At 35.9% G+C, this 121896-nt stretch overlaps 7 protein-coding genes and 3 long non-coding RNA genes across 16 annotated transcripts; 5 read left to right on the top strand and 5 right to left on the bottom strand.

Moving 5' to 3' along the window:
- Window positions 1–1031: 1031 nt before the first annotated feature.
- Window positions 1032–12052, top strand: LOC129757597 (retinal homeobox protein Rx2-like). The gene is made up of 3 exons (XM_055754875.1): window positions 1032–1507; window positions 1572–1852; window positions 11515–12052. Exons 1-3 carry the CDS (start codon window positions 1189–1191, stop codon window positions 11749–11751), a joined length of 837 nt encoding a protein of 278 aa, XP_055610850.1. The 5' UTR covers window positions 1032–1188; the 3' UTR covers window positions 11752–12052.
- A 9320-nt stretch (window positions 12053–21372) lies between these two features.
- LOC129739054 (uncharacterized) lies at window positions 21373–37639 on the top strand. Of its 4 annotated transcripts, none has more exons than XM_055730430.1 (4): window positions 21373–21586; window positions 21652–21843; window positions 36118–36738; window positions 36842–37639. In XM_055730430.1, exons 2-4 carry the CDS (start codon window positions 21736–21738, stop codon window positions 37625–37627), a joined length of 1515 nt encoding a protein of 504 aa, XP_055586405.1. In that variant the 5' UTR covers window positions 21373–21586; window positions 21652–21735; the 3' UTR covers window positions 37628–37639. The 4 variants fall into 4 exon arrangements, with proteins under 4 accessions (XP_055586405.1, XP_055586404.1, XP_055586407.1 ...); XM_055730429.1 differs by having other exon boundaries at window positions 21646–21843; XM_055730432.1 differs by lacking the exons at window positions 21373–21586; window positions 21652–21843 and adding an exon at window positions 28977–29194.
- On the bottom strand, window positions 29768–32130 carry LOC129739055 (mediator of RNA polymerase II transcription subunit 6). Its single transcript, XM_055730433.1, has 3 exons — window positions 31783–32130; window positions 30562–30842; window positions 29768–30334 (listed from the first exon to the last, which is right to left on the bottom strand). Exons 1-3 carry the CDS (start codon window positions 31977–31979, stop codon window positions 30015–30017), a joined length of 798 nt encoding a protein of 265 aa, XP_055586408.1. The 5' UTR covers window positions 31980–32130; the 3' UTR covers window positions 29768–30014.
- Window positions 32549–34800, top strand: LOC129739057 (uncharacterized). Its single transcript, XR_008735736.1, has 4 exons — window positions 32549–32714; window positions 32779–33082; window positions 33164–33628; window positions 33693–34800. It is a non-coding gene; the product is annotated as an uncharacterized LOC129739057 (long non-coding RNA).
- Window positions 36753–38775, bottom strand: LOC129739056 (flavin reductase (NADPH)). 2 transcript variants are annotated; one of them, XM_055730435.1, is made up of 4 exons: window positions 38633–38775; window positions 38356–38501; window positions 37884–38270; window positions 36753–37822 (listed from the first exon to the last, which is right to left on the bottom strand). In XM_055730435.1, exons 2-4 carry the CDS (start codon window positions 38426–38428, stop codon window positions 37665–37667), a joined length of 618 nt encoding a protein of 205 aa, XP_055586410.1. In that variant the 5' UTR covers window positions 38429–38501; window positions 38633–38775; the 3' UTR covers window positions 36753–37664. The 2 variants fall into 2 exon arrangements, with proteins under 2 accessions (XP_055586410.1, XP_055586409.1); XM_055730434.1 differs by lacking the exon at window positions 38633–38775 and having other exon boundaries at window positions 38356–38603.
- Window positions 38776–41911: 3136 nt separating this feature from the next.
- On the bottom strand, window positions 41912–42465 carry LOC129756833 (40S ribosomal protein S29). The gene is made up of 3 exons (XM_055753867.1): window positions 42307–42465; window positions 42059–42158; window positions 41912–41992 (listed from the first exon to the last, which is right to left on the bottom strand). The coding sequence occupies exons 1-3, from the start codon at window positions 42366–42368 to the stop codon at window positions 41984–41986; spliced, it is 171 nt and encodes a 56-aa protein (XP_055609842.1). The 5' UTR covers window positions 42369–42465; the 3' UTR covers window positions 41912–41983.
- Window positions 42466–47944: 5479 nt separating this feature from the next.
- On the bottom strand, window positions 47945–49434 carry LOC129739425 (N-alpha-acetyltransferase 80-like). Of its 2 annotated transcripts, none has more exons than XM_055730877.1 (2): window positions 49204–49434; window positions 47945–48697 (listed from the first exon to the last, which is right to left on the bottom strand). In XM_055730877.1, the coding sequence occupies exons 1-2, from the start codon at window positions 49204–49206 to the stop codon at window positions 48134–48136; spliced, it is 567 nt and encodes a 188-aa protein (XP_055586852.1). In that variant the 5' UTR covers window positions 49207–49434; the 3' UTR covers window positions 47945–48133. The 2 variants fall into 2 exon arrangements, with proteins under 2 accessions (XP_055586852.1, XP_055586853.1); XM_055730878.1 differs by having other exon boundaries at window positions 47945–48679.
- Window positions 49435–50804: 1370 nt separating this feature from the next.
- On the top strand, window positions 50805–57500 carry LOC129739426 (uncharacterized). 2 transcript variants are annotated; one of them, XR_008735857.1, is made up of 5 exons: window positions 50805–51142; window positions 51218–51394; window positions 55155–55342; window positions 55433–55811; window positions 56834–57500. XR_008735857.1 is itself a non-coding variant. In XM_055730879.1 (3 exons), exons 2-3 carry the CDS (start codon window positions 55466–55468, stop codon window positions 56995–56997), a joined length of 510 nt encoding a protein of 169 aa, XP_055586854.1. In that variant the 5' UTR covers window positions 55048–55342; window positions 55433–55465; the 3' UTR covers window positions 56998–57500. The 2 variants fall into 2 exon arrangements, 1 of the variants encoding a protein (XP_055586854.1); XM_055730879.1 differs by lacking the exons at window positions 50805–51142; window positions 51218–51394 and having other exon boundaries at window positions 55048–55342.
- A 12623-nt stretch (window positions 57501–70123) lies between these two features.
- On the bottom strand, window positions 70124–70664 carry LOC129740456 (uncharacterized). The gene is made up of 2 exons (XR_008736247.1): window positions 70461–70664; window positions 70124–70368 (listed from the first exon to the last, which is right to left on the bottom strand). It is a non-coding gene; the product is annotated as an uncharacterized LOC129740456 (long non-coding RNA).
- A 21485-nt stretch (window positions 70665–92149) lies between these two features.
- LOC129748507 (uncharacterized) lies at window positions 92150–92791 on the top strand. The gene is made up of 3 exons (XR_008737746.1): window positions 92150–92254; window positions 92322–92480; window positions 92543–92791. It is a non-coding gene; the product is annotated as an uncharacterized LOC129748507 (long non-coding RNA).
- Window positions 92792–121896: the final 29105 nt, after the last annotated feature.

Raw genomic sequence — 121896 nt, 5'->3', positions numbered from 1 at the left:
ACCTTATAAATAATCCTGAGACAACTGGCAGAAGTAGCGGTCTTCGTTGTAGTACTAGCGAAAACTAAACATGTTCCAGTGAGAGATGTGCTGGCTCTGATAGACTTGGACTACATGTTCGAAATATATCTTTTCCTAAAAGCTATTGATCTTCGTCTATAATTCTTTTTATTTTCATATTTCCCTATCTATTTGCTTTTCTATTCTAATAAAAAGTGATGAACTAGATTTAAACACAAGACTCCAAACAAACAAAATGAGTTTGGCTCCTTGAAGCCTAAAGGTATGAGCCGTTTCAAATAAAGATGTTACAAAAAGAAACTAGCGTGAAGAAATATTGTGTAAGATTTTAATAGTCCTCATTTCTCTATTCATATTCTATAGGTAACCGTTATTACAGTCATAAACAGGTGAGTTTCAGATTTTTCTCAATAAAGAATTCAAATAAACAGACCTATATGCAAAATCAGGCACAAATAGTGTAATATTGGGTACGCGGATACATTTTTCCTCATATCATTAGGAACACCCATGCAACTCTATCTGTATCTACCACTTCATAGTAGTTGGCCCGTGCGTAACAAAAATTAATATGTGATAAATTCTAACCGCTCATTTTCACCATCTTTCATTTCATCTAATCTTCTATCCATCTATAAAATTCCATATCTAATCTTTAGATGTCCCTGCTAAAAAGGACATCACTTTTCACCGATAAAGCCGATAAATTAAAGTAACAAAGATAAAATACGATGATTAACCTCTTCACAAAAATAATCAACAATTTTTTCGAAGTTTTGTAATGTTTATAAGCAGGAAGGTGGTCTCTCTATCTCTCTGTATATAATTATTTATCGTGGTAGAAGATCAAGTCCAAATGTTTCCGATCAATGAATTGAATGTCATCAATCACGTTTAATTCAACCGCTACCTTTTTGAAAAGTCAAACATGTGCCATAGCGCTAGCACTGCTAGAAAACAAAAGTGAGCGGTAATGTTAAAAGCCTCAAACTAATATTTTTATTCAAAAACCAGAGACACCTTCTGGTGCATTGTGCACTTTATTAAGTTGAATTTTGTAGTATTTTGAGAATTATCGAGAGTAAAATAAGTGTTTTATACATACTCGAATGGTTTGAAGTGACCGTAGCTCGAAAACGGACTGCATTATACAGTTTTTGATAGAAAATGATGTTTGGTAACGAATATATGGAAGAAATGGGTGAGGTGAAAGATGAGTCGGAAGAGCAGACGAAAGTTTCCAAAGAAAAGTCTCCCTTTGTATCAGTTTTCACAATTGAAAGTATTTTGGGTTTAAATAGTCACATTGCGGAAAGATCTTTGAACGATAAATCCATAGTAAATCATCAAGAAACCCATAGAGTTTTAACGAGCAGTATCAAGAATAGTCCAACGAACTATTTTCACTATTCTGGAATCAATCCTCTGCACACCCAATCTTCAGCAGAAATTGCTCCTCTCTTGCCAACGACAAATCTACTAGGTCGTAAGTACAATTTTTTTCATGGTATTAATAATATTTTTCATGATGGTGATATTTTTGTTTGCAGTCACATATCCCTCGACATGCCACAGTTATATGCAGCATGATTTGTTCTCCGCGCAGCTCCACTCATCCGTCGGTTTAGTGTCCTGCGACGGGAGTTTCCGGCCACGGTACCCGTTTCTCAACTCCGATACGCACATCAAAAGGAAACGGAGGCATCGCACGATTTTCACCGAAGAACAGCTCGAACAGCTGGAGGCAACATTCGACAAAACCCACTACCCCGATGTTCTTCTGCGGGAAAAACTTGCCGTAAAAGTGGACCTCAAGGAGGAACGCGTTGAAGTAAGTGTCTAAATTGTTCATGGGGACTGCGCAATACGTTTGATGTTCTGAACAAAAAATAAGATTAGGTTTTAGGTAACCAAATTTTAAAACAATATGTTCTCAAACACATTTGAACAATCTAATTAGTTCAATTCGATTTAAAAACGATAGATTTCTCTTGAATCATTGGAGAAAACTGTACGTAACTTTTTTCCTTCTTAAACCTGATATTATAATGAAGCATATTTAAATATTTAGAGAGAAGGCTTATGGGTCATTGAAATAGTGTTGATAAAAAAAGATCCTTAACTCTGATGATTATTGATAGATATAGATGGATTTGTGAATCTGAATTTGAAATTCTTGAAAGTTTGTATGATATTGGTGGCTTAATTTTTTTTCTTACTTTCTATTGTTCTTTGAACCATAATCGTGATTCGTAAGTGTCGAGAATTGATTTTCAAGCATTCATTCTGGATTCATATTACTATTTCCTCTCCTATTATGTTACAGAATCATAAATTTTCGTATTTTTGATACTCGATCCTGTTCTTAAATTAGGGCTGAAATCACTTTCTGGCGTTTTACACGAAGTGATAAATCCTGGGTAAGATTGATCACTTTTTTCAATATTTTTCGATTATTTTTCGATTATAAAAGGGAACGTGGGATGTTTTGTATTCATAAAACCAGTACTGGACTCCTATGAACGTAAAACACAGATAAAGAAATTTATTAGACTACTTTAAATTTGATTTAAAAATCATTTTCGTTTCTGTTCAGAATTTGATGCTTTGGGTTGACATTGATTAGTCTCTATTCTGGCGGTTTTAACGAGTTTTCTTGATCATAAAGGATACAAAATACCTTCATAATATTTATCTACACATGATAGTTCATCAATTTAACTTTGATTTTTAACTTTTTATTTAAAAAATATTTATAATCGAAAAAAGATCTATGATGCTGTAAGTAAGTGAGTAAGCTCGATCGTTACGAATTGTGACTTAGGAGGAGGGGGGGAGGTATGCTCATCGTTATGTAACGATTTTTGTCTTAAAAATTTCAGTTTCATTGCCGATATTTTGATGTCATGCCATTTTAGCAGAATGATATGCGAACAAAAATCAGCATAAAATTTGTGAGCTTCAATATTATTAAACTGGATTGTAATCTTTCCTTCTTAAAGATTCAGAGATAGATTCCTTAAAATGTGTATTGAATATCCGTGAAATAACCGTTGAAAAACCGAATATAGGGTACATTTATACCCAAGAACTCAATTCAACCTTATGACGGAAGTTTTACTATTTTTTCTAAATTGATTTAAAAAGTGCAATTTTGATTATTCCGACGAATATTACTAAGTGGAGTATATTTTGCGTAACAAGTTATGCTCTTTGAACTAAATAAAGTAAACAAGGTAGATCATCAGTTTACAAGCACAGAGCAACTCGTAATAAGACATTCAATTTATTTTATCAGAGAATTATCATCAATGAGTACTAAGAAGCGATTCTGATCGATATTAATTCCGTTTTAAAGAACGTTAAAAAAAATAAAGGTTAAAACCTTTTTTTGACCTTCGAAAATCAATATTTAAAAACATGAGAAAATCGGAGGAGGGGGGTTATTATCACCCAGCAGGCTTGCAATTTCTCTAACGAGAATCACCGACGTGCTCGGTTTTCGATTCTCGGTAGAGATTCTCTGAAACGCACCGCAGAGATTTTTAGCCGAACCTCTGTAGAGAATCTATAAAACAACACGACAGAGCGAACACACACTACAGTGAAAAAATATTTTCACCACGGAGAGCGACAGCGACGGCAGCTGGCTTGGCTTGTTGCTTTTACCAACACATATGAACCTGAACCACTCGCCCGAAACATTCATCGTTTGTTGATGCTATTATTATGCACACCATCGTGTTTGTTTTTGTCTTTGCTTTTTCGTGGCTTAAACCAGTCGGCCCTGTGTTTTCACCGGGGTGCTCTACGGTGACAAATCGTCGCACGCCAGAGCTATTGGAATTGGGTGTGTGTGGCTTTCGAAACCGGGGTGCGAATAATGTGTGGAGAGGAACAAAAAAACTCACCCGGGTGATTTGCAGCTATCGCACGGGGGTGTTTTATTCTCCGGTCTCCGTCTTTCTCGGTAGAGAATGGCATCTCTGTCACCCAGCCAACAATTTGGTATGTATACCAAAAGATATACGTACATCTATGCTGGTAATAATCATCGTAAATGATGTTAGAAAAAAGCATATACCTACCAAAAGTGGAGCGATATACGTACATGATTTGATGATTTTCTGGTTTAGGACTTCGACAATACAATATACGATGTTGTTACGATCATTGATTTGCTTTGGTACGTTATGTCGCATTGGTGGAATTTTGTACGTTACATTATACCATTCGATTCATACACATATACGATGATGGGATGATTGACAGTTCCAACCACATTTTATGCGATGTCTATTTTACCCTTTCACGATTTGAAGCGATCTGATGAAAAATTGCCGTTTAAAGTCACCCTTTATGCGAGGTGTGTTACGGTGTTATACGATGTTCAGAGAGTTGAACGTCGATTGACAACTTAAGTCACACTCTATAGAAGTCGTGCGGTACTCTTTTACGATGTGAAGTAATTTGATACTCGATTGATTGTCTAAGCGACACTTTATGCAAGGTGTAATGTTGTCTTTTACGATATGGAGCGAAAAACGATTTTGCGAACCACTTTATGTAGCATATTATGTGTATTATTGTGATTGAAATACGATTTTAGAAAGAAATACGGATTCCTGATAATTTCAATTGATTTTTATTCTTAAAAAAATTAATACACTTCAAAATATTATTTGTTGCGCTCGCTGCTTTCCCGACGGCTCCTCCAATCATTGTCGCTACCTTCTTCGAAGTCTATCGGCTGTTCAACGGCAACTGCACAATCGGAAGCGCTCGATTCCTTGACGTACACTCGGGAACTTACTTATCGTGAAGGCTTGTCTTATTGAATCCTAATCGTGCTCGCCGAATAGTAACTTCACGTCGTAGGACTAAATAGTGTTTCAGCGGTTGTTCAGCGAAAAATGTTTGTTGGGAAGTGTCTCAATCACTTCTGATACACCAGGTAGTGAGCTTGAGAGATCGACTTTGATGTGAATCCGCTCTCGCTTTGAATCTTGTTTGCATTGACCTCGCATTGTCACTCTGTCACGCATTGTCACATAAGTTCTTCTGATGTTTTACGCGCTCTTCTAAAAACAAATCTTGAAGCGAGGACTACAGAGACTTGTATAGTTAGTTAGGTGGGGGCCGTTCAGATACCACGTGGACAGAAAAATTAGATTTTTGACCCCCTCCCCCCCTCCGTGGACAAGCGTGGATATTTGGCAAACCCCTACCCGACCCCCCCCCCCCCCCCGGATGACCACGTGGACAGATCTGAAGTTGTTTTTTTTCTAAATCTTATTGACAGTTAGAAAATACTATTTATGTACTGTTATACTTTTTGAAATGGCTGATTTTGAATAAAAAACAAATAAGCATTTCCAAATATAAAATACTATTAAAATTCTAAATTACCATTAAAACGAACTTTAAGCATAGGTACATCTTTCGAAGATATGATAGCTGACATTTTACAAATGCTGAGACCACCAACCCTCAGAAAATGTACTATGTAGCCGTTAACGGGATTCGATCTCATGCCCGCTGGCTTACAAGACTTAAAGGCTATTCTCTACCCCACGGACTGTGGGGGTCATATTTATCACTTGCTTTCAAGTGGCTACTTATTGTAAAAACTTAAGCTGGAAAGCTTAGCAAATTTTAAGATTTTGATTTGAACATCTTAATATTTATTCACCTTTAGAAAATATTTTGGAAATAAGTATGTCCCCGTGGAAATGACACAAACCCCTACCCCCCTCTCCGTGGACAAGCGTGGACATTCCCATAAACCCCTCCCCTCCCCCCCCCCCCCCTCCCCCTAAGTTGTCCACGTGGTATGTGAACGGTCCCTTGTATATTAGGCAATAACTTCTCGAGACCAAACTTTCCCATCCCTTCGGATAAAGTATGTGCCTCTGCTTACGACTCCACTCCCTTGAAAGTCTCATCCAGCATGTTTTAAACTGGATATACAATGATAGTTTTAAGTTACTATTGCTTCTAGGGCTTTCACGGCCAATGGTTCGTCGAGGGAAAGCATCCAACCTTCAGAGACCTACAATGGTTGGTAATCCACTCCGCTTGCAATACCCAAGTAAAACACAAAACTCAGATTGGTTTTATAAATTTCATACGATAGTTTATAACTGAGGTATAATAAATTTTATTGGTTTGGTTTTAATGGAAATTATTTTACAACAAGTCTCCAGGGCATCATCAAGCGTGTTTTAATCCAACTTATATAACCACATTAAAATTTTCGGATATTTTTTTTTTAATTTGGCGCTTTGAGTACCCTTTAAAACATTTCAAAATTAGAAATAATAATCGATTTGAAAATGTGTATGAACACCTTCCTGTGAACTCGTTTCGATTTATAAAATCCCTTTTAAACTAATTTGTAACATTCGTGTTCTTATACGATCCTTACAAGTCGCTTGGGTTTTATACTTGCAAATAAACAGCTTGTCGTGGCTTCTATAAACCGTTTATAAGAAATAAAAGCTTCTATAGACTAAGAGTTTTATTGAAGTTATTCGCTCGGAATATTTGTTTACAAAAGTGAGTCGTCTCACCGTTCAGCCAAAATGTCAACAATAGTATGTTTTTTTATTGTGGAAATATGGAATAATCTGTATTCTCGCTTCTTCTGGGAATGAAAAGGACCGAATTCAGCACTCAAAAGTCTGGAAAATAGAAACACATGCTGCATTATTTTTAATCCGCTAAGAGTAGTGTTATGAAATCTCAAGTGGAGGTGTTTTGGAGGATGGGATCCGTTTGCAGGAGAAAGAGCAGTTTTACAGTCAACTGAACAGCGTGGTAGAGAGAATTCCGAAGGGTGACATTCAAATCCATTTGGGCGACTTCAACGCAAAGATTGGCTCCGACAATCAAGACCTTGAGCGCATCATGGGGCGCCATGGCCTAGGACAGATGAGCGAAAACGGAGAGCTGTTTGTAGAATTTTGTGGCAACAACAACATGGTTATCGGTGGATCGCTCTTCCCCCATCGACCAGCACATAAGGTCACTTGGGTATCCCGAGATGGCCGAACAGAAAATCAAATTGACCACATCTGCATCAGCCGAAAATGGAGAAGGAGCCTTCTTGATGTCCTTGGCGAGATACGACTGAGAGTTGCGCGTGTTCAACGGCGCGAGGAGAAAGTCGGGTGTCGATACGATGTCCGCCGGTTGGAGCATCCAGAGGTGAAAAGGGGATACGCTGAACAGCTAGAATCCCGAGCCTCGGAATTGCCGACAGACGGAACAGTCGAAGAACAGTGGTGTGGAATCAAGAATGCCTTTATCACGACGAGCCATGGTACTCTCGGTAAAGTATGTGGAAGAAGAAGTGAATGGATGTCGGATGAAACTTGGAGGATGGTTGATGATCGGAGAAAGGCGAAAGTCGGAATTGAGCAGGCATGTACCGGGTCAGCCAAAGCAGCCGCTCGCTTATCACTTCGAACAACTCTTCCGAGTCACGAATAGCGATGGCCAACAGAATCCGCAGCTCGAAGCGCCAACAGTAAGTCGCATAAATGGCGTCAACTCGGAAGCTTCTTCGCTGGCTGAAATAGAAGCTGATATCAAAAACATGAAATCCAACAAAGCACCTGAGATCGATTGCATCCCTGCTGAAAGCCGACCCTGCCCTATCAGCACAAATGTTGCACCGTCTTTTCGCTGACATCTGGGATACTGCAACATTCCCGGCCGACTGGATGCAGGGTATCCTCGTAAAGGTCCCTAAGAAAGGAGATCTGACAGAGTGCGGTAACTGGCGAGGCATAACGTTGATCTGTACAACCCTCAAAGTACTCTGCAAAGTGATCCTGAACAGGATCCAGGAGAAAATCCACGCTACACTCCGACGGCAACAAGCTGGATTCCGATCCAGACAATCATGTGTGGACCACATCACAACACTAAGAATCATACTGGAACAAATCAACGAATTCCAGGACTGTCTTCTGCTGGTGTTCGTTGATTTTGAAAAAGCATTCGACCGACTTAACCATGAAAACATCTGGGCGACTCTAAGGCGAAGAGGAGTACCAGAGAAACTAGTCCACAATACGCAATACACAATACGAGGCATTTTCGTGCAAGGTCTTGCACGAACCAATCCCGGTAACTGCTGGAATGAGACAGGGATGTATCATATCACCGCTACTTTTTCATCGTAATGGATGAGATTCTGACTGGATCGATCGACGGTGCACCGAACCGAGGATTGTCGTGGAATCTTTCAACAATTGAGTTGCTCTGAACGACCTTGACCTGGCTGACGATATTGTTTTGCTCGCCCAAACACAACCGAATATGCAGAGCAAACTCGACGACCTAACCGAAAGTTCCAAGGCAGCAGGTCTCAAAGTCAATGTCGGAAAGACCAAGTCGATGGAGATCAACACAGGAAATCCCTCCAGCTTCATGGTAGCTGGGCAACAAGTTGAGAAAGTTAAGTGCTTCCAGTATCTTGGTAGCCAGATAACCACTGATGGTGGTACCAGGAAAGACATCGAAACCCGGATAAGAAAGGCCCGATTTGCGTTTGCGAGTCTCCGACGCATCTGGCGGTCACGCCAGATCTCTCTAGGAACGAAATTCCGAATCTTCAACTCAAACGGCAAATCCGTATTGCTATACGGGTGCGAAACTTGGTGCACATATGCGGTAACGACGCGAAAACTTCAAGTATTTCTAAACCGCAGCCTGCGGAATATCATCCGCGCTTGGTGGCCTGGCAACTGGATCTCGAATGAGGAACAACATCACCGGTGTCATCAAAGGGCGCTAGAAGTCGAGATTCGGGAACGTTAGTGGAGATGGAATAGGCACACGCTGCGGAAAGATGAAAACGAGATTTGCAGAGAGGCGCTAGATTGGAATCAAGAAGGACATCGAAGAAGAGGCAGACCTAGAAACTCGTGGCGGCAAAGCCTAGCCGCTGAAATCCAAACTGTCGACGAGAATCTTGACTGGGACCAGGTGAAGTGCGGGATCATTGAGTAAGTAAGTAAGTAAGTCGTGATCGCTCCTATCGCAGCAACGAGAATCCAAAGCAAACCGCCAAACGCGCCGGTGGTGGTCCGGGACGAGTGGTGGTGAGACGAGACCGCAAACGGAGGTGGGCCTAGACAAACCGTTGTGCTAAACGAAGCTGCAACCAATCCGAAAACCAGAGCGTGAGCCCACCAGCAAGATCGTATGCACAGCGGTGGATTAGTTTGGACCGATCATTACCGCAGCCAGACACCAGCTGCCAAATACCATCTCCCTTGTGTGACTGTCATACACGAGGCTCGATCATTTTGGTCAGCATCTCATCGAAGCCCGAGTATGCGCCGTGCGCGTGGTTGAAATCCCTTAAATCACTTAAAATTTTAATCTTGAAAATTTTTCGGGAAATTTTTTTTTTTCAATTATTTCTGGACGGGGGTCGCGTGAAAAACCTTAATTTTTTTTTTTTAATCACTCAAAATTTTAAACTTGAAATTTAGACCAGGGACTGGGTGTTGCTAGGCAGACCCTTTTTTATTAACCCTTGCCTGGGGACTAAGTAAAGTTTCAGTTCTCGAATTCTTAACTGTGAATGCTGAATTAAGAGATTTTTTAACAATTAAGAGGATGAAAAATCAAAATTCAACCTTAATAAACAATCGACGAGAAAATGAATATTGTACACTGTAAATTTTTGCCTCGGTTTCCAGCAAAAAAAATTGCTGGAAACGTTCAGCAATCCAAATTTTTGCTGGAAACCAGCAATCGGTTTTCGAATTGCTGGATTTTTCAGCATTCGGTTATGTGCTTGTCATTTTTGCTGAAAAATCAGCAATCGGATTTCAAATTGCTGGACTTTCCAGCAATTGATCTAGTTTGCTGGAAAATCAGCAATCGAGTTGTCAATTTAGAGTTTGTTTTTGTTTCGTACGCTGAAGTAAGGTGAGATTCTATTTTACGAATTTAGGTTAAATTAATATAATTATTTTATTTTCCTCTATATTCTAGCAACCAGGCATCAAGTCAAGGGTAAGTTTTTATTGTACAGGTAGATATTCCATAGAAGACACTAATCAAATTTATTTTTACAGGTGGCGGATGATCAACATTTTGGCACAAAGCGGCTACCCCAGAGCCGGTGTTAGAAAGTTGTGAAAAAAAAGTTTTTTTGGAAAATAAATTAATCCCTTATTGAAAATGGGAGAAAATAGTTGTTTTTATTGCTTATTATATGCACAGCCAATATTAAACTTTAATTTTGAATTGAAATATAAATTTCATACTAAATACTGCCGGTTGTGTTGAAAGAAATAGCTGGTTTCCAGCAATCTGGATTGCTGATTTTCCAGCAATTTGAATTGCTGGAAACCAGCATTAACGTTTGCTGTTTTTTCCAGCAATTGAAATTGCTGGAAATTTTGCTGGAAAGTCAGCGGGACAAAAACCAGCAAAATTTTGCTGGTTTCCAGCAAAAAAAAATTTGCTGTGTAGTGTTTTAAAAGATATTGAATTATTTTACGCAATCCATTTAGTAAACTTTGTTTTGATAAAATAAAGTTCCGTCCATCCACAATCATGGGTCACACACAACCGATCATTAGAACTGTTGATATCTACTGAACTTCAAGAAATTATTTCATACTTAATTTTTAGTTAATCGACAATATCATCGAAATTCAATAAAAATCTTATTTGTACGTTTGATAACAGTAACATTTCTGTTTGAATAGTTTTTATCATAGATGAACTACTGAACACACTGGTCAGTGGATGAATTATAAGCTGTCGGACTATCGCATAAAATTCCATTGTCACAAGGTTGACATCTTAAACCGTTAAATCCCTTATGCGGGTATTGCTAAGATTCCAACCGAATGAAGTTGTCTCGTATAAGCAAAAAGGATGAGTTAAGATTTTCCAAATGAAACTGAGCGAACAAAACGTGAAAATTCAATAATATTTGGCAAAATAAAAGGGACCCATAACTGGCCATAACCCCATACGAGCAAAGAATCCCCCAAATGTTTGCTAGAAAATTTGTGATTTGCATGTTGACATTCGAGTGTTGCCATGGGCTTCTATGTGATTATTAATTGTGGGCAATTCGACTATATTCGGTCGGACATCGTCCTGTAGATGGGCAATTTCGAGCCCGAAACCGGTCGACAAAAAGGTAATTTTGATTCCTTTTTCCGTTTTGTAAGAACGTTAAGTGTCGTGTCCTGTAATACGTCGTGTCTTAATTATGTAATTAAGTTCTTACGTTGGCACAATCCCGTTTAATATGAGTCGACTATAATTGTAACGTAATATTTGAACTTAAATAGGAAGTATTTAATGATTGAAATTCATGCACAGCTTGAAATTTGGTAAACTAACACCCGAATAAACGAACATTTTGTGGTGAATGAAAACGTTAATTGACTAATGATTGTGGGGACGTTATTTATTGATAAATTTGATTTTATTTTACATTTTCCGCAGGTATGGTTCAAAAATCGGAGAGCCAAGTGGCGTAAGCAAAAACGGGAGGAACAGGAACAGCTTTCGAATTTCGATATCAACAACAAAATCCGCAAATTCATCAACATCCCGGTCAATACGCAAGAAAAGCTGCGGCAGTTGCAATCCGAGATGCTCGCGAAGGAGAAGCTGGTGGTCAGTAAATTCGAGGACATGAGCACAACCAGCGACGACGCGTCGGACGTCGAAGTCGTATGATCATGATGCAGTGTATTTCAAAAGATGGCAGCAAACCGAAGCATTGCGTTATATGAATGAAACAGCGCTTCGCGAATGTAAATACTATCTCAACTAGAAACGGATATTCTCTTATTCGTGTACTATGTGTCGTAATACTTCACCTACTGAACTATAGGACTTACCCTTTAAATATAATTATGCTATGTTTAAACTCATTTAGATTAGAAAAACGGTGTGCAAATTTGTGATCAATAAATCAAATAGAGATCCAACCAAACATTTATATCATCAAATATAGGGTGACTGCAATAAATCATATGAACGGAAACATTAAAATTTATTTTCATTGTGTTTTAATTTTGATTGAAATAAAAAGTTGCTGAAAGCTTTAAGCTACCGAAAAATCTTACAGCCCTGGGTAGATAAGGGTTCATCAATTTTTCTGAAAATTTGCTAACTAACATAAGAAATACCTATCGCTCCATTAAAAAAATCTATTGGACCAATTTTGGCGTTAATACTCAATGATGAAATCGTTGGCCAAGGCTGGTTATATTCAGTCAATTTGAAGTCGTCACGAATTGAATGACCAAGCGACAAAGGCAGGAATGTCATAATGTTTCATGCCATTGTTGTATTTCACTCGAATCACACACCCGGGCAGCTTTTTTATTTTCATATATTCGGGATAAAATGGTCCATGCCATTATTTCTTAAAAATACACTAACCTATGGCTTCGAATGATGTTTTTTTATTATGACAAACAAAGATTGTTTCGTTTCTTGGGAAAAACTTTTACTAAAACGACTTTAATTCAAACAAAAAGATAAGTCGAATCTGTGTAAAACTAAAATTTTTCATGGTTAACATTTAAGATTTCATGGTAAACTAGTCTGCGCAGCCTGATAAAACTACTCGCTAATTTTGAAATACTCAGAGCCCGGCTCCGTTTTACCGCAGACACCAGATACCCAGACTGACCACTGAAGGCTGATTTTGGCGCTTGTTCCGCAGCGCTATCTACGGGTTATCGTGAAACTAACGGCCACATACACAAAAGGAAAAATCTCGATATATCACACACACATTTGCATTGTGCTATTTGTTTTTTTTTACATCTAGTGAAGAACACGGTCGTTTTTGATTACCTACTTTTGATAGAAAAAAAATAACACGATATATTTCGAAAACCACTAAAGAACCTTTTTCGAATTGGAGCGCATTAACCAAATGTGGTCAGAATTCAACCATAAAGCTTATAAAAAATACATCGACTTCGACAGAAATGAAAATTGACTGAAAACTTGAGATTTTCTGCTCCACTTCCTTATAGCGTTGTGGTTGAAAAATAACCATTTTATGACATCTTTGGCTTCATTTGTAAAGATCACTTTCAACTGCAAGACTTCGTTAACCCCGAAACCTCCGTCAAGGGTAAGTTCAAGTTTCCCGAGTAGAAAAATATTGTGACAAACCCAATTATTTGTAAATAGTTATAAAACGATCTAGGACTTGTTGAGAAAACGACATATGACAGCGTATAAATATTCCACTGGTTGTATATTGCAAAACTACAGTATATTGAATGTGGCTTCAAATTATATTACTGTTTAGAACTGTTAAATCAATCAATGAATGGACGAGATTCTTACAAAAATTTTGTTGAACAATCTGTTTCAGTTAGAGTTTCTCAAAACCCTTCACCCAGCCGAATTGTCGCATTTATAGAGGTTTGCAAAAACTGAATAAAACAAAAGTAGACGTGATATTTACAAAATTTGTAAAGCAATGTTTTGTTAACAGAAGAAGCTTAATGAAAATCGCATCAACGAAATAAACCATTAAGTCACCATCTACAACAAAAAACCGGTGTCAGATTTTTATTTACTTCTTCCTCCAATAATTCCTAAAACTTCCTTTTCTATGAAAAATTTAGTCACATTCGAAAAATGTCTTTCTTTTCAAAATATTTAACTAAACTTGGATATCAAACTAGCCCTTTTACTGCCCACTGGAAGAGGCAGTTGTGGAACAAATATTTTTGGCTTCGAGATGATGCATTTTCCATCAAATTTAGTACAATTTCTAACCAAGTGCGTTGGTTGACATAATGATGATTCTTGATAAACAATCTCAATTATCCGAGTCTGTTTATTCTTAGCTATTCTTAACTTAGCTTTTCCTGTTGTTGTTAAGTTTTTTTTCATTATTATTTTTTTGGTTAAATTTCGAACCATTTTTTGCTTGAATATCGCACGTGTAATAGATTTTATCCATGGGTAAAATAAAACAAACGTGAATTCGTCACATCAAAATCAAAACATTAAATGAATTCACTCACACAGACATACGATATTTGACATTCCATAAAACGACAAGAAAATAAAAATGACTTTCGTTTGCATCAAGATAGTAGGGGGAAGTGTTCCTAAATGCGCATGTTGGGTAATATGCGCATACAGCCGATTGGCGATATAATGGCTGGAGATTCAACGTATCTAATCAGTGCAGTTTGAGGGTAATACGCTATTGAAACATGGCATGAAGAAATTTGATTGTTATATAAAGCCAAAAAAAATTAAAAATTCAAAGAAGATTTTTGTCAGTTTTGTTGTAATATATTGAACTTTAATTATCGTGCGTACAGATTCTGTGAACAAAAATTTGAATGGGTTTTCTTTCTTATTCATCTGGAAATCGGAAATTCAACAAATTGAAGCTTTTGGCAAAGTTGTAAATGATAAGATATTGGAATAAGAGACAGGTTCTGAATGCCCATATCAAGGCAGGTTTAATGCCTATATCAAGAAAAATAGATTAGTCTTATAAATTTTTTACTTTTTATCATTGAAACATTAAATCTACAATAAAATCACAATCTTACAGCGAAAAAAGAAGAACTTCATACTGATCCGATAAAAATACAATATGAACAAAATATTACCATAAAATATGGCCATATGGCATACCTAACTATGTTTTATGCAAAAGAACTAGTGATGTAAAAAGTTTCACCAAAATTTCAGCCTTGACGTATACTTAACATCCGTTTCTACCATTTTCAATTAAAGAATATCAAAATATTGCAACTGTTAATGAAATATAGCTAAAAACATAAATATGCGCATTTAGCCCGCCAGTTTCGGAAATCGGCTATTTTGACTTCTTTTATTATAAAATTATTTTCACAAAAACTGTAAGAGATTTTCACAAAAAAATTGCTCTAACGTATATAAAACAGATGTCCGCTCATGTGTATATAGTTTTCAGACTCCTATCTATTGGAATATGGGAGAAAATGAGTGCTTTCCTTAATATGCGCATATAGCCCGCCTCTCCCCTACTGTTCTTTTACCATTCAAAATTCGTTTTGGTGGTGTGGAAAAGCATTGAAATCGATATATAAGTTTAGTTACAGCGAAATTATTTCTTATTTACTGGGCATCGGTTAAGGAACATTAAAATGACCCTTATTCAAAATTATAGTTTTTTGAAGAATGGATTCATTTAGTAAACTAATTACTTTCGAAATATGGTTTTAACAAAACTTTGAATCAAAGAATTTGGTTGAATGTCAAAGGTGAAAAAATTTCGGAAGCAAAGAGAAATGGATTTGAAACCTACATTTTGAAATATTCCAAATTCAGTGCAGTTTTTTAACGATTTTTTTTTTCGAATAAAAGATATTTAAGTTGACATTTCTCACACGCACTTGCTCTCGTGTACGGATTAGGATGGGGAGAAAAGTCTAAAAACATGGTCGCTTTTATTTCCAGTCCAGTCCAGAATTATGCCAAAAACAGTTGTTTTTTTGACATTTCTCACGCACATTTGAGCAGGGAAAAATACCCGGTCGACAAACACGGTCGTTTCTGAGGTTATTTTTCCAAAAATTTATAAGTTTTAATGAAACTACCAGCATTATATCACGAACACTTCCAGCGGCAAATAGGATTTAATATCTTATCAATACATTCATCACATTTACATATTATTCAATATATGTCAACAACTTATTTCACTCCTCAAACCTATCAAGGTACGAGCCAAGAAACAGTTAAGATAAATTAGAATTCAAGTTTTCAAGGATTTATATATAGCTTGTCTTTTTGGTCGCAGTCAACCTTTCAGATTAAGACAAACAATTCCAAACTCAATGAATTATTTATAACAGACATTATAATTTTCATACTGTTATTCAGCTGGATAAATTAATTTTGAAATCAAAACTGAATCTCAAAATTAATTGGCTCTGAACTAAGGACCACTATAACGTTGCGATTGTATTTTTTTTTTTCATCTCAATCGATCAACAGTCATTGTTTTTATAACATTCATCTCTTATTATGATACAGAAAATTAAAGTAAACAATTAACATTGAAGACAAAAACGATAATGAAAATATTTGAGATAGATTTCCAAATACTCATAGGTGATTCAATCAAGATGGTTTTCATTTGGCTTGTTAATTATCAAGTGTATTTTTTTCTTGATGTAGCACACACACTCATTTGGCGCAACACCTTAAACTTGTAAAATTGACCCATTATTGCGAACAGCCGAGATCTGTCAAAAAAAGTGTCGTTTCCTCGAGTCAATTTTACACATTATTTAGAAAAGCTGGCTTACTAAATAAAGGGTAGTTTTTTAACTTGTCATTCAGAATATACAACTCTTTCTGCCGTAACCGATCTCGTTCGACGATTCAATGAATCGGTTAATGCTGAAAGATCAGTTCAGTTCATTGAGTTGATTGAATATTTTCCTATTCTGTAACAGGAGCATGAAAATTATACCTTGCCGAATACAGAAATTCAAAACAAACTGATTTGTTTTTATTATTTTCTTTCCATCCTTCTGACACTTTAAGGGCTAACATCAAAGGGCTGACATCGCAGAGCGGGCTTCCAAAATAATGTGTAAATTTTACATGCTTACATTACTAATTTTCACCTCTGCTTTGACGTACATGCTGTGTACACAATAAGGGGTACAAGGACTTTACATGAAAAAGGAGTTAACCCAGTCTTTTCCGATAACGGGTCAAAACTACACTATAAGGGGTTGCGCCAGATGAGTGTGCAGTAGTTTCACGATGGCGTATGATTCTGGGCGACTTGTAGGTGTATGGATTCAAGCGCCACTGATCAGTCTGGGTATCTGGTGTCTGCGGCCATTTTGTCGGACCGATATTGTCACGTTATTTGCGGTCGGAATGTTCGAAATCGGAACCAAATATTCAGCCCGGACGCTTGCGGTGGAAATAAAGAGAATCATCCGAGGAGATCCGAAGGTGATGCTACAAATTACGATGGTTGCGGTGAGTGATGTGAATGTAAACGGAACACCGTTTAAAAATTATTTGAAATTTTTTTTCAGAGACAGAAGCAAAAGGCAGAGTATTGCAGGAGTTTCAGAAAAGAGCCGCTGACTTAGACCAGATAGAGGTCCGGAGCACATCCCGTACTAATGTTTTTGGAAATCCTGTGCCGTAGACGTCCCTCAGAAAATGTTGTGCAGAAGGAGGCGATTTTGGCGCTTGTTCCGCAGCGCTATCTACGGGTTATCGTGAAACTAACGGCCACATACACAAAAGGAAAAATCTCGATATATCACACACACATTTGCATTGTGCTATTTGTTTTTTTTTACATCTAGCGAAGAACACGGTCGTTTTTGATTACCTACTTTTGATAGAAAAAAAATAACACGATATATTTCGAAAACCACTAAAGAACCTTTTTCGAATTGGAGCGCATTAACCAAATGTGGTCAGAATTCAACCATAAAGCTTATAAAAAATACATCGACTTCGACAGAAATGAAAATTGACTGAAAACTTGAGATTTTCTGCTCCACTTCCTTATAGCGTTGTGGTTGAAAAATAACCATTTTATGACATCTTTGGCTTCATTTGTAAAGATCACTTTCAACTGCAAGACTTCGTTAACCCCGAAACCTCCGTCAAGGGTAAGTTCAAGTTTCCCGAGTAGAAAAATATTGTGACAAACCCAATTATTTGTAAATAGTTATAAAACGATCTAGGACTTGTTGAGAAAACGACATATGACAGCGTATAAATATTCCACTGGTTGTATATTGCAAAACTACAGTATATTGAATGTGGCTTCAAATTATATTACTGTTTAGAACTGTTAAATCAATCAATGAATGGACGAGATTCTTACAAAAATTTTGTTGAACAATCTGTTTCAGTTAGAGTTTCTCAAAACCCTTCACCCAGCCGAATTGTCGCATTTATAGAGGTTTGCAAAAACTGAATAAAACAAAAGTAGACGTGATATTTACAAAATTTGTAAAGCAATGTTTTGTTAACAGAAGAAGCTTAATGAAAATCGCATCAACGAAATAAACCATTAAGTCACCATCTACAACAAAAAACCGGTGTCAGATTTTTATTTACTTCTTCCTCCAATAATTCCTAAAACTTCCTTTTCTATGAAAAATTTAGTCACATTCGAAAAATGTCTTTCTTTTCAAAATATTTAACTAAACTTGGATATCAAACTAGCCCTTTTACTGCCCACTGGAAGAGGCAGTTGTGGAACAAATATTTTTGGCTTCGAGATGATGCATTTTCCATCAAATTTAGTACAATTTCTAACCAAGTGCGTTGGTTGACATAATGATGATTCTTGATAAACAATCTCAATTATCCGAGTCTGTTTATTCTTAGCTATTCTTAACTTAGCTTTTCCTGTTGTTGTTAAGTTTTTTTTCATTATTATTTTTTTGGTTAAATTTCGAACCATTTTTTGCTTGAATATCGCACGTGTAATAGATTTTATCCATGGGTAAAATAAAACAAACGTGAATTCGTCACATCAAAATCAAAACATTAAATGAATTCACTCACACAGACATACGATATTTGACATTCCATAAAACGACAAGAAAATAAAAATGACTTTCGTTTGCATCAAGATAGTAGGGGGAAGTGTTCCTAAATGCGCATGTTGGGTAATATGCGCATACAGCCGATTGGCGATATAATGGCTGGAGATTCAACGTATCTAATCAGTGCAGTTTGAGGGTAATACGCTATTGAAACATGGCATGAAGAAATTTGATTGTTATATAAAGCCAAAAAAAATTAAAAATTCAAAGAAGATTTTTGTCAGTTTTGTTGTAATATATTGAACTTTAATTATCGTGCGTACAGATTCTGTGAACAAAAATTTGAATGGGTTTTCTTTCTTATTCATCTGGAAATCGGAAATTCAACAAATTGAAGCTTTTGGCAAAGTTGTAAATGATAAGATATTGGAATAAGAGACAGGTTCTGAATGCCCATATCAAGGCAGGTTTAATGCCTATATCAAGAAAAATAGATTAGTCTTATAAATTTTTTACTTTTTATCATTGAAACATTAAATCTACAATAAAATCACAATCTTACAGCGAAAAAAGAAGAACTTCATACTGATCCGATAAAAATACAATATGAACAAAATATTACCATAAAATATGGCCATATGGCATACCTAACTATGTTTTATGCAAAAGAACTAGTGATGTAAAAAGTTTCACCAAAATTTCAGCCTTGACGTATACTTAACATCCGTTTCTACCATTTTCAATTAAAGAATATCAAAATATTGCAACTGTTAATGAAATATAGCTAAAAACATAAATATGCGCATTTAGCCCGCCAGTTTCGGAAATCGGCTATTTTGACTTCTTTTATTATAAAATTATTTTCACAAAAACTGTAAGAGATTTTCACAAAAAAATTGCTCTAACGTATATAAAACAGATGTCCGCTCATGTGTATATAGTTTTCAGACTCCTATCTATTGGAATATGGGAGAAAATGAGTGCTTTCCTTAATATGCGCATATAGCCCGCCTCTCCCCTACTGTTCTTTTACCATTCAAAATTCGTTTTGGTGGTGTGGAAAAGCATTGAAATCGATATATAAGTTTAGTTACAGCGAAATTATTTCTTATTTACTGGGCATCGGTTAAGGAACATTAAAATGACCCTTATTCAAAATTATAGTTTTTTGAAGAATGGATTCATTTAGTAAACTAATTACTTTCGAAATATGGTTTTAACAAAACTTTGAATCAAAGAATTTGGTTGAATGTCAAAGGTGAAAAAATTTCGGAAGCAAAGAGAAATGGATTTGAAACCTACATTTTGAAATATTCCAAATTCAGTGCAGTTTTTTAACGATTTTTTTTTTCGAATAAAAGATATTTAAGTTGACATTTCTCACACGCACTTGCTCTCGTGTACGGATTAGGATGGGGAGAAAAGTCTAAAAACATGGTCGCTTTTATTTCCAGTCCAGTCCAGAATTATGCCAAAAACAGTTGTTTTTTTGACATTTCTCACGCACATTTGAGCAGGGAAAAATACCCGGTCGACAAACACGGTCGTTTCTGAGGTTATTTTTCCAAAAATTTATAAGTTTTAATGAAACTACCAGCATTATATCACGAACACTTCCAGCGGCAAATAGGATTTAATATCTTATCAATACATTCATCACATTTACATATTATTCAATATATGTCAACAACTTATTTCACTCCTCAAACCTATCAAGGTACGAGCCAAGAAACAGTTAAGATAAATTAGAATTCAAGTTTTCAAGGATTTATATATAGCTTGTCTTTTTGGTCGCAGTCAACCTTTCAGATTAAGACAAACAATTCCAAACTCAATGAATTATTTATAACAGACATTATAATTTTCATACTGTTATTCAGCTGGATAAATTAATTTTGAAATCAAAACTGAATCTCAAAATTAATTGGCTCTGAACTAAGGACCACTATAACGTTGCGATTGTATTTTTTTTTTTCATCTCAATCGATCAACAGTCATTGTTTTTATAACATTCATCTCTTATTATGATACAGAAAATTAAAGTAAACAATTAACATTGAAGACAAAAACGATAATGAAAATATTTGAGATAGATTTCCAAATACTCATAGGTGATTCAATCAAGATGGTTTTCATTTGGCTTGTTAATTATCAAGTGTATTTTTTTCTTGATGTAGCACACACACTCATTTGGCGCAACACCTTAAACTTGTAAAATTGACCCATTATTGCGAACAGCCGAGATCTGTCAAAAAAAGTGTCGTTTCCTCGAGTCAATTTTACACATTATTTAGAAAAGCTGGCTTACTAAATAAAGGGTAGTTTTTTAACTTGTCATTCAGAATATACAACTCTTTCTGCCGTAACCGATCTCGTTCGACGATTCAATGAATCGGTTAATGCTGAAAGATCAGTTCAGTTCATTGAGTTGATTGAATATTTTCCTATTCTGTAACAGGAGCATGAAAATTATACCTTGCCGAATACAGAAATTCAAAACAAACTGATTTGTTTTTATTATTTTCTTTCCATCCTTCTGACACTTTAAGGGCTAACATCAAAGGGCTGACATCGCAGAGCGGGCTTCCAAAATAATGTGTAAATTTTACATGCTTACATTACTAATTTTCACCTCTGCTTTGACGTACATGCTGTGTACACAATAAGGGGTACAAGGACTTTACATGAAAAAGGAGTTAACCCAGTCTTTTCCGGGTCAAAACTACACTATAAGGGGTTGCGCCAGATGAGTGTGCAGTAGTTTCACGATGGCGTATGATTCTGGGCGACTTGTAGGTGTATGGATTCAAGCGCCACTGATCAGTCTGGGTATCTGGTGTCTGCGGCCATTTTGTCGGACCGATATTGTCACGTTATTTGCGGTCGGAATGTTCGAAATCGGAACCAAATATTCAGCCCGGACGCTTGCGGTGGAAATAAAGAGAATCATCCGAGGAGATCCGAAGGTGATGCTACAAATTACGATGGTTGCGGTGAGTGATGTGAATGTAAACGGAACACCGTTTAAAAATTATTTGAAATTTTTTTTCAGAGACAGAAGCAAAAGGCAGAGTATTGCAGGAGTTTCAGAAAAGAGCCGCTGACTTAGACCAGATAGAGGTCCGGAGCACATCCCGTACTAATGTTTTTGGAAATCCTGTGCCGTAGACGTCCCTCAGAAAATGTTGTGCAGAAGGAGGCCCACTGGTGCTCCTCCACAGTGATAGAAAAAACAAGTAAAAAGGTTTTAGTGAGTATACCACAGTGCAAGGCCGTGCGAACGGGGGCGGGGGGGGTTTTAGGGGTTTAACCCCCCCCCCCCCCCCCCCCCATGAAGATTTTTTCCAAGTAAAATTTTCAGTACAAGAAATTAATTTACCGAGAAATCACTTGATCTTAAAAGGTTTTTAAAAACAAGCGTTGACAAATATGTCAGAAATTTGGCTCGCCTCCGGCGGAAATTCATCTTAAATCACCCTCTAGGCCTAAGACATTTCATTTTACGGCTTTTTATGACGTTCAAGAATTGAAACCAATCAATTATACACTCAGAAAAATACTATTATATATGCCATAAGATTCTCTTATGAAGTGGCGCCATAAGAAAAATAAATAAAATTCATAAGATTGTCTTATGACGCGAATGAATTCTGAAGACGCCTACTTCAATGAGAGTTTGTTGCTTTTCATAAGAGATTCTTATGGAAACAGTAAATCACTTTCTAATAAGAAAAATTCTCGATATTTCATGCTGAAAATATTCACTTTATTGTTTGCCAAATTTGTTTAAAATTAAATCCTTCATGATCACCATCAGCAGCGCATCAACAGACGGCTCCATCAAAGTTTTTTTTGCCGCATCTTAATCTTCGACCTTTCTTCTTCTTTTCTTCTTCTTCTGGTTTGGAGCGAAAGGGCTCCTATAATTCGACCTTTCGTTTTTTGCCGATCAGCTTGCTGAAAAGTAAACAAATAATGTATTTTAGTTTACTAATATATTCAACGTTCACACCAAAAACATCAAATCGAACTTACCATTCCGGAGATAACAATAACATTTAACATTGAAGGAAAAATATAACTATGAACTGCATGGGGATTGCTTCGTACTCTTAGATGATGAAAAAAAACTGATGCTATGAATGAATGTGTTCATCATTTTTTCACAATGCCGTTTATTCTATTTTTCATAAGAACATCGTATGAAAATTGAAAGAATTTCATAAGACTCTTATGAAAAATTAGTTTGGACGCAAAAAAGTGGTTCATAAGATGTATCTTATGAAATTTATAATAAGATTTCCTCTGAGTGTATGATTTCACAATGTTCTTTCGATGGAGAAATTTTTATCCTTCCCCAAAAAAGATTTGTAAGTGCCTCTGCTCGCATATTTTACCCTTTGTAATAGTTCATTCAAAGGCATTTGGGTTCATAAAAGTTTTTGAATCTTGATCAAGTTATTAAGAAACAGTTGCTCGCAGTTACTGGCTGCGCCTTGCTAGCTGGGTGGTAGTCATACATACATACATACAATTAGATTCCGGGTGATTCAAGCAGCATCATAGCTAGCGTACAAGGTAAGTAATCATTTCCTTATTTAGACAACATGACATTCGTTAGGGCAATGGGGATCTAACTTAGTTTTGTTTGTTTCTTATGCAGAAAAAAAATCGGCCGATCAGGAGTTTCACTAAAAATGAGGATCTCAGAGGAAAATATTTGCACAAGGTGGACAACATTCGGGTTTGCTTTCGGTAATTTCACCAACATGATGCAAACCAGCCTCCGGTTCACCTATACGAGCAGGAATGACGCTGTACCGGGAAGTTCCACCCAACACGATTTTTTTTGTTACGCCCGGCACGAAACCGCACCACAGTTATTCACCAAGCAAGTGTAAGTTGATTTAGGTAAAATTAAATAATGCATCAAATAACATGTGTTAATTGAAATCCAATCCGAAAATTCCAATTAAAATTTAGAATGTGCCTGATTTCTGCGGGCTCCATTTTAACGTTTCCAGAAACAGTATACATATGCCTACACATGTTCATTCTAGAAACAGTTCAATGCCCTGAAAACGTTATTCATAAGCGTTTTATAAACTATATCCTAACTGTTCCTAGAACGGTGTCTCCATATAAAAGTTTTAACAGTTTTAAACAGTAACATAACTTAACGCCATATTCAACAGACCGTCGTTTTGAAATTCAAGATAAGTGCAATGTTTTTTATGGTTTCAGCTATCATTTTCTAAACGTTTTTTTACACTATCCCTAATCGTTTTATAACTACTACAGGAACTGTTATGATACAATATTCTCGTATTCGGGCGGTCAAATCTACTACTGGAATCAGACACCTCGACTGCTGACTGCTCATCTTAGGCTGCTTCCCTGATTCGCCCTCGGCAAACGACGAATCAATTCTTTTTCAATATTTTCCTACGCCGGTCAATGAATCAACTTCCACCAAAAACAAAATACCTGCCATGTTTTGAAGAGAACAGGGCTGCCTATAAATTTAGAAGTTGATGTGGCAACACCAACTTCGAACGTATCACATTCGTACGAAAACAAGAATACAGTTTTCGAATTCGTTCGAAAGTATCCGTTCGAACGAAAGTCAGATACGCCGTAAACTAGAATAAGGCCGATGACATAGTGAGTGCGATGCGATGCGAATCAGCGGAAAATTTACGGACGCAGCCTACGCGAACTCGAGCGGCGGAACAAATTGACATCTGCTTCGCCGCGTTGAGTATGTCAGGTTTAAGCGATTCTCATACATTTTCATCAAATGTGGTTCACCGCTTTGAATCGCCTTCACCGCATCGCATCGCATCGTTTTCACTATGTCATCGGCCTAAGGCCGATGACATAGTGAGAGCGATGCGATGCGAATCGGCGGAAAATTTACGGACGCAGCCTATGCGAACTCGAGCGGCGGAACAAATTGACATCTGCTTCGCTGCGTTGAGTATGTCAGGTTTAAGCGATTTACATACATTTTCATCAAATGTGGTTCACCGCATTGAATCGCATTCACCGCATCGCATCGCATCGTATTCACTATGTCATCGGCCTAAGGCCGATGACATAGTGAGTGCGATGCGATGCGAATTGGCGGAAAATTTACGGACGCAGCCTACGCGAACTCGAGCGGCGGAACAAATTGACATCTGCTTCGCCGCGTTGAGTATGTCAGGTTTAAGCGATTCACATACATTTTCATCAAATGTGGTTCACCGCATTGAACCGCATTCACCGCATCGCATCGCATCGTATTCACTATGTCATCGGCCTAAGGGTGAAAGTTCGAGACAGCAGAAATGAAGAAAAAAAATAACATGAGAGGGGAAAATTAGCTGGCCAACATCGGGCAACATCGGTCATCATTCTTTTTGTTTTTTTTATTGATCCGTCAATTGACGTTTCATGGCATCTTCGCTGATTACCTACCTACCTAAGGGTCCAGCGCCGATTGACCGGCGCATATGGCTGAGATAAAAGATCTCCACTGCTGGCGATCCGGAGCCAGCGTCTTCACTTGCTGCCAGCCAAGGTTCTCGTCAATTGTGCGGATTTCAGCTGCTAGACTTCGCCGCCACGAGCTTTTGGGCCTGCCTCTTCTTCGATGCCCATCTGGATTCCAGTCAAGCGCCTCTCTGCAAATCTCGTTTACATCTCTTCGCAGCGTGTGCCCAATCCATCTCCACTTACGTTCCCGAATCTCGATTTCTAGCGCCTTTTGATGACACCGGCGATGAAGTTTGAGATCCAGTTGCCAGGCCACCAAGCGCGGATGATGTTCCGCAGGCAGCGATTCACAAAAACTTGCAGTTTTCGCGTCGTCACCGCATATGTGCACCAAGTTTCACACCCGTACAGCAATACGGATTTGACGTTTGAGTTGAAGATTCGGATCTTAGTTCGTAGAGAGATCTGGCGTGACCGCCAGATGTTTCGGAGACTCGCAAACGCAAATCGGGCTTTTCTGATCCGGGTTTCGATATCCTTCTTGGTACCACCATCAGGCGTAATCTGGCTACCAAGATACTGGAAGCACTCCACTGTCTCAACTTGTTGTCCAGCTACCACGAAATTGGAACGATTTTCTGTATTGATTTCCATCGACTTGGTCTTTCCGACATTGATTTTGAGACCTGCTGCCTTGGAACTTTCGGTGAGGTCGTCGAGTTTGCTCTGCATGTCTTGTTGTGTTTGGGCGAGCAAAACAATATCGTCTGCCAGGTCAAGGTCGTTCAGTTGCTCCATGGTTGAAGGATTCCACGGCAATCCTCGGTTTGGTCTACAGTCAATCGATCCAGTCAAGATCTCATCCATTACGATGAGAAAAAGCAGCGGTGACAAAATACATCCTTGTCTCACTCCAGCAGTTACCGGGATTGGTTCGGACAAGACACCGTCGTGCAAGACCTTGCACGAAAATGCCTCGTACTGTGCTTCGATGAGATGGACTAGTTTCTCTGGGACCCCTCGTCGTCTAAGAGCAGCCCAGATGTTTTCGTGGTTCAGTCGGTCAAATGCTTTTTCGAAATCAACGAACACCAGCAGAAGAGAGTCCTGGAATTCGTTGATTTATTCCAGTATTATTCGTAGCGTTGTGATGTGGTCCACACATGATCGCCCGGATCGGAATCCAGCTTGTTGCCGTCGGAGTGTAGCGTCGATTTTCTCCTGGATCGTGTTCAGGATCACTTTGCAGAGTACTTTGAGTGTTGTACAGATCAAAGTTATGCCACGCCAGTTACCGCACTCTGTTAGGTCTCCTTTCTTTGGGACCTTTACGAGGATACCCTGCATCCAGTCGGCCGGGAATGTTGCAGAATCCCAAATGTCAGCGAAAAGACGGTGCAACATTTGTGCTGACAAGGCAGGGTCGGCTTTTAGCATTTCAGCAGGAATGCAATCGATTCCAGGCGCTTTGTTGGATTTCATGTCCTTGATTGCCGCTTCTATTTCAGCAAGCGAGGGCGCTTCCGAGTTGACGCCATTAATGCGACTTACTGTGGGCGCCTCGAGCTGCGGGTTCTGTTGGCCATTGCTATTTGTAACTCGGAAAAGTTGATCAAAATGCTCAGTCCAACGCTTGAGCTGATCTGTTCGATCTGTCAGCAGCTGACCTGCTCGGTTTTTCAGCGGCATTCTTGCATTAGTCCTTGCACCACTAAGGCGGCGAGAAATATCATATAATAATCGGATATCTCCAATGGCGGCGGCTCTTTCTCCCTCTTCGGCTAGGGAGTTTGTCCAGGCTCTCTTGTCTCGTCTACAAGCTCGTTTAACTGCCTTTTCCAGCTCCGCATATCGTAAGCGGGCGGCTGCTTTGGCTGACCCGGTACATGCCTGCTCAATTCCGACTTTCGCCTTCCTCCGATCATCGATCATCCTCCAGGTTTCATCCGACATCCATTCACTTCGTCTTCCACAAACTTTACCGAGAGTACCATGGCTCGTCGTGATAAAGGCATTCTTGATTCCACACCACTGTTCTCCGACTGTTCCGTCTGTCGGCAATTCCGAGGCTCGGGATTCTAGCTATTCAGCGTATCCCCTTTTCACCTCTGGATTCTCCAACCGGCGGACATCGTATCGACACCCGACTTTCTCCTCGCGCCGTTGAACACGCGCAACTCTCAGTCGTATCTCGCCAAGGACGAGGTGATGGTCAGATGCAATGTCTGCGCTTCGTTTGTTGCGGACATCAAGAAGGCTCCTTCTCCATTTTCGGGTGATGCAGATGTGGTCAATTTGATTTTCTGTTCGGCCATCTCGGGATACCCAAGTGACCTTATGTGCTGGTCGATGGGGGAAGAGCGATCCACCGATAACCATGTTGTTGTTGCCACAAAATTCTACAAACAGCTCTCCGTTTTCGCTCATCTGTCCTAGGCCATGGCGCCCCATGATGCGCTCAAGGTCTTGATTGTCGGAGCCAATCTTTGCGTTGAAGTCGCCCAAATGGATTTGAATGTCACCCTTCGGAATTCTCTCAACCACGCGGTTCAGTTGACTGTAAAACTGCTCTTTCTCCTGCAAGTCGGCAACGTCAGTTGGCGCATAACACTGGACCATTGTAAGGTTTCTAGCCCGTGTTCTGAATCTGGCTACTATTATTTTTTCGTTTATCGGTTCCCATCTAATGAGGGCCGCGTAGGCCTGCGGGCTTAACAGGAAACCAACTCCTCGTTCCCGAGTAGCATGTTCTCCTCGTATTCCAGAGTAAAGCAGTACTTGCCCGGACTGTGTCTTGTGTTCTCCAGTGTTAGGCCAACGGACTTCGCTCAGTCCCAATATCTCTAGCTTGAGGCGGCTAGCTTCTCTAGCAAGTTGAGCCAGCTTTCCTGGCTGGGCAAGGGTCAAAACATTCCAAGTTCCAATTCTAGTCCGTGTTTTCATGCTAAAAGTCGTTGCCAAAGTTCCAATTCGGTTATTTCTTCTCTCAGTTTCTGTAACAATACAAGATATCAGGAGCAGTAGGTTGTTAGCCTAAAGTCCCTTCGCTGATTAATTTCTCCAAATCCCGATGTTTAAGGGCTGAACAGCAGCTTCTCCCTGAATTTGGGTTTCCTTCTTTCAGCAAGATAGCTGATTTAAAATTAGAACTAAACAATGTTTCAGCAATTGTTCAGCGAAAAATGTTTGTTGGGATACACGAACCCGATCTGTGAACCTTCAAGGGCCAACTCGGGAAGCTTTCGCATCTAGTTAGCGCTCACACTTTCACCTATCTGTCTTAAGTCTATGCCTCTTCTTTCACTCACACCTATAGCAAGCACTGGGAGTACATTAATTTATGATGAAGGTAGCTATTTTTCTTTCAAATGAAATTCCAAACCAAATTTACTAATAATGATGAAATCCTAAATCATTTGGCTAATCAAACACAAGGCACTGATTCAATTTCACTGGATTACAAGCAGACAACCACCCACACTTCTAACAAAGTTAAAACGGAACGCAACATCGAAGAACGAAAAAATAAATGAACCGAACCGCAAGGCATTCCACAGACGAGAATGTGTTAGGTACCTATATTGGTTTTATTTAGGTGCGCAGAATATGGGCCATATGCGCAGAATTAGGAACTATCAGGAAATAGTGCGCAGAATAAACACTGACCATACTGACTGGACACTCGATTTCGTTTTCTGGATAATTTTTGCAACAGTACGCAATGTCGATTCCAGAGTGCGCATCGATCGATTTGAAGAAATGCTATCCCAGTTAGGAAATGCCACCCAACTTTAAAAATAAAACACGCAATTTCTACGATAAAATCGGGCAAAACAGGACCGTTTTTCCTACAGGGCATTTTTTGTCAAATTTTTCAGGTTCGCCACCTGCCGTCGGTATTGCGAACCTGCAAAATCTGACATCGAAAAATTAGACAGAAAATGGTTGAAGTTTTGTTCTAAGTGTCATGTCAGTGTGGTCAGTGGAATAAAGGCATCAGGAATTTTTTTCCAAATGTTATAATTTTTCAACAGTTTTCGTCCAAAATTGAGCTCTCTTTATTTTTGCCGTTGAGTTCGGTAGTTGGCCCAACTGTAAACGAAACTTTGTGCAAACTCATTGTAAGATAATTTTTTCATTACTTATAACATTTAAAAAATCCTTAACCGCGCAGAATTAGGGCTGTTCACGGTACACCATTTTAGTTAGAACGCACAGCGTGAGAGGGCAGCCTCATACTTCTGATCTGTTGCAGAAACGGCTACATTTTTCTAGGTTTACTCAAAAATCTAGGAAAGTCCCGTGTTTCTAGGTTTATCCAAAGCTAGGGACAATCACCTGAAGAAATCCTCGTAATTCTGATGCATGTTTCTAGGACGGTCTTTTGAACGTTTGGAACAAACCGCGAAGTGACTCAGTTGCCAATTATCCATACCGCCGTACTTGGGAAACCGCGTAGTGTTACAAACCGCTGAATGGCAAGCCATAAAGGGACGAATGGCAAATGAGAAACCGCCAAGTGTTACAAACCACCAAATGGTAAACCACCAAACTGGTTCATACGCGAAATGCCATACCTCCAAAATGAATAAAAGCTATGATACAATCACTTATCGAAAGTGTGTTAACAAAGACAGTTGGTATTCAATCAAAACTAGAATTGCAGATAAATTATGATTTCTGTAAATTTAGCATTTTATGGGTCAGTTAGTTGAAATTTATTATAGATAGCTCAATAGCTCCCTATTTCACCCTATTCTAAATTCACAAGGCAATGATATCGAACCCTTGCCAATAAACCACGATCAGTTTACTAATAGACAGCAGCATAAACACATGGCTTCTTCCCGAGGGAATACTTCGTTAAGGAAATCGTTCAAAACCAAGGATTGCATATTATATAAGGTAAGTTTAGGAGAAAAGTGTATTTGTACTTCATTTTTAAAGTTTCATTTTTTTCTCCGGTGGAGGTTTCATATCGCTACGGGATTCCTCCTTGATTCCTTGCATAAGCAAAGTATCGTTTCCAAGCTCCATTTTGGAAGCATCTGATCCATGATCTCCTTCGGTTCCATTGTTTCCTACCATTGTTCCGTTCTGATTCTGATGTCCCTGGGATTGTGGATTTTGTGGCAGCGGAAGTGGAAATTTTCGCAGCAAATCTCCCAAAAGCATGTCGACACGTTGCCGTTGGAAAAGGGAACTCGGCTCTTCCTTAGCAGGGGCTTCCTTGTATTTGTCTGTTTTATTCTTCTCTGCGACTGAAAACAATCAATCAGCAATCAATCAGATGTTTTGTTGTTTATAGTGATATAATATTTTGGGTGCTAGATATACGATTAATGCTTGGTCTATAATAGGCGCGGCATGAAGAGACTTCGCGTCGAAAAGGTTATTTTTAAATCACACTACAAAACAGCTGTTCATCGAACCTCGCAACAATGAAACAGCTTAAATATGTACTATACATTGTATAGATAGTACTTACTGGCTTTGTTTGATGAGAAATCCCAAGAGTATCCTTTGCTAGGATGATATCTTGCATACGAGCTGGCTTCTTCAAATGCACTTTGCAGATGATGTACGGTGGAAAGAATTCTAGAGTTGAATACGTTGGCCAGGTCGGGTGCTTGATAGACAGTCCCGGCAATAATGTAGTAATCCGCAAGTGGTGTGGCCTCCGTCGGCGAATGTCTGTGCTGTTTTCTAATGACGTAAAGGATTGGATCTTGGACGTGCAATAGAATGTATTCGACACCGGTCATGTTACTGGAAACAATTTAATTTCATTTTATTAAAACATCAAATCCAAACGTATATGGGTTCATATCAAGTAAAGATTTTTTGTTGTACTGTCGATTTATACCATAAGCTTAATAAAAAATCATGTTTTAGGTATAATATGCACACTTATACCGTATTTGTATATGCCGAGTGTTGCACTAGTGTTGCACTGGTGCACCACTAGGTGCTGTCAAACTGTTTGTTTATTCGGACAGTGTTGCACTGGTTTTGATCTGGTGTTGTACTGAAATCGGGCGGTAATGCCCCGAAAATTTGGTCAGTGTTGCGAGAGAGCGTGTGAGTGAGTGAGGTAGCAATACACTGGCGACGATTGGAACACTGAACGAGGGGAGGAAACAAATACGGTATAAGATTGCAATTATTCCGCTTCAGACCATGATCCTCTGAATCACAGGAAAACAGTGAAAAATCATTCAATAAATTGGACAAATGCTTGCATGCAATAAGCTTGTATATAATTTACAATGCACAAAATCGAAAAGTCGAGTCGAGTTATTTCAAAAGGTTCGAAGGTTTGAAAATATCTCGAATAAAAAGGTGATACGATTCCCATTTTCTACTGTTTGACATTCGAATTTCCGAAGAATTTATATTTTCTCAATGATACCTTATACTTAATGTATTCCACCTTCGGGATTTTCGAAAAAATCAAAAAGGAGGTGACAAATGAAGAATTTTCAAATTTTTTCCGGTCTAATTTCAGATGTTGAAAATACAGAAAGAAATCGTCCCGACCACAGGTGGAAAGATTGAGTGCATGGATATCGATAAATATTTGATAATCGAGATTATTCATAAGAAATATTGGCTACTACAAGACCATTCTCTAGCACCGGTTGAATAGGCAATATTGAAAGGTCGATGACCTAGCTGAGTAATAATTTAGTCAAATACCTGTACTCACTTTAATAAATCTAAATTTTGGCGCTGCATCCGGACGATTTCGTTGTTACAGGTCCGATCGTAAAACGGATTCGATTTTTCGGAAAAGTAATCCATAACATTAGTGGGGTTCAGAATCGGGATCCAGTTGGAGTCATGCCACGATATCCACAAAGGATTTTCCTGAGCGATCGCGAGCCCCAAGCGTCCAGGCATCATCGATTGCGACAAAATGTTGTAGAATAACTGCACAAGTTCTAATTTCTAGAAGGTTTTTCTGCTGTTAACTAGGTTTTATTCGGAAAGCGATCGAAATTGAAACTTCAAGCTTGTTTATATTTTGCAATTTTCCACAGATAATCAAGGAAACAGATAAGGTGCTCTACACGCTTGCATTCGCGAGCTTGAAAAACGATAAAACAATAATCATCGTATGGGTAGAGTTGCCATCTAGCCTATATTTGCTTTACTTCACCGCTGTTCTGCATTTGGCTGAAAGAGGCTTAAAAGTTGCGGTACAGATCCCGTTCGTTTTTGGCAACACACCCGTAAATTGCCAAAAATTTTTCGCCAAAATCGAGCGGTTTTTTTTGTTACTTTTTTATTTCAAATTTTTGTTTCAAATTATTCAAAATTGATGTAAAACCTTCCCGCATAATCAAATATCATACACTGTATCTTTGATATTATTCTGTTCTGATTACATGTATACTAACTATTCGTGTAATCGTTCTAAAATCTTCTTATTTTTAAGATACTTTTCCATTTTCTATGCGTCTTTGCTAAAATGATAAAAAAATATTTTTGAATGATACGAGTAATAATCCTTAAAATTAACTCAGTATCGTGTCGTGTGTCTTCACTGTGCACAAATCAAACGAAAAAAACGCGTGTGTTTTGGTTTTTCCAAATTGTGAAAACTCCCGTTTTTTAATAATATATATCAGCTTGAATGTAAGTTTTTAGCAATTTTATTATAAATTAATTATTTCTCAATAGTTTGAAATATCTTTTTCAGGACTTAACATCCAAGGTGCATGGCAAACTGTGAACCTTGCGTGTGCAGATGCTCCGAAAGCAAACCACAGCAACTGGCAATTTCTTTTATTATTGGAACCCAGATACGATTCCCCAAGATCCACCGGAACTGAAACCAGGGCTCCTTCTACGGCTAGCGGAAGACGCTGGCCAGTTCGATACACATCATGCAGACCAAAGCTGGAACAGCGCTGATGCGAAAACCAAGAATGTTTGTGGTTACACAGAAAATTTCGATCAAATTAACACCGGAATCCGGATTCAACCTGTATCCGGCATGCTCGGTGCGTCAGCCGTAAATATTCATTCAGTGCTTATTTCAGTTTTTCTTCTCCATCTCTTCATTTATTTATTTTTTATTCTAGAACAGCGCCGGAGTTTGTGACGAAAAATTTGGCAACTGCGGGCCGCTGCTGATTTGTCGACCAAAACTAAAATTTCAGAAAACCGCTACCACCAAATACCTCACAAGCCATGGAAACTTCTGGTAATACGATGTGGCCTGCGGCAAGGCCGGCCGATTACGTGAAAATCGATTCCACGGTTCCTGGGAAAGACAGGTGAGGATATAGGTGGCGAGGTAGCCGTAGGCTTAGAAAATAGCTGTTCCTGTGCCAAAACGAGCTCGGAACCGAGAGGTTCTGAACCTGTCGAAGTAGTGAAACTTGCATTTCATCACTCCAGTATTAGGCGGCTCGAATGGATTTAAATGTATCCCAAAATTGTTAAGCCATAGATTTAACAGGATTCGAAAGTCAGTACAAGTTTAAATTCGACATAGACTGGATCAACACATCATGATACATCGCATGCGATAATGATAAGTACAGGTGAGCAATATTTAACATTTTTATTTAACCATTTAAATTGGTTACCGTTTTAAATTCCTTCTAGATAACAATCGTATGGGTGCTAAAACAATCGGATATGAAACCACACCGCTCATACTTATAAGCAAGACCTCCTGCTTATCAACTTGTGCCCTCACTTAATTGATAGGAGGACAAATACCTGCACGAGAGCTGCTTTTTGTCATTGAGGTTTGACACCAGTAGCAAGTTGGTTGTCTTCACCGGAAAGGACAATCTGTTGAATACCTGGCACACACCCAACGCTGCGAATATATTCCAGTCTAAGTTTCATCTCTACTTGTGTACTGAGTTGTTAAATCTCAACTGATGATAAGTTCATCATTACCGATACCGGGCACAAAAAACCCACCGATTATAAAGTCATGTACTTAGGCAATCCTGCAGTAAGGTATTCTACCATTTATCAATCCAGCTAGTTTGTCGGTTTGCATTGGAATCAAGAAGGAGGAATTTTGTGCAAACCATCAAAATGTTATCGGCAATTGAAGCTAACTGTCACTTTGAGAGAGAGGAGGAAAAATAGAGTGTAGAATTGGAAATCGTATGCCCTTAGATCGAGATCATTTCACAGAATCCATTCGCAACAAATATCTCTTAACTATATAGAATTTCTTTGAGTTTAAAGGTAAATCCGATGTCGAATACTTATGGTCAGCAGTGTAAGTGTTTAAAATCAGCAGAAAAACAGCGTAAAAGCAGAGAGTACAGTAGCATATTTCAAAATTCTTTATAAAAATTCATTGACAAAATGTATAATGATTTCTTAATATCATATTTTGAACTAGAAAACCTCAGTATCAGAAATCAGATTTTCGGAAACCATATTACATAAGAATTAAGAATGCCAAACCAAAACATTTTAAGGATTAAAAATTTCAAAATCCAACTTTGATCTCACATGAAAAATCAAATTTAATGTTTATTGTTTTTCGTATTGGAATCTAACAATGAATCAGATCCTCTTTAAAATGTGTAAACTGTCAGATTTTTTTTTTTTTAAGGAAAAACGAACACAAACACATGCAGGATCTCAATGAAACTTGATGTTTCCTCGAAGAGATTCCCTTTTCTTAATTCTAAGCGTACATCTTTCGAGGATACGATGGCTAGCATCTTACAAATGCTAAAACCCCAACCCACAGAAAGTGTACTATGTGTGCCGTGACCGGGACTCGATCTCATACCCGATGGCTTAGAAGACTGGTAGGCTATCCTCTACGCCACGGGCTGCGGCCTACTAAATTTTACTATTCAAAGTTGATGTGCAATTTAGATTTTTAAGCAATATATTTAGTAAATGTTATGTATTTGTTGATTTGTTGTGATATAATGTTATAATAAACTACTTTAAAACACATTTTTATTTCAATAAATTTAATTCTAATAATTTGATCAAAACTACACGATATGTTGTATCGTTATTTTTTTATGCGAAAATCATTGAGGGAAGATTCCACGTATGATACAACTCACACAGAGCGATAGAAAAAAGTAAAAAAAATGAATGGTTACTCTACTTAACGACCCGTTTGCTGTATCGTAAAGTGCGTCCAAAAGATTCCATTTCATGGAAAAATGATAAGCCTTATCTTATATTAATGATCCAAAACTATAGAAGTAATCTTTAGTGTGTCTCGGGAAGAAGATAATGAGAATATATAGTCATTGTATAATACTGCTCCATGCGGGTTATATTAGCATAAAAATTTTCAATTTGGCTCAATTATATTAGTTTTAAGCAGTAAAACATGGAATAATTCGTGGTTTTACAGTTTATAACTATTATAAATAAGCCTAATTGAAAAATTTCATGCTAATATTACGTTTTACATTAATTTTGATTAATTTGAAATGAAAATAAAAAAGTTACAAAAAAACGTCTTTTTTGGATGTTACCAAAATCGAACGGTTTTTGCTCAGATGTTGCCAAAATCGAATGTTGCCAAAATCGAATGTTGCCAAAATCGAACGGGGTCTGTATTTTCTACAAGAATTTTCTCAGAGGTTTTTATTCAGATTTATAGGTCTTAAAAATTCAAATCAAAGAACAATTTAGCAACATATTTAGATTACCTATACTGTATATATCACTCGTTGTAGCTTTTGAACTGCAAAGCGTTGCTTTTCGGAGGCCAAAGAGGTCGATCTCACAATAGATATTTAAAATGTAATTCAACGTATCCATGATGCTTTTCGATCAATAGGCGGATCGAAAAGAATTAACTCCATTGAGTCTTATATCGCGAGTCACGTGACGTGACTTGCCAAATATCACCTCGTTGTGCTGACTTTAATAACAACACCAGGTTACAAGTGTTAGCTCAAAAGAGATGCGATTGGTCAGCTCAATAAAGAGAAACTTTGTATGCCACTACTCGTAGAATAAGACTCAACGTTTTGTAAATTAAATATTCCAACCAACTCTGACCACATTTTTTCTATTCCAGGACCATCTCAAAAGACCTTACCAAACCATGCAAACCCGTTACATCATGCTGCCGATACATAACAAAAACAAATACTACAAACAGTGTAATACTCAAATCAACCGACTCTGGCAGCGTAAGCGCAAATCTCAACTTCGACTGTTGGAAGCATATGACACGCTGCCATCTCACATTACATTGGAAAGTGGTAAATTGAAAAACCTTAAAGTGCTGGCGTACTGTTCAATATCGAAGATTCCGGCGTGTTCAAAACGTTGTTTCCTTGAGATAATTGTGAGAGACGATTATTGTTATTATCTCAACATCGAAAAAATTTTCATCGCTACAAGAGATCCACAAATTATGAGAAGTAAATTCTCTTGTAATTTATACCGTTCTAGTGAGACATTTAAACCACATTACATCGGCCGCAATAATTTTCACGATTCCTTTCCAAAAAAGGAAATGCGAAAAAAATATATAATTACAACGAAGCCAAATGAGTGGATAGATAAAGACTGCGATAAAGATGATTTATACCAACAACGTCAGAATAACTACTACTACTATTATTATAACGAAGATGAAGATGATGATACTTACTTTTACGATTGCAGAATAAGTGAGAAGAAATTTTACGAAGTGAGTATTATTAATTTAATAAAAATATATAATTTATTCACTCTTTGAATTGCATGAACCTGTCAAACGTCGAAGTTTCTTAATAAAAAAAAAATATTCACAGGGTCCACCACCGCCAACTTCAAACGAACCATTCATGGTTGTACCGATACACAATCATCCAGAGCTAAAGGAGCAATGTGTTCGTTTGATAAATAACGAGTGGCCACGATCAAGGATGGCACGGTTTTGGAGCTTTGAGTTTTCGAGTGACTCACTTCCCATATCGTTAGTCATAACACAACTGATCGACGGAGAGCAGACGGTACTTGGCCATGCAAAACTTTCCCCCGTACTTGCAGACACAAATGCTGCTTATCTTGAATCGGTAGTTGTAGACGAGCGCTATCGAGGACGCGGAATAGGTACATATCTGGTAACTGAAGCGGAAAAATATTGCAGTAACACGCTCAACATAGACAATGTATACCTGGCTACCGATGGGCAGGAAGTTTTCTACGCCAAGCTGGGATACATTTTCTGCAAAGCTATCAATATATTCGGAACGGATTTATCCAGAAAAACTGGCAGTAGAAAACATTGGATGAAAAAAGTACTGTCTGATTGGATAGTTCCAGGATCAGAGAATATGTACAAAATAGGTTCAAGCAATCAACACCAACCAGTGAACAAAATACCTCATGGTAAAGCTCCAGTAAAACCACCTACCATAGACGAACTATTGAAAAATATACGACAAGTTGTTTACATCAATACAATAAATGTTATTGAAAATAATAAGCCCAAAACGGTCGAATCTCCACTAACAGAAAATGAAAGTATGTGTGATTTGATTTTTTCTATGCACTCAATAAACATATCAACCGAGGAAATAAAAACAGCATATTGAAAAAATCCTAAACTCAGTGTCGTAACATTCACTACGCTCAGCATTTTGGCTTTGTGCAGATTCCAATCACTTTTCCGGAATGCTGCTCGTCGAATAACGACTCGATAAGAAATTTCCCAAGGTCCAGCTTGGATATCGAACGAGAAAAACCCGGCGATTTATCATATGCAAAGGCATATTCTGCGTGCGGTTCATCTAAAATCAATGGAACAATATTGTATTTTTGTTTAAATGTTATATAAAATGAAACCTTTACCTGCAATATGCGGTGGCAAGATTGCTCTATAATCCAGGTTCGATTTCTTAACAACCTCCAACATACGTTGATGGTCAGCATTCAGATCTCCAAAAATCTTTGGTACCTTGTCGGGCTCGAAAAATAAAAACGATGATAAACAGATGGAAACTTTCCGAAGGTTGTGCGCCTTCATCCCATCTATGATATGTTGCATTCCCGTAGACAGTACAGTCGTTGGCTTCAAATCGTTTCTGGTACCTAGCACAACGCAGACCAAATCTTGCCCGGCAATAGCTTTCGTAACGTCGTCGACATTCGTAACATCACCCTTGACCAATTCAACCTGATCTTTGAATGAATCCGGAACAGTGGATTCACTGCGTACCATAACACGCACTTGGAGTCCTGAATACTCGCAAACAAATACGATGGGTAACCATTATTGTTTCATCATATCCGCCGCACAAAATGCAGAAAATTTTGTTTTTACCTTTCTCAAGTGCGTACTTAACTGTGCACTGACCAGTCATGCCGGTGCCTCCAAAGATAACAATTTTTTTCATTGTAGGTAGGTATCAATTATTCAATGATGTGATCCGAAACAGCAGTCCAACGAAGGGCGTAAAACCAACTGAACTACAAATGGTAGATGATGATGTTATTTATTTAAACCTTATTGAATTCAAGTTGCTCCAAATTCTCGTAAGCTTTTTTAGCACTTAACTAGTCAGATAAACAGTGAAGATCAAAAGTTTCAGCCTACCTACCTTCACTGATATCGTTCAGAACTCAGAAAAAATTTCAACAATGTTTTTTTTATTGCTTGGAAAAGTACAATCCTTAACCTACTTGATCAGAAATATTATTCGTTGGCACCTCTTTCAGGCACAAAAAATATTTTCACATGGTTTTTTCTCGTAATTTTTTAAAATTGTGTATGCAAAACAAGACTTTACCAGCACTCGACGAAATGACCACGACCACGAAAAAATCTCTTATATCTGTTGCACCATAATCTATGTACATACTTATTTGCAAACGCTTTTTAAAACTATGTGACTCATTCAGTGTTATAAAAATGCTCATCTTGACGATTGCGCCATTCTGATAAAGTAAGCTGGGCGCGCTGACATTTGCGTGTTAAACTTGATTAAAAAAAAAGCTTTGTGTGGCATTCGATCGCACCACAAAACTTATGAGAGTTGTAAGTGCTAAGATGGTACGAACATGACATTAAAAGCTTGAATTTTGTATAAGGTACACCGGGGTAAGTGTGGACGGATTTTCGTATAGTTCAACTTTAAAAAATCATAAAAAAATCAGCAGTGGAGCAATTTTGATAAATTGACGTTCAATGTGATGCAGAACATGTTTTTTACAAAAGCTGAAGAGATGAGCTCGATAGAAGCAAAGTAAAAAAAGTTATCACGCAAATCGTTATGGACGGCTGGTGTCTTCACTTACCCCGCTTTATGGGGTAAGTGTGGACGGTAGATTTTCCCTTTGATTTCTCAGGAAATTTTCAAAAAAATGTGTTTTCTTGGTTGAATACGTTACTTTATTGCTCGAACCGTCCAAAATTTTGAAAAAAGTTCATGATACTATAATTATAGTGTGTAATTTATGTTACAACACACGAGATCCGATTTCATCAAAAACACAGAACAAATAAGTACTTTACTCAAATTTTCATGATCCGAATGCTTAATATAGCTAAATAATACAACTCATAAAGGATGAAGGACAGAAAATTGAAAAATTGTGTAAACATTAAGTCTTTTTAAAGCCGTCCACACTTACCCCAGGTAGGGGTTGGAGACAAAATTTTGATTTTTTGTAAATAAACTCTTTTTTCTTAATTTTTAACCGCCGTTTCTTTTCCTAACTGGTTGTTTGGAATGTAAGGATTGTTTCAATGTAGAGTTTTTCATCGAGAGCCAGCTAGTTTAGGAGAAATTTTCAATTGAAAAAGATGCACATCAACTCGACATCGTAGTTGAAAATAGAAAATTCCGAAAAGATCGCTGTAAACAACCGTTATTGTCTGAATCGTATCTTTTTTACAGTTATTGGATAGATTACAAGTAAATTGAACATTCTGCATTAAAAGTTTGAAAAAATAGTGCACAGTATTGTTTTTATAGCCATCGTCCACACTTACCCCGCGTCCACACTTACCCCGGTGTACCTTATATAAGCATTTGTTATTTGCTAAGAGATTTTTAGGGAAGAATGACAGCATGCTGTTAAATTCCCGGAAAAAAAAGCTAAGAGATTTAATTGATCCCTGTTGAAATTACAATTTGAATTCAACATTTATCGACACATGCATGGTTGATAGACAGACGTGCTTGAGGACAAAATATTGAAAGGCTTTTTGAAAGTGAGTTTAAATTTCTTAATTTTTATTTGTGAGATGAGATACAATTACTTGAACGTATCAATGACAGTAGGAAGCGTTCGCTGTAATGCTCTTTACAAAGCAAGACATAATTTATTGCAATAAAACGATGAATTTTCAATCTCAGACGGAATTATGAACGTATGAATAGACAAATTTTACATTCAAATTGATTTGGGGATGGATTAGCCCGGAAATGTATTTTTTGGAAAAGATAGTTTTCAAACAGGCATTGTATTTTAACATTTTAGCATAAATGGCAAGACAAGACCACGAGGGTATTGAATGAATATACATGAATATGTACCATAAAAACTGTGAATGTGTTAATGCCAGATATTTTAAATATTTGTTGAATGATGTGATACTCAGACGGTTATTGGCTAACCATGCAATGATTTAATAGCATCATTTTTATAGGTATGAATGACCAAATTGTTTTTTTTTAAATTTTTTTAAATGATAAAATAAAAGAAAAGAACGAAAATAAGGCATATCGTGACCAAGAAAAGATCATTTTTAAACATTACTAAAAGATAGCCAGATTGAGTAGGTATATTTTTTAACATTACTTAATGATAGCTGGAGTAAGTATCACCACTTCAGCTGCTTCACCAACAAAATGTTAAGCAAAATGTACCAACTTATTGTACTCATGTATCTATATTTAAATAATTAATCAATCTACATATCCAAAACGATTTTATTATGACTTGAACATGGAAAGCTCGACAAAAAGCATTTTTTTTATCAAATTTCAAAAACACTTCAATAGTAGGGTTGCTTTCAAAAATTATTGTTGCAAATTGGTGCAGATAACACTCCGCAAATTCGAATAATAATCTGAACCTCTAACTGTATTAATACTATCTATGCAAAATCTTAAAAGATAGATCCTATGCATAGCTCAAGCTTTTTAGGTCAAGATTCACCGATTTGATTTGGTTTGGGTACCATGCGCAATCTCGATTATACACCCTCGAAAAATAACTTATAAATTTAAATAAGATTGAAATTGAATCAGAACTAAAACACCTTCTGCAAAAAGTTTTAGTAATTGGAGATAATTAACTTGAAAATATCAGTATAAAACGAAAAAAAAAATTAATTGGCCTGAAATTAAAAGATTCATTCATAATTCCGATTATTTGCTCTAATTTTAAGGAAATACGGATAATAGGAAAATTTAGAATTATTTTGGGCATCATTAGTTCTGAATTTCAGACAGAATCCATTGCGTTTTCAAAAGGAGGCTTCGTGATTATAAGAGCGAAATTTAAAAAAAAAACTGTATATATTATTTTGTAATCTCACTTAACGTTTCTATCCTTGACCTTGTACAACAATTGTATGTAACTTTGAGGATACCGTAATTTCGAATAATAATTTAACAAAGGATGCATTGATAGAAAACTAACCAGTTAAAAATCATGGCGAATGCCAATTTAAAGTTGTTGTTTTTTTAAATTTTTGATTTCATCCTCAATGTGTTTAACTTGCCCGTTTGTAAAACCGATTTGTACATTTAACCTGGTAGAACTTGTTTATGTTAATTCATAAAAATAAAGCTCTTGTTTAAATTACTAACGATTAAGAATCTGTTTCTCAAATGCTGGAGGTTCGGATTGAAAACAGAAAAGTTACCTTTGTCGGATAATTACATTTATTGAATTTCATCCATATCCCGATACATTAATAAAATTAATGATCGCAGCATTTAGTCCCGCTGTAAACAAAAAATGAGGTTATGTTATCAGCATCGAAACAAGAAAAAAATGCCATTTTATATTACCTTCCGGAAGCCAATATCCTTAGCGTACTCTCGGAAACACTGGCGACAGATGTTCAATCCATACTTCCGGATCATACCGTGGTTGTTGGAACAGGCCCGGCTGAAAAAAAAACAAATTTATCAATATCCGCTTGAACTGACATCATGGCGTCAACATGTGGTATCTAATATTTATTGTTGTAAACTATCCCCTATGATTCTAATACATCAATTACTGATAAATAAACAATGTTGTAAGTAAAACTAACCAGAATCGAGAGCCTTGTCCATATTTACGAGGATGCGAATACCAGAGATCAGCGAAACCCATTTTCACAGCACGGCGATCGGCACAAAAAGAAACTTTCGAGGACAAGTTTTTGACGTTTCAAGGGAACACGCAAGAACTCATTATTCAAGTTTCCGTTTGTCCCGACATTTGGGCCTGGGCTGACCTCACTCTTTTTGACACTTCGCACTTCGCAGTTCCTGTTTTGATTCCTTATTTCGCGATTGCACACGCTAAAGAAACAAAGCAAACATATGGGTCTTCATTGAATTTTTAGTCATACATTTTAAGCAATAGTTCTCAGCTCAATTTTGGGATAAAACAAATTTAGAAGGAAATTAGTTGTGAAGGAATGAGATGTTTTTATGTATAAAACAATGATAAATCAATTATTTTGTTTGTTAATCCAGTTGAAAACAGAAATATTGGAATAAATGAATTTAAACTTAAGAGTTATGCTATCCGAGGTTATTTTTATTCCTCGGAAATATCATATCGTAAACATTTAGAGTAGGTTAGTTCTTTCTTTCTTTAGTACGATTATCTGAAAACTTTCCCATATGAAATTCTTCTGTCCCTGTCGTCGTAAAAATATGTGCATTTGTTTACAGCTTCCTGAATTTATTGAAAAGTAGAAGAGCTGCCACAGAATTCATTGCAGAGTGGATAGGTCCAGAAACAAACGCCTATAAACAAACGATGGTACCCCTCGGTGGTCGAGTGGTTTGCATGGAAAGACGGTAATCGCTAGGTCCACTGTAGCATAGGTTCGATTCCCATCTCGGCACTGGATGTTAAATCACTGATCACTGATGTGGTCAGTGGTTAAATGTTAATCTTATGTTGTCCACGTCATTTATTCAGTCTGTAAAGCCTAAATCGGATAAGACGGCCGTGTATGTCACCGTGTATGTGTATGTGTATGACACCGGTGTATGTCTTTCCAAAAACAGGTTGAAAAAAATGTTAAAACATTTCAATAATCAAACCTTTTTTTCCGAATACTTTAAGAATTTTCAACTTTCTGTTCATTCTCGTTCAGATAACCATTAAGAACCGTTCACAAAATGGAACTTTGGTTTGTCGATGCACTATCCTCAAACTGAGTTTTATGTTTCATTTCTTGACCGTGAATCTACACAGCAAAAAATTTCTAAAAGTACACGGAATCTAAAACACGAGTGATCTATTTTTTCTTGAGTGTAATTACAAAAAGATGTAATTTTAAACTTCTTTCGATGTAATATTAGTCTATATTTCCAAAAATTGAATAGAAATAAACTGTTTTGATTTAATTTTACACTGCATCATGCAAAAATCAACCGGTCAATGAAATTTATATCACAAACAGTGTAAAATTATATCTGTTTGATTTAAAATTGAATGCAAATATTTAAATTGTGCCTTTTTATATTTCAAGTTGTTTGCGCGTCGGGCACAAAGTAAACAAGCTTTTGTGATCCAATCTAGTGCATTGATTTCGATCTAAATTTAAACGCCTCAAAAATTACATCCTCGAAAAAAATACACCGTGATAGAATTTTACATCAAAATCGATGTTCCGTTTTCGTGCATCGTTTTCGATCTAAATTTACACGAATTTTTCTTGCTGTGTACACAGCCACCGCACCAGGGGTGCCAGGTGGTTTCATCAAAAATCAGGACAACGCGGGGTAAAAAATCAGGATTTTTCTGGACACCTCTTGATTTATGAAAATAATAAGGATTTCAGTATAGATTGCATAATTTAAGGCGCAATACAGGTGCTGTATACACCTCGATTTATGCAATTACAGCAAGCAGCTTGTTGGCTGGCCGATAGTTCATATCGAAAACATCATATACATACACTGCCGGCCAAAAGTTTGGGATCACCCGCTAAAAAACATGCAAATTTTGATCGTTCATATCTCAGTCGTCTTAGGACATATTGCAAATCTTCTTATCTCATTTGGAAGATAATGAGCAATAGCTATTTCGGAGGTATTTTGCCCATAAATAATGTTTTAGTTTTGCACCTAAAACTAACTTAAAGTTAGAACATTTTCAAAAAATCGCACTCAATATTCAAAGCCAATCATCTCGCGATAGGGTGAACCAAATTTCAAAATTTTAGTTGCATTAGAATCCTTATTGCATACTTCTCAAAACACAATCAAAAAATTTTGTGCAAAAATTAAAGAATGTACTTTTAATTAATAAAATAGACACTTAAGTTATTGTCCAAAAATTTGGGATCACCCCTCAGTATGGTGTATCGGTCAAAAACATGCAAATTTGTCTCATTCATATCTTTCTCATCTAACATCGTATTGCAGATCTGAAGGGTGCATTTGAAAGCTTAGTAATTGTTGTTTTTTCATAAATTCATACAAAAATTATATTTTAAAGTGATAACCATAAAAAGTTTACCTGAAAATAATTGTTTTTTGAAAATTCACACTAATGATTGTGAATTTTTTATGGTTATGGATTTAAAATATAATTTTTTATGAATTTATGAAAAAACAACAATTCCTAAGCTTTCAACTGAACCCTTCAGATCTGCAATACGATGTTAGACGAGAAAGATATGAATGAGATAAATTTGCGTGTTTTTTAAAGAATGATCCCAAACTTTTGACCGATACACCATACTGTGGTGAACCTTCTGTTTCTTACTAGAATCCATTTCACTCGCCATCAACTTAACTTTTTTTTAACCTTTTCAACGTCGCACTATCTACTTCGAAATTAGCCGAAAGAATGCCCGTTTTTTCTTCATCGAATCAGTTGAGATATTTTTGACACACATACACACATTATCAGTCTCTTTCATTCCACAGTCTGTTCATTCAAATTGCACTAACACTAACTCATTCATTCATCCACCGTCCATTCAACAACCCACTGATAAATGATTTTCAGTACTGCCAGTTCAATTTATCCAAGTTTTGTTTTCACACGATTTATGATATTGCTTTCCCCATGCAAATGAATGGAGCTATTTATATTATAAATAACTCATATTTATTTTGAACTATTTTATTAAATTATTTTATGTATAGTATGTAAACCTTTCTTTTGTCAATACTACATCTACCACACATACTAAGGGTGATCCCAAACTTTTGGACGATAACTTAAAGTGTCTATTCTATTAATTAATAGTACATTCTTAAATTTTTGCACACAATTTTTTGATTCTGTTTTGAGAAGTATGCAATAAGGATTCTAATGCAACTAAAATTTTGAAATTTGGTTCACCCTATCGCGAGATGATTGGCTTTGAATATTGAGTGCGATTTTTTGAAAATGTTCTAACTTTAGGTCAAGTTTTAGGTGCAAAACTAAAACATTATTTATGGGCAAAATACCTCCGAAATAGCTATTGCTCATTATCTTCCAAATGAGATCAGAAGATTTGCAAAATGTCCTAAGACGACTGAGATATGAACGATCAAAATTTGCATGTTTTTAAGCGGGTGATCCCAAACTTTTGGCCGGCAGTGTATCATCTGAACCGAAGATACCATCTGTTGAATGGTTTTAACTATTTTATGACCCACTTATTCGATTTTCTCATAGTTTAACTACAAATTCGATCATATTAAAGAACTTTTTATGAAAATCAGGACAAATCAAGACATTTTAGGGGCTAATTTTCAGAAATCAGGACAAATCGAGAGTTTTTGAAAAATCAGGACGGGCCCTCGAAAATCAGGACAAATCCTGATAAACCACCGCACCGCACTTCGTTCGTCTCAGGGGTGCCAGGTTGTTTTCACAAAAATCAGGACACCGCGATGAAAAAAATCAGGATTTTTCAGGACACCACTAAATTGGTGAAAATAACATGTAGCTCTGCTTAAATTGCATAACTAAAGGCGAAATACATGTGCTGAAAATGCCTCAAATTATGCAACTGAAGCGAGAAGAACCTTGGCTGGCCTGAAGTCAACATCGAAAAACACTTTTTGAATATTATTTGAACCAAAAATTATCTTCGATGAAACTGGTTAGACTGTTTTATTGAAGATTTGTTTGATTTTCTCACCATTTAACTAGTGAACCTTCATATAAGAGAAACGACATCTGATCCCTCTTAAAATGGCTTCTGGCTCAATGTTCAAGCTCTAAAGTGAACGCTCCTTAATCCAACAAAATAACATTGAACTCGATGCCCGAAGGATCGCGATAAACGGTATGAATGACTTGAATTTCGTTAATAATCAGTTGATTCACCAAAGCATTAAAAAAAATTGCACCTAATCATAAATTCATATGACCAGCTAAAAAATTATCTGTTTGAACTATAACAACAATCGCAATACCTTCCTTGGTTGAGTTTTCAATAAGAAAGGTAAAAGCTCTGCGACAAAATGCTCGGATCGATTGGAATCGATTTTGACAGTTCTTTTGCTCGATTGGAATTTTGTGTTTCAGATGTCACTTCTCTTATATACAGGTTCACTACATTTAACAATAAATTTAGTTGTACTCGCTAACTTTCAGCTACTCAGTTCAGAGTGACGGCTACTCAGTTGTCGCCAAAACCGCACCTACTCAGTTCTGACTAAACGGCTTTTACTCAGAACTGACTAACAGCCATTTTCGCGACAACTGAGCCATGGTTACTCAGAATGCGCGAATAATTCTGAAGCGGATTTTGGCCGCTTTTTTCATTCTAGAATAGTTAATCTTATATTATTTTCCAGACAAATGATGGATTTGTTGATTTGATGAATAACAAAAGTTCAAATGTTGTGCATACACATTTATTTAAAAACAAATATTTTTTTTTCGCCCGTCGGGTTTTGTCTCCCGGGCCGGGACCCATTATGCCGTAATAGATTTAGTTATGGCAATTGTATTTGGACCACTTTCGTCACAGAACCCTGTAATAAAAATAATATCGGATAATAGCTTAGAATGACCTTTGAAATGAATACTTACCATGTAAATTTTCAAATTTTGCTGCACGAAAACAACCAAGTCCGACCGCCTCGCACAAACTGATCATCATTTACTCAGTTGTCGCCTTCAAGCACTCGAGGTCTCTGAGTGCCGAATTTTCTGACGTCTGAGTAAATTTTCCGCTGATTTCTGAGTTCATTAAGATCAGCCGACGGCTGCCTCATACATGTGGCGACGTCTGAGTAAAAGGTAGCCGGGCTCTGAGTATTTCAAATTTAGCGAGTAGTGTAGAATGTTTTTTTTAAATCAGAACAAATCAGGACATTTTAACGGTCATTTTTCAAAAATCAGGACAGTTTGAGCGTTTTTAAAAAATCAGGACGGCCTCTCGAAAATCAGGATAAATCCTGAAAAATCAGGAAAAATCCTGAAAAATCAGGACACCTGACAGCCCTGCTTCATCTCTTGTTCGTAAAATTTTGTAAACATGACCAGCGAACTGTCACCACAAACAAGAATTACGTCATCGCGAGTGAATCGATCTTTATTAAACTTTTTCATTAAAATAATAAACCGGTAACATAACGAAAGAATGAATTAATCAAGAATACTATATGTTAATAATATAAATCAAGAACTTCCAGCAATACAAAACAAGTTTGTCTCTTGAAACCTATAAGCCGTTTCAAATTAAGAATTTACTATAAAAAAGAATTTCAAGGTACTGGGCGTTTGCTCCGAAAAAATAAATCGAAGCTCGTTTATTATGACCAAATGTGAAGCACTTTTCCGATAATTTCGATCACATTGCGCTATTAAATTGAATAGGTACACGTCCCATGACCGTTTGACAAAATCGTTAACAGGTAAGTATTGCATTTATTGATATCTTTTATAACAATTTTACCTCTTCATTTTTCTTGTTTCCAATCCAAAAAGGTTTTTTTCATCCATATTTTTTTAGTAGAATCATTAATTGCAAGTTTGGTTCCGAAAATATTTATAGCTTTGCATAATTTATAACCTAGTTTTGTGTAAAAGCCCTCCTGATCTATTGTAGATAAATAAATGGTTTCTAGTTTAAGTGTCTGGAAACAATGTGTTTCCACTTCCCGCATTAACACTCTCCCGAGACCTTGACCACGGAATTGACGATCCACAACGACCGATTCGACGAAAGTTGCATTCTTGTCGGCTGGAATAGGTGAAAGCTTTGCGTGTGCTAATACCTTGGAAGGTACCGAAGAATTTGTCGACTGATCTTTGGTATTTTCCGGTTCAATCAATATGAAATTTGTAGGTAGTGTGTCTTTGGAGGCCTTCAAACTCCAAAGCCTAGCCGTGTAAGAACGGGGCCATTCCGAGTTTATGAGCTGAACACACTGATCTAACAGGTCGTGGTGCTGGTGTATCGGTACCACAATACGGGTTCTGCCATCGGTGGAGGCCGTTCTACCCTGAAAATGGTTGAAGAACTTTATAGAGAATGAAACAAACAGTCTCAATTGAATAACGTAAAATAAATTGCTCATGAAAATGATTTAATGCTTGGCAGCAATATCTTCGATATTAAATATCAATAAACTTAAATTTCTTAGTATTAAAGAATTTGATATGAAGATTCATATCAAATAAATGTTGAGAAAGAACAGAGACCTTGTAATAGTTTGTTTTTTGCAATTTTCAGAACGAGAAAGGGACGGACAATCAGTCATTAACTTGTCGTATAACGAAATTTGCCTGATCACCTGCAACAATTATTGCTTGAGAATTAAAGTTCTTTTACTAAACAGATCGAAAAGCTGCTCTTTAAAAATAAAAAAAAAATGTTCTAAGTATTTAGCTGATTGATTTTAAGATTTCGAAATCTTCCGATCGTTACGCACATACGTAAATACATCAATGAACGAATGGAAATCGCATCCTTTAAAAAACTGGAAGAGTTCGCAAGCAATTCTAAAAATGGAAAATAATTACTTACCATCTGGCATTGAATGTACGCGCAATATCGATTGCCCGATGTCTGCACAAACGTATCGTTTCACATTAATTTGCGTCCTGCGATGTGTAATAACAAAAAAATATCATTTCGTGTTCTCAGTTTCAGTAATGCTATAAGGCTAAAAATAAACTCATTGTGGAAGATTGTGGACAGAAGAAAGCAAACTTTTTCAATTACGGCCTTCTCAAAATATTTATTTCTTTTGGAATCTTTGACAACTGGGCGTTATGGATTATGATCGATCCAAAATGAGGCGTTATGTCAATATCGGAGTCAAAAATACTATAACGCGTTATTAAGGTCGTTTCGAAGAGAGCAGTCATAAATTTGTGGATTTGATGTTTGACTTCTGTAGGTGAGGTATACGAAATCTAAAAGAAGATTAGGGGATTTGGCGCATTTTTCTAAGGGGTGAATCACCCTAAAGGATGAAAATCTCGAAAAAAAAATTAAGCGCACTTTCGTACCTTTTTTTATTTCTAGAGTTTGTTTTGATTAGGTCGTAAGAACCTAGGTTAGGCAAATAGAAATTCCGCTGTAGCATTTTTTACTTTTCGACAGAAAAATGAGCACTTTTTGAAAAGATTTGTAATCGTTTAATTTCTAAGGGAAAATCTCAACAAGAGGTCCGAAATAAATTACAGAACGCTGTAATCGTTGTTCATAAATGGGCAAGTGAAATCGGATTTATACTCTCGCCAACAAAATCTCAAGTGATCCACCCTTGTCGAAAATATAAACATGAACAAGTACCACAAGTTACAATTGATGACGAAACAGTTGAAGAAGTGAACGTCGCTAAATTTCTCGGCATTACACTCGATAGGCGCCTACGTTTCAAAGCCCATGCAAAGAATTGCCGAAAATCATTAGATTCTACGACAAAACTGTTCCAGATGATAGGAAATCGACTTATTGGAGCAAATCGACGTTCCATGATAAAATTACATACCAATCTCACAATTCCCAAAATCTTCTACACTCAGAAAAATACTATTATGTATGCCATAAGATTCTCTTATGAAGTGGCGCCATAAGAAAAATTAATGAAATTCATAAGATTGTCTTATGACGCGAATGAATTTTGAAGATGAACGCCTACTTCAATGAGAGGTTGTTGCTTTGCATAAGAAATTCTTATGGAAACAGTAAATCACTTTCTAATAAGAAAAATTCTAGATATTTCATTCTGAAAACATTCACTTTATTGTTTGCCAAATATGTTTAAAATTGAATCATTCATGGTCACCATCAGCAGCGCATCAACAGAAGGCTCCATCAAATTATTTTTGGCCGCATCTTAATCTTCGACCTTTCGTTTTGAAATGTAAACAAATAATGTATTTTAGTTTACTCATATATTAAACGTTCATACCAAAAACATCAAATCGAACTTACCATTCCGGAGACAACAATAACATTTAATATTGAAGGGAAAGAAATTGCTTCGTACTGTTAGATGATGAAAAAAAAAACTGATGCTTTGAATGAATGTGTTCATTATTTTCTTCACAACGCCGTTTCTTCTTTTTTTCATAAGAACATCGTATGAAAATTTGAAAGAATCCCTGTCAGGAAGGTTTGCTCAATCGGGCCGATTGCAAAACAGAGATGCCAGCACTCGAATTCTAGCGGTTAAAATTCGATCCGTTTTCGGTTCGATTTTCGCCTACCTGCTCGATTGCTCGAAAACAGACGATATTTTTTGCAGTGCTGCGACGAACAAAACGAAACACGAGCAGTTTTCAATCGCAGCGCAGCAATCCGGTGGCGTGTTTCGTTTTGGCGCGTGATTGTTGTGGAATTTGTCGCAGTTATTTTAGTTTGTATATTTCCACTGTTTCTAAATTCAGAAATGCTTTGAGCGCTTTATAAGTAGAAGAAGCCATTGTCCAGCGATAATTTGATGAAAAGCAAGGTATGTTTGATTGCTTAAATTCTAAATAATCCAAGTTTATTATATTATATTCTAACCCATTATCGTCCCCCATAGAAAAAATCGACCCATGCAAACAAAGCTTCCAAGGAAATGTCCACACGGTACGGGCTCTATGGAATGTCATCCAGGACATCGTATCCGGATCCGGATCCCGGACACGCCTAGAGGTGGCGGCTTCACTTGATTACTTTTAATCAGTTTTCGGTGTTATATTTCTAAGTGGAAAGTATGGTGAGTACCATAGTCACAATTATTTACTATTTACTTATTTAACTGATCTTTTTCATCCAATCTACACAGCCAAAAATCTGAAGCCTTAAAAGCTTGAAAAAGAAAACCCATACATGACACAGAACACGATTGTAAAATTCCGTGATTTTATAATGCTTCTTTTTATTTACATCATATGTGATGTAATTTAACGAAAAAATCTGATTTCTCAACATGACTAAAATGTTATGACTTTGATACAAAACAGCATTGAAATTGAACTGAATTAATATTACACGACACAAATCACGATTTCACAGACAAATTTACACAACATTCAAAATACACAAAAAATAAAACTAAATTAAATTGAATTCAGTTTTCTTAATTCGAATTCTGAGTGCATTTTTCTCAATAATTATGTTGATAGTATGTAAACAAAAACAGAACCAGTTATGTGTCGTGCTGATAGTGGTCTGGTCGAATTCGTGGTAAGCTGAAGTGGGAAGAGTCGGAAGTTTAGCTAATCCAGCGGCTAATCCAGCAGTACCGGAGACCTATGCAACGTTGGCGTCGGTCAGGGAAAATTTGAGCCAAGCTGTAAAAGTGCGGAAGTAAGTGACGGATTCAAAATGTTGGTGGCGAATGTAAGTTAGTGCTTCTTACAGCAATAAATATTTATTCTAATTTGCATTTTCAGACACTACATCCGAGTGTTCTTTGTAGTAATTGTGAAAGAACTCGAAAATTTATTCGCAATAATTGAGTTGTCAGGATTAGTCGGCTGGACTGGATTTTTCTTCCACCCCGGTTTCGGTATCTCACGAGACGTTTTCGGCGGAAATGAGCAACCTTACACGTCTAACTGTGCCTGTGCTTCAGCAAGCGCGGCTAGCGAGCGAACGAGGTGGGATAGTTTTTCATTGCCCCGGGTGTATGCGGCTCGAGTGGCCAGCCAGCCGCTACCGAACGACGGACAGTTCCGGACCTGATTACTCAGTTCCTCACACCTTTCAAATCTCCGCTCAGTGGTCGTTTCCCGACATGATATTCTACAAACTCAACATCCACTACAAAAGCAGAGGTATTTTTTGTTATTTTGTTTGTATTTTTTTGTCAAATTGATTCGATCCAACAGGTTGCCTCAACAGCAGAACCATCTATTATCTGACACTATCTGTTCACGAAAAACGAACCATCCAATTTGGACGCAGTTTGGATGTTCAACTCGACATATTCCTCTCTGATATTGCTGCTGCTGCCTCGCAACCAAACTTACATCCGCTGGAGAAAACTGACTCGTCGCTTTTTTTTTTATAACGGAAAACGATGTCGTTAGTGGATCAGAATCAGCTTGGCGACAACTTAACGATTAAATTCAATTCGGACGTAACACTATACAGTAGAAGTTGCTTAAACCAGCATCAAAATACCTTCTTGGTACCACGGACCTACCACGCAGAAAAATTCTTCCGGTGAAGAACCTAAACGGAAAATTACGACATCCTCTTGGCCCGGCGATGTATTCTTTCGAAACTGATTTTGTGTCGGGTATTCGGTTCCAAAACCAGGGCTATTGATAACGTGATGCTTAAAGGTAACTATATTAGACTAGTTTTAAAAATGAATAATTCATTACGTTAAATTATTCACTTCTTTGAATAACTCAAGATAACATTTAAATATTTTTTAATTTATTTCAATCATCCTTAATCGACTTTGTTTGGACAATTTTGCTTGAGAGCAGAGCTACTTATACTTTGAACTATGTTTCGATTTTATTTACGATTACGTAAACATCGCTGTTTCGAGAAAAACGCTTTTAAAGTTTGACAGCTCCACAAGCCATAATATTCTTTTTATCTTAATATTTTGAATAGGTACAAATATGGTTCTGATAACAGTTTACAATAAATAAACAGGCCTTCAAATGTACTATTTCATTCAGCTTATAACTTCATTATATCAAATTTGACGCATTTGCCCTTTTCAAAAATCGACACCAGATATATTTCTTGTTTCAATCATTCGAAATTCACTCTTTCCCAATGCACATTCCAATGAACAATGAAATATCAAGCTCATCCTAAAAACTTGTTAAAATTAAAATTGAACGTTTAATTAAGTGTTACATATTTTTAGGGAAAGGAAGTTATCAGTCAAGCTGTTGTGGAATGTTTTCTAGGTGAAGATCGCCAGCCATGCTAGTGCCGACAATATTTGCGATGTCAAACAACTCTTGCTGGAAGCAGTACGTGCTCGAAGAGCTACCGCAGATGTCCATAGTTCTGCCCCACGTCGAAAGGACTGGACCCCGGATACCGACAGTTCACTAAAAATTTCTCGAAGGATATCATCAGGACCTCGACCCTGAGTTATTTAAGCTTACCGGAAGCCTGTTCCATCATACGATGCTCGGTGCAGGATAATGCATCTAACAAATGTAGGAATGTGCCAGGATTGGTAGTATCCATACATAATGCGTTAAGTATTTTTAAGTAACTCCTTGTGTTTGAACAGGACTAAAAAGATTATCTGTACTGCTGTAGGCACACATTGTTTTATGGATCTGGTCGATCATTTTTGGAACACCTTTTTCAATTTCTCAAAGCATCTGGAATTTATTTTACCAGCAGAACAAATAGCGTATGAAAGAAAAATCTTGTAGATATTGTTCAACCAATAATTTAAAAAACTAATGTGTTACGAATTAAGCTTTGTTAATTTTATCTATTTTATTTTTTGTTTGATTTACACCAAGGACCAAGTCCTTAACTATCAGAAAATAATGTTTTCGGACAGCATAAATTACAAACTTTTAGTTTTAGAAAATACAATAATAAAAAAGGCTTCAGCCAAGGTATGCTTGAAAAATCCAAAAACCATTATGTAAAAGCTCGTTGGGAATATAAACACAAGAAGAAAACTTTTTACCTTGTCGAATAAATCACGAAGATCAAAAGCAACATGTCAATCGAAATAATTATTATAACAAACAATAAATAAGCAACATGTTGAGGAATTTGAATAAATTATGAATTTTATGAATAAATAATAATATGGATTTATAGTTAACATTACATTACAAATTAACAAAGCTTAAACCGTGTTAAACATAAGCAAGATAAAATGTAGATAAAGTAGATCGTAACACAATTTTATTTTATAAATTCTCGTAGGTGTGCATCGATCACAAATATGGAGTTTATTTTTGAATTTTCATTCGTAAGGTGAATTTTTTTTTTTCAGAAACGTCCGTGAAAAATTTGAATCGTATCGTAAAATCGAAAAATAAATTCTCACGGGCTTTTCTGAGAAAATGTTTTAATTCACCTTGCGAATGAGTATTCAAAGATGATGAACTCCAGATTTGAGATCGAGGCATGCTTACGAATGGTTATTTGGAAACGACATAATTATTTATCAGAAAGGATGCTCTGGTTTTGTGCATACAATATGACACAAAATTACATCCTTGCTAATTTAATTTTAGGTGTGTTAATTGTGATGCTTCAGTTTTGTGCATCTAATTTGACATAAATTTACATTCTAATGAGTCGAAATTTAGATGTCGAAGCGTTTCTGTTTTGAAAATTTTACACGACTGCTATTTCTATGCTTTAAATTTAGGTCAAATGTGATGCTTCTGTTTTGTGCATCCAATTTGACATAAATTTACATCAAAAATTTAATGGTGTGTAGTTCTTATTTTTGTTTTTTATCTTTTGTTTTTTTACTCTAAGCATTTGTTTTCATAGCGTTATTTTTCTCGTTTTACCAGTACCTGCTAACTGCAATCGACAGGAGTCGTCGGTAGAGTCCCATAGGTGCTTTTTTAATGTTTTCCGAGAGCAGACGCTCATCGATGAACATCATTGGGCGAGGTGACCGATACTACCGAAGGAATCTTTGCCTGTTCGATCGTCCCTACACAACTTTAGGCCCGAACGCTGATGCAGTTAAGTTTTAGTATGTGCTAAGCAATGGAAATTCGATAAACTCCTACAATTAATCTGTATCTTTATAATACATTATTAATATTTATCATTTTCATTTCAGACCCTTCCCTTTAAATAACATTCCACGCCGAGTATGCCAAGTCCGGTGAGGAAATCATCAAGGCCAGAAGTAGAAGCGGAGGATAAAGGAGATAAATTTAAGAAGCAGTGCCAGGAAACGGAAGAAGCCCTCTCTCATTATTCGATTCCAATAACTGATTTCGTCGAACATTTCCACGGCTACCACACAAGCCACCTACAGCGTTACCGTTCCTACACAAAACATCAAACACAGCGTGGTATTAGGAAATATTCCAACAACAACCCAACTAACAACGGAATCATTGTTGAAGAGATGGTAGAGCGGCATTACTATAGATGGCGCACACAAGTTTGCACCGGAAGGGCCCCGATAGATCGGAAAAGCAAGAAGTGTTTAGGTAATATATTGTCGGCAATTGTGAAGTTTTAAGGAATTTATCTTCAGTTCGTCTACATATTTTTCGGTTAGGTCTGAAATTTATATATGGAAGTAGAAGCTAGAAAGTAGAATTTGATCGGGTAGATATAGTTTCTCTATTAAAATTACAGTTAGTGAACAGCAACGCCAATAGCAGTATGGCACGTTTCCGGTTCTGTTGTTTGGTTGACATAGCAATCAAGCTATTTAAGCTTAAAGTTCATTGTTTGATCAATTAGGAGATTTTTTTAGTTTTTGTTTTTATAATATCCTAGGTAGTTGAGTTATCAAATAACAGTGAAGCCGCGAGGAATCAATCAAAATAAGGCCAAATGAATAGAAGGCCAAGTCATACGAACGTATTTCTTACTATACAAATTTTCTCTATACCTTTTTCATTTTGTTATAGGATCAGGATAACTCACTGACCACTCGACCACTTAATATTGAAATATTGAGATAGAAATCAAAAAGAATTTTTTTTTGACGAAAGAATATGTATGTAGGTAAAAAGCCATTCCTTATTCTGGTTATATGACAGGCGGGTTGCGGATTGATTTCATTGATATTGAATAGCATTGCTGAAAGTTTGAAGAACCTGAAAGGTATTACAATTAGAAACATGGCACTGGCCATGCGATATGAATAATTGAACTGATAAACTTAAATTATTAATAAATAAAATAATGTTTGTCTCATGTAACGTAGAATTCTTATGACTGAAACGGCTCATACCTTGAAGCTTTAAAAAGCCAAACTCGTTTAGACACTTTTCGAAGAAAACAGGAAATAGATAGGGAAATATAAAGAGGAAAAGAATTATAGACGAAGATCAATAGCTTTTAGGAAAAGGAATATTTCGAATAAGTAATCAATGTCTATCGCAAATTTTCAATTTTTTCACATTCATTTGTAAAATAAGATTTTTTTTTAAATTTTGATCTAAATTTGAATATTATATCTCAATAAACAATTTTCATACAATGTTTCCATTATTTTCAGATTTACAGAAGTTTCCTTCCGAACAACGACGAACGGAACAATCTAATCTGATTTATCGCGATGCAGCAGAGTTCGATCAAGAATCAAGACTGATGGATTTAAATCTGGACAGGAGTAAAAGAATAGATGATATCCTAACCGGAAGTCAAACAGCAGAGCAGTGATTGCAGCCATTAGGAACTCGGCCTCAATGTCGATAGGTATCTGACACCAAAGGTGCGAAAAAACTGGAACATACTATCCGAAACCACAAATTGTATCACAACGATAACAGGAATCTCAAAGATTTATTCATTTAAGAAAATTGTTAGCATTAACTTTAGATTTCAGCAAATATTTAATACCATAAGTATTTTTTTTTTAACTTATTATGGACATCAGTTTATATTACATGAAAGCTATTCGAAAAATGATTTGGATTCGCGCAAAGTAAGACTCGTCTCATATATCAAAGGTAGTAGAAAATGGTAATTTAAGTGCCTGCCAGGGAAACTATTCATAATTCTACGTAAATTAAAAGATAAGATAAATTTTCAATAACTTATGTTAGCGATGAATACTCAATAGCCATAGTCATGGTTATTTAGTTATTTGGTTTGTGTTTAAGTTAGGTTTTTTTATCAAACTGCGTTGGAGCTTTATTTTGGAACAACACAAAAAAACATATCAAGACAAATTAGATATTATTAAGTCTTACTTAAAGTCAAGAAACATCAGAAGAAAAATTCGATGGTGGATTTTTGTAAATGTTACTTATTATTTGATTATTTATATTGAAACAATTATGATTTAGGATAGTGATAATTAATTTTATGATTCATCGGATGATTGATTTTTAGTAATTAATATCCATTATTATATTGTTTATGTTGGTATAATTATGATTAAGGATAGTTTCTAATTGACTGTGTACGCGAATTACATGCATTAAATAAAAGAAATAAAAATTCGTGTTCGAAAATAAACAAGAAAAACCTGAATTATTGGCATCCCTGCCAATCGACCCTGAAACGATCCGAAAATTCGTTCGGATTCGGTCCGAAATCGGTCCTTTTTTCGAATGGATACTATGGCAATCGGCCCAGAAACGGTTCGAAAAATCGTTCGGATTCGGTCCGAAATCGGTGTTTTTTTTTCGGATAGACGCTATGGCAATCGGCCCAGAAACGGCTCGAAAAATCGTTCGGATTCGGTCCGAAATCGGTCTTTTATTTAGGAGGGACGATGGCAATCGGCCCAGAAACGGTTCGAAAACCGTTCAGATTCGGTTGGAAAACGGTCCGCTTGTTGTGACATTTGATCTGCTCGAACTGGTTGAAAAAACTTATCGTCGTCCGAAAAAGTGTTTCATTTTCGCACGATTTTCTACTAAACTCGGCCCGATTTCTTATACGATTTCGGACCGATCGAGCAGATGTACGGACAAAAATCGGGCCGATTTCGGGCGATTTTTCCTGACTGGGATTTCATAACACTCTTATGAAAAATTATTTTACACTCTAAAAAGCGGTTCATAAGATGCATCTTATAAAAATTATAATAAGAATTTGCCTGAGTGTATGGGATTAGATTTTATAGTATAGGCGGTCACCAGATTGTCAATATACTTGAACCTGTTAATAATTCGATCGTTCGAAGCATCACCGGTGCATTCAGATCTAGTCCTCCCGAATAGAAAAACATGATGAAAACACCATGAATTTCATTTTCACTCTACCGTGGATTTTATGGTTGTCACCATGAATATCACAGTACATGAAACCATGATTTCACTGTCAAACTCATTGTTTTCAACCATGGTATTCATGGTTTTGGCCAAAATTACCATGAAAAAAGGGGGTTGTTAAGCAACTTAACAATAAAAAAATCAACTTTTTCCCATACATTTGGAAACACAAAACGATGAAGTTTATGGCTTTTACAGCTTCCAATTTTCTTAACCATACTGTGAAATTCACTGTCATCCCTTGAATTTTAATCGTTCGGAGATTATGAACATCAATGTTGATTCATAGTTTATCAAGAATTTATGGAATTTATGTAATTTCACACATGGTTTTGTTTGATGTTTTCATTAGTTTTATTGTTTATATTTTCTCTTAAAATAAAAAAAATAACTTGTTTTATTTGTTTACATTTTTTATTTAAATTTTTGGATTGTTTTCAAAGAACTCACTTTCCAGATGCCTCTTCTGCACACCATTCTCTGGGACACGGATAATTTTTTGCCATCTTCAGGTACTAGATGGCCACCAATCCGTTCGATTCGGGTTTGTCTTTGAAGTCTATCCTGTCCATGAGCCATTTTGTGCTGCCACCGGGGAACTTCGCTTTTTTTGTCAGTATCTAAAATAAAAAAAATATCTATAAATTTAATTATCCAATTGAAAAATAACAGCACTTACCAGCATTATCGTATGGGTAAATTGTGATCCTTATTCGGCCAGAATGATGGCGGAAATGTCTAGATTTGCTGGTTCCTAACGCGCAAACCACGAACCAATTCTAAGAAAAAATGGCGTTTGTGTGAACGAGAAAAAAATTCTCTACACGAAAAATTATAAATGTGTATAAGAAGCAAATATTTACCAATGTTGTATTGGTTTGGATCTGCATTTTACCATGAATAACACTGTAACAGTAATAATCACAAGGATATTAATGTGATACCGTGCTTCTGACATATTTAGCAACTATGAAATATTTTGGAAAAATGGTATAATTCACAGTGACTTTGAAAATTATGGTGATTTCATCATTAGAGTTGGTAGATAGATATTTAGAATTTACGATAAAGTTTATTGTTCAATTGAAAATCATTGTTTTCTCATATTATTATCATGGTCTTGGCTATTCGGGCTGTTAAATCAATATACGCAGAATCCGGAATATTACCTTTTCGCTATATGTACACTTTGCAACTCTCATTAAAAGCAATTCAGATTGCCCAGAGATATAGCAATTCTGTAGAACTAAAACATCCTTTAACTAACCGTGTTAACAATTTGTTAATTGCCCTTCAAATTCAACCATTACCCGAAATTGGAATTTTAATTCGAAATGGAAATCGAATATGGAATCAAACAGCACTCAAAAATGATTGGTCTTTAAAGAAATCGCTACTCTCGGTAGTAAGATCGCATACAGCAATTCCTATATACAGGGATCATATTCAGAAACTCTATAGTACAAGCTGCAAAATTTTCACAGACGGATCTGTAGCACACAATAAAGTCGGTTCAGGACTATGGTCAAGTGATCTACGAATCTCCAAAAGAATTCCTGATGAGTGCTCCATATTTTGAGCTGAGGCGTTCGCAATATTAGAAGCCGTCCGATATGCTCAGGCTTCTACAATTCCTACAGTGATTTTTTCGGACTCTGCTAGCTGCATTTCAGCAATCGAAAGCAGGACCTCAAAGCACCCTTGGATTCAGGCTATAGAGGCAGAATCGGCTTCTAAACATATATCTTTTAGCTGGATTCCAGAACATGCTGGAATAATGGGTAACAGCCCGCATAAATCAGTATTATACAGTGACTATTCCTATTATCTTCTTCCCAAGACACCCAAAAGATAACCTCTATAGTTTTGGATTATTAATGTAAGATAAGGCTTATCATTTTTTCATGAAATGGAATCGTTTGGACGCACTTTACGATACAGTGAACGGGTCGTTAAGTAGAGTAACCATTCAAATTTTTTGCCTTTTTTTACTGTTCCAAAACGTATTTCATGATAACACGTATCGTTACTTTATGATCCATCTATAAAATGAGGACGATATAAATTATCGTCAGTTAACAATGGAACCATTGTAACCCGTACACTGCAAAAAATCCACACTTCGGATGTATGTTTCCCTTACACATACGTATTCAAAATTGTTCTACACTTAGATTTAATATGCTTCATATGACAATTATATGTCACACATAAAATTCATATTCGAATTATGAAATGTATGTGTTATTGACAGCCCGCATAATTAAAAACAGTTGGGGATATAGTACTAACTATTAACTTAATATATTGGTAGCAGTACCAGTATGAAATATCTTCCAAGTATCATTTCATTATACATGTTCAAAATTTTATTACCTCAATAAATTATGACAGGATCGTATCAGTGACAGTGACAATATGATATATGATTTAGTAAGTATAGTATAATAAGAGAATAAAAATTTGCAACCTTTGAATATTGTCTCTGGACCTTATCCAGGACTCTAACAGTGTACGACAAAGTTTCCTTATATTTTCTTAGCATTAGACATTAAATTAAAAAAAAAACAACATTGACAACATTGTATGAGTTAGACAAGTCGTTATCATTTCACCTCTTGCGGATAATAACTAATATTGTTATTTTAAGATGTAGTTGTGAGCTTATGCATTTTTTCGCTCTTGGGTTCAGCATCTGCTAATTTTCACTTCACTTCGTTAAAATTTGTGTCGGCAACCCCACGCCAGGTTCGGAACTGAAAACTGTGTTCAAAATGGCTCCGAAAAAAAAGAATCACGCTGAGAAAAACACACAGAACGCGAAAAGTAAGTAAAACTATATTATATTATCGATAAAAACTAGTGAGATTAAATAAAACTAATGAAATTACAGAAACAAAGATCTCTGCTGAGCGGAGAGCGGAAAAAAAATCTACTGAAAGGCTGAACAATGCAGATCTGCACAAATAGGTAAGATTGTATAATCCATGTATAATATCAGAAATAAAAAATAAAAATCTCAACATTTAAATTTTTTAATTTTATTTTATTTTTTGTGGGAAAGAATTGGAACTATATTGGTTATGGTACAGGGAAGCTCTTTTTAAAAATATTTTACAATATGCGGAACGTATGATTGAGCGTTATTTTTACTACAAACTACTATAAGCAAACTATATCCATTGAAGTTGATGAAATCTATGATTTTGTATTCCAACGTAGCTAGAACATTCAGGTAGATTGTTTTGCTCGCCAAAAGTGGATGATATTTTAACCGTATCCAATAATGTAGCATGAAATATTTGTTCGAAAAAATCGCTCTTTTTGAATGGTAAACATGCTTAACAGCCCTTTCCCCATATGGTACTTTAACAGATAATCATAATACAGATTGTTAATATGGTCTGTGTTATTGTACATATACTGTTCACTTTACAATAAACGATAACGTTTAGAGACAATATAGAATATTCTCTATATATTGTAATTGATTATGCGGGAGATAAGATCTATGATTTTCGTCTTTGAGAATTTTCACGTGTTCAAAATGGCCACCCTGAAGAAAAGTTGGTGTGTCGTTCTCAACTTAAATGCAATAATTAGGTGAGTAATACTCAAAAAAGAAAATAACAGTGCATCCTTATCCATCATTTCTTCTCTCCCCCGTAGGTTAAGCTGACTACTGCATGAGGAAATCTATTGTGAAGTGGATGTCGCGAGAAGAAGGTAAGTTAATCAATTAATGATTTTTAGCATAATTGAAAATAGTTTTTTTTAAATTTTGCAGAACCAGGAGTCTGGTGTCCGCCAGTCGTCAATCTCGTGTTCCAGGAAAATATGATGGACGTAATGGAGCAAACTCCCGGAAATAATCTATTTCAAAAAGATCTGTAGTTTTTGTCGTCGTTATAATACGGATAATTATTTTTAAAATAAATTATTTCAAAATGATGAACCATTTAATATCTTTCTTCGTCCGAAAAATTCTTCCGAATAAAAAAACGCCTTTGAGTAGGCAAGCGTTTGAGTCTAACGTAGGCTTATAATATTTAAGTGTGGGATTGTATAACTTTTATGTGACGCATATAAAAATTATAATCTTGTATTCTATATGTGTGGGCACGTATTTTTCAAATGGGAATCACATTGCAAAAATCTATAACGCAAACACATATTCCTAAAATGTGGATTTTTTGCAGTGTACTGGGGTATTGAATTTTTTAACTTAATTTTTTTTTCAGAAATAATATCAGAGAAGTTTCATGGAACTTATTTATTTTATTTCAAATGCTTTCGTACAAAAAATCATTTAAGTTTTCACATGCGCGTTATCAAATTACCCGCACAGATATTGCATTAGCACCTTCCGGATGTTGCAAGAGGAACCTTCCGCTGCACCTTCCGGTTGTTTCAAACGCCTTCCATATGGTGCAGAAATGGTTCCCGCATAAATGAGGATTGTAGCCAAACATTTTCTTTAAAAGTCAAACGACAATTAGCAAACGTTTATTCAAACTGTGAAATATATTGGTTGAATCGTCAATTCCGAAGTCACATTATTTTTAATATGTCGTTAGGTTATGTAACTGTTAAAAACTGTTAAAATACTTGTATGGGAGAACTGTTCTACAAACAGTTCGATTAAAGTCCAAAAACCAATTGTGGAAAACGTATTAAGAACATCGAACTGTAATCGTTATAGTTTATTTTGTGGATCTCTTTCATCTAAACATTTACGGTTATAGTTCTGCTACAATTTGACTTAACTAAATTCCAACGATATGCAAACTATTTTAGGGACCGTTCAGGAAAAAGCACGCACACAAACGCAAAAAATTAATGCAAATTTGAATATTTTCGGATAAAGAATAGCATTCAATGGATTGAATATCATCATTTTATTGAATTATTTACCTATTTTGTAAATGATACCAACTAGCTTGCTCCAGGTGCCTATTTTTGCTCTGCTTTATCCTGTTGCAATTTTTTTCAGCATGCATGCATTGTACCACGGAGTAAATCTTGTAAAACTAACTCCAACAACCTAAAACATTAGAAACGGAATTATCGGATTTGTTGTAGAAAGATTTTATTTTCACTTACCAGGTACAAACAGTAATGTCCTCGGGTGTTCGGCGAGATGATTGCTCGCCTCCAGCAGCAAGTTTAGGGAAAAATGACCAGGAATCTATGCGAATGTGCTAATCGATAACGAGAACAAAATTTTTAACTTCCGGGGGTAACAAAACAATGCAACAACACCGTTGGCTTCAGTGGTGCCAGGTGCGATGTTTCATCGATATTTTTACAAATATTGAGATGCGAAATGTCAATGTAAATGTTACAGCTGTATATCATCTAGAATAGAATGATCATGCCTGATAATTATTAATAAGTTAACATAAGAATTCTACGATAACATCAATAAATTCGTCTTAAAAATTCCATTCAAAACCGGTCAAAGTTTTGAATCGAGAATACCAACGCAAATTGGATGTTTCTATGTCGCCTGTTTGTAATTATGATAGCTATTATACAAAACATCCAAAGTATAATATAATATTTTATCAGTGTCCGGCATTAAAGCGCTAATCGCTAATTAGTCCGTTACTTTTATGATGAGAAATTTATTTTCTAATGGGATTTCTGTTGAAATAATGGACATGAAAACTCCACTAGGTGCAATTATTCAAGCAGGAATGCTGTTCAATGTTATTTTCTATAAAGTGGTGGAGTTTTTTGAGCCGTAAGTTCTCCAAAAATAAAGTTAAAAAATAAATAACCAAACAAAAATGTACCGGACTAACTAGCGAATAGCGTTTTAATGCCGACCTCTGTATTTTATTATATTTAAACCTGTAATACCTGTAACCTGTAATCAAATATATGGGAACCGCCACGTATTTTAATCTTACAGAAATAACAAATGAACTAAAATTGTGATCAAGTGCAGATGAATTCTTACATACGCTAAAGATTAATTAACATGAATAAAGTCACTTAAAAAGTTGTTAAAAGAATAACGTAAAATTAGAACTAATGTATGAATCATATTAAAAAAAGAAATTTACTTAAAAGATTTTCCTAAATGTGTATAGATTTTTATGCAAAACCATCCGGCATCTCTGACCGGCGTTTCGTTCATTTTTGACAGCAAGAATGAACGGTATGGGTAATGGTTCGAGATAATTTTTACGATTAAAGAAAAGTTGACGGAAACCGTTCATACAATTCTATCACCTTTAGAGATACCGTCACTCGTTCATTAAAACGTTCATGTTCCGTCCTTATCGTTGTTCAAATACCGTTCAACATAACAGCTGCGTTTACAGAGACAATCACTTTTTCTGAAGCTGTTGATGTATCGTTTAGACTATTTTAGATATAGTTTTTTAGTATGCGGGTTGTTTTTTTCCATTTCCATGGAGTAACCGATCGGTAGTTCCATCCTAAGGTTACCGGTAAAGCAAAATTTCTCGCTTTCCGCAGATCGCAATCCTTGCCGGATCTGTCTCGGAATCTGTAAAGCACATCGAAAAAAATAAGTTAAAATTTCTTGCTATGAAGATGCGTTCACTCACCATAGCCGCCTGCGTGTTGCTCAACATCGGAAGCTTCCTCCGAACTCGAAAACTTTTTATTTTTAAGCAGACAATTTTTAATACCTACTACCGACGTTGTTTTTTCTGGACAAAAAAATTATTTCAGCGGCGTGTCTTGAAGTGACAGCAGAAAAATTGACGGTGTGTTGCAAAAATAATCAATACGTTTCTAGATCATTTATCGTATTGTCAATTGCATGAATTTTTAGACTATTGAGAGAATCTGATTTGACAGGTAACAATTCCGCACTCACTAACACAATCACATTCTATATATAAACTATCATGTGCTAAAAGTTGAAAAGGGACTTTATGAAAAAAAGGACCAACATCAGAGTTCAGTTACTTCAAATTATTTCTACCAAAAAATCAACTTTCAAACGCACCGTTGCCGTCTTCAACAAACTGCGTAGATTGCACCTGTTTAGACCCCCGTGCAAATAACACATATTGATCCCGAATAGAAAAACATTGTGAAAAGATCATGAATTTCATTTTCACGCAATCATGAATGTTATGGTTGAAACTATGCGAATCATGGTTTATGGAACCTTGAATAAACTGTCAAATTCATAGTTTCCGACAGTGAAGTTCATAGTTTTGGCAAAATTTACCATGAAAAAAGGGGGTTGTTAAGCAACTTAACAATGAAAAAATCAACTTTTTTCCATACATTTTGAAACAAAAAACGATGAAGTTAATGATCATTACAGCTTCCAATTTTCTTAAGGAAACTATGAAAATCGTTGTTTTATGTTGAATTCATATCGTTCTGACGATGGTGAACATCAAGGTTAATTCATAATTTATAATGATTTCTGAACCGTGAAATTTCATGGTTTGAATTATTGTTTTCAGTTGTTTTTCTTATTATATTTATATTTCAAAATAAAATTTAAAATAACTATTCCGTTTGTTTTCATCATTTTTTATTCAAGTTCTTAGTATTTAAAAATAAAAGGCTTGTCACTTTTTACCTGCTGTAAAAAACTATCGAACCATTTACATTCTCTGTGTTTACACTTCAGCCACTGATCTTCAACCTTCAACACCGGCGGTTCTTGAGCCTTCTTCTCCACAACCATCCTCTGGGACACGGCTGCTCACCAGTCCACCAGACCACCAATCCGTGCGATACGGGTTTGCGTCGGACGTCTGACCTGCCCACGCCAGCCGAATTGTATGCGGGCCTTACCTGAAGCTGGGGAACTTTGCCGTCGCAGGTTCTGAAATAAAAGAAATTTCTATCATCATACAAATCAATGAATACCTATAATAATAAAAGTTCTTACCATCATCACTGCAGTTGAAGGCATCCTCTCCCTATCCGCCCTATTCAAATCCCGCAAGGTTGATTTCGGAACTTTTCCGGATAACCTGATTTCAGCCGCGAAAATCACGAAAAGATTCTCCGTAAAAAAAGTTAGAGCGCGAAAAAAATTCTCTACACGGAAAATTGTAAAAGGGCAAAAGAGCAAAAATTTATCTATTTTCGTATGGTTTGGATTTTCATTTTACCTTGAAATACATTGTAACATTAAAAGTTACAAGAAAAAAACTGTGCAACCATGCTTTTGATAGAAATGTCAACTATGGAAGATTTTGAAATAACAATATACTTAAAGGTGACTTTCCAAATTATAGTAGTTTCAAGATTTTTATCGGTTGATAAATATTTAGTTTTCACGATGAAGTTTATTGTTAAATTGAAAATTATTGTTTTGTTATACTAATACCACGGTCTTGGCTATTCGGGATATTCTTTACAGCTTTGGATAAAATTGAATTAAAAACAATAGAGCATTTCCTGAGACAGATGGTGGTAGGGTAGCTTTTTGTTTTTGTTTTGAAAAAGGTAAACACCTACTGGTCGCCATTTTGAACTTGGGAGATTAGCACTGTTCAATTATTTCTTCAAAAGAAATTATTTTTTCAAATTAACATTACATAACATCAACATTACCTTCAAAGTATTTCATGTCTACAATTATTTAGTTTAAGGTAGTTTAAAAAAATAAGAATTTTGCATAACCATTACTTTTGCATCGCCAATTTGGCTTCGTTACTATCCGACCATTGAACATGCGTAGTGTTGTTGTTATTTTTACCCTACCACCAGCTGCCGAAAATTGTAAACATGAGGAATCAGCTGTTCTATTGACAAGTCGGGAAATACCTTATTGCGACTAGCTGGTGTGTCAGTAAAAATTGTCAGTGAATCCATAATTTTTTGGCTAATTTTTCAGTAATTGATAATAAAGCCCGAATAATGCATGATTTATTTGTTCCACTTACATTCTGTACCCGAATGTACAGAATGCATTCTGTTTTCTGCTCGTTTCTTTTCATTTGTTGATCGGTCAATTTTCGTTATTGAACTCCTTGGTTCGCATTTCAGAATATTTTTTGCTAAAACAATAAAGATTATGCCGTTTGGAAATGTGATTCGAAAATCAGAAGCGAGCAACGGCTGATTTGAAAAACTGACACGGGTTGTCTATGTGTGCGTCAGTGTGGAAATATTTCTGCGTGGAAATTATTTGCACAGGAGTCTAAATAGGTGCAATTTCCGCAATATCTTCCAAAAATATTTCTTTATCTTTTTATCGCGTTGCAAAAAAACGCAATTTGTGCTTAATACTATTAACCAAATCTTTCAGATATAATATTTAGCAATTTCTAGCAAGAGCACATTTATCAAAAGCGCAATCCGAATCAGTACCATAAATGTTATCAGAGATGAATCATTCTGAAGATTCTGAGTATAGTATCTTACTATGCGGGAGTCTATATAGCTGATGAACTAGCAAATGCTGGCAGAAATGAACCGATAACACAGCTCCTGATTCCAGCTCAAGACGTAGTTCGTAATATAAAGTCCAGTATAAGACTGGCCTGGGAAAAAGAATGGGATTTAGAAAAAGAAAAATTCTTAAGGAAAATTAAGAATACCACAACTGCTTGGAAAGATCGATCTTCTAGGGAAGAAATGCGAGCACGCTGTCGTCTCAGAATCGGCCACACTAGGTTAACACACTCAGGACTTTTCAGTAGACAGCGGAGCAAATTGGATGGTGAAGTTTGTGGCGTGGTTGCTTCTGTCCAACACATACTTCTAGACTGCCGGAAATATAATGAAACTCGAGAAAAATTCAGGATCGTCGGTGACATCAGCGAGGTACTATCCAATCATAAGGAGAGAGAGAACTGTTTGATAGAATTTCTTAAAGAAACTAGATTATTAAGAGAATTGTAAAAATGTAAATCTAAATACTTTCTTGACCCGAATGACAATTGTCAAAGGGTCTTTAATAAATATTATTAATTATTTATTAATAATAATAGATGAGGCATGCTCAGTTTGGTGAAACTTGTAAACTTATCCAATACAAAACTCTCTCAAAAACTTAAAAAAAGTTTAAGAATGATAAATTTAATGCATCAAAATTTGATACCTGCTCACTGGTCGGTGATTAAATCAAATCAATTTGACATTTGAGCGCTTTTTTGTTTTTTTCTTCTGTTTTACACCCCTGGGTATGTATATAGTCCTATTTGGCGCTGGTAGTGTTCGTGATAGTATGCTGGTTGTTTCACCAACACTTTTCAGTTTTGGGACAATTAACCTCAAAAACGACCACGTGCGTCGACCGGTTACCCGTTTTTGTCCCGAGAGTTTTTGAGGTTAATTGTCCCGTCTCATCTGTACACGCTCAGCAAGTGTGCGTAAGAAATGTCAAAAACAACTCTATTGATAGACACCAGCGGTGTCATATATACAGATTTTTCTGTATTATACAGATTTTTCAACGTCAATACAGATAAGATGCAGATACAGATTATTATACAGATTTTTAAACATTAATACAGATTTATACAGATTTTTTTAAATATAAATTCAAAATCAATTGTTGATGTAACAGTTTCCATGGGAGCTAAATATTTTTAAACCTTTATTTTTCCAACTGCGGTAAACCTCAAATTAATAAAACACTGCAATTACACCCTGTTTACACTTGCCCTGGTGTACCTGAAATATTTTCAAAATAATATTTATCCAGACATTTAACTTCTACAAGTAAGCTTGTGTGACCATTCCTCCTCTAACTGTCGCAGAGAGCGCACGACATACGGCTGTACATGGGAAGTCAAGTGAAGGAAAAATCGCGTCGAAAGGGAAGCCATCTTGTTTTTGGCAGTTCGCAATCGGTGGTATTCACTCCAGTGTAAATATTACAAATGTAAATAGCGGAAAAGAGAATCAAGTTTTAAATTTAACTAAGAGTTAATGGACTAAGAGTAGAGAATAAGTTTTTCCTTTAATACTATTTTTTTTATTAAGTTTTTACCACGTTAGATTAAGTGACTATAGAAAAAATTAGGTTTGTTTAGGATTAGTGAAGCTTGCTCAGCAAGCATGAGAGCCCGAATACGAAAATATTGTTACATAACGGTTCCTGTAGTAGTTATAAAACGATTAGAGACAGCGTAAAAAAACGTTTAGAAAATGATATCTGAAACAATAAAAAACATTCCACTTATCTTGAATTCCAAAACGACGGTCTGTTGAATATGGCGTTAAGTTATGTTACTGTTTAAAACTATTAAAACCTATATATGGAGACACTGTTCTAGGAACAGTTAGGGTATGGTTTATAAAACGCTTATGAATAACGTTTTCAGCGCATTGCACTGTTTCTAGAATGAACATGTGTAGGCATATTTTAAACGATTTATCATACCGTTAACCGAACTGTTACGGAAATAGGTATACGAACCGTTTGAATTAAGATTACTGTATTTTTTATGGCCTCATATAACATAAACATTGAAAAAAACTATAAGATTCTATCGTAAAACTGCTAAGAGACGATAACCTCAAAGCTTTTTTCTACCCTCACCCACACATAGATGAAAATATTTTGGGGATTTTCGGATTTTCATTATTTTATAAATTCAATCTTTCAACTCATCTTCATTGAAATTTTATTAGATACTTACACAGGGGTGAAAAGCGTAAGCAAAATTTTCCGTAGCTCCAGCGCTACGGCATGCAGGGAAGCCACCGAAAGCCTGGTGAACGGTTTAGCCGGCGGACCAGGACCCTGGAAATAACCTAATCATTCCGAGTGCGCCGTTCTCACGCAACATAACGTTGCTGCTGTACGGAAACCGCTGCCTTATTTGTGGGAGATGAAATTCAGGCGCTAGAATAGAAATAAAATTATTTATTAGAAGGTGCATTTAGTTTTTTGTTAAATTGAGCAATAAGAAGAACAAAACACAAATTTTCACCTACCTGAAAAGCGCACGAATTTCAGTAAGCAGAAAATCCAATTCCCGGTGTTGCTGCCGCAACTGAGTAAGCCCAGCTCGGAACGGACCACAGTGGGCATCACAACACCGGGAGTCCTGAAACCGAATCCGGTAAATTACCGTAAAGATAAGTTTTAAAAAAACGCGACGAGCTTCCAATTTTTCGGCGCAAGAAGTAAACAACCGGACAAAAACGACCAGGGATGCCAAATGCACTGAACTTAAACAATTTAGAAAATGTTAAACATTTAAGTCAACTAAATTAAATGTTGTTTCGTAGTAAATTATAATAAATTCATTCATCATTCATTCATTAGCAAAACTATTACACAAAATCGATGATTTTATGTCACCTGATTGCATGTTTTCTAGCCTAAATTAAAAAATAACCATAGTTCTCGTATTCGTCTTAAAAAACGATTGCTGGCGAAAACAGTAGTAATTGTTGTTTTTACACCATCGAAACTTCAAGCTCTACCCCTAAAGCGGGCCACTGACTACACAACATTTGTACAAATGCGATGTAATTCGATGAAATTTTGTCGCTGTGAACACGATTTGCATCGTGTATGGCACTGCTTGAATGACCGCGCAAACGGTTTGAATAAAATCGTTCGGGATCGAAATATTTTGTACAAACGACTCTCTGTGGCATGGTGTATGGTGCTGCTTGTACAAAATATCAGCCATTTATTCAGCCCCAGCAGGGTTACCTTCCAATATGATTCCTTTTGACTCGTTGTTTTACTTACATATGATATACTAAATAAAATGTGGAATAATGTGGATTATGTAGAGAATGGCATTTACTGCAATTGATGTTTCATGGAATGTCCGCATAAGGCTTTTTAACATGCATGTAACAAATTTTAATTAAGTCCATGAATTCGCAAAGAAACTTTCATATTATAATTATCTTGAATAATGTCATTAAAGCGTTTGTTTAAAGCATTTTGTAAATCAAGTACGGAACCTCTTTTAGTGTGATGTAATATGTAGCATCCAAGTTCAATCATTGTCATTGAAACTACTCTTGAGCAGTATCAGAATATAAAAAAAATTAAAACTGTTTTCATCAATCTGTACTAATTTTGTGTACAAAACCATCTGGCTGCATGTAGGCGAAGAAGAAAAAAGAAACTTCTTTTTTTTTCTAATATAGATCTATTCTAAACAGTTGTAAAAGTATATGAAAAAAAAAAAATTAAAGATTTAATAAATGTGTACTGATTTCTTGCAAAATCATCTGGCATCTTTGATTCGCATTTCAGCCATTTTTGACGTGGGTTTGACAGAAGACATGGACGCTATGGGTAACGGTTCGGTATAATTTTGACGATTCAAGAAAATTTTAAGTTAATCGTGCATACCATTCGTTCACCTTTCCAAATACCATCACTTTTCCACACAAACGTTCATTTTTCGTTTTTAATGTTGTCGAAGTAAAGTTTAATATTACAGCTACTTTTACAGAGACCATCACTATTTCTAGAACTGTTGATGTTTGGTTTAGACTGTTTAAGCTATAGTTTTTTAGTATGCGGGAGATAAAAAAACGGTAAAAGAAACCGAAACCCACCAGATAAATGTAAGGTTAGTGAACCTGCATAAATAAGAGAAGCGACGTCTGAAACACAAAGTTCCAATCGATATAAAAGAACTCTGTTGTGGTATGAGCCTACTTGGTTGAATGATTCAACTGAATTAAAGCAATCAAAAGATTCCTTTTAATTCAACCACGGTAAATTTTTTTACCGTGGTTGAATTAAAAGGAATCTTTCGATTGCTTTGATTCAGATAAAAGAACTGTCAAAATTATTGAAAACTCAACCAAGGAGAGTATTGTAATTGCAATTACAGCGCGCTGTTGTGGTTCAAACAAATAATTTTTAAACTTGTCATATGAATTTGCGGTTATGAGCAAATTTTTTCACTGCTCTGGGGGTTCGTGTTCGTAGTTAGAAAACTAACATAATTCAAGCCTTTCGTCTGTTTATCGCGATCCCACCGGGCATCAAATTCAATATTGTTTTGTTGGATTTACTGAGCGTTCACTTTGGAGCTTGAACATTAAGCAAGAAAACAGTGCTGAGGATTTTTTTGTCCAAGCTTTCGGCGATGTGGCCAGATATTTGATTTTAAGAGGAATCAGATGTCGCTTCTCTTATATGAAGGTTCACTAGGTAAGGTAAAATTGAAATCCGACGAAGACGCTTCGGAAACGGAGAATTTTCGTGGTTACGAAGAAACCTCTCCAATAGGAAAACGCAAAAAGATCAACGGAAAAAATCCTCAAGATGACTCGACTACATTAACACCAAATAACACCAATACTCAAATAAACAACACAAGCACAAACTCAGAATCAGAGGCCGACTCCGACACAATGAACACCTCACAAGCGAAAAAGTCAAACTTAAACCACTTAAACACACCACAATTAACCTCAAATAAAACTAACCAAAATAAACCAAGAAAAGAAAAATTGAATGAAAACTAAAATGGCAAATCATTTTGGATTCAAAACAATCAATATAAGATAATGGCCCTTATTCTGCGCCTCGAGTGACGTGACAATAGTAGAGTCACCCAAGTCACTCTATTCCAGCAGTCGGTTTAGGTGAGGAACGTCACTTCGGATGAACTTTGTGAGTTCTTACCCTATTCTCGTAGTCACCGTGGGTGAGAATCGTCGCATTCGGGTGACGATTTTAGGTGACAATTGTCGGTACCTTTTCAGGTGGCGACGAGAAAGAAATTCAATGAAAAATTTATGAAACAGGGAATAAATTGGCTCTCAAAGTTCAACAACATTAAAGTATGACCATTTTAAAAACAATTTTCACGAACAAATCTAGATTCGCTGAACTAATTCGGCAATCGATGAGGATTGTCGGTACTTTTTCAGATTGTGACGAAAAAGAAACTGAACAGAAAATTTATATGGCCCTTATTCTGCGCCGCGCGTGACGTGATGATTGTCACCTCACCTCGGAGTCACCGTGAGATTTGTCACCTTATTCCCGGAGTCGATCCGAGTAAAGTGACAGAGGTTCATTCTAGGTGAGCGACCGAATGAACACATCTGTCAAAATGGTAGAAATTGTTATGTTTTGATTAGTTTTTGCTCGCGATTCGAATTTTCCGTCCTGATTTTTGAAGTTGTTAGTGAAAATTCCGGTGCGTGAAAGACCACAAACGGGTTATATGGTGACAGCAAGGAACATAGAAGAAAAAACGCGCATTTTTGTGCCTTCAAGAGGAAAAACCTGAATCCTGAACCTGCGGAAACAAACGCACAATTGACGGCTGCTGCTGCTTTAATCAACCAGTGCACAAAAGGCTAATCAAAGCAAATAAAATGATTTTTATTAATAAAGCATTGAACCAAATGAAAGAAGCGAATTCAATTGATTTTTATATGACGGGTTATTTTGCTTTATAACCTCCCAGGAAATTCATTGTTGTTTAAATTTTCTGACTTGTCCCTTATTGATACCGGTAAACCTCACCTGTATCCTTCCCTTGAATTCCACATTCCGTCAAAATATTTAATATTTCGAGGAAAAATCCTAATGATAATAGTGAAAGTAAACGGACTAATTACTAATATTTTATTTTCAAAGTGTTCGTGTTTTCACGTTTTTACATTTTGCAAAAAAAATTCAATAAATAAAAAAAAACTTACATATTTAAAACTATCATTCTTTATAATTTAATTAACTATTTAAAGCCTTTTATTCCCGTGTACATAAATGTTCTGTTAAATTTTTTTTTCGACACCACCTGAAAAGGTACCGACAATCCTCATCGATCGCCGAATTAGTTTAGCGAATCTAGATTTGTTCGTGATAATTGCTTTTAAAATGGTCATACTTTAATGTTGTTGAACTTTTAGAGCCAAATTATTCCCTGTTTCATAAATTTTTCATTGAATTTCTATCTCGTCGCCACCTGAAAAGGTACCGACAATTGTCACCTAAAATCGTCACCCGAATGCGACGATTCTCACCCACGGTGACTACGAGAATAGGGTAAGAACTCACAAAGTTCATCCGAAGTGACGTTCCTCACCTAAACCGACTGCTGGAATAGAGTGACTTGGGTGACTCTACTATCGTCACGTCACTCGAGGCGCAGAATAAGGGCCTATACATGGGAATGAAAGGCTTGAAATAGTTAATTAAATGATAAAGAATAATAGTTTTGAAAAGATGGAAGCAAATATGTATTTTTTTTTATTTATTGATTTTTTGCAAAATGTGAAAACGTGAAAACACGAACACTTTGAAAATAAAATATTAGCAATCAGTCCGTTTATTTTCACTGTTATTTTCCTCGAAACCTTTCCCGACATATATGTAAAAAAAATTACTTTTGTTGTTCCACCTCAACTGGTCCGCAAATCCAATGTTTTCCGGCTTATTTCCGTTCTTGGGTCATGGCGTTTTCGTATCGGAAAGTTTGGTTTGGTCGGTCGGTAGTTTGGGGATGTGGAGGGAAGTGATGCCTTCTAAGATACATACAACACAGGCTTCGATCAGTTTTTATAAAAAATCGGATGAATGCTTTTTCGACGGAATACAACTTTCCTGTGGCGCAGCCTCGAAGATGGCGATGTCATGTTGTAAGTTCTTGTTCAGTTCTAAAATTGCGACCACTTTTCCAAATCTAAAAAATAACAATAAAATCATATACTAAAGAATCAGTACGCCACAATCAACTAACTGTTCGGATCGGCAATTTCCGGCATGCCACGGTGGTAACCTCGGTTGGGGAAAATATATAAACCGGCACTATTCGGAGCCGTCGGCATCTGATTTTGGTTTTTTCGGCAATAATACTCATGCAGATCCGAACCCAGCTTTGATGAGCATAATTTCTACTTACCTCGCACAAATCGTCCGTTTATTATCCTCAAGCAGCTTGCTGTGACCGTACAATCCGATGATGGCCATTTTCGAACCGAAATTCTAACCCGTTACACAAAAACCGAATTCGGAAAATCCGAAGCGAGAGCAAATTCAAAACAGCACCAGCTAAATTCTACCATTTTGACAGGTGTGTTCATTTGACCACTCACCAAGAATGAACCTCTGTCACTTTAACCATATCGACTCCGGGAATAAGTTGACAAATCTCACGGTGACTACGAGGTGAGGTGACAATCATCACGTCACGCGCGGCGCAGAATAAGGGCCAATATCCATTGAACCGATACAAATTAAAGACAAAAATTACTCGAACCGATGGAAGTCGGTAAATTATTACATGAAGCAAAACTAGACCAATTCTGCGAGCTCAAAAAAGCCGGCCAATAGTCCTATTTGCCGCTGGTAGTGTTCGTGATATTATACTGGTTGTTTCACCAACACTTTTCAGTTTTGGGACAATTAACCTTAAAAATGACTATGTGTGGGTCGAACGGCTGCCCGTTTTTTGTACCGAGAGTTTTTGAGGTTAATTGTCCCGTCTCATTTGTACACGCTCAGCAAGTGTGCGTAAGAAATGTCAAAAACAACTCTATACAGATACAAACTTTCTTAGGCCGATGACATAGTGAGTGCGATGCGATGCGAACCGGCGAATGCAATTCAATGCGGCGAACCACATTTGATGAAAATGTATGTGAATCGCTTATACTCAACGCGGCGAAGCAGATGTCAATTTGTTCCACCGCTCGAGTTCGCATTGACCGCGTTCGCCAATTCGCATCGCATCGCTCTCACTATGTCATCGGTCTTACAACAAGGGGGTGACAGCCCTATCCTTTGTCATTGATTTTGACAACCATCAAAATTACGGGCCCACGATTTTGTGGGCCCATAACAAACCTGACATTTTGCTGTCAAGGAACCGGACTAGATGTCAAAACCTAGAGAATTATGAATGATTGCACACTAACACAATCATCCTTCTGGTTCCTCATTGGTTGAAATTTTGACTTTTTCAACTCTGTACTGCTTTGAGAGGAAAACACCATAAACGTTTCTCCCGATGGATAGAAAAAAAGAAAAAGATTCTTGTTCGCAAGAAGAACCAGATTGTCACCCCCCTGTCTTACACACAAAACTTTCGAGGCTCCACTTAGCAAAAATTAGCTGTTACTTTTCGTTAGCAAAAATTTTTTTTTACTAATGAGTTAGCACTTTCTAATTTCTGCTTTAAATTTGCTCAAATTGAGTAAAAACAACCCATTTGCTACTGAATTTAGTATTTATGGTAGCATGGACTCGAACCGCGGTCGTATTTTGCTTTATTTCAGCAGATGTCAGATCAGCGCGCAGCTGACCAAAACAAAAAAGAAAAAGAAGTTTTGCGCAATTTGTGTGGTGTACGAGTTGCAAAATTGGGAATCGGTGCTTCTGGTGCGACGTTTTTAGTTTTGTTTGCGGAATTGTAAACGAGGTAAGTGATTATCTTATCAGTAACCGGAACAGGGAAAGCTGTTCGCAGTGCTCAGTGCGATTGAATTGACTGGCTCCTGAACAGCTGAGCCGAAACAGCGGAAAAACTGTTAGCAGTGCTCCTTTCGAGGAACGGACTCCAATTTTCGTTTGGAAAAATGAATTTTGTTAAGGCCCGTAAACAGGAGCAGCAGGGATTCGGAACTCGAAAGGAGTACAGCGAACGCTGTTCCAGAAGGCAGCTAATTGAAAACATAGTTCCGGAGGAATCTCTGCAATATTTTTTCACTGTTCCAGACCAGCTGTTTCAGAAATAAAAAAATAATTTGAAAGAACCACAAAGTTTTTATTAGTCTTTTTCAGAACTTTGATTCGGATGACCAGATTATGGATGTCAACAAATTAAAAAAAAAATCGCATTCACTTTAGCAGGTATCAGGTAAAGTAAATAACAAATTTCTTTTTGAATTGGATGTTAGCACTAGTTTTCGTTGTTTTAGAAGAAACAGGCGGCCCCATGGATTCATTCGTGCGGACGACGAATACGGGTGGACAGCGAGGCAATCAGTTTGAGCAGAAATTTTTCAAGTTAACAGCAATGGTAAGTATTTACAATTTTATAATAATTTAGAATCTTATGTAAGAGCCCGAATAGCAAAGACCATAGTAAAACAATAACCGTACATTGATATTCAATTTAACAATAAATTTCAACGTATAATCATATTATTTGTTTACCACTTTATATTACGATAATACCACAATATTTAGAGTAACCATGAAACGCATTGTTAATACATAATATTTCAAAGTTTCCGAAAAGAGAGGAATCATCGTATCACAGTAATTTTCTTGTGATTTTCAATGGAACAGTGATTTTCATAGTAAAATTAAGATCCAAACGAAAACGAACACGGTAAACTTTTGCTCTTTTTACCTATTTGAAATTTTTCGTGTAGAAAAAAATTTCATTCAACGCGCGCTATTTTTTTGAACAATTTTGGTCGCCTTTCTCGTTTCGAGAATCGCGATTATTTATCAATTTTTACGGGTGAACACTTTTTAAGTAGCCGGGATCGATTTGGAAAGCGATGACACTGGCTCGGATGATGACGGTGAGTAGTTTTGGTGCTCATATCAGACTCATAAACTTATTGAAAATTCTTAGATTTCAGAAGCAGACGGTGAGCAAATAATCATCGCTAGAGCTTTAGACGTGGCCACAATGCCTCACTTGGGACGGAAAGAGGTCCGGAACACAACCCGTATTAATGTACACACTTCACGGATGGTGCTAGAAGTTGTGCCGGAGCCGTCTCCCAGGCACAGGAGGAGGTCCTCCGTGCCGCCCGTTTGCAGTAAAATGGTAACAAGTGTCAAGATTTCCTGTGATTTTATCATTCATCAAGAAAATTCTAAAATAAATAAATGATTTTGATAGCAAATCAAAATAGTTTCTTTTTTTAAAATCCTTCCGAAAAACAAATTCGAACCATGAAATTTCACGGTTACAAGGGGTTTCGAATATTACGAATAAACATTGAAGTTCATCTTCGTAAAAACAATATAAACACAATGAAATACAATGAATATTACAGTTTTCTCGAGAAAAATTGGAAGCTGAAATGTCCATAAAATTCATAGTTTTGTGTTCTGAAATGTATGGAAAAAAGTTGATTTTTTCATGGTTAAGTTGCTTAACAACCCCCTTTTTTCATGGTAATTTTGGTCTAAACCGTAAATTTCACTGTCGTAAACGATTAACTTGACAGTAGATTCAACGTTTCTTGTATCATGCTATTCATAGTGTCAACCATAAAATCCATGGTAATGTGACAATGAAATTCATGATTTTTTCACAATGTTTTTCTATTCGGGAGATCCTTAAAGTTTCATACGTTTTGAAAATAACCAAAATACTTTGATTGTCTCATTTAGGGCAATGCTGATATTATTTCTAATTTGTTACAAGCATTTTGCTTAACTCTTAGAAAGAGTGATGTTTAAAAACAACATTAACTAAAATACTCATGGTATTTTTAAAACAATATTTTAATGTGAGACAATGAAGAAAATCTGTTGATATTTTTTTAAGAAAAGTTGCTGTTTTTTCTTGAGATTTGGAAATTCTTACAATTTTCTTAATCTGAATCAATCACATTTTTTTTTAATTTGATAATAAAGATTTTAACACCAGGATGTCATTCATCAATCACAAACATCTTCCAGCTTCTAATAAACAATGTTAGGAAAAAATGTCGAATCGTATTGAAATGAATCAACAATTTCAAAAATATATTTGAACTTTAATGGTCCATTATTATTTTTATGATTAGAAATAAATTATACATATTATTTCACTCAATCAATAATTGTAATATTAATTTAAAAAAATGTCATGCAAACGTAAGTTGGTGTATGATTTTAGTTTCCATTAATCTGTTTATATTAGTGTTGTCGAAAAATCCTTGCACCCTTCTGAATCTAAGCGTCTTGATCACATTAAATGTGTTGTCAGTGTTGATGAATTGATTTTTTTCATTTTTGAATTGAAAAATAATTGTAATTTGTCTGCAAAGCTTTCAATTGATTTGCAAAGTTTTATAATCCATGTATGAATGAATAACTGCATGAAAATAGGCTCAAATCATTATCTTATAAAAAATAAAATGTACAATACAATTTATTTTAAATATGGCAAATTGCAGTTTCAGTGTACTAAAATCAAATCTGCTCAGAATTGTTTTTAGAATTTAAATAAATTAATCATTTATTAAGCATTAATCAAAACTATTCTCTACTTTTAATTCTCAGCTTTCATCACCGTACGATAATGCTATTTATAGCGGTGCAATCCAACAAATGTGCAGGCAACACACTCAATGGTTTAGAAGCACCGTCCGGACAAAGAGCATCATACAGGGATCTGCGGAAAATGCTTTGCTCAATGCAGCCTATATTCGGGCGCAATAGAAATGGTGAGATTTTTGTGTGAAATGAACCGGCTGAAAAAAATTTCTTATAAAATGGCAGTATTTTTCTTTTTCTTTACAAATAAATAACATAAACTAACGAATACATTGCATTTTTACTCAAATTCTAGTAATTGTTTGAAAAAATTAAAATTGCTATATTTTAAGCAAAAATAATTTTTTGTTGCTATAAAATTAGTAAACATTTAGTCAGGACACTTTTTTGTATTCTGCTAAAATTTTAGTAATTTTTTTTTGCTAAATTGATTGCTAAGTTTCTAGCTGGTCAAATTTGAGCAAAATTTTGCTAAATTCCGGCCTCGAAAATTTTGTGTGTACAATAACCCGAAAGACACTGAGAAAATAGCACAAATGCTTAAAAACAATAACATCAAAGCTTACACACAAAATTTTCGAGGCCTGAAATTAGCAAAATTTTGCTCAAATTTGACCAGCTAAAAAGTTAGCAATGAAATTAGCAATTTTTTTTAACTAAAATTCTAGCAAAATAGTCGAAAGGTGTCCGGACTAAATTTTTACTAAATTTTCAGCATATAAAATTATTTTTGCTTAAATTAAAGCAAAAATTTATTAACCCCCAAAAACTACTAAAATTTTAGTTAATTTAGAATTTTAAAGTTTTCGTTGGTTTTTTTCAGATATTTATTTTAAAATAGAAAGATCGTAATTATTTGATTGCTGTTAATTTATTCAATAAAAACAGCTGCATGCGAAAGCTGTAGTATAAGGTAGATTTTTTTCACTAACACTTTACACCGTAAATTTTGTTACCGGTAGTGTTGCGGTCGAATGGAATATGCCATACGGAGCCCGGAATCGCGCGTGCCAACATTATGGATCCGGAGTTTCCAAGCCAAAATTATACCTGAGGGCATTTGACAAAAGCCATAAGACCACTTTCATCTGGGGCCACCAATCAGCTTGGCTGAAATTTTATAAGAGAAAAATAGTTAAAAATTAAAAATACAATTTGAAGCAGAAATATATTTCTGTTGAACTATTAAACAAAGCTTGAATAAAATGAAAAACATACTTGTAGAATGCCCATCTTCAACCCAACATGTTTCTAAATTCTCGCTTTCAACAAACAGATCTAGAAGTGAGTGAAGCAACGAGCCCTAATTTTTCCAGCAGCGTTATGATATCACTCGGAAACAGCACCGCAGTGGCGTACCTGTTAATTGAAACACAAATAAAAAATAAGTATCTTATCAATAATCTTAGTCAGAATAAAAATATCATTTGTTATGTATATGTATGTTTTCGGATAAATAGTTTAGATTAGGTAAATTTAAATTCGATTCAGATGTGCTGTTAATGTTTGTCAAACATCTGGTACCGAAAAATCAGATTTTGGAGCTTAATTTTGTATGTGTATCAGATTTCACCTGTCAGATGGCATTGAAAAACTTTTCTTAAAACATGTTTGTTTTTAAACAATATTTGTAGTAACAGAACTTAATAAACGAAGCACGAATTTGATTAAACACAGAAAATTAAATTATTGCATAAAAATTCTAAGCAGAATGCGGGAAACGGGTTCCGGTTTTATACTCCCTGAAAAAAACATAAAATGAAAAAAAACCTACCAAATACATAACACATATGACATGATTCCCGGAAAATGGCGTTCGACACGAATTCGCTGAGAGTCGATGATGAGGGCGAAACCGTCAATGGATTGCACAATTGTCAGCGGAAAGATGGAATCAGAGTTCGGATCCGTCCCAGTCGGATTTCTCTGTTTTCTTATCCTCTATGTACAAAGCACTGTTTCCATATTTAAGATGAGATGAATCATCCAATAGGATGAAAATTCCTGAAAAAATCCATTTTTAACGTTGTCGCAACTTCTTTCATAATCCACACCGCCGCCACTCTCATCAACTCCGGTGCCTTCTATCAGCTTACCGCTTTTGGAGAACACCTGCCACTGCTGCATCCAGTTAAGCTTTTTGCTATGCTCCGTACTGTACCACTGTTACCTAAAATATAAAATGTTTTGTTTCAAACTCAATCTTATTCACAAACTTACTTATCCTCTTTCTTCCGGATAATTCGACAGCAAGAACAGTAACCCTCCTTGGTCGTCGCCTCCCCACGCTTCTCGTCTGAAGTGGGGTTGTCTTTTCTTGACCGCTTTACCACAGGCAGGTATCATCATTCTTACCGGAAGATAGTCAGTGCCGGAAGTATCCGGGAAGGTATTTTAAAACAGCCTCAGATGAACGCCCCGGGAACAGATAACTAAATCACACTGGCTCACGAAACAGCCACGACCGATTGATTGTTTGGAAGCACAATTCATGGGGTTTTATCTCGCCGAATGTAGAAAAACAGAAATGAAATTATTTACAATTTCTTAGCCTGAAACCGCGCGGCCGAACGAATAACACCCGAAAAAAGAACTGTCAAACAAACGCGGTTCAAGCACAGACTATTAGTTCGAGTCCATGCTAATATAATTGCTCAATTTAGTAGCAAAGGGTTTTTTTTACTCAAATTGAGCAAAAGTCATGACAATTTGGGAAAGTGCTAACTGAACAGTAAAAAAAAAAATTGCTAACGGAAAGTAACAGCTCATTTTTGCTAAGTGGAGCCTCGAAAGTTTTGTGTGTATATTCCAAAAATGCTTAAAGAAACGACAGGAATTATCAAAAATATACCCACTTCCATCACAGACGCGGAAATTATGCTAAATTTAATCTCAGATAAAACTATCATTAAAGTAGAGAGAATAAAAAAACTGAACCGCGAAAAGAAAAAAGAACCAGACGAAGAACTAATACCCTCTAGGGCCGTAAAAATAACAGTGGAAGGGTCTGAATTACCTAAAACAATTCAAATTTACGGAGTTAACTCAAAGCCTGAAATGTATATATTCCCGATAAGAGTTTGACCAATTGCTGGCGACTAGGCCACAAGGCAGCAGCCTGCAAAGGCAAGAAATCTTGCAAAATATGCGGAATGATTGAAGAAGTAACGAAAACGCTGAACCAAAATGCAAAAATTGTAGAGGAAGTCACCAGATATACTAGAACCGATATACACCACTTAACGAGAAATCGGGAGACACGAATAGCGCTATCTGGCGACAGAAATGGAACTATTACACTGTGAATTTTTTAGGAGCTTTGATCAGAGATGCCAGGTGTCCTGATTTTTCAATTGACGATCGCAAAAAGTGTGGCGTAGCATATAGAAAAGGCGAAAGTAAAATGATTACTATTTGAATAAATATGAATTATTAACAGCGCATATTCTTACAATTCTTAAAACGTTGTCTAAACCCTTAAAGCATCGGCAGCGGTAAGTGCTATCCCAGGTGTTAACCCCGGACACATTCTAGGTCCTTTTTTAGCTTTAGCAGTACATTTGCGCACCGGTAAGTGCTAAATTGGTTTCCATTTTAGCCACTGGTGACGCTCCGATCAGGAGCTGGTCGGTATTCAAATATGGCTACTGGCTTGCTTTTTCAATACCGAGGAGCAAGTGTCACAATTGAGTGTTATTATAGCTTTGACACCTGACCGCTGCTGATACTCTTAAACATTGTGATTGTAATATTCCTATCTATTTAGCGCAAAGTTTAAAAAAGAAAGAATGAAAAGGGAATGTTATTAGAATCAAAAACTTAAAGGTCAAGAATTCGTAATAAATGACTAATTTATTATGACTTCATAAATAACTAAAAATACATTGATTTACGACATTCGCGATAAAATCTGCCTGCACAGATTTTAGACTTTTGCATTGCAAATTTCCGCCAACACTTAACGAGAAAGCAAACAAACTACATATTCTTAACCAAACATTTGCGCCTTTTAGTTTCTTTAAATCAAATTTCATAAATTTTATTTCATCTTTGTCTTTATTTCGAGTTTTTACCAACGATCCGTTACCTAGAAGATGTCATACAAAACGGCAAATCAAAATAAGCGGAAGCTTAATACAAATTTTAAAAGCTGAGCTGAGAGACGAAAATTAAATGTAGATAAAGTAATAAAAAAATTGAAATTCAAAAATAATTATTATTAATTTTTCCTAGTTATATTTAAACAGTTTTTTGTGTTTTGGAATAGGGTGAATGTACCCGAAGTTGGCACCTAAGGCATGGTTACGTGTTATTTCGGAATTCCTGAGCTTTTGAGAAAGTTTATGCATATACATTCGTCGAAGAAAAAATTTGCTCAATTGTATTTCTTGCAATGAACACGTTCTCGTAAGATTTGAAAGTCTCGGTCTTAAACTATTTGCCTTTGAAGTTTTGATTCCACTGCACCTATTATTGGCCTCTGTTCCTAATTGTGGCATGCTATAAGCTCCTTTTGTTGGCCCCCAGGAAACGCGATAGACCTTTACCGAAATGCGAATGTGACAGCTGATTTGAAATCATTTGTATGGCTTTTGACACAACCCGAGGCGAATGACGCAGGCGAATAATAAACTAGGAAAAACCCGAACCTCACCAACACACACGCATTTAGCAACCAGAAATAATGAGAACCCGAGCAAAAGAGATTCGTATTCATGAAGAAAAGCAAAATGATTCATAAATTTGCTCATCATTGGGCTACATTTGATTAATATGAAATAATAAATATAAAAAGATTTAGCAGATATATGAACTTACAAAATCATTTTGAAAACACTTAGCTTTTGTTTTCAATTTAATTCGTCGCTCCGTTCAGTTATTGGCAATTTTCGTTTCTGCAACGAAGGTTATCGAGCCAGCACGATATTTACTGTACGTTTCCCTAGGCATCAATCGTATGTTGCAAGTCTTCTTGAAAACTTGCGAGGCGTCGTTACGATTTTCAACGTCGCCATGCCAATTTATGGATCATTTTCCCTATCATTTGTTTTGCAATAATAAAGAATAATAAAAACGTTTCATTTCAAAACCAATATACATGCCAATACCAATATAATTTCGTCACATTCCATGGCGAGAACAGAATTTTTCCTTCTTGGTAATAACAAATGACATGATGCTTAATGTGCACACAGTTTTCGTATTAATTAAAAAAATGTGCTTAAATTATGTTTTCTCCTTGATAATCGTTTCTGTGAAACTATTTCAGCTGTGATTTTTTATTTGTTTAGATTTTTGTTTTACGTTCACGTGCACAAATAAATGATGGGAAAATATTAAGAAATATATCGCATTCCGATTATTCATGGCGAATCTAAAAGGTTTTTTTTATTCATTTCAGTACAATTGGTTTGAATTTGAAAGAAAAAACAATTCTGTTGCATACATTTGCCTCAATTAATAAAAAAAATCAATCTGTGCCCTTTCCAAATGTTAATCTGGAGTTGTCAAAATGCTGATCAGGGATGCCATCCGAACAAATTTTTATCACTTTTTTTGTTTAGTTTAGGAACACATAAAAAAAAATAAATTTCGCTCATTTAAGAAATGAATTCAAAATTCGCACCACAAGCTTTTACTTCTTTCATGTTTTTCAGAAGATATGTCACAAGTCTCTCAGGCATGATTCCAAGTCCATAATCAGAAAACATGGATATTAGTTGTTAGCTTTTTGTTTTTTTTTGGAGCACTGGCATTTTTTTAATCAATTCATTAATTATAACCATTCAAGAGAGATTATTGTCATGTTATTGCTGGATAAAAGCTCGGTATAATGTTCTTTGACCTAAGATCTGGATTTGATAAATGATCTAACAATCTTTATAGTTTGATAATGATAAACCAATTTGTTTGAAAATGTTCAAATATTAACAAGAAAAATCTAGCATGAGACAATAACAATACCATCTTTTAATACGAATCGTTTAAAACCCCATTTTTTGCCAAATTGAAAAGCGACACCCGTCTTCTAGTAAAGAGGAAATAACGATACTTTTACGTAAATTTCGTGATATTTATTTCCTTAACTATTATTAGTAAGAAAAATTTTGATAAACAGTTAAGCAGTTGACCGATTGAATTTAAAATCTTTTTCTTAAAAAAAACACTTTATGCGTATCCAAATCTATGTATTTTTTGAAACAATCAAATTTGTTGGTTTACTAAAATTTTTATGGTGCAAGAATAGAAACAAACAATTTCATTTATTATAACTGGCATCCCTAATCAAGTCGAGTCGGAATACACGCTATTCACAAGTTAGACGAATTTCTTGAATTAATGCTTCCATTTTGTCCGCTAGAGGATGCTGATGGTGTCGCCTTCTCATTATATATGAAGAAAATAAGTGTGGTGAATACACACAAAAAAATGGCATAGTAAAATTACTAGATCCGTAGTTTAAATGACCAACACGCAACCATATTTTTGAGTCAATAATGGTTTGTTCTTGATATTACCATGCACATAGCCCGAATAGAAAAACATTGTGAAAAAAACATGAATTTCATTTTCACACTACCATGGATTTTACGGTTGACACATGAATATCATGGTGCATGAAAACTTGAATGAACTGTCAAATTAATCTTTTTCGACATTAAAATTTATGGTTTTGGCGAAATTAACCATGAAAAAAGGGGGTTGTTAAGCAACTTCACCATGCAAAAATCAACTCTTTTACATACATTTCGGAACACAAAACGATAATATTCATGGTTATTTTAGCTTCCAACTTTTTACAAGGGAATCGTGATATTCATTTTACTTTCATTGTTTTGACGATGATCATTAATTTTCACGGTGTTTTCATGGATTTTATATTTTTTCGCTTCAGCTCATCGTGCATTGCTTAGTTAGGGAAATAAAAAAAACAAAAAGGTTCATTTATGTCATAATATTTATTCACAAATCACAATCCACAATATTTCAAGAACACGAATTATGTAATATCAAAATATCACGCGCATGGTAATTTTGACACGAGGAAATTACTATGAGCTGTCAAAGTTCGCATAGTAAAAATACTATGTCGTAGTATTATCGCCCAGAATTTTGATAGAAAATACTAAATCATGGTCGAAAATACTAAACGATGAATATAGTAAAATTATCATGACTCTGTATTTGAAAAACCCATGTAATTTTTTTCCGTGTACAGACCGGAAATGTCCAGAGCGAATTCGAAAGGAACATATCAATATTGCTATGACTGTAAATAAGATGATTTTCGAAGAAGCGGAAAAATGGTACCCTAGATTACAAAACAGATTTGCTTTACTTGAATCGACTAAAGAATTCCCAGAACTTGAAGAAATCAGAAACCCAAACCTAAACTTCAGACACGTAAACATTAAATTACAGTAAGATATTAAAAACTACCAAACCACAAACGAAACTTCCAATCCCAAGAAAAAACTTCCCAAAAGTAGAACCACTACCAGAAAACACCCAGACAATTCTCGAAAGTTTCTGAAATAGAGAAACTTCTACAACTTAAAAATAACATAATCGAAACCCAACTGAAAAATATAATTGAAAAAAATTCCAACAAAACTTCAAATAATTTAGACTCTGATCTCCTTCTCATAGAAATTGGTACCGCTATAAACAACATACTGAATCCCTCCCAAGCAAACAATAGTAAAAACTCGATACAAAAATGACAACCTTTAATCAAAATCTTAATATAGCACAATTAAATATCCGTAGCATAAGACCACTTCACAAAAGAGAGGCAATCAAAACATATCTAACCAGTAACAACATTCATATATTCTTATTACAAGAAATTTGGATTAAATCGGATGAACAGTTCAAATTTCTCAACTACAAATTTATTAAGAATTTTAGACAAAATGGATACGGTGGCACCGGTATTTTGTTTCACCCGAACTAAATATGCTCGATGTCGTGGTAACCTTGGCCGCAACTACACAAATTGCTGCCAGCAATATCAAAACGATAAAGTACCGCGTCTAAGGAACAATGATTAGACATGAGACGGGAAAATATACGAATAAAATCCCGACTCAAGTTCAATCTATTAAACCATGGTTTAAGGCTTACCTTTGGGATAATCGAGTGGAACCACCGACCCTTGTCACTCTCGTCCCATTTGCGCTGCCAGTTGACAAGAGAGTTTTTTCGAGCTAAAAAGTAAAATTCGTTGAAGGCGATTTCACGCTGATACGTGTCACCTTCCATCGCCCCCACCTTTGCCAGAGAGTCAGCCTTCTCATTACCCTCTATCGAGCAATGCGAGGGAACCCAGACAAAGGTGATGTAAAGGTATTATTGTTGTTTCTGATGAAATTTAAGGGGTGTTTCTTAATCCTTGATTTTCGATTAGTTGTTAAACCACAGAGAACAGACGTACAAGCTCGAACAAAAAATCTTCAAAAAAGTGTGTAAAATTTCAAATGCAGACATCCAAAAAATATGTTGAAAATTGACTTTAAACAGTGGCACCTATTGCGCCGTTCAAAAGTTACAAATCAAATGTTCAAGTGTACAGTTTTCGAAAAGGCGTAACCGTATATATGAACTCATAATTAAACTAATGCCGCTGGAAATTTTACACAAGTTTCGTGGGCTAGCTTGTACGTCTGTTCTCTGTGGTTAAACTTTAAACTTTTATTCGAGCTTTCTCCAGAAAACTGATAATTTCTCTCAGTTTTGTTTCATCGAAGTTTTTAACCATTTCGAGGAGGTTTGTATATCGATTCCAATCATTATGATTTCTCACATGGTTGGATTGAATGCACTTTAGAAGTGCATGGTCCGTCGTAAAATTGGTGGTACATAGTTCACACAGTGTTGTGTCTCTTATTTTCATTAATTCTGAATAATAAGGCGAGTAGTCACGGCCGCTAAGTATTCGATTTAGAGTACGGATTTGTATATTGTTGAGTTCGACATTCCAGTAGCAAGGTTTGTACGAAAAGTTTGACTGTATTTCGTAGAATTTTATGCCTTTTCTATCATTGTGTACCAGGTTTATGAACCATGCTTTCGTAGATTCGAGTGATTCAAGTTTGAAACGTCTATTTGCGTCAGCCAGTCGCAGTTTGTTTTCCAACATTACTGGTCCATCTAGTCCGACTTTTGCGAGTACATCAGCATGTTCATTTCCCTCAATTCCAACATGTGAGGGAATCCGTTGGATTTTAACTTTTTTTTTATCGTAGCTAGGGTGCAAATGTCGTGGGTTATTTGGTCAAACTTTTTGTTAACAATGTCTTTCTTGATAATTTTAGATGCAGCTTGTGAGTCGGTGAAAATCACAGTACCAGCTATTGTTTCACTGTCTATTTGTTCTAAAGCAACTCTTATCGCTAGAAGTTCAGTAGTTGCTAAATTAACGTTGTTAACTAAGGAAATACTGATCTTTTTGTCCGATGAAGCATCGTATATTCCTATGCCACATTTGTCTAAACTTTTAGAAGCGTCAGTGTACCACTTGTCACGGTGACTATAATGATTTTGTATCATCTCCTGGGCCAACATTTTTAGTAAATATGGTTGGTGATGTTTCCTTTTTCTTTATTCGCCGATGTCCGCGAGTTCGAGCCCAAGAGTAAACATCGAACACAGTTGTACCGGATAAGTTTTTCAATAACGATCCGCCAACTGCAACGTTGATAAAGTTGCGAATGCCATAAAGATGGTAAAACGACTATAATCGAAAAAAAATCTTTATTCTTGAACCTATCATTTGGTCCTCGATTTCAACATTCAGGCTTATATTTGGTTTTGTTTCCGCGTATATCTTTTGGAATTCTTGAACATTTTTATGTAGATTCTTTCTAGGAACGTGTATTTTATCTCACTTTGGATGTTTGTCAAGTCTAATGCGTATAATTGTTGAGCGATTGAATCATTTCGGTAGATATGTAAGGCTATTCTTTTTTTTTTGCTAAATATATGCGTTTGTGTACGAGTGGTTCTTCGCCTGCTAAAGTGTTTACTGGGGTGGTTTTTGTACATCCTGTAGCAATACGTAAACATTGTCTGTTAGTAACCTCCAGCATATCCCAATATTTTTTTTTGCTGTCGCTCTGTAGATGACAGCTCCGTAATTTAAAAAGTTTCCGTATAGAGCTCTATGGTAGGGGAAAGGTTTGAAGCCATCTCTTTGTTGTTCATGATGGGATTGTTTTTGGGGTTGGTAACAGGGAGAAACTACAGTCTTCTTACAAGTTTCCAGTTCTCTTGTGTGTTTCTAGGATCTATAGAGCCTGATAGTTCTATCATTTTGTCTTTTATATGTTTTAGTTTGGATTTCATGAATACAGCCGAGAATCTTTTCCAATGAATTAGATTTGCGCTGCTGATACATCGGTTGTACTCTCTTAAAGCGTTTGGTTTTTGTTCATATAGCTGTGATAATTCCGGGCTCCTGTAGTATTGAGGTGTTAGTGTACAAATTTTTTTTTGTGTTTTTTTTGCTATATTTTGAGAAAGTTTGGATAAGTCTTGTAAATTATTGAAATCACTGTGGTGAATTTGTGCAATTTCTTCAGATATTTTTTGTTTGTCAAAGTAGTATTTTTGTTTAAGTTTAACTCTCAAGTCAATGGAGGTTTCAATTATTAAATGTCCGCTTCCGCCAAAATTTTTCTCTAGGACCTTCCATTGAACTATATTAAATAGATTAGGAGAGCATAGTGTTAACTCTAAAGCACTAGATATTTGGTTAGCATTAGAAGGGAGATAAATAACTGCACCAGTATTAAGTAGCAATAAGTTAGCGCCCACTATAGCATCATGCACTGTTTTTCCCTTATTGTTTCATTCGTGACATCTCCATATCACATTGTGACTGTTGAAGTCTCCTCCTATCAAAACTTTTCCAAATCTAGTCTGCTTCATTTAATATTGGAACACAAACAATTGCGTGTAGTTCAGTCATTTATTAACGAATTCATAATTTGTTTTTCATACAAATGTAGCATTTTCTTTACTCTTTCATAAAAAAAATTAAAAAAATTATTCATTGCTGTTTCGAATAAATTCTCGTACTTTTCCCGTAATACGGCACATTAGGCGGCGCACACCCTTTTCGTCCACCGTTTTGGCGATTTGATTCCACCAGTTCTTCATTTGAGTCATGTTCCTAACAAGTTTTCCCTTTGCCTTAAGCCTCCGCTTCGTGATTGCCCAGTATTTCTCTATCGGCCGGAACTGGGGGCAGTTTGGGGGGTTGAGGTCCTTCGGTATTACGCTGACCCCGTTCGTTGAGTACCATTCCATAACCGTTTTACTGTAATGGCAGCTTGCGAGGTCCGGCCAAAACATTACTGGACGGTCGTGGGCACGAATAAACGGCAGAATCCGTTTCTGTAGGCACTCTTTTTTGTAGACTTCTGATGTCATTGTCTTGTCAGTGAGAAAGACTTTGGTTTTCTGTCCACAACTGCATATCCCCTGCCAAATCATGTACTTGCGGGCGAATTTATCCGCAAACACGAACTTAAATTTTGCAGGTACATCCCCCCGAGCCGTCGCCAAATAAAATTTTTGACCTGGGATTTGCCCAAAGTCCGCCTTCACGTAGGTCTCATCGTCCATCAGAATACATCCGTCGAACTTGGTCAGCACTTGGTCGTACAGCTTTCGAGCACGGATTCTGGCCACATTGTTCTGCTTCAGCGTCCGATTTGGCTGTTTGCTGGCTCGGAATGACGTTATTCCTTCCCGGAGACGAATTCGTCGCACCGTACTGTGAGCGGCCTGGAACTTATTGGCCAAATCGCGGTCTGAAAGATTGGGATTCCTCTTGACGGCCTTGATGACTTTCCCACGCAGTTTCCGGTCGACAGTTCCACTCCGACGCTTCGAATGCGGCTTCCGAGCCGTCGTCAATGTTTCCTTGTACTGCTTGATAACACGTCATACGGTATTTCTGGGCATTTTAAGCTGTTTAGCTAGCTTCGATGCCGACAACAATGGATTTTCAAGAAAACTGTGCACAATTTGATCTCTCCGTTCGGCTTCCATGGCGGTTGTTTACAAAATGCTATCGTTTGGTGTTATGACATAAATACATGGTGAAAGGTAATGAATTTCCCGACACGTGGGTGAAAAAACCCAGACAACCAGAAGTCGTATTTTCTTTTACAGATTACATCGTATAGAATGATATTTATACACGCAGAAAAAGAATGGGGAGTCGTTTCTACAAAACGTTTTGTTATTTTATTTTATATTTTCAATACAGATTTTTCGATAGCTTTCACAAAATAAATGAATATAAATAAATTCAAAATTTTGTTATTTGCACACACACCCTTTTTACTTTTTTGAATTTAAATTTGGTTTATTTTTAAATGGAAAAGAGGTTATTACAATCAACGTGTGAATTAAAAACGATAAGTTAAAAAAAGAAAAAAATTAGCCGAGATTTGCCCGGGAAGAATCCCATTGCAGTGGCAAACAGGATGGAACTATTGAACTGAGGAAAAAAAGCCGGTTTAGTTCCCAATTAAACTGAGATATAAAGGTGAAAGTGCATTATTCACTGTTCTTTTTAAATTTTAATTACGTGTTTTTTTTATTTTTTGTTTCAGGAATGACTGGCGGAATCAAAGGCTGAGCAGAAATGAAAGCAGTGCCAAAAACTCAAGCTCGTTCCCACCGATCCCGACGACGGAATGTTTTGTTCAGCAGCGCCGGCTTATTTTGAAGCTGTGTTAAGTTGTCCGGGGCCATAGGTAACTGGGCCATAGGTAAATTTCAATACATATCCTCATTTGAAAGTTTTTCTAATTATTTTTATTTATTTGAACAGTGCTGAGTGAATGCCCTAAACACCTGTCTTCAGGCAAATTGGATGCTATGACGTTACTCCAGGACTCGGGCCGGTATGATCAGCGTTGGCAAATTGTCGCTTTGCTCCTTCCTGGGCCGACATCAACACCTTCTCGCTCTCCCGATGGTAGCCGGTTAGGAAGGTAGAACAAACCTACCCCCGCACTGCTGCTGCAGAACGTAATGCACCTTCGACGGGAACCAGTGCTGGTGGCGACAATTTGATTGTTTTTGTGGTAATATCATCAATTTTCATATATGAATAAAAAAAATTAAAATGAGTTTTTGTTTATTCTTCCTCCTTTGGAACCCAATAAATAACATTCATGCAAATAGAAACCAATCTATTTTTTTACTTTTATTTCGAAATACAACTTTTTTGTCTTAATTCGAGTTTCTTTTATTTTAGAACCAAAATTATTGTTATTTTGACAGTTATTATGCATCATTTTCAAAAAGGGGCTATTTTATTTTCAATCAAACGATAATTTTAAATTGAATCGACGTTTTTTGTCAGTGTTATCAAAAATATATTTGTGCTTTTTCCCAACCAAAATTTTTATTATTTTTGGCCGAAATCTTATTATTTTTAAAATATATTTTTCTGCGTGTACTCATTTTCGTATATCTGCACCTACAATGTGCTGTCCATGCATATTCTTTATCGTATTTAAAAGCATTGCATGATTTTATTACGACAAGAAGTATTTATGTACATATGAACTCGACCTTTGTGTACGACAATTCGCAAAAAATCCGTGAAACGACCGATATACGGTAATCAGCCGTGATTGAGAAATTTGGTCGTGCTATGCATAAAATAATTCGAAATAAAAAACGTATATAACTGCATTGATTCGTAATAATGTGCATGCAATCGTATACCTTTGCAAATTAATTCGCATGTCTGATTTTCGTAAAACGTATTTGCTGGCAATCGTAAAAGCAGATATACTAGAACCGATATACACCACTTAACGAGAAATCGGGAGACACGAATAGCGCTATCTGGCGACAGAAATGGAACTATTACACTGTGAATTTTTTCGGAGCTTTGATCAGAGATGCCAGGTGTCCTGATTTTTCAATTGACAATCGCAAAAAGTGTGGCGTAGCATATAGAAAAGGCGGAAGTAAAATGATTACTATTTGAATAAATATGAATTACTAACAGCGCATATTCTTACAATTCTTAAAACGTTGTCTAAAACCTTAAAGCATCGGCAGCGATAAGTGCTATCCCAGGTGTTAACCCCGGACACATTCTAGGTCCTTTTTTAGCTTTAGCAGTACATTTGCGCACCGGTAAGTGCTAAACTGGTTTCCATTTTAGCCACTGGTGACGCTCCGATAGGTGCTGTTGTTTTTTGATGCTATTTCCTTTTGTTAGCATCTGTCAAATCAGGAGCTGGTCGGTATTCAAATATGGCTCCTGGCTTGCTTTTTCAATACCGAGGAGCAAGTGTCAAAATTGAATGTTATTATAGCTTTGACACCTGACCGCTGCTGATACTCTTAAACATCATGATTGTAATATTCCTATCGATTTAGCGCAAAGTTTAAAAAAAAGAAAGAATGAAAAGGGAATGTTATTAGAATCATAAACTTTAAGGTCAAGAATTCGTAATAAATGACTAATTTATTATGACTTCATAAATAACTAAAAATTCATTGATTTACGACACCCGCCATAAAATCTGCCTGCACAGATTTTAGACTTTTGCATTGCAAATTTCCGCCAACACTTAACGAGAAAGCAAACAAACTACATATTCTTAATCAAACATTTGCGCCTTTTAGTTTCTTTAAATAAAATTCCATAAATTTTATTTCATTTTTGTCTTTATTTCGAGTTTTTAACAGAGATCCGTTACCTAGAATATGTCATACAAAACGGCAAATCAAAATAAGCGGAAGCTTAATACAAATTTTAAAAGCTTAGAGCACCTGCAACGGTTCAGGTCTAAATATTGGTTTTAGGTATACCAGTTTTAGCAAAATTTTAAATTTTGGAATCGGCTAAAACACGCGCTCCCCACCGGTGTGATGGCAAATTTAAAACGGGTACACTTTTATTGCAGACACTCAATAATTGAAAAGAAAAAACTTATTTTAAGTGAAAAATTGCTAAGTTTTGAGTTTTACACCGTCTTAATTGTACCAGGATTTCATTAACTTAAAGTCTTTTTAATAAAGTTTGTTCGAAACAAGTAGAAATGGATTGACGATTGAATACCTTTCTTTTTCCAATTGACTTCGACCGATTTCTTCCAGGCCGTAACGAACCCCCATGTCGAGCTTTGTCTATTTTGACTATTTTGACTAGTTTCAACTTGCTTCATTGACAACGACCTGACTAGTTTCGACCAAAACTTTGGCTCATTGAACAACTACCAGTTGGCAGAAACCAGTTGAAACCGATTTTTATCTATGATTGAACGAAGCTTAAAAAGCCAAAATGCCTATACGCAGCGAGAAAAAAAGCTTAATTGAAACAAAAAAAACCTTTTTCTTTTAAAAATTGACTCATTTTGGGGTGTTGATTTCAAATATTAATTTAGTTTACCAGTTCTTGTTTATAGGTAAAAATTCATTAAACATATTTGTGCTTTTGGCTGGGCAAACTAAACAGATTGACAAACATGCTCCTTTTATGTATTCTTAAGTAGAATTTTCATGATTATCACTAATTATCAGTAGTTTGTAATGTAGCAGACGGCTTTTAGCCAGAAATTGAAAGGATTTTTTTCTAAGAATCATGTCAGTTTAGTCAATGTTATCGAACAATATATCATATTTCATGGTTTTTATATTAAAATTGTGAAATATGATGGATTATAAATATTGTTAACAACTTTGTACAAAAACCGGTCATTACACGGATATTAAAATTTTTTAATTTTTTTTTAAAGTTTATTGTTGTTTTGCATTAATTTCATTAGAATGTTTCTGTTATTGAAAATGAAAGTTCATATAACGTTTGAACTCGAGAAACGCTGACTGGGCTCACTAATTCGTTGAGGCCAAAAGCTATTTATTGAAATATGAAGTCAAGAATAGTTTGACATAAATTATTTATAAATGATACATGGTTTTTGTTAACATGTTTTCTCAATTTGTGTTACGTATTGACCGGTTTTGGCGAGAAAAAACATTCAAATAACTTCTAAAAAAGAAACAATTATTACACCCAATGCTACCCAAACATGTGTGAAAATAATCATCATTGGCTAAAATTTTCTCAGCGTGAGCCCCAAACGTCTAAATCGGTCTGTCGTATATTTTGAAATCCTGTTCCAAATTTGCTTGAATTTGGAACAAAGGCGTATAACTGTTGGGAATTTTGAAATCGATAACTGTGCTAAAACAGCAATTTACGCCACCGGTGCCAGCCGAAATGTTTTAGCGTGGTCGAAAACCGTGTTTTGCACCTACCGTTGGGACAGCCCTTAGCTAAGAGACGAAAATTAAATAAAGATAAAGTAGGGGAGAGTGGGGTATCGTGGGCCATGGGGAAACGTGGGCCACTTTTATTATCTCAGATGTGTGTTTAGATAAAAATCTCAAACCAACTGTCATCGTCGTCGCTTTGCGTGAGCATATATTTCTATATGTTGTTGACTTAAATACGCATCATATGATTCTTTTATTTATCAAGCTAAAAAAAGTAAGGAAAATTTACTTACATAATTAAAAAAACACCCGCAAATATCATCGATGGGGAGCCTAAAGTGCATGTCAAAAATATGCTCATACGCTTATGTCTTAGTTTTGTCATGATCTTTCACGTGGAAAAGGAATTTTTGATGAAACATCAATAAGTCACACAAACGCAACCAATTTGCAAATCATAGATTGTGGGGAATCGTGGGCCACACTTCTTTAACCACCTATATTTTTATGTTTTTATACACGTTCAGAACTAAAAATACGTTTCTCCGATCTGTTAAGTTTTGTTATGCCAAATGAAGAGTAATGAAACATATTTTGTCCATCCTATTTAAGATTTTTGCAAAACGTTCGCGAGACAGGTTTTGAAATCTATGCGATCATACACAGTTCTCTTTTTTATTTCATCATCTGAAATTTCTTTTAAATAACGAAATGAACTAGGAAATCACCGTTTTGGGTCAACTCATAAATTTTGCATGTTATTTGGTCAATTTGGATTTGGTGGCCCACGATTCCCCACCATTTTTCAAAATCCAAAAAATATTGCTATTTTTCAAACAGTCAGAATTTGGGTAAAATAACTTATAAAAAACTATAAAAAATACCATATGATACCTTGAAAATGTAGAAAACGATACCATTTTTTATTTTCATTTTATCTTTTATAATAAAGAAGTTATGGAACAACGAAAAAAAGTGGCCCATGATTCCCCACTCTCCCATAATAAAAAAATTGAAATTCAAATATGACTATTATTAATTTTTCCTAGTTATATTTAAACAGTTTTTTGTGTTTTGGAATATCATTTGTTTTGCAATAGTATAAAATAATAAAAACGTTTCATTTCAAAACCAATATACATGCCAATACCAATAAATATAATTTCGTCACATTCCATGGCGGGAACAGAATTTTTCCTTCTTGGTAATAACAAATGACATGATGCTTAATGTGCACACAGTTTTCGTATTAATAAAAAAAATATGCTTAAATTTTGTTTTCTCCTTGATAATCGTTTCTGCGAAACTATTTCAGCTGTGATTTTTTATTTGTTTAGATTTTTGTTTTGCGTTCACGTGCACAAATAAATGATGGGAAAACATTAAGAAATATATCGCATTCCGACTATTCATTGCGAATCGAAAGAGTTTTTTATTTATTTCAGTACAATTGGTTTGAATTTGAAAGAAAAAACAATTATGTTGCATACATTTGTCTCAATTAATAAAAAACATCAATCTGTGCCCTTTCAAAATGTTAATCTGGATTGTCAAAATGCTGATCAGGGATGCCGTCCGAACATATTTTCATCACTTTTTTTGTTTAGTTTAGGAACACATAAAAAAAATAAATTCCGCTCATTTAAGAAATGAATTCAAAATTCGCACCACCAGCCTTTACTTCTTTCATGTTTTTCAGAAGAAATGTCACAAGTCTCTCAGGCATGATTCCAAGTCCATAATCAGAAAACATGGATATTAGTTGTTAGCTTTTTGTTTTTTTGGAGCACTGGCATTTCTGAAACGCTTTGTTAAAATTGATTTTTTTTAATCAATTCATTAATTATAAACATTCAAAAGAGATTATTGTCATGTTATTGCTGGATAAAAGCTCGGTATAATGTCCTTTGACCTAAGATCTGGATTTGATAAATGATCTAACAAGCTTTATAGTTTGATAATGATAAACCAATTTGTTTGAAAATGTTCAAATATTAACAAGAAAAATCTAGCATGAGACAATAACAATACCATCTTTTAATACGAATCGTTTAAAACCCCATTTTTTGCCAAATTGAAAAGCGACACCCGTTATCTAGTAAAGAGAAAATAACGATATTTCTACGTTAATTTCGTGATATTTTTTTCCTTAACTATTACCTATTAGTAAGCAAAATTTTGATAAACAGTTAAGCAGTTGACCGATTGAATTTAAAATCTTTTTCTTAAAAAAACACTTTATGCGCATCCAAATCTATGTATTTTTTGAAACAATAGAATTTGTTGGTTTACTAAAATGTTTATGGTGCAAGAATAGAAACGAACAATTTCATTTATTATAACTGGCATCCCTGATCAAGTCGAGTCGGAATACACGCTATTCACAAGTTAGACGAATTTCTCGAATTAATGCTTCCATTTTGTCCGCTAGAGGATGCTGATGGTGTCGCCTTCTCATTATATGAAGAAAATAAGTGTGGTGAATATTGTTTCAATTATATTTGGTAAAAGGATACAAACAAGTTCAATAAAATCGTTTATGATAATGGGACATCGATGATTGGAATCGTATTAAAGGAGGCTTCAAAATGTTGGTCTATTTTTAGATCATCGATGACGTGTTCTACGATTTAAAAGATTGAAGTTATAGGGTAACGGACTTATTTTGGACCGGGTACCTATTTTGGACCACCTTGCAGCTTTTTTCCAATTTTTCTCTCATAAATCATGTTAACCATGAAAATTTTGATCAAATATAGTTAAAGCTACTTCTTATGATTCTAATCATATCTAAGCTTTCATTTAAATAAGCTGATAAGATTTAGAAAATTGAAAAAGAAGTTTTGATTTTGAACGGTTGGACCAAATCAAGCCCATTTCAGGAGGACGTGTCAGTATTGGAGTCAACTTCCAAGAAGTTTTCTGCCAAGCTGTGATGAATTTAACAACCATAAACATGTTCACACCTATGACAAAATACATGAAAACTAGTTTGCAAGCCCGAAGAACCAAAAAAACTTGTTTTATTAGCGATTTGACCCATGTCGAAAATAGGTCCTACTTAATTCCTTAGGGATTTATTTTGGACCACCCAACATAACCTGAGTATTGAACTTGCTGTTAAATGTTCTTGAACGTAATACAACGTAGTACGGCGATATGAATAGTATAATTCACACTATTTCAATCGTTTGATATGTAGAAAATTTGTATTTTGACATTATTTTATTTAATCAACTCTCTAAAGCCCAAACCCAAAATAGACGATGTTCACTTCAATCGGCATAAAACCAAGCCAATCATTGTTTTAACTTACTTTTTGTGACTATGTTTTAAACTACGTTATCTTTAATCTTACAATCATTATTAATAACAACTGTTTGGTAAGCAGTTGTCGAAAGCTACAGCTTAAAGAAGCTTAAAAATATGCAACTTTTTTTAATTAAGTCTTTATTTTTTATGCTTCATGAAAAATTATTGACAGTTTGGTCAAAAAGTTTCAACCATACAGGGTTTATTTTCGAGAATTTTTTTTTTTTGTTATAGTGAACCTACATGTAATGCAGCTTCACTACTTGGTTAGGTAGAAGAGACGAAATGTAAACCCCGTCTAAAGTAGGGGTTTAGAGAAAAAAAACCGACAACTAATCGCAAATATGTAACAGCAGTTGAAATATCTCAGTTCATAGTAGAACAATTTCAGGAAATAATATCAACCATAGCTATGAGAGTCTTAACATGATTCAAATTGTTGAAATTCGTAAATATTACAAGCGAAAAAGTACTAAAAATCTAGTTTTTTAGCCCCTAAGGTTATGCAATTTCTAAAAAAAAGTGTTGAAGAATTTACTCCAACGAAATTTTTTATTGTGGAACAAAAGTTGTTTCAAAACAGAATTTTTGAGAATTTTAAAGCGAGAAAAAATCTGGCTTTAAGATGGTTAAAAATATCGCATAATTCTCGTATATATATTTTTTTAATAAATATGTTCTACAGTACCAAGGCCAAACCAAATCCACTGAAGTTTTGGAACTCAAAATGCATCAATTAATGTTGCGCAGTTGATGATGTCAGACTTATCATCGGGTCGCGTGAAGGAGATTTGCGTTCTAAAATCGATCCTAAAAATAAGTCAACTGGTCAGTATTAAACACTGCAGAACAAATTTCGTCGAGATTGTAGTATGCTGTCGGAATTTTCAATACATTTGAAACACACTATAGAACTGGGGAATTTTTCTGTTTTTACTCTATTCTTATCAAAAACTACTGTTTAAAAGCAGTAGAAATTGTTTAAAAATAACAGATGGTTGTAGTAGGAACTATTCAACAAACAAGTGTACCGAAATAGAGGCTAAGGAAAAAATGGAATGAATTAACGTGAACAATCAAAAATTGACTACAAGAATAGGAAAGGTAGAGATTAACTGAATCATTGTTATAATTGCGCATCAATCGCGGTTGTAAATAAAGCAAAATTTAGAAAAAAAACTAATTCAGATTAAGGGTGGTCCAAAATAGGTCCAAAGGGTGGTCCAAAATAGAAACCTGGTGGTCCAAAATACCGACCTGAGTAATGATCAAAGAAACGAGTTTTTAGGCTGAAATCTTGATATATTGCAACAAACGACTATATGTTTCGATAGAAAAAGCCTTGATCTTCGTAATGAACGGATAAAGCAGTCGAAAATTGTAACATGTACTTTTTTATTTCAGAAAATAGCATAGCCACTTCCCAAAGCGGTCCAAAATTGGTCCGTTACCCTAGAAATATACGATTTGCTTTTGGTTTAATGCCTTTGAAGCAAATCCCCTTGAATTTATATATTCCAGATAGCGTCGAGGAACCATCATGAGCTGCTGATCGAATCGTCAGAGGATCAAGCCCAGGCGCTAACAATAAATTCATGAACGTGGAAAAAAAATCAGCAATCAGGCAAATAATAAATGTGTACGATATAAACTTGAATTTGACAGCAAAAAACACATTTCTTTGAAATAATCTTATTTTAATTTTTTTTTGGGGATGAATAAACCAATTGGTTTAAAATCCCAAAAAAAAAAAATATTTTTTTTTTCAACTGACGGAAAATGAGAGCCCTGCACTCAAGTCGCAAAAGACGACCAAATAAGTCGTCAAACTTTCCATATTGTTACGAAAAATGTCGTATATTACAACCTCAATCATCTATATGATGATGTAAATTGCCATAGTATATTCCAAAAAGAATCAGGGTAGTCGTAAATGATGCGCATGACAAGTCGTGCAAATCGTAATTTAATACAATCCAAATCAAGAATATGTTTGCAAATGTACCTATATGGCCTCCAAAATGATACGTATATACTGGTTTTGCTACATTATATACGATATGTTTACACGTATATTTGCACGTATATTTGCGTTGCAAATTCGAAATACCCACCAAATGGTTGTCTGGGAAGTTTCCAAATCCGTTCACTAGGAGCGCCACAATGAGCAAAAGAATTTGTTCCAATATTAAATGAAGCAGACTAGGAACATGACTCAAATGAAGAACTGGTGGAATCAAATCGCCAAAACGGTGGACGAAAAGGGTGTGCGCCGCCTAATGTTCCGTATTACGGGAAAAGTACGAGAATTTATTCGAAACAGAAATGAATAATTTTTTAATTTTTTTTTATGAAAGAGTAAAGAAAATGCTACATTTGTATGAAAAACAAATTATGAATTCGTTAATAAATGACTGAACTACACGCAATTGTTTGTGTTCCAATATTAAATGAAGCAGACTTTATTGTTTGGTCGTGCGAGGTCCATCTTGTCGCTAGAACGAATTTCATAGACTCCCTTCGGGTCCGAGGAAAACCACCCTATGTTCCAGTGAGAGATGTGCTGGCAGTGATAGACTTGGACTACATGTTTGAAATATATCTTTTCCTTAAAGCTATTTATCTTCGTCTATTATTCTTTTTAATTTCATATTTCCCTATCTATTTTCTTTTCTTTAAAAAAAAAAGTGAACTAGAAGCAGAAGTAAGCAAACTATTGTAAAAAAAAACAAAAAGAGTTTGGCTCCTTAAAGCCTAAAGGTATGAGCCGTTTCAAATAAAGAATTTACAAAAAAAAAAACAATAATACCTGAAATGTAGTGGTGATATAGAGTACTAAACTCTCTGCCAACCAATTAGACACATACAGTACCGTTCATAATTGTAAAGAAATTGGAAGCAAGCGCACTGTCACTTCGACTTTGAACTTCCATAACTTTTTACTCTAATAATATTTTTAGATCCAATTTTTTGCGTTAGATAGATGAACTATCACACTATTATATCACAAAATTTGAGCTTTCTAGAGTGTGTGTGGCCTGAGAAACAGTAATGCTACGAAAATCGAACTTTTTGGACTTTTATTATTAAAACTGCAATATCTATGAAACTACGCTACATTTTTTATTGAAATTTTGCACAGTGATTGTTGAAATATGAAGCTAGCATGTCTGAAGTTTTCAAAAAGTTCTATCGATGAAATCAAAAATTACGCGAGGTGCAATATTTCAGGCATGAACCTTGAAATGCGATTTCTATAGAATTTTGGACGATTCATGAAAACAATAACGTTTCCTCCGCCAATCAGACAAAAAATGTCTGGCAAAAGCAATGAAGAAAAGAAAAAATAGAATAAATGTTCCATTTGCGTTTTGTTAAACAGAGAATATGGTTTTCCTAAATATGGAAACATTCGTCCAAAATCCTATAGAAATCGCATTTCAAGGTTCATACCTGAAATATTGCACCTGGCGTAACTTTTGAACTCATCGATAGAACTTTTCGAAAACTTCAGACATGCTAGCTTCATACTTCAACAATCACTGTGCAAAATTTCAATAAAAAATGTAGCGTAGTTTCAGAGATATTGCAGTTTGAATGAGAAAAGTACAAAAAGTTCGATTTTCGTAGAATTACTGTTTCTCAGGCCACACAAATTCCAGAAAGCTCAAATCTTGTGTTATAATATTGTGATAGTTGATCTATCTTACGCAGAAAATTTGATCAGAAAATATCATCAGAATAAAAAGTTATGGAAGTTCAAAATCGAAGTGACAGTGCGCTTGCTTCCAATTTCTACACTGTAATTTTTTGTCTCGATTTCCAGCAAAAAAAAATTGCTGGAAAAGTTCAGCAATCCAAATTTTTGCTGGAAACCAGTAATCGGTTTTCGAATTGCTGGATTTTTCAGCATTCGGTTGTGTTCTTGCCATTTTTGCTGAAAAATCAGCAATCGGTTTTCAAATTGCTGGACTTTCCAGCAATTGATCTAGTTTGCTGGAAAATCAGCAATCGAGTTGTCAATTTGGAGTTTGTTTTTGTTTCGTACGCTGAGGTAAGATTCTATTTCACAAATTTTGGTCAAATTAATATAATTATTTTATTCTCCTTTATATTCTAGCAACCAGATAACAAGTCAAGGGTGAGTTTTTATTGGACAGATAGATACAGGTGGGAGATGATCAACACTTTGGCACAAAGCTGCCAGCCCAGAGCCGGTGTTATAGAGTATTTTTAAAAAAATATCGTGTTTTTGGTAATAAATACATATCACTTTATTGAAAATAGGAAGAAATAATTGTTTTTATTGTTTATTATATGCACCGCCAGTAATCAATATTTAATTTTGAATTAAAACATAAATTTTATACTAAATACAGCCGATGGTGTTGGAAGAAATAGCTGGTGTCCAGCAATCTGGATTGCTGATTTTCCAGCAATTCGAATTGCTGGAAATCAGCATTAACGTTTGCTGTTTTTTCCAGCAATTGAAATTGCTGGAAATTTTGCTGGAAAGTCAGCGGGACAAAAACCAGCAAAATTTTGCTGGTTTCCAGCAAAAAAAAATTTGCTGTGTATACAATTATGAACGGTACTGTACATACTGGGTGGTATGAAAAAAACCTAGTAATTGCTTTTGCTAAACTAAATCGAGCAGTCGAGCAGTCGCTTAAAGCAATTGCTTCGGTTGTTATGAATAAAGTTTTTTTGACAGCTGTTTTCTCAGTCAGGAGCTTTTACTTTTAGAACAAGCTAGTTTGGTATGAATAAAGCTCGAATCTAAAGCAATTGCTCGGCAAATCTCCAAGCAATTGCTCTATTTTCTAAGCATGCTCGGTAGCACACTTTTGCAATAAAAAATTCTTTAATAACGTCATGAATTTATCAAATTAGCAATATTTCACTTCAAAACAATTCAAAAAGGCATTTTCAACATGGATAAAGAAAAGTCGAAGTGATAACCCATTTTTTTCATATTCTTGTCGTTGTATAAAATCATTCGTCTAAGATGAAATTAAACAAATCAATTAGTAAATATTTCAAATTTAAAAAAATCCGGCTATAGTGGATGAAGTCCCAATTGGCTCAAAGTAAGAAATAAATTGTAATAATTTAAAACATTATACAGATCTCTCATTTTTTATATGATTCTAAAATTTAAGAAAAAATATCTAAATTAAAATGCGCGCCTATTGCCTATTTTGTATACAGTGGGGGGGAGAACTTATGATAAATATTAAAGTTAGGCCATTTTTTGTTTGACAATATTTGAATATCCCAAGCAACATTTTAAACTCTGAATGGTTTTATAAAAAAAAAATAGTTGTTGTATAAGGGATTTATAAAGTATTTTTTGCTTTGTAACGTAATTTATAAGGAACTCTATATGATTGCCCTTTAAGATAGCTTAAAAACCACTATAGAATCTTTTTATAGAACTTCTGTCAAAATTTGTGTTGGTTTTATAACCATTAATTTTTTTGGTTTAGAAGAGCGCTAAAAAGCAATTATTAAACCTCTCTAGAAAACCAACCTTGAAGAAAACAACAACAAAGAATGTTTTATAACCTTTATTTTTTTTTGGTTTTGTAGAGCACTACAAAGCAATTATTAAACCTCTCTAGAAAACCAACAAAGAATGACAGTTCAAATCCGATCGAAATGTCAAAATGATGGATGATATACTAATATGCCAGAGAAAGTTAATTTACTTTTCCGTTTTTTCAAACTCTTTCCATCCTAACAATAAGCTTTGGAGACATTTCTCAAATGGTGTGTGCTGTATCTACCTGTTGAAATAAGCATGTGTAAAGTGTTACTAAATGGCCATTAAAATATACAGCTATCTTTCGTTGCAATCTGAAAGCCCGAAAAATTTCTCATGCATTTCTATTTTCAGTCGTACAGAAAAAGAACAATCAGGTTTTCCAATTCAATTTTTATTAATAATGATCGTATTAAAATTTTATAAACAAAAAACTTCCACGTCCTGTTTGCAATCTTCCAGATTCGGAACATGTAGAGAACTTTTTTCTTCCGTCTCCCGCTGCGTGTTGTTTTTTTTCGATATTCATTTCACCTTCTGGCCCGGTCAGGAAAAGCCCTCTATTCCGATCGATTTTCTAGGGGACATATTGAAGTAGCTGCACATATTCCAGCTGGTTTTAGTTTTACAGCCTTCCGGCATCTTCTATTAACAATGTAAAGCTGACATCCGGGTACAAAATTGCAGACCAACCTAAAATCCGGAAATTCTGTTGTTGAATGTAGAATAAAAAACCATTAAAAATATTTACCTAAACGTGTCTGAACGTAGGGAATCAATCCGGCCACTTCCATCCTCTGGTCCCGGCAGCATCGCAAAAATTTTCCGTGAAAGATTTGATTGAGGGAGGAGATTGAATGTTTTGTTTTTGACTATCTTTTTTGTTTTGTTTTTTTTTTTTTTTTTGTGTCGAACTGTCAGTTGCACTGAAACAAGAACACTTAAGAAGATCCCTGAAAATGCCGTTTGGTTTTATAAGGGGCAAAACTGATTTATGTAAGAAAAGTTGTTCTTGAAATTACATTTTTCCAGAAAACATGGCTTTATGATCGATTTCTTCAAGTCAAAGAGGTGTTTTCAATGAACCGCCATTTTTTACTGCAATAATGAGAATTAACAATTATTCCGCCTTGAATATTATGATAAATAGGGTTATTTATCACAAATTGGAACCAGAAAAGCTATTAAAATTGAATACATTATCGAAAGTTGACAAAGCGAACTAAAATTTAAGAGCTGAAATTAATTAGAGTTATATTTTATTGAAAAAAAAAATTCATGAAATCTTTTATTTCGGAAAATTTCAAGGGCGCGCGGATTCTATAGAAGTTTTTGAAAAAAATAATCGACAAAATTGAAAGCGCAACAACTTTATCCATTAAGAATCAAAATAAAAATGATTGTGATATTTCAAATAATTATAATGCCTTATTTTTGGGTCTTGGTCGAAAAAAAAAAACATTCTTATGATTAAGATTATTTTATTTTAAAAAATGCCATTTCAAAACCCTTTTTCGGAAAAAAAATTAACGATATTTTTGTTCAGTGCAAATCGAACTAATTATCTAGAACAAGCCTTGAACAAAACCCTTTTGAGTCCATATGGTTGTATAGGATGGGCACTACAGAACCTCCTGTAGGTGGGCCTTTTTACACTTATAGGTGTTTTATTGATGTTTTAATGTGGTTTATATAGCTGAACGTTGTTTTATAACAAAGTTTTGAATAGCCCTTCCAGTTTCTTTTAAAACTAAAATTGTTACTTGGGTATGTATTCATTTTTCTTTAAACATCAACATACGAGCACAAATTTACCAAAAAAATCCGGTCGTTCTTACACCCACCACCCGATTCGTCGACTTCAGCCGTACTTTTCAATTTTCTGATCGTCTTCTTTAGCTTTACTTTAGAAAACTTCAGATTCTGCTGGTTGGATAGCTCTATTTTTTGAAGCAAAAGCTATGTTCTAAGACTTTAGTACACATCCGCTAAGCAAATGTTTATTCATACCAAACTAAGCAAATGCTTTGGACTTTTGCTTTGATTGATTTCGAGCAAAGTAAAAGCTACCGAAGCAATTGCTAAACCTTATTCATACCACTAACTGTCACTTTTGAAAATCACGCACGCAGTTAAAAAATGGAGCTTTGTGAAGAGGACAAAGGTTTCAAGGGGCCAGCAACAGCCGGAGGTTGTTGGGATGAACTGTTCCTACTGCTGAATGAAGGTGGAAGGCCAGAAGAACATGGTCGAGGTTTCGGTTGTCAGATGCGCTTGGAACTGACCCGACTGGCACAATTGGAGTTGGAGGAGGTGGTGAAGCAGGTGGCCTTTGCAGATTTCTAGGCGGAATATAAGTTTCAGAACCGTGACGTGCCAATATGAAGTGAAATTGGAAATTTTTCCAGCTTTTGTAAGAAGTCTAGCTTGTCCCGTATTTGGGGTAAAGGCTGAAGAGCTATGTTGCCTGACTATTTGAAAATCGTTTGGTGCTCCACCCGTCACTCCAAACACCAGAAAGAAATGGTTGCTAATCCGAAACATAAGGCTGTTTCCAATCCATGCTTCATAATGTAAACATTAAAAATTGGGTAATAAAATTCAAAACTAAAACATTCTTAAATGTTTCATTCCGTTCGAAAATTTCCTTTCTGTTCAATAATTCATAGAAACGTAAGGGCATCCGCAGCAATCGCGAGTATAGTGAAAATGCTCACGCGTTTAATCACTCTCATACCGCACCGGGGGTTAGTATGAGGGTGAGAAAAATAGGGCCGTTGCCGTTGGGACCGACAAAATCACCAAATTTGCTCACTAGAAAGGGGCGAGAGCAAACATGCACTGAAAAAAAAAATCTTTGTTGACATTCATTGAAATTTGGTAATTTTGGTAAACAATTGTTAATTAGTTAAGCAATTGTGGCTCTTCTTTTGATTCGGTCTAATGTGCGGACGGAATTTTGCTCGCGGGGTGATCGGAAGCGTGTTGAAGATTATATAGAGCCATTTCGGAAGTATTCTGTGCTGGGTCGAAAGGAGGTGAAAATATAGGCCCTTGGCCCGCCAGTATCGGTGACAGAAGGGTTTGTTCTTTACAACCGAGTGGGTCGTCGGAATTAGCATAATTTTGAACAGTGCAGAACTTGCAATTGACCAGCAGTAGACCTAACTCTGGTTGAAGAAAACATCATCACTCGCCCGGTTCCTCAGTCACGATTGCGACCACAGGCGTTAGCCGTAACTGATAGTACCACCAGCGGCAGCATTAAAAAACAAAGTTAAACTCAAAAAAAAAATCTCCAGCAAAGTGTTCGAAATATCGACAAAAATATCGGGTGTTTTAAAAACCTATGACAAATCTTTATTTGAAAATTTTAGAATAAAAATGGCGTATTATCGTATGTATAAATAAACAAAAAAAAATGATATGAATGTTTATTTTTATTGTTGATTACATGTTAAAATGTATGTTCCGTTGCAGGAAACGGAAAGCTCAAATGTTGATAGGAAAACTCGGTTAGAGTACTGGTAACTCTAACATCGACAACAGTCCAAAGTTCTGGCAACTTCACTGACGTCGATAGGGATAACTTTCTTGGTACTTGGATTCACAAAACCACTTTTTGTATTTGGAAACACTTTATTTTTACTTAGGACACAAACTTGAGGATGCACTTGTACTCACTGAAGGTTGGAACTATCTCACTCAAATGCAGAATAATACTCACTGAAAGGCGGAATAATACTAACTCACAAATTACTCGACTCTGTACTTATATGCTAATGGAATGTTCTGGAAACGACGGAATTATACCAACAAATTACGTATAGAATATTCTAGATTCTTCTAAGGATTATAATGGAACTTTCTAGAAACATCGGAAATACAATGATATAGGAATGGAACATTCTAGATTCTTCTAAGGATTATAATGGAACTTTCTAGAAACATCGGAAATACAATGATGTAGGAATGGAACATTCTGGAATCTTCTATGATAGAACATGCTTAATAGTAATGGAATATTCTGGAACTTTCTATAATGGAACATGCTAGTAACTAAGCTTGCTGAACATAGAATCTTCTGGAGTATTCTTCAAGCGTATTGGTATACGCTGGAACATACTCCGCCCGCGAGAGTTGGAAGCTGATAATTTGAAATTATCAAACTTTGAATTTGAAGACCAAACTTGACATCGACGAACCGGCGTTGAACAATTTTAATGCGAAGGAACTGGTGACCAATCTTGATATCTGCGGCGTCCACGCAAAGAGGGCCATTGATGATTATCCTTTTTCATCACTACATCTTCTATGTGATCAATCAAGTTTCTTCGGGTTAACTTGGATCGAGAATTGATTTTCCTCTGGTTGTCATAACTCTTTCTTCTCTTAGCATATCTCCAGGGCATATTCCATATTCCATACTTTGGTTTCTCGACAAACGTTTCGTATGTTGGCACGGTTATAGCAAATAAGCATTGATTGGTTGTGGCTTCTTTCGGGGTTAAGGATTCAGCTTTGGTTTGATAGGTAGACTTGGAGTTAGACTGAGGCGATGACAGTACTTTATTCGTATGACTATTTCGAATGTCTTGGGTATTCAAAGCCTTTTCACTATCAGAGGTTGTTCCACATTCTTCAACTTCATGCAACAGAGTATGATGTCTTCGACGGCATTTGAGGCATCTCTTTTTAGAAGGACAATAGCGTAGGAAATAACCATGTCGTAAACAGTTAAAAAACAAACGAAGTTTACGTGCTGTTTCAATTCGTTGTTCGACCGTCATTTCTCTGAGGACTGGACATTCAAAACCTTTGTGATGTCCTTGACAGATATCACAATCATTTGTTGTCATAGAATCAGTTGTAACAAAACTACTCACATTCGCCTGCCGTTCATAGAACATTGGATTGGTTGTCGAGTGGGTAGGCTTGGCTTGTTGGTTGGTATTTGACAACTCACAGCTCTCCAGAATACTGCATTGTTTCTTCAGAAATTCGATGGTTTCTGCATACTTGGGTAGCGACCCCCGAGAAAGAGTAGCCTCCCACTGCTTTCTAGTATTTCGATCCAAGGCTGATGTCAATAAGTATACAATAATGGTTTCTGATACACCAGCCAATTCTTGATTCATGTATCGTAGATTTTCAACATGACGCGTGCAATCATCTACAAGTTGCCTGAGTTCACGGTAGCTTTCGGAAGTCATTTTCTTGAATGAAAGGAGTCCACGAATATGGGTGTCTACAATTAAACGAGGATTTTCAAAGCGGTCTTCTAAAATCTTCCAAGCGAGCTCATAATTATTTTCGTTTATGGTTCTAGCATCAAGAACTTCTGCCGCGGCACCAATCAGAGCCTTATCCAAATGAAATAGCTTTATAGCATCTGAATCGTGAGATTGGGCCATCACATCGAGGAACATGGCCTTGAATTTAGGCCAGTTTTCGTATTTACCATCGAATGTTGGGATAGGCGCCTTAAGAGGTTGTTGATGGATGACTACTTGCGGCGGTATCGCGGTTGTTTTTTCGGCAAAGTCCAGGATATATGTCTCTACAATCGCAGACACTTCTTGATACATCTGCTCAAAGGATCCATAGAATATCTCGTTTTCTTCATAATCGTCTTCCGTTAGATATTCGCTGAGCTCGTTATGCAGACTCAGGAACTCTTGATACGCCGTATCCAGGCACTTGACATACACCCTCAACTGAGCTAAATTCAGCTGAATTCGTGGATTTCGTACGACGGCCTCAATGCGTTGAACCTTTGCAAATACGAGTCCTCGGTTCCGTAGAAGAGCTTCATATTTTTTACATTTTTCACCTGCGTTATTACCAACAGCAACTGGCTCCGAAGAACATTCAGGAAACCCTTCCATACGGTGTAATGATGCATCTGAAAATCCAGCAAACCCTTCCGCTGCTTCAAGCCCGACACCGGCTGTGTCGCTGCCTTTTCTTGTGGGTGAACGTTCGATCGGCATTTTCAATAGTTCTTTCCTTTTCTGCTTTTATCACTTATCACTACTTTTCCACTTTGTCGTTTGAACTTAACTTTTTATCTTTTTACTTCACACTTTCTATCTTGGCTAAAACCTTTACACTTTTTCCTCAACTGTTTCTTCTCTCTGTTCACTGTATCTTCACTGCACTGTAAATCCGGTTCGATAGGACCAAATGTTCCGTTGCAGGAAACGGAAAGCTCAAATGTTGATAGGAAAACTCGGTTAGAGTACTGGTAACTCTAACATCGACAACAGTCCAAAGTTCTGGCAACTTCACTGACGTCGATAGGGATAACTTTCTTGGTACTTGGATTCACAAAACCACTTTTTGTATTTGGAAACACTTTATTTTTACTTAGAGCAAACGCACCAATGAGTGAGTATACGCGGCCCGGTTTTGCTCATTTCAGCGACCCGGTTTTAGGATACACACTCTTTCGCGCACCAGTTGGGTGAGCATCGCGGGCGAGTCTTAACTGTTACACTGAAAAAGGGAATTAAAAAATCATTCATATTAATAAATTCAAAGCGGCAGTTATTTATTCATTCGAAAATAAATTATTTTTTCAATTGTATTCAAATATTGCACTGTGTTATGGTTAAAAAGATACATTGAATGCTATGCATTGAACTTTTTTTTATAGTTTAAAATTTTTTTTAAACAGTTGCCTGATAAATTTTTAAATTAGATTCTTACGAACTCGTTCTGTTTATTTTTAAGAAATTGTACAATATCGTACGTGGAATAATCATGAAATTCAACCTTATATCGATACTCCCTTCGGGCCCTAGAAAAAACCACCCTATGTTTCAGTGAGAGATGTGCTGGCCGTGACTTGGGCCCCATTTTCGAAATATACCTTTTCCTCTTCTAAAAAAAGTGATGAATAAAGAAGTTCCAAAAAACCTTATATCGATATACGTTCACAAATGGTTATAGTATTTTATAAACTGTTTAGGAAATCTTAACTGTTCTAAACTGTTAAGAGATCTTTAAAAAAATAATTCGCATATGGTGCCACCCAGACAGTCATCAAAAATCCCAAAGCACATTTCCAGTTAAGTTACCATGCGATCATTACTATTTTGTTATTTTAAATTGAATTTATCATGCATTTTATTCAACATTTTGTAAAATAAAGAATATCATCAATAAACATTTAGTAGTCTATAATTTTTCAGTGCATGTTTGCTCTCGCCCCTTTCTTGTGAGCATGATGCCTCTAGATATGGTGGTCTCTCTTTGGCAAAAAGTAGACGAGGGTTGGATGCTGGGTTGCCAGGTGTCCAGATTTGTCTGTAAAACCAAGACTTTTGACCCTTCGTCCAGATATTTGTCAGACACAGATTTTGCCCAGGTTTTCGCTCAGAGTGCCCAGATTTTACAGACTTTTGAAATTGAGTAATGAAATCAATATTCATATATCGGATTTGATCCGTAAGTGCCAGATAAGACTGTAAATCTCGCTTTTATTCATGGGTATTCGACCAATCATTCATAAACTTTTTTTTCGGCGTGGTATATGGTAGAGAACAGTTTTATACTGTATTTGTTTTCTCCACTCGTGGAGTGTTTCCAGTGTTCCACCGTACCCGATAAAAACAAACACAAATCCTCGCCAGTGTATTGCTACCTCGCTCACTCACACGCTCTCTCGCAACACTGGCAAAATTATCGGTGGGCCACCGTCCGTAAGCAGAACTCCGACAGGTCAAAACCAGTGCAACACCGTCCGAATAAACAAACAGTTTGACAGCACCTAGTGGTGCACTAGTGCAACACTAGTGCAACACTTGGCATAAACAAATACGGTATTAGTTATGTAGTTCTCAACTCGAAAATAACCCGAGTACAACATCCCCCCCCACACCCCCCCCCCCCCCCCCGCTCACACGCATCGAAAAAATTCTTGTTCAGTACCAAATTTGTGATCTTCCTTGTGCACAGACACGCACAGACTTTTTTTCAAAATTGCCCAGATTTTTTATCCTCAACACCTGGCATCCCTGGTTGGATGCGGAGGAGGAGCCGAAATTTGACAGCTGGCTGTTCGGCTGGCTGCTGGCTGGCTGGGATGCCAGGTGCTCTGATTTTTTGTAAAACACGAAGTTTTGCCAATCACCAAGCTATTGCTTAGACAAAGACTTCGCCTTGATTTTTGCAAATATAATTCATAGAATCGAAACAAAATCTTCCGGCTGAGCTCCGGGCTGGTAAGCAAAGCTGGAAGAAGTTGGACCTATAAACGACGGTGCCAGCTTTGTCGGTAGCGGTGAATAACATTAATTTTGCATTACTTATGACAAATTTATGCTTATTCAAAACTTTTTTCTTTCAAAAGCTATCTAGAAGCAGCAGAAAGTCATCGAATCGGATGGTAACATGGCGAGGCGTTACATTCCATCGTCCGAGAAGCGCCCTTCTGCAGGAACATCCGATCTTCATCGAGATGAAAAAGCTGCTTCAGGAGGACCCCCGTCTGTTGCCATCGCTGCTCCAGAAGATCCAATCGAGTAATCCGGATCTGATGAGTAGCATTTGGGAAAATCAGATGAAGTTTTTGGTACTTTTGAATGATGGGACCGATGAGCTGAAATAGGAAAATAGGCGCAACGTTATAGGCGCCTGAGCAGCATGACGATAAGTCCGATGAGTGGGTTGGGGAATCAGTTCGATCCACTGCAGACTGTTGATTGTCCGGAATGGATTGAGCCCCTGAAGGATTCTGCAGGTGATGCTGTCCAATTGCTAGTCATCCTCAAGTGCAGCAAAGCTCCAGCTCAGCGCTGCTCGTGGGTGGTGGTGAAGGTACATTAACTGAATATGTTAATATTGAAAAAGGCTTAAGCAGTATTTACATGATGCAACAGTTATTTGAAAAAAAAATTTCGAACCATAAAATCGTTTATCATTTAATCATGAAAATTATCAATAGCAGAATTTGACTCGGTAGGCTGTGGCCGTCGATGACGGACGTGTTTTTCTTTTAAAGAAAATTTTCAAGACCGTTCAAATTCAAGTTCAAACCTTATTAAATTTTTGCTGAAGTTAATTTTAAGTCAAATCCGAAGGTTTCCGGTATCAGCCCTACAAGACGGAAAATTTTTCAAGAGGTCTCAAACCCTTATTTCTAAAGATGATTTGTCCTGTCTTCCTGGAATGCTGTCGACCACTCATACTAATCGAGGATAAAACCTTCGGAGCTATTCATTGATGTTTGGTATCCGGAAAACGTTGAAGCTAAGTATTCTAATTTTTTTTTTACAATAAGTTAATCAAAACTTGTAAATTTTACCTAAATACTACAATGTTGTCAATGTGAAAAATTATTCACAAATATTCGTGTAACATTAATTATGTCGCAAAAAAAATTGGTTATTTTTATAGAATAATTTTAAATGTTTTCAAACCAATCGTTATTTCACAAATTTAAAATATAAATTTAATCAGTTCTATTACAAAATTGATCCCTTTTTTGGTTAATTTTTCTTATTCTTGTATCAAACCAAAAGTTGGATTAACGTGTTGTAGGCTTGTTTAGAATTTCTTAATTTCCCATCAACTTTTCCTTATTTAAAAGTCCAAAACTTTAAAGGGAACGTGATTAAATCATAAACAAGACACAAGTTAATTCTTAATGTTTTTAATCAAATGGGGGAAAGTCGTTAGATGAATCTTTTAATCAAAATTGCTAAAAAAAAACATAGTTTTTACATGTGATACCATTCTCTCCATTTCTTTTTTTAAAAAAAAGTAGAACGTTCTATTTGAACTAGATTTCTCCAATGGTTCAATTCACATTTTTTTCAATCTATTTCTGAATTTTTCTCCAGAATATTTGAACTTTAACAATTGCCATACGTTTTTAAATTCCTACATAAATATGATTTAGAACATCAGATCGAATATCATTTCGAACTTTAAGTGCTGTGAGCAGCAACTATTATAGATACAGATAAAGATGGAAATCAAGTTTAAACGATTGACTTCGAATGTGTTTTAGTGATAATCTCCATTCAAAATTGTTGTTTCTTTTTTCGCACAAATGTTTTAATAAATAAAAATATATTTCAGGAGAAAAAATTGCTGATAGCCACTGCTTAACACTAGTCAAAAGTGTTTCCAAATTATTTCCTTTCCCCCACATTCCCAACCAATTTTTTTTGCAAGGATGCAGAGGTGACCTCGGTCCTTAAGCACAAAGTAGTTCTTTCATCCCTTTCTAATTTTTTCTAACCTATCCATTGACTACTAGGACGTGGCCGGCGCCGTTATTGATGTTCAAAGAGAGAGCATCAGTTTTGTGCATTGTGAATGTGTAGCCAATCCCAGGTTCCGTTCATTTGACCTCTGAACAAAATTGATGGCCTCGGTCAATCACGGAGTAGCAACCATTGGTGATGTGGACTCGTTCTACTGAGCCACGCCTGCGATCTTGGAATCCGAAATGTTTTGACTCGTATTTAAACCAAATTAAGAAATCAATCACAGAGTATACTAGAATAATTTTAAACTCTTTATCAAGACATATTAAGTTGCATTTCGGGTTCAATGATTCAAGGTGGATGTGAGTAGTCAATCAAGCTAAGCTAAAATTATCAATAGCAGAATTTATAGCATTCCTTTAGCAGAACCGATTTACTTTTATTTTCATCCAACACTTTTCGATTGGAGGGAAACAAAATAGCTCTTTGGATAAGGTAACAAGAATAAGGAACAAGCAACATCCGGTTTAGGGTTTTGGTTGTTTGTTCCACCCTTTAAGATCCTTTCTATCATAACGGTCGATGAAAAGTTTTTCTTTTTCGGAACATACGGATAGACCGAACTGTATTGTAATTTTATTATAAAAAAGTGTTTAGAATACAAATTAATTCATTGAATATACTCATATCATTGCTTTTTTCCGAAAACTCAATTTAAATATAATAAAATAAACTAAACCCCAGTACTTTTTTTTTTTTTTTTTTTTTTTTTTTTTTTTTTTTTTTTTTGTTTCGATTATAGTCGTTTTACCATCTTTATGGCATTCGCGACTTTATCAACGTTGCAGTTGGCGGATCGTTATTGAAAAACTATCCGGTACAACTGTGTTCGATGTTTACTCTTGGGCTCGAACTCACGGACATCGGCTCAGGAGACAACAGACTTGCCAACTGAGCTATATCACAAGCCCAAAAACCCCAGTACGGTTTTGAATCTTTTGATCTTTCGTTTACGATTGGCTTGTGCACATACACACTTTTTTGCCATCTGATTTTTTATCTCTAACACCTGGCATCCCTGGACCCCTTTTTTCGTAAACACTGCAGCCAGCTGTCAAAACTTTTTTCAATATGGCGGAATGGCGATTTGGCATATGAGATCACCATATCTAGAGGCATCATGCTTGTGAGCAAATTTGGTGACTTTGTCGGTCCCGACGGCAACGGCCCTATTTTGCTCACCCATATACTAACCCCCGGTGCGGTATAAAAGTGATTAAACTCGTGAGCATTTTCACTTTGCTCGCGATTGCTGCGGATGCTCTTAGGACACAAACTTGAGGATGCACTTGTACTCACTGAAGGTTGGAACTATCTCACTCAAATGCAGAATAATACTCACTGAAAGGCGGAATAATACTAACTCACAAATTACTCGACTCTGTACTTATATGCTAATGGAATGTTCTGGAAACGACGGAATTATACCAACAAATTACGTATAGAATATTCTAGATTCTTCTAAGGATTATAATGGAACTTTCTAGAAACATCGGAAATACAATGATATAGGAATGGAACATTCTAGATTCTTCTAAGGATTATAATGGAACTTTCTAGAAACATCGGAAAAACAATGATGTAGGAATGGAACATTCTGGAATCTTCTATGGTAGAACATGCTTAATAGTAATGGAATATTCTGGAACTTTCTATAATGGAACATGCTAGTAACTAAGCTTGCTGAACATAGAATCTTCTGGAGTATTCTTCAAGCGTATTGGTATACGCTGGAACAATGTACTTTAACTCGAAATGGTTCTTCTTCCAGAAACTAGATACCGTTCGAATATTCTAACCTGGGCCGGTGGCGAAGATTCACAATCCGATATTTAATCGTTCCACACTTTATATGAATCTGACAGAGACCGTATGAGTAACGTTTTGCACTAATCGGTCATCAAGTCGCTGAAACTGTGGCCGGGTTCATGAGCGGTATCTTTAGCAGATAGGTTTGAACCGGGGCAATGGCGCATACACTCCTCCTCGCTGCACCAGGGCAAACGTTTCCGACTCACTGAAGCCAAAGTCTTGGGACCCGCGGCGGAAAACCTCCTGCTTGATGGTGGAACTCCACAGCAGCTGGCATATTTCGCGCAAATTCCGCTGACTCTCGTAAGATTCCGGCTGCTACTGCACAGAAGTTCTTGCTGCATCCGCCACCGGAACCGGTTGCTGGTCGCTTGTCGCTGCTTGGCCCTGTTGCTGCGGTATGGCATGTAACGTAACGGATAGCAGCTAACCCGTCGAATAACCGCCAACAATCACCGTGCATTATAATAATTGTTAATGATTATAATCGAAATTTAAGTGAAAAAACTATAATCGACTCCGAAAATTTATTCGATCAGTATAAAGTGAAATAAATTTAATTTAAGATTTTCTGCAAAAGTTTTCTCAGTGCAATGCTCAATTTAAAAATAAAAATGCTTCCGCCCGGTGCGCGAACGAGTGTGTATATTGTTGTTCCACAAGGAATATTTAAAGAAGGTAGTGTCGAGGCAGCCCTGCTTTAGTATTAGTACACACTGCGACGTCACAATCACGAAAAATCTGTTAATTTACTAGGAAATTTGCCTTTTTCATTGATAATATGAAGAATTTGCTGGAAATGTTCCACTTTTAATACATGTTATTCTAGAAGGATTCTTGCTCTTCAAGATTGGTACGAAAAAAGTTGGATTTTCGAGTCATTTTTGTATGAAAAAGACCATCGAAGTTCGAAAAAATGGTGGATTTTCCCTACTCAAATTTGCAAAACTTAAAAATTAGTTCAAAGTCTTCCATGAAAATGATCAAGTAAGTGCAGTTTAAGATCCTTATTACTAAAAAGTAATCAAAAAACAAACTTTCATATAAAACCACAATTATTTATTCGCATTTTAGGAAATCGAGTTAACAATAATCAATTGATGTTAATTGTTCTACATAAGAATTGAATATGGTAAACCGATTGGATAAAAATCATGACAATCAGTTGAACACTCAATAACTACCAGCTAGACCTTTTTAAAGTAGATTTTATCTTCGTTTTTGAACGTTTTAGCTTCAAGATGTCATTGCGTTCATTATTAAAACGAGAAAAAAACATAATACAATCTTCAAAGGACCAGAAAATTTCATAACATAGTGAAATAGAAGTCTTACAACACAATCAAAATGAAATTGGAATTCATTTTCGTTCTAAAACATGTTTTTCTTTGAAATTTCTGCCATTCGCATATAAATTTTCGATATATTCGTTTTTGTGACGTCACAAAAAAAATCCAATATGGCTCTCGACACTACCTTATTTAAATATTCCTTGGTTGTTCCACTCTTTTTTTCTATTTCTGCGATAGCTGATTTGGGCTCCCGGAGGGTACCACTGTAAAAAAAATTACAGTATTAAAAAAAAAGTAAACATTGTTCTTCATAAGGATTATTTATCGACTGAAATTAAATCGGCTGAACAAGCGAAATACATTGAAAGATGATTTAATAAAAAGTCGTCAAAACAAATATAGAGATATACCAAGTATTAGTATCGGATTATCTATTGTTTATAAAAAAAAGTGTTTGCATTGAAACTAGTCAATCGGCGGTCAAATCCACGAAAAAAAAATGAATAATAAAAAGTTGGCGAAACAAACCAATTATCCAATTATCTGGTCGGGATTCGACCAGACTGAACGCCATCTGCATTTTTTCAAAACTCTTGAACTTCATGTGCAAGTATTTTCATCGAGAGACGAAATCTTTTATGTTTATGAACCAGAGATGACAGTTTATAATCCAAGGAATTCATTCCAGTCAACCATATTATGGATCTACAATACAAATAACACAAAATCTAATTTCTGTTGTTTTTAAATTTGATCATGGCGCTCAGTTCGGTATGGTCGAAGCCCGGCCATCTATTGTTTATAAAAAATATTGTTTGCGATGGGGTTAGTCAACCAGTGGGCAAAATCACAAAATGAAAACCTGAAGTTGTTCAAATAAGTTTAAAGTTTGACGACACGGTAGGGATCTAATGCAATTAGTGGTAGTTTTTTATATTTCTTTTTCATTCACCTCATCAATTACAAATTAAAGTGTGTGCTGAACACGAGTCAATAAAAATATGTATTCAAGAATATTGTCCCTTTCATTGAAAGTTGGATTACGTGCATTTTTTTGCAGTCGCAGTTATCCGTATAAAGTTTAACAGAAATGCGGTTAACATGTAGAATTCCGACAGATTTCATACTGGTTTGGCAGATCGCACAATTGTTTTAATTTAAATATTCGCAGTTATGAGTGCGCAGTCCATTTTTTGCGATGCGTATGATATTATTTCCTATAATAGGACATGCAATAACTCACTGATAAACGATTTATGAAAAATTCCCAAATTCTTTGTGAGCAAACCAAGCTTTTCTCAATTTGCAACAAACGTACTCATCGCGCGCGCATGTTTTTGTTTATGAACGGAGATAACGAATAACCTTCAATGAAATGGAATACAAAAAATCTGTGTGCATATGCTGTTTTCCTCGGGGCGCTCGTAATTAATTCAATCTCAATGAATATTAATAATAATAATATGTATTTCATTCCGATGACTTCATGTTTTTTCCTCCCTTGCTAAATAATTATTTGTTATTCGAGAATTTACTCCTAAACTTTTCAATAAAATTAGTGAGTGAAAGTGATTTTTTTTAACTGTGTTTACTGCTCCGGCTAGCCTACCGCACGGAAGGCTACCGTCGCGCGGTTAGAAATTATCCCAGTAACCGCAATACCAAAATCGGTCCGCTGAAATGAGCAAACCGGGCCGCGTATACTCCCGTATTGGTGCGTTTGCTCTAACCCTTGGTTTGAAGTATTTTATTTACGACCACCAGATGTCACTGTCGTTGATATTTCTCAAAATTTTAATAACCGAGATATTTCTCGACGAGAAATTTTTTAGTTACTACACGGCGAAAAATAATTCTGGGAGTGGGCACGGTAAAGCATGAAAATACATGAAAAATAATAATTTTATATTTTTTCCATATCTGAGTGTACACGCAGAGAAAACTTGGATTTTGAAAAAAAAACTAAACTGACTTTGATTCAAAACATTCATTTTTTCGAACCAAACTTCTCTTTTCTTTGGATCAATTAATTATGGTTTTGTTTGAAATGAATAATTTTTGGAAGAAAGAATTAATTTTTTGAATCGAGTAATTTGATTTTAAACAAACTCTTTGATTCAAAAGAACTTTTTTTAATTGCATATTTATTTAGAAACAAACTAAATTTTCTTTCAACCAAAGACAAACGTTTTCAATGCAAAGGAATAATTTTTTAAAATAAAAACTTCAAACTTAGAAGGTTTTTTGCATTAAGTAGAATAATTTAAAACGAAAAATCGATTCAAGCTTAGCTGGTCGTGTGAAAATGTTGATCAGAGTTAGCTTAGTTAGGAGGATTCCGGATGAGGTAAGTGCATGTTAATTAAAGAGTGAATATTGAAGATTTTCAATGAGTGCTTGCAATTTTACAGAACCACGGCCGATGGATGGTTTTCTATTTATGTCCCTGGAAGCCTCAACCGAAGTGAAAGCTGCCCAAGATGACACACCGCTCCAAATCCAGCGGTCAGGTCCACGAAACTTGAAACCGGATGAATCGATTAAAGTGAACCAGTTTGTGACCCAGTGTTTCATTTACATATTTGTGAATAAAAATAAATTTTGAATTTAAAATCCCTTTTATTTTTTATTTTTCGGAATTCCTAACAGGAAAAAGCCCGCTCTTTCGCTCTTTTCAACATCTGTAAATTTTCTCCTCACTTCTCTATCCATCTTTATCAATTTCCATTTCTGATATTCTTTCTTCAAGAATATACATTTCACCGATATGCCGAAAAATAAATTCACAAAATTAATTAACGGTGGTTAACTTATCTTAAAAAATTGTGATTTTATTTAAGTTTTTATGTGGCGTGTTGTCTGTGTGTATAAACAATGTTCTGTGTCATGTGTGGCGTGTAAACTCTCACTAATCGAGGGTTTGCTGTTGCTGTTGCTGTTCTGTCACGACGTCGCAGTTCCGGAAATCCAGTTCCGGAAGCAGGAGGGCTGTCAATGTATTGGCGTATTGACGGGATGCCGAAACCGTCGGCGCCAGCGGGCGTTGCTGGACTCGGTAGTTGCAGGCGTCTTCCTTAGTTGGCTGTTAATCGGCCTGCCCACGAGATTGCCCCGTTTCTGGATAGGCCGAGAAGGGAAGTCCTCCTTAGGAATTAGGGTTCCGAGGACGGTGATGCTGGTCTTTTACGGTTAGGCGCGAGATCACAAATGATCTGCGGGCTGAGCCGTGAGGAAGCCAACCGGAGTTTGCGGGCGAATTCCTTGGAATTCCACGAACACTAAACACAACACGGACTTTGCTCACGGACGCCTGGTACAGAAGAGAGCTCGAAATATGGAAGCAAGCTTCCTTTTCGACTTTTTCATTCCATTTTCCACATGATACTCCTTTTCCTCCATTGACAGCAGCTCGCAGCATATGTAGCCTACTGTGGTGCTATCTTGGTGTCAGAATGAACAAGGGAACAAGGAACATGAATTTTCTAGAGCTAAACATTCAAAACTACAACCGAAGACAAAAATCAAACGATTTGTAACCAACCGGTTACAAGCTTCAAAAAATCGTAAAATGAGCAAAAAAAAATTCTCTCTTTCTCAATTGCACTCTTGGCATCGGTTCATATCACCTTCTTTTGATTATTTACTATGTTCAATGTACCATGCCACCATGATGCCTCGCACCGGATTTCAAAGTTTGCCG

The sequence above is a fragment of the Uranotaenia lowii genome, chromosome 1 (genome assembly GCF_029784155.1).
Source record: "Uranotaenia lowii strain MFRU-FL chromosome 1, ASM2978415v1, whole genome shotgun sequence".
Classification (NCBI taxonomy): domain Eukaryota; kingdom Metazoa; phylum Arthropoda; class Insecta; order Diptera; family Culicidae; genus Uranotaenia; species Uranotaenia lowii.
Note: the sequence above shows the minus strand (reverse complement) of the source record. Positions and strands in the feature narration are given on the sequence as shown.

What these genes read in the sequence shown, in the direction of transcription:
- LOC129757597 (XM_055754875.1), top strand. Translation starts at nt 1,189, where the DNA reads ATGATGTTTGGTAACGAATATATGGAAGAAATGGGTGAGGTGAAAGAT. An exon ending in AACGACAAATCTACTAGGTC is followed by an intron (nt 1,508 to 1,571) that starts GTAAGTACAATT and finishes TTTTGTTTGCAG; the next exon opens with TCACATATCCCTCGACATGC. An exon ending in TCAAGGAGGAACGCGTTGAA is followed by an intron (nt 1,853 to 11,514) that starts GTAAGTGTCTAA and finishes CATTTTCCGCAG; the next exon opens with GTATGGTTCAAAAATCGGAG.
- LOC129739054 (XM_055730430.1), top strand. Translation starts at nt 21,736, where the DNA reads ATGTTTTTGGAAATCCTGTGCCGTAGACGTCCCTCAGAAAATGTTGTG. An exon ending in AAACAAGTAAAAAGGTTTTA is followed by an intron (nt 21,844 to 36,117) that starts GTGAGTATACCA and finishes TTTCTATTCCAG; the next exon opens with GACCATCTCAAAAGACCTTA. An exon ending in GTGAGAAGAAATTTTACGAA is followed by an intron (nt 36,739 to 36,841) that starts GTGAGTATTATT and finishes AAATATTCACAG; the next exon opens with GGTCCACCACCGCCAACTTC.
- LOC129739055 (XM_055730433.1), bottom strand. Translation starts at nt 31,979, where the DNA reads ATGATGCCTGGACGCTTGGGGCTCGCGATCGCTCAGGAAAATCCTTTG. An exon ending in CAAAATTTAGATTTATTAAA is followed by an intron (nt 30,843 to 31,782) that starts GTGAGTACAGGT and finishes AATTGTTTCCAG; the next exon opens with TAACATGACCGGTGTCGAAT. An exon ending in TTTCTCATCAAACAAAGCCA is followed by an intron (nt 30,335 to 30,561) that starts GTAAGTACTATC and finishes GATTGTTTTCAG; the next exon opens with TCGCAGAGAAGAATAAAACA.
- LOC129739056 (XM_055730435.1), bottom strand. Translation starts at nt 38,428, where the DNA reads ATGAAAAAAATTGTTATCTTTGGAGGCACCGGCATGACTGGTCAGTGC. An exon ending in TAAGTACGCACTTGAGAAAG is followed by an intron (nt 38,271 to 38,355) that starts GTAAAAACAAAA and finishes GCGAGTATTCAG; the next exon opens with GACTCCAAGTGCGTGTTATG. An exon ending in CTTGCCACCGCATATTGCAG is followed by an intron (nt 37,823 to 37,883) that starts GTAAAGGTTTCA and finishes CATTGATTTTAG; the next exon opens with ATGAACCGCACGCAGAATAT.
- LOC129756833 (XM_055753867.1), bottom strand. Translation starts at nt 42,368, where the DNA reads ATGGGTTTCGCTGATCTCTGGTATTCGCATCCTCGTAAATATGGACAA. An exon ending in GGACAAGGCTCTCGATTCTG is followed by an intron (nt 42,159 to 42,306) that starts GTTAGTTTTACT and finishes TTTTTTTTTCAG; the next exon opens with CCGGGCCTGTTCCAACAACC.
- LOC129739426 (XM_055730879.1), top strand. Translation starts at nt 55,466, where the DNA reads ATGCCAAGTCCGGTGAGGAAATCATCAAGGCCAGAAGTAGAAGCGGAG. An exon ending in GAAAAGCAAGAAGTGTTTAG is followed by an intron (nt 55,812 to 56,833) that starts GTAATATATTGT and finishes CATTATTTTCAG; the next exon opens with ATTTACAGAAGTTTCCTTCC.